Source organism: Phodopus roborovskii, unplaced genomic scaffold, assembly GCF_943737965.1.
Source record: "Phodopus roborovskii unplaced genomic scaffold, PHOROB, whole genome shotgun sequence".
NCBI lineage: Eukaryota > Metazoa > Chordata > Mammalia > Rodentia > Cricetidae > Phodopus > Phodopus roborovskii.
Genome location: NW_026126424.1, coordinates 15089881 through 15234059, shown reverse-complemented (window position 1 = coordinate 15234059; position 144179 = coordinate 15089881). Strand labels below are relative to the sequence as shown.

At 39.7% G+C, this 144179-nt stretch overlaps 3 protein-coding genes across 6 annotated transcripts in view; all 3 read right to left on the bottom strand.

Moving 5' to 3' along the window:
* Mfsd14a (major facilitator superfamily domain containing 14A) overlaps positions 1-10948 on the bottom strand; it is a 30255-nt gene extending 19307 nt beyond the window's left edge. The window contains exon 1 of the mRNA XM_051185613.1: positions 10698-10948. Within this exon, the coding sequence (XP_051041570.1) occupies positions 10698-10781 (84 nt within the window). The 5' untranslated portion in view covers positions 10782-10948. The remainder of the gene's footprint in view (positions 1-10697) is intronic.
* A 4191-nt stretch (positions 10949-15139) lies between these two features.
* On the bottom strand, positions 15140-50676 carry Slc35a3 (solute carrier family 35 member A3). Of its 3 annotated transcripts, XR_007834611.1 has the most exons (9): positions 49999-50244; positions 33203-33407; positions 30232-30386; positions 30025-30147; positions 25298-25469; positions 23933-24051; positions 20853-20986; positions 16917-19294; positions 15140-16886 (listed from the first exon to the last, which is right to left on the bottom strand). XR_007834611.1 is itself a non-coding variant. In XM_051185612.1 (8 exons), exons 2-8 carry the CDS (start codon positions 33387-33389, stop codon positions 19204-19206), a joined length of 981 nt encoding a protein of 326 aa, XP_051041569.1. In that variant the 5' UTR covers positions 33390-33407; positions 50404-50676; the 3' UTR covers positions 15140-19203. The 3 variants fall into 3 exon arrangements, 2 of the variants coding, with proteins under 2 accessions (XP_051041569.1, XP_051041568.1); XM_051185612.1 differs by lacking the exon at positions 49999-50244 and adding an exon at positions 50404-50676 and having other exon boundaries at positions 15140-19294; XM_051185611.1 differs by having other exon boundaries at positions 15140-19294.
* Positions 50677-76608: 25932 nt separating this feature from the next.
* Agl (amylo-alpha-1, 6-glucosidase, 4-alpha-glucanotransferase) lies at positions 76609-130804 on the bottom strand. Of its 2 annotated transcripts, none has more exons than XM_051185609.1 (34): positions 130654-130804; positions 129913-130062; positions 119024-119234; positions 117605-117771; positions 116601-116804; positions 112840-113021; positions 112586-112697; positions 111616-111739; positions 110980-111082; positions 110793-110890; positions 109296-109435; positions 106909-107096; positions 104927-105050; positions 103921-104084; positions 103545-103646; positions 103292-103447; positions 103021-103171; positions 101458-101582; positions 101262-101374; positions 100800-100934; positions 99222-99352; positions 96319-96455; positions 95946-96079; positions 95008-95183; positions 92932-93034; positions 89263-89488; positions 88837-88948; positions 84935-85070; positions 83001-83113; positions 82206-82417; positions 80521-80618; positions 77890-77977; positions 77650-77783; positions 76609-76744 (listed from the first exon to the last, which is right to left on the bottom strand). In XM_051185609.1, exons 2-34 carry the CDS (start codon positions 129992-129994, stop codon positions 76627-76629), a joined length of 4599 nt encoding a protein of 1532 aa, XP_051041566.1. In that variant the 5' UTR covers positions 129995-130062; positions 130654-130804; the 3' UTR covers positions 76609-76626. The 2 variants fall into 2 exon arrangements, with proteins under 2 accessions (XP_051041566.1, XP_051041567.1); XM_051185610.1 differs by lacking the exon at positions 130654-130804 and adding an exon at positions 130150-130255.
* Positions 130805-144179: the final 13375 nt, after the last annotated feature.

The following is a 144179-nucleotide window of genomic DNA, read 5'->3' as shown; positions in this document are numbered from 1 at the left end:
GCTCTGATGTTCTGCTTAATCATGTAGGCCCCAACGCAACAGAACTATTGGCTATGGTCTGAAGCCTTTGAAACTGTGAGAGGAAAAATCATGAAGTTGTTTTTAGGCATTTTGTCACAATAAAGACAAGCTAACATAAGCACAGGTTAAACAAAACTCTAGGGACTGGAGAGATGGCTCAGACGTTAACCAGCACTTGTTATTCTTCCGAGTGACCTGGGTTTCATTCCCAGCACCAACATAGCAGCTTACAACCATTTGTTACTCTGGTTCCAGCAAATCCAATGCCCCTTTCTGGCTCTGCAGGTACCAGGCATACAGGCAATAAAATAAATAAATCTTAAAAAAAAAAAAAAAGTAGTCAGGTAGTGGTGGCTCACACCTTTACTACCAGCACTGAGGAGGCAGAGGCAGGTGGATTTCTGTGAGTTCAAAGCCAGCACAGTCTACAGAGAAGTGCCAATACAGCCTGGGCTACATAGAGAAACCCTGAAACAACTCACTGAATGCCACAGTATATTACTTTCTTAGGTATAGAAATTAAATCCTTTTCTTTTTGTATTCTAAGGTGTGGATAGCAGAGTGGCTAGTATATAATATAAAACACCTATGACTTGATCCCTACTGACAACTGTCATGTGGTTGCTAGGTGACTTAGGGTAGCCTACACACAGTCCTGGATTAACAATAGCTCAACTTACTGTTTAAACTTTTTTTTTTTCCATCTTCTGTGGTTGGAGGACTACTTTCAACTTTACAACAGAACAAAGGCAACACATTCAGAAGAAACCAGACTTCAAATTTGGACTTCTTTCCAGGGTTTGTGAGAAATAGCACGACGCTCTCACGACACTGGGTAGTGTCAGCAGGCCACAGCTTCCCGTCAGCCATGTAAGCGCAGTAAAAGTTCAGTAGTACCCTGGATGACGCTGTCCCCCAGACCTCAACTCAGACTCTCAACTGTGTCATGAACTATAATGTTTTTTGCTCTCCGAGGAAAGTACTGTATTAATTATGGAAAACAAAAACTTCACTAAGTGTTTAATTTGTATATTTCTTTTATATAGTTGTGTATCCAGGGTCACATAAAAATTCCTCAGGAGAAAAGGAGTCTCAAAATGGAAAAGGTTTATTAAGGGGACTAATGTACCCCTTTCTACTCTTAGTGGACAGGGTGTGGCTATTCCATCTAGTTAAGCAACAGTGTTATATTACTGGAATGCCTACAAAGTGAACTCATTAAGAAAGATAAAACTAAAATTTACAAATAGCTAACTAAATCCAAGCTGTCACTAATGTCTAAGATGGAGCCTAACTTCAGGACTTGTCTTAGTATTACAACTTATTCATTATTTTAAAACTAGACTCTAACCAAAAATATTTCACATACTGGAACTCTTAACTGCTTCTACAGCTTGAGAAAAGCATCCCACTATGAAGGATAAGAAACAGCATGTGCTTTCAAAAGACAAAATCAGTTTCAGGGATGTTGATGCACCCTAGCTAACTAAAAGCACCAGCTTTTTCATTTTGGAGCCTTAGCTACTAGACAAGTGCTCTACCACCGAGCTATACTCCCAGCCCTTAAGTCATATTTTTGCTGACACTTCCAACTTGAAACCATGATAATGACAATTTGTGTTTTTAAATAATTGAAAACTTTAAGTCATATATATGTACTTGTCAGACTACTACTTCAGAAAAGCTATTTGTTTTATCCAAACTTCTGGCAGCTACAAAGAAGTTATACAACAATAATCTGCAACTTCTGGCAGATACCATGATTATATTAGTAAGCAGTACTCCTAATGATATTTGTTTGAACAAAATGCATAATCTGAGAAAACTGTTAATCTATCACATACACTCATCTGAAGCTGAAGCATAAGCTCTGGAGTGCCTGCCACACACCTACCAAAGACAGTGCAGCTGGTACTCCATAGCCAGAGATTCTGCATCCAGATCCACCCAACTGCTCATCTAAAATAATGTTCACATTGAACATGTGCAGAAAGACGTTCTGTCATCATTCCCTAATAAATATAGTATGCCAATCATTATACAGACAGCAGTGACACTTCATTAGATAGTACAAGTAATCTAGAGACAAAGTATACAGGAGGCCATATATCTATTTCAAATGGAGGCCCTGGGTTCAATCCTCCAGAATAGAGGTTGAGGAGGGTATCTGGTGCTCTGCTTCAATGAGCACACTTCATTTTGCAAAGGATACAGAAACTACTATTTTGTGCATTTCCAACCAAGCAATTTCCATGAGCTACCACATGAAAGCTAACAATTGTCTCTAACTTCAATTTCAGGAGATCCAACACCCTCCTCTGGCCTCCATGGGCAAGGAACACATGTGGTGCACAGACACATACAAACAAAACATTCATACACATTAATTTTTGTTTTGTTTTGAGACAGGGCTTCTCCCTGGAACAGTCCTGGCTGTCCTGGAACTCACTTTGTAGTCCAGGCTGGCCTCAAACTCACATAGATCCTCTTGCTTCTGCCTCCCGAGTTCTGGGACTAAAAACGTCCACATTAAATTTTAAAAATAAATCTCTAAGGTAGTCTGGCATAGTGGTACACCTCCAGAATCCCAGCATTTGATAGACCAAAAGGACTGGGAGTTCAAGGTCATCCTCACCTACAAAGTGAAGCTCCTGGTCAGTCTGGGCTATGAGAAAAAGTCAATCTCCCTAAGTTACTATATAGAACTATACATTTTTTAAATATACATATACGCATTACAGGCTATATATGCATATGATGGGAAGCGTACATTTCCCCTGAGTTTGGGTTATCTCTCTTAACATGCTTTCTGGATCCTTCTCCTCTCTTGTGAATTTCATAATTCCATTTTTTCTCTACAGTAGAATCCACTTTGTCTATGTAGCCCATTTTCCTTATCCTTTCACCTGCAGCTGGATATCTAGGTTGGTTCCATTTCTTTGCTTCCAGGAATGTGCAAGTTTATAGTGGAAGCAAGTCATTATAGTTTACCACTTAGAAAGGAGAATTAGAGAAAGTAATATCAGGTGATGAGGAAACAATTAAATGCAGGCAATGGGACACAGGCATCACAGAAGAGGATAAAAAGCTATTCTTCTAGTTTCAATTGTCAGATTTATTTTTGTTTGTTTTTCCTTTTTCTGAGGCAATGAAGGGCATTAAAATAGATAGTTCAGCTGGTAAAAAAACAACCACTGCAACAAACCTCGAGACCTGAGTTCAATCCCCAGGACTCATACAAAGCTGGAGGAGAGGGAAAGGTGGAAGAACTGTGTCCCAAGCCTTGTGGCACATGAGCACATGCTCCCGTACACATGCTCACACACCTATAAATAACAGCAACAATGATGTAACAGATAGTCAAAGTACAAAACCTTAACAGACACTAACTGTACAGATGTTCACCAGGAAGTGTAGCGTTACAACTGGGCAAACATTTGAATGGATACCTTAATCTTGCTGAGTAATGACTTCATTTGTGGATTCACTACAATGAAAGTGATTGTATTTAATGCAAAGAACTATCTAGTTTATCAGTGGTGTAATCCCATGCCTGTTTAAAAGAAAAAAAAAAATGAAGATCTTACAAAAACAAGCCAACTTGGGCTGGAGAGATGGTTCAGAGATTAAGAGCACCTGCTTCTCTTCCAGAACCCACACAAGGGCTCACAACCGTCTGTAACTCTATACCTCCAGTTCCCTGGAATCCAGTGCCCTCTCTGGCCTCTGAGGGTGCCAGAGCACATAGCAAACAGACATACATGTAAGCATATAAACATAAACACATAGTAAACATAAATAAGTCTAAATAAATAACAAGTGTTCTTTAAAAATCTAGCCAAAATAAAATTTCAACTCATTTGAATAACTGTGTAGCTCACATCCTTTAACAGGAGGGTTATAGTTAATTTACGTTACAAACGATATTGATTTAACAATAAGAGGATGTACTCTGAAATGTCACAAGTTAATTTTAATCCAACCATCTTTCTTTTCCTGTCTTTTGAAGACAAGGTTCTACATAGCCCAAGCTAACCTGGAATTTGCTGTGCAGCCCAGACCAGCCCTCTCCTTCAGAGTGCTCTGATTTTAGATGAATGCCCCCATTCTCAGCTTTACTTCTTAATCTTAGAAATTTTAACATGGTCAACATGTCTTTATATGCAATAAAACTTAGAGCTAAATTTTTTAGTGCAATATATAGACCCTTCAAAAACAAATTCACCTGTGCCATTATTACTTTCCTTGGTGAAATGGCAGCCAACAGATTATGAAGACATAATTTAACATACAGTAATTACCTCTACAATTACTTATGCTGTTCTTAAGCAGACCTACTCTTAAATTTGAATACTGAACAGGGAAAAAACTTTAAAAAGTGTTTCTACTAAAATCAGAAACAAGAAAAGGGTGTCTACTTCCTTCACTTTTTCAGTATAGTGCTTAAAGTCTTAGCTAATGCAGTAATATAAGCAAAAGGGATACAAATACAAAAGGAAAAAGTCAAAAATTCTTATTTGCAGATTATATAATTCTTTAAATTAGACCCTACAAGAAAAGCTCCTTAGTGTTGATACTTTCATTAACATACAAATTAATAATCTTCCTAATAATAATGTTCTGAAAAAGATAACAAAATAATCCAATTCACTATTGTCTCCAAATAAATAAATAAATAGGGGTCAGAGAGATGAATCAGCAAGTAAGATTACTAGCCCCTTACAGAAGATTCAGATTTAATTTCCAGCACCCACATAATAGCTCACAATCACTTGGAACTCTGATCTCAGGAGATCCAATGCTCTCTTCTGACCTCTGAGGACACCAGGCAGGAATGTGGTACAGACATACATGCAGGTAAAATACCTATACACATAAAAATAAATGCCTTGGAGTAAACATAACTAAAGAAGTAAATGAAATCTATAACAAAAACTTGAAAACACTGAAGTAATCTAAGTGGACACTTAGAAAATAGAATGACATCTCATGTTCTTGGATTAAAAGAACTTATGCCGTGAAAATGACCATCCTATTAAAAAACCATCTATATATTCAATGAAACCCCCATTAAAATTCCAATGTCATTCTTCAAATGAGAAAGACCAATACTAGGGCAAAACAATACCTGATCTCACATTATATGACAGATATATATTTAACAAAAACAGCATGATATTGTCACAAAACAAGCATGGAAATGAAAGAGCCCAGAAACAAACCCACACAGTTACAGCTACTAACTTCTAACATGTATAAAAACCATGTACTGAGAAAGGAGTGCCTCTTCTAACAGATGGTGCTGGATTTCCAAATCTACAAGAATGAAACTAGATCCCTAGATCTTACCTTGCACAAAAATTAATTCAAAATGGATCAGAGACCTAAACCACTGAACCCACTGGGGGAAAGCACGTCAACAGAGGTGAGAATTTTCTTAAAAGGATACCAATAGCACAGGGAAAAAATTGTCAAATGGGATTCCATTAAATCCAGACACTTCTGTATGGCATTGGTGGACACAGCCTAGAAAATGGGAGAAAATTCTTGCTAGCTATACAAATGACAGGTAAGTAACATGTAAAATACACAAATAAAAAACATAAATAGAAAGTCTATTGTATGAAAGTGTATTGCTGTGACTGGTGTAATAAACAGCTGAATGGCCAATAGCTAGGCAGAAAAGAATAGGCAGGATGTCTGGACAGAGAACTCTGGGAAGAAGAAAGGCGGGGAGGCAGTGAGACAGGGAGAGGAAATAGGAAATGGAAGATGGAAGAGAGGTAACACCAAGTGGCAGAACGTAGATTAATATAATAGGCTAATTTAAGTTATAAGAGCTAGTTGAAATAAGCCTAAGCTAAAAGCCAAACTCTCACAATTAATAAGTCTCTGTGTCACTATTTGGGGGCTGGCAAGTCTGACAAGAAAGATTACTACATAAATCGAATAACCCAAGCAATAACTGGGCAAATGAAATAAAGCCAATATCAGAAGATGATGTTCAATAAACACGGGAAAACATGTTAAATCAGCAGAGAAATTAAAATTTAAACTACACTGAAATTCCATCTCAACCCAATCAAACTGACACTCATTGAGGGAACAAACCAAAACAAATGCTAGCTAAGAAGCCACCAAAAGGGAATCCTCATACACTGCTAGTGGGAGGTACTCCAACTACTATGGACATCAGTGTAGAAGCTTCTCAAAACACTAAAAACAGATCAACCACAAGACCAGGCCTACCACTCCTTGTTATTACCCAGAGAAGCCCAAGTCAGCACATCACAGATACTTACGTAAAACACTGTACACATTAGTAAGTTATGGGAACCTAGATAGATAGCCCTTAACAGGAATGGATAGATAAAACACACACAAGGCATGTACACACATAAACTCTTTAATTCTTTTCAGCAACAAAGAACAACTAACATGGTCAGGCAGTGTAGTGTATACCTTTGATCTTAACAATGGGGAGGCAGAGGCAGGAGGATCTCTGAGTTTGAGGCCAGCTTGATTTACAAAGAGAGCTTCAGGACAGCCAGGGGTACACAGAAAAACCTATCTCAAAAAACAAAACAAACAAACAAAAAAACTAAAAGGTTTGCATTAAAAAATAAAAATAAAAGGTACAACTAGAGACATTAAGTGAATTAAAAAGTCTCAGGAACACAAGCCATGTTTTCTCTCACATGTATTTATTCCATGAAAGTAGAATTAAACGGACCAAAGACGACTTGGGAGATAGCAAAAAAGGGAAGGTAGGAGTATGGGAGCAATATGTCAAAGTACGTTACATACTGAATGAAAATGCCACAGTAATGAACAGAGGTAATGGATACAAGGCAATAAACACTTTTAGAAAGGTAAAGTTGTATGTCTAAATAAAAAATAATTTCATAGTCTTAATGCATTCCACATGAACAACAGTGATTTTACTTCTGTTTGCCTGATAATCTTTTGCTTTCTATTCATAGGTTGAAACGTTGTTTATTAATATATATTTCATATATCTTTGGCAATGTTACATTTATGTAAATATATCCTTAATATATATAATATAAATGTCAAATATATCTTCCCTTAGCTTAGTAAACTTAACTTCTTAAAAAAAAAAAAATCAAAGGAGAAGTATGGAAACTAAGGCTCGGCCATAGAGTACTTGCCTAGCATTTGTGAAAACCCAAGTTTATCTGGAGCAACCTCAACAAAACTCATATACACCACAATACAACTTAATGTGGCTTGACCTTTGATCTACACTACTTAAAGGTGCAAACTGAATACAATTTCAAGGGGAAAGAAATTAGTAACACACCATTAGCATGCCACTTAATGGTAGCGCATTTGCCTAGGACATGTGAGGTCATAAGTTCAATACCTAGCACAAGTAAGTTATAACTAACCTAGTTCATTCAGAAGGATTAATTTCTTCAATAGATAACTATAAATCTACTTTAATTTTTGCCTAATCAGTAGCAACTTTTAGTTTCCACAATATTAAAATTGGTTGCATAAACTTAGAACATTAACCCTAAAAAGAAAAAAGAATTAGATCAATCATTGATCACCTATGTCAACTACTGTTCAAAGATTGTCAGACTGACCACATAGTCCCAGGTATCTACCTGCCTCTAAATGAATCCAATGGTAAACGCCTTTAAAGGCTGAGACTGTAATGTCAGTAACAACAGCTCAACAACAATCCACAACAAAACACACAACCTAAAAACCAAAAGCTAATTTTCCCCTTAAAAAAACTAAAGAGGTGGGGTAGAGTGGAGAGGACTAGAAAGATGACCCAGTGGTTAAGATCACCTTCTAGCAGCTCTTTCAGTGGACCCTGGTTTCATTTCTAGCACCCACATGGTGGCTAACTACCACAATAACCCCAGTTCCAAGGGATCTAATGGCCTCTTCTGGTCTCCAAAGTCACTGCACTCATATGATGAGACATACAAGCAGGCAAAACACCCACACATGAAATAAAAATAAATCTTAATGTTCACAACAGTAATCTAACTTACATATGGTGGCAGAAAAGCATTGCCATCTTAAAACTTTCATACGCATGAGAGTACATACATACACCCACCCACCCCACATAGGCCCATGGGATTCAGTGATGAAAGCAAGGCTCTTACTCTGAAGACAATACCACTATTCTTATGAATAACAACTGGAGATGGCTCAACCATTATGAGCACTTGTGCTCTTTGCAGAGGACCCATGTTCGGTTCCCTGCACTCAGATGGCAGTGAAAAACCATCTGTAACTCAAGTTCCAGAGAATACGACCCCCTCTTCTGACCTCTTCAGGCACCAAGCATGCATGTTAAGCACATACATACATTCAGGCAAAAATACCCATACACATAAAAGTTTAATAATTTTTTTTTCTTTCTTCCTGTTTGAGTAGCACTAGCTGTCCCGACACTCAGGGGGGTCCTGAATCACAGAGATTCGCCTGTTTCTGCCTCAGGGGTGCTGGGATGAAAGGTGTGCAAGGCCACCACCAGGCTCATAATCTTTTTGTTTGTTTTTTGAGACAGAGTTTCTTTGTATAACCCTGGCTGTCCTGGAAGTTGCTTTGTAAACCAGGCTGGCCTTGTGAACTCACAGAGATCCACCTGCCTCTGCTTCCCAAGTGATAGTATTAAATGCACGGACCAACACTACCCTGCACATAATCTTAAAAAAAAGAAAGAAAAAGGAGAGGAAAACAAAGTATAGTTGTATAGTTCAAGGTGAAGGATAATGCTCTAAGACCTCAGCCTAAAAGTTGTCATTGATCTATCATTGATCTAGTGTACCATTAAGATATTATGGTACTAGTTACTAGTGAAAAGTAATATATTTTGTACACTAAAGCAAGCTGTAAATTTGCTTATCTTTATAAATACAAAACAAAATACAAGACCTTCTTCTTGCCAGGCCTGGTAGCAGGTACCTATAATGCCATCACTTGCAAGGCAGAAGTGGGAGTTGAAGTCATTCTGAGCTACACAAGATCTCTTCTAAAAAATATCTCACTAAAACAACAAAAACTTTTACAGAGTAAACCAAACAAAAATCCATCAAACAGGCAATGAAACTACAAGTTAAAAGGTGTGTTTCTTGGCCAGGCTGTGGTGGCATACGCAGGTGAATCTCTGTGAGGCCAGCCTGGTCTACAAAGCAAGTTCAAGGGAGGCTCCAAAGCAATACAGGGAAACCCAAAACAAACAAACAAACAAAAAGGTGTGTTTCTTAATCTTTCACTCTTGTCTTCTGCAAATATTGGTCTTAAATATCATCTGGTTTCATAAAATGTGCTTCGTTAAAAATTTTGTCTTTCATCTAGCGGTTGTGGCACATACATTTAATTCCCAGCGCTGAGACAGTCAGATCTCTGAATTCGAGGCCAGCCTGGTCTACAGAGCAAAGTTCCAGGACAACCAAAGTTACACAAAGCAGTCTCAAAAAACAAAATTTGTCTTCTTACAGCTGACAGTAATCTTTTCTCCCAATATAGTTCTTACCAACTTGGTCAAAACAGCTAAGCTGAATTCATCAGATCAAAGTAATATTTTAATCTGGTTTCTTTTGTCAATAAATGTCAAAGCTATGACAACTAATAAATCTGACAGTTAACCAAACACACTCTGAAATCTTTCCATATGTCTCAAGCTTTCTAAATTTTTGGCAGTTGGACTAGGCCATGTTCTCAAATGTCAGAAGAAAAGTTGTCATTTATTTCAAACTGGATTCAGCAAATCCTCAGCGGTGGCCTACTTACATTTTTAGTGCTTTGCTAGCATTGATCGAGGCTCCATTAAATTACAAACAAATGGATGAAAGGAACCATGTCTGCAACTTCACGGGAAAGAGACACATCTTATTTTTCCATTCTGTTTCCGAACGTGATACCAAAGGACTCGGCAAGGATCAGCGTGTGAACAGCAGGGAAACCTCAGCACAACAAAAAGTGTACGCTCGTTTGCCAATTACAAAGCCTATATCCACTTCTGGTAAGCCACTGCACACTGCATAAAGTTTACTGCGAATAACGACTGTCTAAAAGGCACATTTGTATCCCTAGCTCGCCTGCCTTTCAGAGTCTTCTCTGATCCTCACCCCATGACAATTTAAAGACTGTTATTTTGAAGCACAAGGTGACGACTTCTTTAAAGGAGAGTATGTATAGGCCCCAGGTAGTAAGGTCAGGCTTCCGACGCCGGGAGCCCAGGCGAGCCCACCCCGCGACGGGGTCACCGAGCCCGGGGCGGTTCAGAGCCGCCGTTCCGGCTCCCGGCGACCACGACGGGACAACGCACGTACCCTGGCCCAGCGGGCCGCGGCGGCGGCGGCCACCCGCCACAGCATATGGAGCGCAGCGCTGCCCGGCCTCCCCGCGCGCCGCGCTGGGCCTGGCGGAGCTACGGAGGGGCCGACGCCTCCCCCCGCGGCCGGTGCACGTGGGCCGAGGCCGCAGGCTCCCGAGACGCCGCGACCGGCCGCAGGTGCGGGCGGCTTCCGAAGAAGGCAGGCCGCGGAGGCCGCAGGTGGAGACCGCGGCAGCGCCGGCAGTGCGGGCCGGCTGGGTGCTCCCGGCCGGCGAAGGCGGAAGCAGGGGGAAGAGCGAGCTGGGCCCGCGCCGGGGCCGCCCTGCGGCGCGGAACCAAGACTCACCGTGCCTCCGTCCTTAATGATGATCTTCTTGGCCAGCATGATACTGCGGTTCGCGGCCCGTTTCTTTTTCTTCCCCTGGGTCATTTTACCATCCTCGACTCCCGGCGCTGCAGCAGCCACTCAGGGGGCGGGCGGCCCCAGCGGCGAGTGCGGTCCCGCCACTACTGCCGGGCCGAGCCGCTCCGGGCGCACGCCGCCATCTTGAGGGCCCGGCCTGCCTCCGGCGGCGCGTCACATCGTGCGATGGGCTGAGTCGCCCGCCCCGCCCCCATGACGCGGCCACGCCCCCGCAGTGCGGCCACGCCCCTCAAGACTGGCAGAGCGCGCAGGGAGGAGTCCTGGGGTCGGGAGGAGCCAGGTCCCTGACTAGCTAGCTAGATGCTGTTTTCGGAAGATGCTGAGCAGCGGGTATACTGTTTCTCCTTCGCAGATGAAGGAATTCAAGTTTCAAAAAGTTATTGCCTGCTCAAATCTGACAGTTTCTCAGAACCCCTAACCAGACTTACCAGCAACCGCGTCAACTGCTCCCCCACCTAAGAAATGAAGGGAAGTTTTACAGGAATGGTCCCTAGCAGGTAGAGGGGTTTTTGTTTTGTTTTGTTTTTTCAGCTGTTGATCTGATGCTCAGCTAGGTCATGCTTACTTACACAGCCCCCTATTCCCAGGACATTTTATCCTCACTACCACCTCCGCCAATCTAAACAAGATACGTCATGCTTCGAAGGCTTTTGTTTAAAGAAATCAGTTTGACTACAAACTGACTAGACACAAGTAGAATATGAAATATAAAGCATTACCACATGCATTTATTTATTTATTGAGACAGGGCTCATTATATAGACCAGGCTGGCCTCAAACTCAGACATCCTCCTGACTGCTCCTATGCTGTGATCAAAGGCAGGTGCCACAGTGTGCCTGGCAAAATTTTGATTGTAGCAATTTTGAAAACCTTATTCCCAAGTATACCTTCGGTGTTAGGTCATGAAAGAGCACAATGCATGCTATCTACCCTCAAACTGTTCGATAAAGGGAAGCAGGTGACGAAGCAAAATGTGCAAATGGTGAACCTGGATGTGGTGGTTCTAAGATACATTCACAAATACAATATTCCTCCCTGGAAGAAGTGGATTAGGCTCCCTCTCTCCTGGCTTATGACCTGGCTAGTGATGCCCTTCTGTTTTAACAGATCAAGGCAGAAGTGGCAGTGCTGACTTCAGAGGTTAGGTCATAAAAGGCACTGGGTGTTTTTGCTAGGATTTTCATTCACTCCAAGTCAGGAGTGTCACTTGCTAAGGCATGATACTAGAGGAGCTATGGAGGTACAGTTGTTGAGGAGCTGAAATCTCCTGTGAAGTTTTGTGGATCTTGGAAATAGATCCTTTAGTCCTGCTCAAACCTTGAGCTGACTGCAGACAGCCTGACTACAATTTTATGAGGCCTTCAGCTAGGACCACCCAGCTTAGTCAGCAATATAGTTCTTTTGGAGTGCCAGTCCTGCAAGCACAGGGCTTCGAACTTTATCCCCAACAATGAATAAACCCAGCATGGAAGTGCATGTCTGGAACCTGGTACTCAGGAGGCCGAAGCAGAAGAATCAAAATGTCAAGGACAAACCTGAGACCAGCCTGGAATACATGAGACCCTGTCTTAAAAATGGGTGAGAGGGGTAGAAGTTTCAGTCCACCAAACTGGGGCTGTTTATTACATGGCCGTAAGTAACTAATAGAAAGGGTAAAGGAGAAAGTATAGGGTCCATTTGAGTGTTTACATTACTGCAGCTTTTCCATAAAAAGAATAAACTTGATTGGATGTTCTGTTCTTTCTACTTCCCTGCTGACAAAAAAAAAAAAAAAAAAAAAAAAAAAGAAACCAAACTAATCTTCATGGTGGGAGAAGAAAACATCTTGACCAAATGAGTAAGATTTTATCATACTTACTTTCAAAATAAAATTCTTACATAGAAACTTTTTTGAAGTCTAACTTGAAGCTGTTGAGAGTGGGACTAAATTCCAGGAATTTATTTTGGATGGGTACAAAGGGCTGAGATTATTGTTGTAAATTAGGTGTATTGGTGCATACCCCGGGTCCTGGCATTTATGATGCAGAGGCAGACTGATCCTGAGTTCCAGGCTGGCCAATATAGCAAGTTAAGGCTAGCCATGGGCTACATGACAGCTGGTCTACAAAAAATTATTGTATAGTTACTCCAACTTTCACAACCTCCAAAAATCATACTTCAGCTATATCAAAGTTACTGGTCAGTTGTCCAAAGCTATTTGAGGATCAACAATAGTGCTTATCAGCTCTTTTTAGAGTAGGGTTGAAAAGGTGTGTCTATATGATCCCATCACATAAAACTAACACAGCTGGGCGGTGGTGGTAGTACATACCTTTAATCCCACCCAGCACTAGGGAGGCAGAAGCATGCTGATCTCTGTTCAAGGCCAGCCTGGTCTACAGAGCAAGTTCTAGGACAGCTTGGGCTATTACACAGAGAAGCCTTATCTTGGAAAAAAGTAGCACCACAACTAAAAAGAGCTGACAGAATAGAACGGGGTGGGTGGGGAGACTGTTCATTGAATTCAGGCACATAGACAATTCAGTGAGAGTCAATGTGAACAAATAAAGTAGAAGTTTAGACTACTGTAACCAACAAAATAAACTCCAGAAGCAAAGTGACTGGGTGGGTGTCAATTTAATCACTAAAAGAATGGACAACTGTCTTTTTTTTTTTTAAGAAAGCCTTAAAGAACAGAGAACATGTTTGCGTAGGAATAGAACCACAGTAAATATAGTGACACACAAATATTCACCTTTCAGAAAGAAACAACTATAAACTGTGGAAATTATTCACCACAGAAGGTGCTTGGGAATGGAGTTGAACAGACATGATTTTTCACTCATATATTTTTAACCTTGAGTCAGGTAAAATGGTTTACATGTTTAATAATAAAAACTTAAATTTATAAAAATGGACACAAATAAAAACTAATGAGTCATTAACTTTTTTTCTCCATGCATATAAAAAGTAAAATGTAATTTAAAAAATTCTTTTAAATGCTCTGCTAGGTGTGGTGGGGAAAGACCATTGCCCAGGAGGCTATGGCAGCAGCAAACATTTGAAGTAACCCTTAGCTACATAGCTTTAAGATAACTCAGGTTAGACCATGAGACACTGTCTCAAAACCAAAATCAATAACAAAAGGAGTTCTTTAAAAATACTATCTCTGGGGACTGGAGAAATGGCTCAGTGATTAAAAGCATTGGCTGCTGTTCCAGAGGTTCTGAGTTCAATTCCCAGCAACCATCCATAATGAGATCTGGTTCCTCTTCTGGCCTTCAAGCAGAACACTGTATACATAATAAATCTTACAAAAATAAAATAAAAAAATAAAACAAACAAAAAAACCAAAAATATTATCTTTGTGAGTTCACAGATATAGCCTACAAAATTTTCACATCTACTCTGGCATAGTCCCTTGCATCACGATTAAAGCTAATGAAGTGAAAATGTCATATAAAACCAAAATATTTAATACAAAATCAAATTTAACTGATAGGGAAAATGGAAACAAATAACATAGTTAAATGGGAAATGAAACTCTCAAAGACATAATTAAAAAGAAAGTAAAAAGGAAGAAGGGAGGAAAAGAAAAAGAGAAACAAGGAGGGAGATGGATGAGACAGGGGTCTACTTTGAGAGGCAGGATGACCCTCAGACTTGCTGTAGCCCACACAACCTCAGTCTCCAGAATGATTGGATTACAGGGCTGCACTGTATATGCTGTAACTCCCTATATGGACCATCATGGCCTCAACTTTAAGACAACTGCCTGCATCTGCATGCTACCATGCCTGGCAAACTATTTTTATTTATTTATTCCTTTGTTTTTATTTAGTTACTTATTTGATAGGATCTCACTATGTAGGCTACCCTCAAATTCACAGAGATCCACCTGCCTCTGCCTCCAAAGCCCTGAGAACAAAGGCATGTGCCTTCTGCCTGGTTTTATTTTAAATTATGTGTAGGTATGTGTCTGCATGTAGGCATATGCACATGAGTACAAGAGTTAGTGGAGAACAGAGGTCCACAAACCCGTGGAGCTGGAGTTATAGATGGCTGTGAGCCTCCTAATATGGGTGCTGGGAACGAAAATTGGGTCCTCTGGGAGAGCAGCAAGTACTCTTAAGCATTTAGCTATTTCTCCAGTCTTAAAAGAAACACTAACACAAAAAATAACATTGGAGTTTCAGTTAGTGCTTTTTATGAGAACTTAGCAAAAATACCTTTGTAAAATGCTGAGATTTTGTCCCTTCTGGGCTCTTGAAGTATTCCATGTGTGGCTGGCTATATCAGAGTAGAAGTGGGGATAAATGTGGATGCCACAACAGAATCCATCACACAGTGAAGGAAAGGTCCTGAGTAACTACTGAACCTGGCCGGCAGCAAAGAAGTATTTTATTTCAAACAAAATCATTTAGGTTGTGATCATTATAAAGGCAGAAAAATTCTAACCACTTTGGCAAAACAAAGAAAAGAAAGCAGAATTACATTTGATACCAAGTTACCAAGGGATGAAGATGAACAAGTCATTCCTGAAATAGAAAAATAAGAAACTAATCCACAAATTAAATCAGACACAGATAAAAAGGGAAAGCAGAAATATGAGAATACAGTTATTTATGAAAATAATCTATTTCCCTTATCTAATAAATATATGTAATAATGGAAACAAAAAAAAGAAGAAAAGAAAATGACATGAGGAATTTATCACTTAAAAAGCCACTTAATAGAAGACCACATTACACATTCCTTTGAAATACATTTGTAAAAAATTTAAGATACAAATCACATTCCTAAACCCCAAAGAATCACTTTACGTAAATGAAGTACAGACATAGATCAATTTAGGGTCAAAGTCATTTTTAAAATATTGTTTTAAATCACAGCAAATTATGTCTTACAAGAAAAGAACAACAGACAGACATGTATATACAGTTGTTAAAGTATCAAACCTGAATCATGGTGCAGGTGTCACAAGTCACTTAAACAAGTGCTATTCACAGATACTTTGAGAGGATACTTAGTATCAGTTTGCTAGATCATGGATTTAAAGAGCAAAAGTTGAAACAACCAAAAGCTACAATTATAGTTATTCCGTAATTCTTAAAAAAAAAAAAAAAATCCTAATTTCAAGTATGTATCTAAAGTTGTAAATTATGGAAATGATCTCCATAAAAGTCAGGTATTTATTTGGTAATCAAGGCACATAGGACCAGATTGTGGTAAAGGTACATTTTCTTTGGCCCTATAACTTTAAGTATCTTGGAGATTCTTAAGATGACTTTCAATACAACATAAATACTTTTTATAAATTCAATGTAAAGATAGAAGTCAAATATTTTTATAATAAATGTTTAAATAGAATGTGTGATGCCAAAGCCTTTCTTTAAAAACAAAAAAACCAAAATTCAAATGGTAGTAGTGGTAGCACACATCTTAAATCCCAGCACTTGGAAGGCAGAGGCAGGCAGATCTTTGTGATTTGCTGGCCAGCCTGGGCTACATAGCAAGTTCCAGGCCAGCCATGGCTACAAAGTAAGACCCTGCCTCAAACACAAAGGGAAAGGAAACACCTCAGTCAAATGTCATTATACGAAATTTAAAGTCTACTAACATGATTTGTAAAAATAGTAAGCATTCTACTTAAATGTTCAGAGCAGAATGTCAATTAATTTCCTTTAAGAATTTCCTAATAGACTCTAGTTTAAATATCCAACTGTCTCTTCATTATATGAAATTCTGTGTCATTCCATAGAAACTGATGTAAACATTAAGGTATGCATTTTTAAACTACATAATCTATTATAAAAGTGACTCCAGCTTGAAGAGCATTGAGCACAGAGGTACTATGCTGCACTGTTGGGCCTGCTGGTGCATCAAGCTTTTTGCCACTTTAATGCAGGTCTCACTGGTATTCTTCCTCCATGAATTCACACATTCCATACTAGTGAAAATAGCTGAGAAATAACAGGTACACTTTTAAAAGCATCAAATTTAAATAATCCAAGCGTTATAAAAGCATGACAAAATCACACTACTGAACATCATCAAAACACAATGCATATTACATAAAAATTCACACAATCTAGGATACAAGCCCATTTTCCTCCGAAATGTGATTATCTCTTTATAAATTCTTAAATTATACATTCAACCCAATAACATTTTTAACTGACTAGGAAAGAAAAATATAAATGACACCTAATGAAAGATTTTCAGACACCTGAAATGTGTTATTATTTTAACAACCTTAATATCCAAAAACTTATTTGTATATATTTCTGTGGGGTCAAGACAGGAGTAGATAGATCTAAGTAACCATTAACTGTGAATCCACACGGTATTAGCACAGTTGCCCACACAATACTTATGTGAGCCGAACATGAATCTGTATTCATGAATTTTGTACATTTGTAAGATCTAGGTTACACTTAGTTGTAGGTCCTGGACATAGCTTGAATGTTATGGTGGCCTAACACCCACCAAGCTCCAAATGGAGTTATTCAATCACTGAAAACCATAAGCCTGGCATTCAGAAAACCTGGTATCATTCTGCCATCGCTGGTACAATAGCTTTAAACACTCTGTAATTTAAGTACTTTGATAATGAATGGACTTGGTTAATGTGCACTAACAAGATCAAAGAGCCAGTCCAAGTTAGCCAAGGGCACCTACCTTCCACTTCTTAATAGTACTACTTTTGAGTCTAACTCCATTTAACAAAAATCTATTAGAACTACCTAAAAAATAGTCATCTTCTTATAGGTTTGTATCTATTACAACAAACTTTTAAAATATATACAATATAAATGAAAAAATAAAGTAAAATATATCTTATATTCAATAGGTAATTCTGCATATAGTCAATAATTAAATAAATTATATTCCAAATATAGAATGCATTTTGCTTCCCGTTTAATTTTACTATTTCTAATATATTCTCTCTTTTGAATCAACTTATTAAATAACTCATAATTTGTAGCCTCAACACCAGTGTTAAAAGAAACAAAATCTACTATTTTAAAGCAAATGGTTGCTCCTTTCCAGCAGCACTCACAGGGACACAGAAAGGGAATCCAGAATGCTACCACCTCTTCCAGAAACATGATCAGAGTATTGCCAGGGAAATGGGCTTTTAAGACCTAAAATCTTCTAAACAGCCTTTGAGCTTAAAGTATAGTGCTACTAAAAATGTAGTAAGCTGAGCAGGGTGACCCATACCCTTAATCCCAGCACTCAGGAGGCAGAGACTGATAGATCTCTGAGTTTGAGGCCAGCCTGGTCTACATAATGAAACCTTACCTTAAAACAAAAAACAACAACAACAAAAAAGTAATACGATAGTAGGGAATGTCTGTAAGAAAGTCAGCTTGTTCTTGGTCCACTGATATGACTAGTACTATTTTTTTTTTTTTTTTTTGATTGTTGCTTCTGTCAACAGTTGGAGATTGGAGATTTAAAAAAATTCTACTGCAGAACAACAAAATTCTCCATTTCAAAACTATATATAGTATATGCTTCATAGAGAGTTTTCCACATGGAGATTAGACAGTAATCATTATTTTATTTTCAATTATTAAATGAGTACTTAGTCCCTTTAAATTAATTAAAAAGTTTTAATGGAAACACACAAATTCAATTTAAGGTAATAAGAATTTCATATATATATATATGTATAATGTATACATATATATATATGAAATACAACTGGAAAATGATGGGTAAAACTTCATTAGTGTCAAAGTCACTGGCTCCTCTAGTATATGAAGAACCTAACTGCATTCAGCTGTCTCAAAGCAGTAAATGGTCTAAAGCTATACATAAAGAAATAGATTCTCTCTACACTAAATTTAAATATGAATCAAACCCAGACTACTTCATCAAGCTTTATGTAACTAAACAAATAAAATTTAGCAATCCTTTGCTTAGCAATCTTCTGTATGAATATAAAAATCCCAGATACATGAAAATGGTTTTATATTATATTTGTTTGTTCACAGCTTATTATGGCAATTATAATCTTCCAACTTCAAACAGTCCATGTAATTTGATATATCTATACAGAAAGAGTAAGGTTAAGAACATGTGATAAGAATAAGGAGATCTGCCTTGCAAACATTGGCATTTGGGTTTGTGTGCTCTCACAAAGGCTGCACAACCAAAGTTCTGCAGCAACCAAAAGGGTGAAGTTGTTATGATCTCAGACTTCAGACCTCCTACCTGGATCCTCTAACCCTACTCCCTGGACATACTTCCAAGCTTGAGTTACCAGATGCTGTACACGTTTCATCCTGAAGCCTACACATTTTCAAATCATTTGAACAGTATGACCAGATTTAGCATGATGATATCTTCACAGAATCTGCAGAAATCCTTTGTGGAAGATTAATGTTGAGATTCCCAGGGCACCATCGTGAAAAACCAGTTAAAGATAGTACATGACTACGCTTTAATGGGATTTCCTGAAGGTTTGGGATCATAACCGTATAAGAAAGTAGCTGCTATTACAAGGATGGCTCCAAGGAAAAAGACGCTAAATTGGATGAAGAAAAAAGAAAAAAAAAGAAAAAGTCAGATTAAAAGCAAATTAAGTGCTTTCTACATATGTAATACAAAACAAATGCAATTTGGGAAAGAAACATTCCAGTAACAGTAATAAACGTGGAGTACATTCTATGTTCCAGGTGCTTGGCTAAACGCTTTCACCTTTGGGGAAAGGGTTTGGGGACTTTAAAACTAGGAGGTAGGTTCAGTCACTGGCATTGAGCTTCCACTCTCAACTACTGCACTGTTCTCAAGGGTGGTTCTCTCACCTGAAAGTGTGTTCTGTAAGGGATTCATTCAGTAATAAAATCCCTGGAGCTTTAAAAAACGGAAAAGCCTTGGTGGAGCTCGCCTTTAATCCCAGCACTGGGGAGGCAGAGGCAGAGGCAGGTGGATCTCTGTGAGTTCGAGGCCAGCCTGGTCGACAAAGCTAGTTCCAGGACAGGCTCCACAACAATACAGACAAACCCTGTCTCAAAAAAACCAGAAAACAAACCAAAAAAAAAAAGGAGAAGTTCATCCTTCATCCTCTTATGCTAAACTTAGGTGAATCCAGTCCAAACTCCAAGGAAATAATAACCAAAGCTCAGGCCCAATATTTACAAGATGTTTAACAGAAGGGAATCAGATCACATAGTTTCCTCTTGGTTTGATGTATGTAGAGATACAATCTACATAATAGAAACTGGATATAACCCAGACTAGCAATCATAATTTAATACGTATTTTTAAAATGGTACCAGAGGAATGGATTAGTCTTGGCTTTAAAGTTTCTATTAATGATTTGAAGTCATTACCCTCAACCTAAAAAAAGGACAGGAATCACCACCCTTCTTTACCCTTCCTATAAAAACAGAGGTTCGGCTTTGGTGTATTTGTTATGGGGTTCCACTATGTAGGCAAGCTAGTCTCAAAGCTCCTGCTGGAGCTAAAGATGTGGCAGTGTGGTCCATCCAAAATCATCCTCTACACTCTTAACTTGACTCCATGTACTTTTCCATGATGTTATGGTAGACACTAGTCCTCAACCACAATTCCCTTTCTCTCAACAAGAGTTTATTGATAATGATTCAGGTCTACTGTCCAAGACACACTCACTCCCCAAGAGTGAGCTATTTATCACATTGTGATTAATGAGTACATTATTTTCATATTTGTTACTCTGCTCACTTATGTACTCTTCATTGATTATGAACAGAAAATGTATCATACTCTGATTATTTCAATGATTCAAGCCCTCTTTAATTATATATATATATATGTATGTGTGTATGTATGTATGTATACACACACATACACACACTTTCATTGATACTCATGTCATAATTTCTCGTGTCTGGTTTTCTAGTCACTGTGACATTCTTGAACATAACATGTTTCATTTTTGCAGAATTCAAGAGTGACTGCAAGTACACGGTGGCCATTTAATAAATTTTTGGAAATGAATAAGCAGACCTAAATGGAATCATGGTAATACTAACAACAAAATAAGACATAAAGGAAAAAGTAAGAACAAGAAGGAAAAGTAAATAGAAAGGAATATTTACCTGGTTGGCACAAAATCTTGCAACCAAAAATAGGATATAACTGTTGACAATATTATGGATAAGGAGGTGGCAAATCCTTTTAAAATATTGTCTGCATACTTAATGACAGCAGCTATTACAAGTCCTCCAAGCGCCTATAAAAGTTGTAAGAGAGTGTTTTTTAAATGAACATAAGATTGCTTTTCCAAACGATTTTATTTAGCAAATGATTCATATGAACAGAAAACAATACACTTCCAGTTTCGTCTCATAGCCATCAACATGATCATCAAAGCAATCTACAGTTTACTGTGATAGAAATTGATCACGTTGCAAAAAGTGTATTTTCACCAATTCAATAATTAAGCACATGTTTGGACAGCTTAAGGACAAATACATATAAGATTTAAGTTTAAATAAAAAACTTTTTTTTTTTACACTACTTTTCCAACAGTCTTCTCCCTTTGTCTTCTTTAATTTTCTCTTCTCTCCATTCTAATCTACCTCTTCTGGCTGTCAGGGTGCATGGTTTGTGTTTTTTTTTGTTTGTTTGTTTGTTTTTTGGTTTTTTTTTTTTTTTTGCAGCACTATACACTCAACACCAAACCTACTGCACAGTAGATAAGTTCTCTACCACTGAGCTATCTCCACAGCATAGAAAGAACCTCCTACCAAATCATTCTCAAATTCTAGGTAGTGGCTACTTACAAATGGGAGGTGGGGGAAGCTGGACAGACAGCTGAGTTGATGATGGTGCCTGTTGCTCTTGTAGAAGACCTGGGTTTAGTTCCCAGCACCCATGTCAAACAGCTCACAACCATCTGTAACTTCAGTTCCAGGGTTCTGATGCCTCTTCTAACTTCTGCAGGCATTGCATGTACACAGTGCACACATATACACTCAGGCACACACATATACACATAAAATTAAATAAGTAAAAACCCCAAAACAACCAAATGTAATGAGTGATGGGTAGGTAGCTCTGTAGTAAAGTACTTGCCGAGTAGGTGTGAAGACACTAGTTTCAAGCCAAGCAACACACGCACACATTGGGCTTTGCTATACAAAAATCCAAAATCCTGAAAACATCCAAAATGTTCCAAAACCCAGCACTTCTTTGAGCACTGACATGAAGCACACATAGATGAAAAAGTCTACACCTGCCTCATTTGATGAGTCACTCATACAATGCCATGCACTCTAAACTGTATTAATATTACTTCCAGGCTATGTGCAGGTACACACAGAAAGCAAAATTTTGTTTAGACATGAGTCACAATCACAAGATATCTCATTATGTATATACAAAAGCCCCAAATCTCCCACCCTTCATTAAAACCCAAAACATTTTGCAAACAGATAATGGACACTTAATTTGTCTGGCCTGTTTTGTCTTCTACCAGATCCTAAACATCTGCTTCCAAATCAGGGGACCCACTCTAACTGCCTTTCTTTAATGATGGAAGTCTAATTTACAAAAGCCATTAGTTTTACTAGAAATTATGTCTGATTCCATATTTTGGGGAAATACTGTTATTCATCTATTTATCCCTGTTGGATCCTTCATACTGGTTATACCAACTTTTTTTTTTTTTTTTTTTTTTTAATGTTGCCCTTGAATAGGCAGTGGTGGCACACACTCAGGAGGTAGAGGTAGGAAGATCTCTGACTTTGAGGCCAGCTTGGTCTCAGAGTGAGTTCCAGCCACAGCTTTGTAGAGACCTTGTCTCAAAAAACAAAACTAAATATATTTTTTTTAAAGTTAAATATTTTTCAACTCTTTTAGCTCTATCTTAAAGGCAGTTTTCTCGTAACTATATAAAACATAATCACATCAGTTCTCTATGTTACTGTACCTTCACTTTAAATTTTCTCTAAATTTCTCCTCTGTGTCCTTTTCTCCTTTTATAAAAATGGAAGTAGCCTTCCTACATTTTTTAGAGACTGGGTTTCTCTGTGTAGCCCTGGCTATCCTGAAATTCTAGATCAGGCTGGCCTTGAACTCAGAGATCCACCTGCCTGCCTCTGCCTTCCCAAGTACTAGGATTAAAGGTATGTGTCACCCACCTTCCTACTTTTGAAGCACCACTATCCCTTCACACTTTCCTACTTTCCTATGACTTCAAATACCTCTATGAACATAGGCATTAAGAAAAATCACTTCTTCCTTAATTTTTATATTTTCCAGAATGTCAAAATGTGCTTTTGGAGATGAAATTATTCAACTTTTAAATAATTAAAACCATATTCACACTGAAAAAATTTGAAACGTTCTAACATGTAAATATGAAATAAGTTAAAACCTTGCATAATTATCTCTATGGGCTCCTCCCCTCTTTAAAGGGCTGGCCATGGCTTTTCTATGCAATGATAATTTCAACAGAAAAAGTGAAAGTTTACTCTTAGTTTTGACTATTAAGTTTTATTTGCTTGTTTGTTTGTTTGTTTGTTTGTTTTGAGACAGGGTATCTATGTAATCCTGGTGGTCTTGGAGTTTGCTATGTAGACCAGGCTGGCCTTGAACTCACAAAGACCCATTTGCCTCTGCCTCCAGAGTGCTGGGATTAAAGGTGCACGTCACTATGTCATGTAACTATTTAATTCTTAAACTTATATTTTCATGGAGCTTGAAAGATGATTCATTGATTAAGAGCAGTGGCTGCTCTTCCAAAGTATCTCAGTTTGCTTACCAGCACTCACTTTAGTGGCATACAACCATCTGTAACTCCAGTTCCAGGGGATCTGACCCCTCTTCTAACTAATATGGGCACCAAGCATATATTTGGTGAACATATATACATGCAGACAAAACACTAATATACATAAAAGAAAATAAATCTAAAAGTAACAACAACAATAATTAAACACTGGCATTTTCATAAGCATTGAACTGAAATACTATGGAGTTTTGTTCATGACCCCCTTTCAAAGTCAGTTTTCATTGAACATTAAGAAAAGCTATATTCTAACTTCCTGAGTAAAATAGATATGATGAAAATAGGAAGGACCCTACCCCTTAAAAACCAGCACACCACTAGCCACTTTAATTCTCTGTACTGAAGCAATATTCAGAGGCATTAAATAAAAGGCATATGCTTTACCTGTAGAACAACAACTATCCATGTCAGTTGATTATATCCCTGAAAAAATCCATTCTTTGATACCAATTCTCCATCATAAACATATACACCCATTAATCCAAATATACTTCCAAAGAAACCTAAAAGAAAGTAAAACATAGGTTTTAGGACAGTTTTCTGAGAAATTTTTGTTGACAGTCCTGTCTCCCCACCCTGCTCCAATTGGCAGGGTCTTGGTTTGCACTGGAGGCTACCCTGCAACTCAGCATGTAGCATGAGATGGGCTAGAACTCTTGTTCCTCTTGCCTCAGTCTCCCAAGTACTGGGGCTAGGGGCCTGCACAACTTAAGTTATTTCTTTTTAATGAAATTTGAATACTTTAAAAATATTTCACTCAGTCAGGCAGTGGTGGCACACACCTGCAATCCCAGAACTCAGGAAGCAGAGGCAGGCTGAACTCTGTGACTTAGAGGCCAGCCTAGTCTATAGAGCAAGTTCCAGGACAGCCCATGCTACAGGGCGAAACGCTGTCTTGAAAAAAAGAAAAAAGAAAATGGGAAATAGAAGAGACCTCCTGGGTAAACCGGGAGTAAGGTGGGGGGATGGGGGGGGGGCTGTACAGGAACTTGGGGGATCAGGTTGAGACAATGGGGTAGAGTAATTAAAGAGATGTCTTGATTGGGGGTGGCATTTCAGGGTTAGAGAGAAGCCTGGTGCCAAGGAAACTCCCAGGAATCCACAGAGATGACCCCAGCTAAGACTCCTATCAATAATGGAGAGGGTGAATGAACTGGCCTTCTCTTGTAATCAGATTGGTGACTACCCTAACAGTCATCATACAGCCTTCATCCAATAACTAATGGAAGCACATGCAGAGATCCACAGCCAAGCACAGGGCCAAGCTCCAGGAGTCCTGTTGAAGTGAGGGAAGAGGAACTGTATGAGCCAGGGGGATCAAGATCATGACTGAGGAACCCATGAAGACAGCTGACCTGAACTCATGGGAGCTGATGGACTCTGAACCAACAGTTAGGGAGCCTGTATGGGACCAACCTAGGTCCTCTACATGTGTATGACAGTTGTATAGCTTGGTCTGTTTGTCAGGCTCCCAGCAGTGGGATGAGGACCTGTCCCTGGCACTTGAACTAGCTTTTGGAAACTTATTCCCAGTTCTGGGTTGCCTCATCCAGTCTTGATGTGCCTGGGGGGAGGGAGGGAAGATTGGTCCTGCAGCAACTTAATGTGCCATGCTTGGGGGGGGGGGGTAGATGGGAGGCAGGGGAAGGGAACAGGAGAGGAGGAAGAAGAAATTGGGCGGTATGTAAAATAAAAGGGAAAAAATTTAATTAATAAAAAAATACATATTATAAAGCCTTTAAAACTTACCAAGTTGAATGTTTCTTATCCATACTGATTGTTTTGTTTCTTTTAAGATTTTCTCAAAATAAACTCCAGCAAAGCCACTTGAAAAACATGCTGTGAGAACTGCCATGAGGCCTACAAACTGTGAGCCAGTTGAAAGTTCCTTAGCATGCAGCTCTTGAGAATCTGAAGGCCACTGGATAAAAATAAAAACAATACTGAAGAGGGCATTGACATGGCTCAGTGTGTAGGGACACTTGCAGCCAAGACTGACAACCTGAGTCTGATCCTCGGGATACACATGGTGGATGGAGAGAACCAACTCTCACAAGCTGTCCCATGACCTCCACAAGCATAGCATGGTGCTGTTCCAGCAAAAGCACATATATGGAAGAAGGATAAGCTAAATCAAGCATAGTAGAAAGAGGAGCTTGTGGGAAGGGAACCACAAACACTGCAAGGAAAATAGTCCATCAGAAAATGAAAGACTGGAGGCTGGAGAGATAGCTCAAAGGTTAGAGCACTGGCTGCTCTTCCAGAGGTACTGAGTTTAATTTCCAGCAACCACATGGTGGCTCACAACCATCTACAGTGAGATCTGGTTCCCTCTTCTGGCCTGCAGACAGAACACTGTATGCATAATAGATCTAAAAAACAGAAAATGAAAGACTGTAATGTTACTGTACCCATATGATTTGTATATTACTGACCATGGTGTATCAACTGATACCTTCTAACTATTGTTACCCATTGTGGGTGAGTCCCCACTGGTCTCCTTTTTCAAACTAGCCCCTTTCTATTTTCATATCAGTTTTCTGAAATCTAGATTTCTCTCTCTCTCTCTCTCTCTCTCTCTCTCTCTCTCTCTCTCTCTCTCTCTCTCTCTCTCTTTCATGACTGGGTTTCTCTATGTATCCTGAGTGTACTGGAACTCACTCTGTCGACCATGCTGGCCTCAAACTCAGGGATCCACCTGCCACTGCCTCTCTAATACTGGAATTATAGGTGTGCACCACCAAGCACAGCCCTTAATCTAGATTTTTCAAATTCAAAAATATATTATTTGTTTGAGTCTACTCTAATTTGCTTAACACAATGGCCTCTAGTTCCATCTTTATGGATAATTTCCATCTTTATGGATAAATAAAACTTCATTGTGTATATATACCATATTTACATTATCCATTCACACAATGATGAACATCTAGGCTGATTCCATAACTATTGTGAACAACCCTGCAAAACAAATTAGTATCTCAGTAGTGTGTTCAAGCGTCTACTTTGAAATGGTATAGCTAGACCATATGGTAGTATTTTTAGTAATGGAGTAAGACGGTTCGGTAGGGAAAGTGCTCACTGTGCAAGCCTGACAACCAGAGTTCAATCTCTGTACCCTTCATAAAGGTGAAGGAGAGAAGTGACTCCATCAAGCTGTTCTTTAACTTCTACACAGGTAAAATTAGTATCTTCCCATGGAGGAATCTCCATACTATTTTCTAACTGGCTGCTCACAATTATAGCCCAACCAAAGGTGTACCAACATTGATTTCCACACCATTCCCACCAACATTTGCTGTTTGTTTTCCTGATAATAGCCACTCTTACTAGGGTGAAATAGAATCTCAGCATAGTTTTGATTTACATTTCCCTAACAGCTAAAGATGCTGAACATAGCTAAGTGGTAGTGTGCTTTTAATCCCAGCACTCAGGAGGCAAGGCTTTGGATCTCTGTGAGTTCAAGGCCAGCCTGGTCTACAAAGTGATTCCACGATAGCCAAGACTATATAAAGAAACCCTGCCTTAAAACAAAACAAAAAAGATGCTGAACATTTTAGGTCCATTTATTATCTATTTGTATTTCTTCTTTTGAGAACTATCTGCTATGCTCATTTGCCTGATTGGTGATAGGTTTGGGACTTTTGGTTGGTTATTGATTTTTTTTTATATAATTGGACATTAATCCTGTCTTATGAACTAGTAAACACCTGTTCCTCCTCTAAAGGAGTCTCTTCCATCTGTTGTTTTCTTTGTCAAGCAGCTTTTACATTTCATGTAATCACATTTGTCAATTCTTGCTACTGTTTCCTGGTTCATGCCATTAGCTATCTCTTAAGTACTGTCCCTGTTCCCTTTTAGAGTCTCTAAGGGTTCAAGGTTTAGGTTAGGAGCAGAGTTCAGTACTGGGTGAGACAGAGTGGGCTAGTCTTAGTTGTGTACTGTGGATGCATGTACATAGTTTGTGAGCACCATCTGTTGAAGGGGCTCCAATGTATGCTTTATAACCTTTGTTAAAAATCAAGTAGCTATAGCTATAGTTGCATGAGTTTCTTTCTGATACCTCTCTTCTCATCCATTCGCCTACAAGTCTATTTTTGTGCCAGTACCATGCTGTTTTTATTATCACAACTCTAAAGCATAATATGAAATCAGGTACTATGATACCGCCCACATTGCTTTGTGGATGGGGTGAAGGGCAGGTAGAGGCAGGATCTCACACTGTATCCTACATTAGCCTAGAATTCATGAGGTACCCCAAGATGGCCTCAAACTCATGGCAATTCTCCTGTCTCAGAGTACTAAGTGCTAAGATTATAAGCATGACTAGTATTGCTACTTTTACTTAGGGCTGATTTGGCTATACATGGTCTTTTGTGATTCCACATAAACTTTATAAGTTTCTATACAGTAGTAATTGAAATATTTCTCACTCATATTACCCACATATTAATAATTCTCCCCACAGGTGTGTTTTTGATTGGGGGGGGCTGGAAGAGGTTTTATTTAATTTATTCTTTGTCTTTCACATTTGTTTTTGGACCTAAAATATGATCAATTTTAGAGAAGATTCCATATCTAAGAATCTGTATTCCTTACCTTTAGACAGAATATTCTGGATCTCTATCAGACAAGTATGTTTGGTCTATTGTATGGTTTAATTCTCAAGTCTGTTGATTACTTTTGTTAATTATCTACCTATTGATGAGAGGCATTAAAGTCATAAACTTATTACATTTGAATTTCAATCTCTTTATGTCCAGTAGTGTTAAAATAATAATTTTCATAGTTACTGGAAACTTTTCAATATTAATAGGTGTTTGGGAGTGGGGGTGGAGGAGTAGACTAACATAGTCCAGGCTAGCTTTAACTCACAGCAATCCTCCTGCCTCAGCCTCCTAAGTGAAAGGATTGTAGGCATGTGCCACCATACAGGTTTAAACACTGTCTCAAAAATTACTTATTTTCATTTTTATGTGCATTTGCGTTTTTGCCTGTGTGTAAAACTGTGTAAGAGTGGTGGGACCCCTGGAACTACAGTCACAGACATTTGTGAACCACCATGTGACTGCTGGGAACGGAACCCGGGTCCTATGGAAGAACGGTCAGTATTCTTAACTACTGAGCCATCCCTCCAGCCCCCTTAAACATCTTCAACAATGAAAGATTCACTTCCTATTCAGCTTGCCTTTACTGCAACAACATGATAGTGGGGACTAATTCCTTGACTCTTACAACTGTCCCCTTTCTCCTTGGCCCTCTCCTATGTAACTCCCCAGTATGCTTTCTGTGAGGATAGAAATATTCTAGGTCTCTACTATTAGTGTAGCCTCTATCTTATGTGGCTACCAAACACACACACACACACACACACACACACACACACATACACGCCATACGAATAAACATACACAAAATAAAAAAGAATGCAAAAGTTAGGGACAACGACTCCATGAAGAATAAGGATAAGCAATCATTAGAAAGCTCTGAGAGCTAGAAAACACAGTATCAATAAAGATAGTAAGGGATTAGAGGATCACAAATCATCTCAGAGGTTCTACCACATTCTCATAAAATTTTTAGCTTCTTTCTTTTTTATATTGTCTTTTGTTTTGTTTTGGTTTTGAGACAGTTTCATTGTACCATGTCTTAATTTCTTAGATTGTTCCATTAAGAGCATTTGTTGCTCTTGCAAAGGATTTGGGCTTGGTTCTTGGTATCCACATTTTAGCTCACAACTATTTGTAACTCCAGTTCCAGGGGGTCTGACACATTCTGCCTTCCATCTAAAAATGGAGACACATATCTTTAGATCTAGCTCAGCAGTTAAGAGTGTGTGCTGTGCAATAACAAGGACCACAATTTGCGTCTGAAAACCCACATAACAGGCTGTGTAGCCTAAGCATACCTGTAAACAGCCCAGAAGAAGGCAGAAATAGGAAGCTCACTGGGGCTTGCTGGCTTCTCTACATATGAAAAGGTTCAGGAGGAGGCTCTGCCTTAAAAGAACTGGTAGAGAGTGATAAAGGGCACCCAATGCCCTCTCTTCTGGCCTCTACACATATATGCATACACTCATAGACATATACAAATACATTGAAAAAAAAAGTCAGGCCAGGCATGGTGGCACATGCCTATAATCGCAGCACTCAGAAGGCAGTCAGGAGAGTGACCAGAGTTTGAGGACAGACCCAGGCCAGCCAGGGCTACAACACATAACTCTGTGTGTGGTACTGAGGACCAAAGCAAGGCCCCTGCCAGTAAGCTATACCACAACCCAACTCTTCAGTCCTTTACTATGAAAAATTCATTCATATGTTTATATCACACATGCTCAATGCAGTATTTACTTACAGGGAACCATAAAAACTGTCAGTATTTACTTGCTTGAACAAGTAATGGAACCATAGTCTCCATGCAAATCAGGTTTTCAAACTGTGACAGAAATGAAAAACATACTTATCTTGAATAGTTACCTGCACAAAAGCAACTCCTGCCATCAGAATTATTAGGGAGAGCCACTGGTACACACCTAATTTTTTACCAAGCATAGACACAGAAAATAACGCTGTTGTAAGTATTTTCAACTGATATGTAACCTAAAAAAGAAAACAGCAGTATTATTAATGTTTGGATTTTTTGTGTGTTTTGTAAATGGGTGATTAGAAATATATCTTAAGTACCTGATAAGTGGCTGCATCTAGGTTTGACAGTGCCACATAGAGTAAATTATTCTGAAGAGTATATATCCCTGATGGAATAGCAAGCTTAAGTGTTTCCATGGGCTTATTAAGAATTTCATCATGCAGAACTCGATTCAGTGTTCTCACACTACACTCTAGAACAAACAAAATGGGGGAAAATCAGTCAACGGATGACACCTTCTGAATCTGGTCTCTGAGTGCTGGGAACAAGCCAGGGCTGTTTTTTGGTCTTCTTATCTTCTAGTGTACATATTATCTAGTCTCATCCTTGGCTTGAAGTACTTTGCAGGTATCTCCAACTTAACATGAACCCAAAAGAAGTCATTTGACTTATCTCCAAATCCGTCTTCTCTGTATTTTTTACTGTTATACCTACATGCACAGCCGCTTAATCTAAAAACCTACAAATCTTTTTTAAAACTGTATTGCCCTCTCTCCTGACCTTCACAGATATAATCTATTAGACAAGTCAGGTCAAATGTTGACCATTACTAACAATTAGAGATATGCAAATCAAAAGCACAGTGAACACGTCTTCATACCCACTAGAACAGCTGTAAGGAAGGGTGGGCAGAGACTGGAGCACAAGTCAGAGAACAGCCATTTGTCTGCTATGCATGAGGCTGTAGGCTTGAACACACACGATGAGAGAGAAAGAGAGAGGGAGGAGAAACAGCATGACAGGAAAAAAAGAAAAGAAGTGGTGAGAAAATGGAAAGTTCATACATTGCCAGCAAAAACATAAAATGGAAACCAGCAAGATGATCCAGCAGGTAGGTAAAGGTATTTGCTCCCAAGCCTGACAACCTGAGTTCAAGCTGCAGGATCCACACAATAGAAGGAAAGAAGTAACTCCTGTATGTAAGTCCTCTGACTTTCATACTTGCACAGTGGCACACCCATACCCTCGAAATGAATAAAATGTAATGAAAAAGTTAATAAAACAGAATGGTACAGATACTGTGGGGAAAGTTTGGTAATTCCTTAAAAAGTAAACAAAGATTTCTAGTAAGATGACTCAGTGGGTAATGGCACCTGCCACCAAATCTAATGGCCTGCATTCAATTCTTGGGACTCATATGATATTAGAACAAAACAGTTTCTCACAAGTTGTCCTTTGACATATATACACATGTCATGGTACATGCACACCCACCACATACATACGTGCAGTACATTTCTTTAAAAGAACAATCAGATGACAATGACCCAGCAATTCTGCTTTGGAGGAGGGAGGGTAAATACATATGCCTCCAAAATCAAAGCAGAAACTCCAACAGATACTTGCACAGCTATTACAGAATCAACTACTGTTCATTCCAACATGGTTCATGACAGTCAAACATATAACTAACCAGTGTCTCCTGACATATGACTAAGAAACAATTATACAGTGAAATAGTATTAAAAAAAAAACAAAATTCTGAAACATAAGCTTTGAAAATGTTATGCTAGTGAACTAAGACAGACAAACAAGAACTGCATTGTATGACATATGTAAATTCAGAAGCAGAAAAGGTGAGTGGGGAAATTACTCCTTAACGGTCACAGACTTTCTATTCAGTATATTGAGAAAGTTTTAGAAATTGTGACAGATGTACAACATTGTGAATGTAAAAATACACTGTTACAATGGCAAAGCTTTACATACATGTGAACATACACATTTGCACACACGTGCACACACACACACACACATCACAGCTTAAAATTAAAGTCAGGTAACACCCACTTATAAATCTAGCACACAGAAAATTAAGAAGTATGATCAAGAAATTGAAGCCAGCTTGAATGACATAACAAGGCACTGTCTCAAGAAAGAAAAAAATTCACAATTGAATACCCCAAAACCTGTCTGCCAAAGGCTAAATTGAAGCTGGAATGTACCCCAGTGGTAGAGCAAGTGCTGAGCATATGCTTAGGACATGTAAAGCCCAATGCTCAACCTTGACCAGCAAAAAACAATGGTACTGTTCATAAATTATATCCCAATGAAACTCTATTAAATGTACCGAATGAATGACTCACTGCTGCATTTGTCAATGGAACTAGAAAAAAGTCTTTAGTAAAAAATTATTGTGAACTCTCTATAATTTGAACAAAAATTTTGAGAAGTAACTTTTTCTCAAATTAATCAACTTTGAATGCAATTGGATTAATATGCATAGCATTAACTAGGCATGAATCATGTTACACACTGAACAGAATGGCTTTAGTGCCACAAGGTGGTGGTGGCACACACCTTTAATTCCAGCATTCAAGATGCAGATGCAAGCAGATCTGTGAGGATCTATGAGAGATCTAGGCCAGCCTGGTTTACAGAGCAAGTTCCAGAACAGCCAGGGCTACACAGAGAAACTATCTCAAAAACAAACAAATACCAGAATGCCTAGTGTGTGTGTGTGTGTGTGTGTGTGTGTGTGTGTGTGTGAGAGAGAGAGAGAGAGAGAGAGAGAGAGAGAGAGAGAGAGAGAGAGGAGAGAGGAGAGAGAGAGAGAAAATGGCTGTTTTCCTCAGTGGCTCTTTACCTTATTTTAGTCAAGGTCTCTCAATGAACCTCAAACTTGTCAAGTAGGCTCCTCGGTCCTCCTATCTCTGCCTCCCAGTATTAAAATGACAAACTTATACTGCCACACCCAACTGGTTATATGAGTGCTGAAGATCCAAACCTCACACTTGCATGGCAAGCATTTTACCAGCTGAGCTCTCTTCCTGGGCTCTGTCTTAATGTGTTTTTTTTAAATATTGAAATGTTTTAGAGAATTTAAATAATGTGTAGAAAAATTAAATAATGCAAGAAATTAAATCTGCAGTTACAAATATATTTACATATATAGATGTGTGTGTGTGTGTGTGTGTGTGTGTGTGTGTGTATATATATATATATATATGTATATATATATATATATAATTAAATAAAGTAAAAGCAAAATTCTCCCTAGATACTTACTACTGTCTTTGTAGACTAAAAAGATGCAGGCCATTATCTTCAAAAATTCAGCCACAACCACTGCTGTAGAAGATAGGTAACGAGGACCCTCCTCTTTTAAAGTCCTAGAATAACGCATCGTTAGAACCAAACTGGTAGTCTGAAACACCAAAATTCCCAAGGAAAGATACTTTAGGTTGGCAGACATTGTTTTCTCTTCATTTGCCTGAAAAACAAAATAAACAGAGAAAGTTAATCAATATTCTGTATTTAAAAATACAGAAACTACTATCCAACAAGAGATGGTGGTTCAAAGCAAGCTGATACAAGCATCCTCTTTTTTTCTAATTGCAACCAAAAGCTTGGACCAAAGACAAAGGCACTTCCCAGAAAACTCAAGCTGTTTTCTACCAAGTGCTATAGTACCACATAATTCGGAACTGACAACAGTGACTAGAACAGCCAACAGCTGAGGGAAAGACAGCTGTCCTAAAAACTGTTACCATTCCAGCTGAATAAACTGTAGGGGGAAGCCTTGTTAACTCTCAGCACCTGAACCAATGAGACCAGAGGAGTCAACCCCTCCCTCTCCCACTAGAATCTACAGAGACTATTTGAGAGACTAAGCTAGGGGAATCACTTAAGCCTAGGAGTTCAAGGTCAGCCTGGGCAACTTACTGAAGTTCAGTCTCACAAAAAAAGAAAGAAGGAAGGGATTCTTTGAAAGGAAGGAGGAGTAGGAAAGAGATCGCAGAACGGAAAAAAGATACCATGAAAAAACTTTTTTAAATGGACATATTAATACCAGGCAAAAATCTTACATTAAAATTACTTCTAGACTTGAAGGAAATTTCATAGTAATAAAAGAATGAAGCATTTACCTAAATTGTTCTACTATTAATAAAAACTTGGGAGTCAGATATTGGGATACAAACCTGATAGATGAGGAAAGCAACAGAGGAACTAGCTGATCCTCTCTTTCCACCCTTCCAGATTGAAAAGGCTGCAAATCTCTCCAACACCCCCTTCCCCACCTCTTCCTGTGCCTCTCTATCTGGGCCCTCCAAAAGCTCTATGGCTAATTTTGATTAGGGAGTCATGGGCTCTGCCCCTTGATTCAAGGTTTAACTTTATTAACTGCCTTGGAGTGTCACTGCAATCAAATATCACACAACAAAAGGAAGCTAAAGTGATTATAAATGCATATATACCCAATCACAGTAGCCTCAAAACACATAAAACAAAATGAATAGAAACAAAAGAAAAATAGAGAAATCCAGTCATAACTAAAAATATGTAATCTACTTTTCTTAAAAAATGGTAGAATGTGAAAAAATTCAATAAAGACCTAGAAGGTTCCAACAATTCTATCAACCACCATAATCACAGTAAACATGGAGACCATCCACTCAGATCTTCCAAGGAACAGTTTAAGCATAGTTGCCAGTGTTTTCCACCCCAGATCTTAAACCTTTTGCCTCAGAATGATCTAAAGATACAATACAATCTGGAACAAAACCCCTATAGCCTTCTGTGGAGGGCCAAATAAGAACAGCCCCCATAGGGTTATATATTTGAATGCTTAGTCAGTGGGGAGTAGCACTATTTGAGAAGGATTAGGAGGTGTGGTTAGTATTCAGGCATCAGTACTGGCCTGTCCTTGGGGTGCTGACAGAATACACCCTCAGCTGCAGCCACTAAGAGCACCACCTGTGCACATTCACTATGCTCCAGTTCCAGGGAACCTAACACCCTCTTCTGGACCCTGTAAGCACCTGCATTCACACATATACACAAATGTACACATCACAATTAAAATAAGAATTTAAATCTCTTTTAAATCTTTTAAAATATCACCTATGGGACAGAGAGAAGGCTTGGGAATTAAAAGTGCTGTCAGGATAAGACTGATGATCCAAGTTCAATCCTGGGAATCAAGGTATCCATTGATTCACATCTGTAATTCCCATGGCCAGATGGGAAGCAAAGACAAGAGAATCACCCAGATGTTCACTGGCTAGCTAGGCTGGAGTAATCAGGATGGCAGCAGAATAAAGAGATCTTGCCTTGACAAGGAAGGAGAGACTAAATTCCTTATAGTTGGCCTACGATCTTCACATTCATACCATAGATCACGTGTGCCCACAGATACACATATACACATGCATGCACAAATATAATAAATTATATAAATACAATTTTTGAAAACAATATATGCTATGTAACTCCATTTATATAAAATTCGCAAAGAAGCTAAACTAATCAATAGATACAAACTTAAGACTGCCTACAATGAAGAATTAGGATTGAGAGCTGACTCCAAAGACATAATGAAGAGTTAATTCTATTGTGATGAAGATATTCTAGGTAGTAATTATATAATGATATTGATTTACCAGAAATCATTGGACTGCATTAAAGTAGGCACATTTTATTACAAGTAAATTAAACTTCTATTAAACCTAGTTTAAAAAATGAGTGGTCAGGCCACAAATGAATGACTACATTCCTCACCATGGTTTCTTGTTAGCATTAGCTCTGCCTCTGGTACCTCTGGATTAATGCCAGCCATGTTGTGTTACTATGGTTTTCATACAATTGTCTTTCCATGACTCCATCTTCCTCAAATTCTCTAAATCTGTATGAACTTTCTGGAGTATTATTTCTTTTGAACTCTCACAGCCAAGCTATTGAGGTACTAGATAAATGACTACCCTACAACTACTATTAAAATAGTACACAGTCAAGCAGATTCAGCAATCATTACTAGTCTCTACATTAGGCTAAGTACCACACCTATAGAGAAAACTACCCCCTTAAACATGCTGTCATTATTATTTAAGTGTATGGGTATTTACCTGCATATAGGTCTATATACCATGTTTGTCAAGTGCCTGCAGAGTCCAGAAGAAAGCAGTGGATCCTCTGTAACCATGTAAGCTGCTATGTAGGCACTTGGATGAGAACCCAGGTCCTCTTGTGAGTAGTGAGTGCTCCTAACCAATGAACCATCTCTCCGGCTCTGAGAAAACTATTCTTGAAGAAAATTTGGCAATTTCTACCCACTTCTAAAAATATACTCCAAACATGAACAAATGCTACATTATAAGGGTAAATTTTTTAATAATGAAAAACATATGTTCACCACTAAATATATATACATAAATCACTGGAGATATTATCATAAGCATTTTATTTGAATTTCAGAGACAAAAATTAAACAGTATACTTCTTTGCTACATAAATGAATCGTCTCACAGGAACAAGTACAGAGACTTCTTTATTAACCCTCTGCCTCACTTCTAGAAGGCAAAAAAAAAAGTCCTAATGTGAAATTCAAAGACAGCATACTACAGGTGGTTCATACTCAAGAACAACATCTAATTTAACCTCCTCATGGTAAAAGTAAAAAATAAATATGTATATTTATATGTGTACATATATACACATGTGTACATTTAATTATTTATATACTGGATTTATATCGGATCTATATTATGTAATTTATATAGAGAGAATTTTCACAATGTAGAAAGACAAAAATCAATTTAAAAATTGACAAAAGGTATTTAACCAATAATAAAGACAAATGAACCAGTAAAGAAAAGATGTCTGATATTGCAGACATAAAAATTAAAACTGAAATAAGCTATACCCTATTAGAACTGCTAAATTTGGGGGAGTGGGAAATAACATTTAGAAATAGCACTTTAGAAGTAGATCATGCATTAGAAACTATCTAAGGCAACTGACTGTCATTTTAAAAGGGAATAAAATAATGAAGTCTGAAAACTTGGTCACATAATTAGATATTAGAAACATCAACTCACGTACTTAATAGCTTTCTTGACTCATACTACACACTACTGCAAAATGCTAGGGCACTATGGTGCCTTTCTCTCTGCACGGAGAGGAAGTTGCTACCCATCCCAGAAAATATCAAAGGGTGATTTCAAATATGTTCAAGGAAGTCAGTTATGTACTTATTCTATGCTACCAAGATCATTAATACATCAATTTTAATAACTATGCTCCAATTTATTAGCAGTTTCTGGCCAGGCATGGTGGTACATGCATGTAATCCTAACACTTGGGGGTAAGTGGCAAACCACCACAAATTCAAGAACAGCTAGCTGGTTTGTATCGAGTTCCAGCCCACCCAGGGATACATAGTTAGGTTCTGTCTCAATAAATAAAGAAGTTTCTAAACAAGTATGTACTTTCACAATTTTGCTTTTCCATTCCCAAACATCTGTATACACATTCTCAAATATAGGGCTTGGTAGTGTTTCAGTCTCTCACTTTTAACCACAGTGACGTGTTGGCAACCACACAGCTCCTACCTCTCAAATACTTTCTGTCCTCTGGGCAGGAAGTATTTCTAGGTTTGGCTAGGCCTTCTTATAGACCTGCCCTTCCTTTTTGTTTGGATTGATCACACTCAGGCCCAGGTGCAGGTCAGTTCTTTATCACTGAGTTACACTCCCAGCCCTCATCAATAAACCTTGCACTTGCTTACAATTGTCATATTTCATCTGAATTGCTGAGTACATTTAGTATGTATAAAGTTGAGTTTATTACTTTTAAATCTCTTAAGGGAAAATATACAACACTACTTCACTGATCTAAATTCCATTCATTTAGATTCAACAGGTTCAGATGGTGGCTTGATCAGAACTTTCTTTTACATTTGGAACACAAATGTATTGACTTATTTCAAAGTCAAAGAGAGTCTCAGTAATTATTTAGTAGTCTTCAGAAAAAAATGGAAGGCTAGAAACATCAGCTAAGTGATACAGCACTTGCCTAGTATGTTTATATGAGGTCCTGGATTTGATCCAAAGGAGTGCACAAAAAGAAAGGAAGGGAGAAAGGGAGGGAAGGATAGAGGGAAGGAGGAAGGGAGGAAGGGGAAGGGGAAGGGGAAGGAAAGGAAAGGAAAAATGGCTTTTCAAATATACTAGAGACCAGGCATTGTGGTACATGCCTTTAAACCCAGCATTTTGGAGGTAGGCAAACAGATCTGAGTTCAAAGGTAGCCTGATCTCCATAGTTACACAGCCAGCTTCAGGCCAGTCATGGCTAAATAGTGAGACTCTGTTTCAAAAAAAAAAGTACAAAACAACAAAACCACAAATATACTAGAACCTACAATTTAAATATATTTACATGGTAATTATGTCCTTCATTATCATTAAAGTAGTTCCTTTAGAATCATAATGAGATTGATAACTACCTTATATGTTCTCATCTAGTAGCTGATGGAAACAGAAGCAGACACCCACAGCTAAACACTGAGCTAAACTCCTGGAATCCAGCTGCAGAGAGGGAGGAGTCAAAGGGGTCAAGACCAGGCTACAGAAACCCACAGAGACAGTTGACCTGAACAAGGAGGAGCTAATGGGCCCCCAGACTGATAGCTGGGAAGCCAGCATGGGACTGACTCAGACCCCTTGAACATGGGTCTCAGCTAGAAGGCCTGGGCAGTCTCAGGGAACTCTGACAGTGGAACCAGCATGTATCCCTGGTGCACAAAAGGACTTTGGGAGCACATTTGCCATGGAGGGATATTCCCTTAACCTAGAGGCAAGAGGACCTAGTCCCTACTCCAAATGACTTGATAGATTTTGATGATCCTTCCTGGAAGGCATCACCCTACCTGTGGAGTGGGGGTAGGGGTGGGGAATGGGATGGGAGGAGGTGGGAGGCATGTGAGGGAGGGAGGGACAGGGAACTGGAATCGATATGTAAAATAAGAACAAATAATAAATAGAAAAAAAAAAGAATCCAAAGATCCTTGTTTTACAAAGATTTGACAAGCAATTCGAAGTCACCACAAGTGTTAAGACAATAGTTACACATTAGAGGACTGGTTAGTGGTGTACTTCAGCATTACACTCCCTGCCCAGCATGCATGAAGCTGTGGTTTAATTCCCAGCACTGTAAACACACATGCTGCCATAAAGCATGTACATCATTACAATATTACTGTTTACCACCTTCCCCCAAATTAATCAGGATTACTAAGATATTGGCTGTAGATATGATCATAAATTGAATCATAGATTTTTTTAATTTCTGAAATACTCATATACACTGCTAGACATAATGACACATGTTTTGAATCCCAGCTCTTGGGAGGCAGTGGTAGGAGGATCTCTGTGAATTTGAGGCCAGCCTGGTCTACATAGCAAGTCCTAGGACAGTTGGGACTACATAAGAGAGACCCTGTCTCAAGACAAAAACAAAACTATCACATACCAATCATTTCTATTCATCCTTTTAGATAGGCCCTTATAGACAAATCTGAAAATCTGTAGCTGCAGACTGGCTTCCAGTGATTTGCTAATGTATAGTCAGTATAATCTTTAGGTCTCTATATGAAGCCTGTCATGCAGAGACAATAGCTGTTACAGTGACACATGTCACGTTAACAAAATCGATAGATATGTTCACACAACATTCTCAAAATATAATAATGGTACCACACATCCCAACATTCAGGAAGCTGAGTCAGAAAGATCAAGTATAAGACCTGTCTGGGCTACACAGCAAGATGCTATAACAACAACAAAACAAAACAAAAACTCAAAACAAAAAATCCACATGCACATTTTAAAAGACCACGTATTAAAAATATGCTGAAATTTTTTTCATTGTAAAAACAAACTCTTAATTTTAGAGTGAGCTATATTTACATTTTCTAAATACTAATTATGAAATATACACCTTAGTACAATGTAATAATCTATTAAAAAATCAGCAACACAACAGAGTAGGCATGAAGACACAAGCTGGATGAGTGGTACATGCCTGTAATCTCAACACTCAAGAGGCTGAGGCAGGAGAATTGCTGCACACTGTGTTGGAGGCAGTATAGGCTATAAAGTAAAATCATGTACTTAAATGTACTCATAAGTGTTATACAAATGTAAGTTCACACTAGCTACTAGCCCAAAACAGCTACTGATATAAAGGTAGACCTCTTAAGGGTTTTCTAAATAAATGAACAAAAAAAGCAAAGACATTCAAAAATATTGAGCTCAGTTGCTATTATTTTGTTCACCATCTTCCATGCTGCTATAACTTATAAACTTTTACTGTGTTAGTACAGGGAAAAATTCATCACAACCAATTTGGTATATAACACTAGATTTATATCTCTTCTAGCTGATTCAAAAGTATAAATAGGAGTGAGGGTTTGCAGATATAGGGGGTAGGAGTACTTATTGCTCTTGGAGAGGATTTTGGTTCAGTTTCCAACATCCACATGTCAGTTCACAACTCCAGTTTCAGGGGATCTGCTACCCTCTCTGGCACTCTCAGTTACTAAGCATGCACATGGTACACATACATACATGCAGGCAAATACTCATACATATAAGATAAAAATATTTTAAGTATATATGATATGCAAAAAATCCAAATAATATTCTGCTATTGAAATGCATAATAATCTTGTGAGGAAAATACAAAAATATTTTTGGAAGTGAAGGAAATGAAGTAATTCATGATACTGATGTGATCAGTTTTGATTCTATAACTGGAAAGGTATGTTATTATGTGTAGCACTGGCTCAGGCTAGCCTCAAACTCAACCTGTCTCTGCCTCCCAAGTGCTGGGATTTAGGAAGCATATCACCATGCTTTGCTTTAGTTTTAATTATATGGTATGTGTTTGTGAATAGTACAGGCACACAGAAGCCAGAGGTACCAGATCCCCCTGGTGGTTTGTGAACTGCCTAGTGGGTGCTAGGAACTAAACTCTGGTCCCCTGAAAAGACAGTCTATGTTCTTAAAGGCTGAGCCATCTCTCTATTCCCTGTTGTTTAGCCTGTTGTTTTCAGACAGGTCTCATCATAGAGTCTAGGCTGGCCTCTAACTGGCAGCAATCCTCTGCTCCTGTTGGGATTATAGATGTATGTCCTATGCTGAGTGCTGATTTATCCTTTGATACATAAAAAGTCAACAACCCTTAGAAAAAGAAAGGAAAAACCAACTTGAGACCTGTAATCCCAGTACTCAGGGGACAGAGGCAGGTGAATCTATGACAGTTTAAGGTCAGCCTGGTCTACATAGTGAGTTCCCGGACAGCCAGGACTGTTACACAGAGAAACTCTGTCTCCAAAAATCAACCAAACAAACAAAAAACCCAAAATTTGGTTTTGCTATGCTGTATCCAGAACCTAAGGCCTTGCACATGCTGGCCAAGAACTCTTCCACTAAGCACATCCTCAGCCGATGTTTTGGTGCCTACAAATTCCCAGTATATGCTAAATTAAACAGCTTTTCCCTGTTCCTCACTTCCCTTTCTTCCCAAGGTGTTCCATGTCTGTTTAAACAAGACACTATCACTGACGGGAGTTACAGCTCAGTCAATTTTTAACTTGTTCTTTTATAGACTACAGAATTTCCATTATTCCATTCAAATAAAATCGTGTTCAAATATTTCTTCAGCTATACAAATATAAAACCTATTTCATGTCAATTCATAGATATAATCTGTTCAGTATTCAATGATATGGAAAACAGTGATGTGGCCTAATCAGAGAAGCTTTACCCTTCACTGTGTGGTCATGCAGCAGCAAACTCTACATGCCCCCATTTCCTGAGTATTCTGCACTGTCATTTCCCACCACTAAAGGCACCCTCCAAATAACAGAACATAACATAAAAGCCATGTAGTAGCAAGAAATACTAACTACTATGAAAAATTCAAAACCAAAGAGACAACAATTTAAAAATATATCCAGATTGGAATAAGCCATCAGGTAAGTAAATCCCACTTATGGTCAGACACTGTCATTGGCACTGGGTACACAGTGAACAGGACTAATGTGAACTGCTAAGCAAGCGGCCATATGCTCTCCATGAGCTCACAAGTCAAAGACAGGTTTGTCATCCAGTGACCAAAGGCCACATGGTTTTTCTTTCAGTGGCAGGCTACACACAGGAGCTTGTTCTTAGGTGTCTTCTCTGTGGTAATAACATAAAATCTGATTCCCCCTCCCCCTGCATTAAAAAAAAGAAAGTGCAAGTCTTTAATCCCAGCAGAGCCAGGGGGATCTCTGTGAGTTCAAGGCCAGCTCAGACCTAGTTCCGGGACTGCCAGGGCTACACAGAGAGACCCTGTCTCAAAAATAAGCAGCACTCCCCCCTGCCTCCCCCTGCAGCAGCAGCACTCCCCCTGCTTCCCCCTGCAGCAGCAGCACTCCCCCCTGCCTCCCCCTGCAGCAGCAGCACTCCCCCCTGCCTCCCCCTGCAGCAGCAGCAGCACTCCCCCTGCCTCCCCCTGCAGCAGCAGCAGCACTCCCCCTGCCTCCCCCTGCAGCAGCAGCAGCAGCAGCACTCCCCCCTGCAGCAGCAGCACCCCCCCTGCAGCAGCACTCCCCCTGCCTCCCCCTGCAGCAGCAGCAGCACTCCCCCTGCCTCCCCCTGCAGCAGCAGCAGCAGCAGCACTCCCCCTGCCTCCCCCTGCAGCAGCAGCACTCCCCCTGCCTCCCCCTGCAGCAGCAGCAGCAGCACTCCCCCTGCAGCAGCAGCACCCCCCTGCAGCAGCACTCCCCCTGCCTCCCCCTGCAGCAGCAGCACTCCCCCTGCCTCCCCCTGCAGCAGCAGCAGCACTCCCCCTGCCTCCCCCTGCAGCAGCAGCAGCACTCCCCCTGCCTCCCCCTGCAGCAACAGCAGCAGCACTCCCCCTGCCTCCCCCTGCAGCAGCAGCAGCACTCCCCCCTCCCCCCCCAGGAAACCAAACCTGAACTCGGGTTTATCTTTTAGACAGGAATAGGGAATGGTGGGTAAAGGTATGGTTTAGATGGGATATAAGTAGATTAGCCTATTTCCTTGAGAATTTGAGTATGAATGAGATAGTATTTTACAGCTTACATTGTTATGTATTTCTATGTGGTAAGCTATGTAAAATTAAGTTTATATTTTGTTATATTGTGTTAAATGTTTCCACTTATAATATTTTATACACATTATTTTTTACCATATTCTATGTATGTATACTTTTCCTGTATTCAAGACATTTTGTATATTGATACAATTTGGGATATTTATCTTGCTGCCCTTTATAGTTCTACCTCTTGTCTTGACACTTATACTCTACCTCTATTTTAGGGATTTACATGTAGGTATATGTAAATAGTTATATTGTTTAAGTATTTGTTCCTGCTTTACTCAGGAAAGTTTTAATCAGTCTTTTTAGCTAAGTTCCCGAGTATTACAGATTATCTTCACTCACATTTCCTGTACCTATGAGATTAGTCAGATATAGATGCTTAATCTTCAATCACTTCATAGACATGCAGAACATGGCATTTAAATGTTTTAATATTAGTACTCCATTGACATGAGACACTGTTGCTCCTGACAGCACCGTGCACTTTCCCAAAAATATGTTGGACACTGTTGTTGCTCCTGCTGGAGTTCAATCTCGCCTCAGCTAATGGCCTGTTGGGCATAGAATTGCCCCCACCTTGACCACTGATTTGGACATGCAGTCCTATGTGCTTGTAGGAGACAAATATAAAAGACTGCTTGACCTTGCCAAGTCAGGGTAAGACAGCCATTCTATTTCCCTGCTGTTGTTGTGGTCTGTCAAGTTCTCTTGGCCTTAGCCAAATCTGGGTGGTGTACCGTTTTCTGTCACAGTCACTTCTAGTATGTGTTATTTTCCTTCTCAGGTCTTGATGAAGTTAAAGATTAAACTATCACAACTATTATTCTCTCTTCCTAGTTAGATATATTAGGTACTAGACTTACGTTTTCCAGCTTAGGACAACTCTATTGTAAACTCCATTATGCCCTCACCCTAGGACTAAATATGTAGGTCATTTTGTTCTCGATTTTCCTTTTCTTAGAGCACATTTGTTATTCACTGTTTTGTATATAGTTTTGTATTAAGCCTAAATCTTTTCTTTAGACTAAAAGGGGAATTGTAGTGAGGTAGTCCTTCTGTAGCACTGACCACGCCCATTGGGGGTGGAGCGATGGGCGGGGAGGACCTGAGGAAGGAGGTCGGAGGGGGCCAGGAAGGCGCTCTCTTTCTGGCGTGACTCGGACAGGAGAGGATCGGGTTGAATTTCCTGGTGTTCATCTGTCTAGGTTGTAAGTTATTTCTCCCTGAATAAACATCTATTCGGCCTATTTGTTTATCCTGATCCTTATTTACCGCAATACTGAACCCTCTGAAAAAACATCAAGTGCTCCTAACCACTGAGCCCTCTCTGCAGGCAGCTTAATGAGAGTCCCATGACTTAGCTGTACTATCAACAGGATGAGAAGACAGCCATGAACAGGGTTAGGATTAAGGGTGAGACCAGGCCCCTGATTCCTTGCCCACCCGGTATGTGTGCACATATCTGCCACACTATCCACTTAACAAAGTCTCCCCAGACACAGAAGATAGTCTTGGGATCCACAGAAAACACAGTTCTCTACTTATATATTTTCTTTCAAACTTGGTGAAAATAACTCCCAAGGGTAGCCCCCCTCTAAATACACACAAATGACAATGACAACGATGGATATGTTAAGAAAATCATTCCCTGATATATATAAAATCATTATGCTGGACACCTTGCATAGACAATTTCTATTTGTTAATATAACTCAATAAAACAAAAATGCTTTTTAAATGAAGAAAATAGTTGGGACAGTGATACTTGCCTATAATTTCACTTAGGACACTGAGGCAGGAAATTTACAAGGTCAAGGATAGAATACAGTGAGATCTTAGGTGGAGTAGGCAGGGAGGAGCACAGAGATTTGAAGATGCTAGTCTTCAGGCACAGAGTCCTGTAGACACAGGCCAAGGAATGCTGGCAGCCACTAGCAACTGGAAGAGGGAAAGAAGGCACACTTAGCTAGAGCCACTTGAGGTAGCAAAGTCCTGCTAACACTGATTTTGGATCTCTGGCCTCTGGCAAGAGAATGAGCTGTTGTCTTAAGTGACCAAACTGTGTGCTAATTTTTACAGCAACCACAGAAAAACTAATATAGGAATGTAAGCCTGATATTTTTAAAAACAAATTAACTTTTCTCTATGTCAAATTAGGAACAAAGTGCTTAATGTTAGGGAAGGAAGCTGGTAAGAATTAAGCTTGGGAGTATGTGAGTGAGCTAGTGTGTGTGTGTGTGTGTGTGTGTGTGTGTGTAGCATAGTTTAATACTAAAGTGTGTGTTTACCATGCATAAGGGCCTAGGTTTGATCTGTGTCACAAAAATACCTGTATACATGCATACTGAAAACAAGTAAATTTCCATACTTAACAAGAATCAATCAGGCCAGGGTGATGGCATACCCACACCTTTAATTGTGGCACTCAGAAGACAGAGGTAGGCAGATTTCTTTGAGTTCAAGGCCAGCCTAGTCTACATAGTGAGTTCTAGGACAGCCAGGGGTACATACAGAGACCCTATCTCAAAAAGCAAACAAAAAACAAAAATATGTGAAAAAAAAAAAAAAAAAAAACCTTTTTTAAAAAAAGGCAGAGGCAGGACGATCTCTGTGAGTTCGAGGCCAGTCTGGTCTACAGAGTTCCAGAACAGCCAGGGCTATTACACAAAGATACCCTGTCTTGAAAAAAATGAAAGAAAAATAGACTCAGTAATGAAACAAAGATACCATATAAATAAAAATTACTTTAACCTCTCATGAAAAACCCACAAAATTACTCATTTCCATACAATCAGAGAAACTTTACTAAATATTACAAAGTGATTCTTTACTGCTTACTCTAGATATGTTTAGCCATTTTAGTGTTAGGACCCAGAGTCTTACCATGCTCACTCATCAAGCACCCTAAAACTATGCTTACTAATCACCTCTTTTTTTACTGCCACCATCAAAATGTAAGATTGTGGTAGCACCTCCTACCACACAGATACTGTTCCAGTCTCAGAAGTTTAGATACACTATATATAATCTGATGTAAAATACAAATCTCAGTAAAATACAAATTCCATTAATTATGACTATTTAAGTCCCTTACCACACTGCCTGCTGACTGATTTGGACAGGCTCCAATTCTTCCAGCCCTAACTTACCTTCCATTCAGCAGGTGTCTTAAGAAAATATACATTCGGGGCTGGAGAAATGGCTCAGTGGTTAAGAGCATTGGCTGCTTTTCCAGAGGACTGGGATTCAATTCCCAGCACTCACATGCAGCTCACAACAGTCTGTAACTACAGTTCCAGGAGAACTGACCCCTTCTCACAGACATGAATGCAGACAAAAATCAATACACTTTAAAAAAAAGAAAACATGCACTTAATCACATTCCTTCCTTGTTTGTAAAGTTCAACTGACACCTTATCAAATAGAGGCTACATAGTCTCTTATAATCTGGTCCTAGCCTAAATTTCCTGCCATAAACTATTGCCTATCTCAAACCATTCATTCCTTTGTGTAATTTTTTGAACAAATATTTGTCTTTTTAAAAAGCCTTCCTGGAAGACTTAGGAAACTTCACTGAGAGGATAGTATTATGAGCCTTGTAATACATATAGACCCACAAGCAGAGAAGGCATGTTTCTCTCTCCTCCTCCCTTGGTAGTTCTGGGACTTGCTGCTTGCTAGGCACATGCTCAACCACTGAACTCTCCCCCCCCCCAGTCCTCTAGCATACTTAGACCCTTCCCCACACCCTATGCTTGTCTTTATAAGAACACTCATGGATCCTATCAAACACACATTATGCCAGTGACTTCTGAAACTAGACTATTATTCAGCTTCTCTAGTTGTCTGCCTAGAACTGTTTATCAACCACATAGAAGATTAGAAGATACATCCCAGATGAAAACAAAACAAACAAACAAAAAAAAAAAAAGATTAAGGTAAGTGACTATGTATCCTAGGTTAGGCAGCATGATAGAAATTTTCTTTTCAGTGTTGTATTTCCTTTATTGCCTCACCAGCAGTACCTGTCACATTAGGCATTTACTCTCTATGTTGGATTCACAAAAGGTTAGATAAAATACTTAGTATTTAAATACTCCATAAGAAATGGTTTCTTGTGAACTAAGAGTTTAAGGGCTCTGGGGCACTCAGTGTTCAGGATGGTGAACGCCATACACAGGAGACAGACAAAGGTTCTCACTTAATGGTTTCTAATAACTAAACTTCATAAGCTAAGAGCCTTGAGCATCTGTAACATGTCAGATTTCTTGCTAGTCATTACACACAGATTTGTTTATTTAAATACAATTTAATTTGAAAAGAAGGTGTCCTTGCTTTTCCAGATTAAGAAAGTGAGATTCTGGGACTAGAGACGCTTAGTGACTAAGACACTGACTGCTCTTGTCTGGCACCCAAGTTCAATTCCTAGCACCCACATGGCAGCTCACACCTGTCATTGTCAGTAACTCTAATTCCAAGGAATCCAATACCTTCTTTTGGCCTCATTGTATACAAGTGGTACACAGACATAAATGCAGGCATAATGCTCAGATACATGAAATGCTAAAATAATAATTAATGATATTATTAATAACAAAAACTCCAGTTACAGGAGATCTGATGCCCTTTCCTGACCTCTGCATACAAGTGGTACAGACATACATATAGGCAAAACATCCATACGAATAAAATAAAAATACCTGCTGAGCCATTTCACTGGCTCCAGAAAAAAATATCCAGCGTTTAAGGAGTAGATATAAAGTTATATGTGACTCTTTCTTTGTGGAATGAACTTGTTTCTTAGCATTTTATCTGATGTGACCTAAGACTTCAATTTTAGAGTAACTCTAATTAATGTCTACCATGTTGCCTAACCTAGAATAAAGTCACCTATCTTAATTCCTTTTCTTTAGGTTTGGTTTGTTTTCATATGAGACGGTTGATAAACAGTTCTGGGCAGACAACCAGAGAAGCTGATTAACAGTCTAGCTTCAAAAGTCACTGCCATAAACACCAACAAGAAAACACATTTTAAAATGACTAAAAATATGTAACAGGACTGGAGAGATGGCTCAGGATTTAAGAGCATTGGCTACTCCTCCAGAGGACCAGGTGTGGTGTACAACCATCTGTAACTCCAGTTCCAGAGGATCCAAAATCTTCTTCTGGCCTCTGAGGGCACTACATGCACGTGGTACACATACATACATTGAGGCAAATCACATACAGAAAATAAATGTTTTAAAATATTTTTTAAAATAAATAAATTTTAAAGTTTTAGTGTACATATATAAACATACTAGGCACAAGCCTATGGAATTATGGTACACAATTCTACACCTGTCACCTGTCCCCAACAAGTCTCCAAAAAAGAACTAAAGAACACACACAAATCCCATAGTTATACTCTTTCATTAATGGAGTGAATTAAGTTAATACATTTGCTGTTTTAGCACTGAAACCTAATATTAATCAACCAATTCACATTAATCTGAACTTTGTGGGGAGGGGGAACCCACAAAGTTATTTAACATGAAATAGGAACTCACTTTTCAAAAATTTTCAAGAAAAGAAGCTCCTAGTTAGTGAATCATAGCATAATCCTAGTTAGTTTTAGTTACTGAATCATAAATGAGGCTTTTAACTCAGAAGTTATTTCCATTGAGTTTATCACCTATGCCCTTTCATTCAGGATATTAAAAGGTCCATGCTTGAGTACATAGCACATTCATTTCAAACACAATGAAGTAGGACCTACAGCAAATTACTTAGCCTGTGTGATCCTCAATAGTCATCTATAAAATGGAACCAACAGTAATTGCCCTATTTTAGAGATAATTAAGACCCAATGGAAGACTGCCATAAGTTAGAGGCTATCCTAGGTTACTTATTAAGTTCCAGGACAGCCAGGAGGACTATGATGTGAAACCCTAGCTCAAACTAAATAAATAAATAAAACATAAAAATAAAAACCCTACGGTTGTCTAAAAAGAATGAAATGATCACATTAATTTGCATCACAGAAGGGTTTTTAATATCTGCCTAAATTATTTTAAAATCTATTCTGGGTTAGGGGTATTTCTTAGTAGAAAAGTACTTACCTAGCAAGCGGTATGCACTACGGATTTCTGAGATAAGTGCCAAAAAATGGCATTACATTTCAAGCTTTAAAAAGCCATTACAAAGAATTGGAGTTACAGCTCAGTGATATGAGTGCTCACCCAATATTCCCACGAGGTTCACACACCTCCTGTCCATCGAACAACACCACACACAGGAACAGGAGTGGGGGGGGGATGGATAGAGAAGAGAGAGCGCCTGCGCATGCATGTGCCAGCAGTGGACCAGGAGTAGTTGTAAGGCAGACAGGCTAAAAGCAGCAAGTTCCTTTTGGAAGTTATTAAAAAAAAAAAAAAAAAAAGGTATTGTGCATCTGGAAGAGGCCAGAAAATAGAGGCAGACACAGTAGGAAAAAAAAAAATAATAAAGGGAGGGAACTTAGTCAGAAATGTAAACGTGGTATTCATTTGAAAGGAAACAAGTTAGAGCAATAGAATTAAGACCACCACGTGAGAAACAACCAAACATCACCTGTAACTACCAAACCAAGTGCCTACAAAGACAACTCTGGTGCCATGTTCAAATATTACATTTAATAGAATACAAATAAAGGACACGCTCCTCAAAAGAATCAGAATGTAAGTGGCTTGCTACAGAAAGGCCCATTACCACATCTAATACCCCTTAATTCATCTCCACTAGCAGAAACTCTGGCTGGCTTAAATGAAAATGTTGCCTGAACTCCACCACTCTTCAATACTCAGAACCCCACCCAGCACTGTCCGGTCCCGACAGACACTGGGATGGAAACCTAACCCCATCTCAGACACCCATCGCCTTTGGTCTAACCTTACCACGGGCACCCTTTCCATCTCTTGAAGTCCCTGCACCTTCTTGAGCACAGAGTCCTCGCCGGGCAGACCCATCCTTATCCCAGGATCACAGGCTGGGCGGCAGCCCCAGGGAAGGCCACGGAGGAGGACTGGCCGCCAGCCTGGCCCCTAGGCACTTGGCCCGCCAGTCTGGAGCTTGCAGGCACACCGCCTGCCACACCCCTCTCCTCCGGACCTTTTCCTCCTCCACCCAGAACGGTCCGGCACCGAAGGACAAGGGGCCCCTTCATCTGCTGCCTCTGAACGAGAGCGGCAGCTCTCGGCTGCTCTCCGGGTGGCCCGGGGACCTCCTACCTCAGCCGCCTCCCTCCCCGCCAGCATCACGTCCCCCCAGCCCGCCGCTCCCCGCCAGTGCCCTCCGCTCACCCGCCGTGCGGCTCGGCCAGCTGCTCGCACTGGAGCCCCGGGCTCCACGACACCGGGCGCCCCAGACTGCCGAGCCCGCCGGCCCCGCCGCGTTCGCTGCCCCGCAGCACCGCCGGCTCCCGCCGTCTCTGTAGCCCGGACCGCCTCGGTGCGGCCCAGGCGTTTCCGGGTTCCCGCGGTCCCGTCCGCCAAAGGCTCCGGCTTCCGCCTCGGCCCCGGCAAACGCCGTTCCCTGCTCGGCTCCGGCGGCCCCAGCTTCGCGCTTGCCCGACCGCGTTCCCGAGGCGATCACACTCGGGCAGCCCCGTGGCAGTCCCACGGTCGCGGGACGGTGTTAGGAAGGGTGTCTGCCGACAGTCCGGCTACATAAAGTGGCAGGATGACCCGCAACTTAAGAAAGGGCAAAGTCCTTTGGGTCAAAGAACCCTGATGGAGAACCGGGAGGCGGATCTTGGCTCCTGAAAATGACCACCAGTGAGTTGAAAACAAGATTATCCCTGGTGCAGGTTACCATCCTTAGTCTGGGAACCAGCTTGTTTGGTTGGAAATGACCCCTGCCCCCACTCTGACAGTCCGAGAGAGTCTCAGAAATCCAAAATGGGTTTAATGTTATTAAACCTGGGGAGGGGGGTGCAAAAAAGAGAGAAAGACCACCACATAGGAGAGCCATTTACCTCTTCCTGTCTGCAAGGATCTCAAACATACTACTTTTTAAAAAGCCTTCTAATATATTTTGAAAATCTTCCAACCATTGTAGCCTATGCCAGCGGTGACAGGCTGAAATGTAATATTGTGGGTCTGGTTTGTTCATCGGATACAGCAGATTTATCCCTTTCCTGTTAACACAATGCTCCTACAATTAAGCTTATGATTAAAACCATGACTTAGGGAAGCATAGTTAGAAAATAGCAAAGAGAAAAATAAAATTAGATGACTTAGCATAGAATACCTCCCTTTAAATCTTCGTGTAATCTGGTCTTCGGAAAACTGGATGATGGAATGTGAACTAGATCTTGATGTTTACTTAGTCCAAATCTAAAATGGTCCCTAAAGGTTCATCATTTGGTAAAAGCTGGTTGCCAGCTAAAGGGCTTTGCAGTGGGAGAAGGGAGTGATAGTGAAGGCTCTGGCCTAAGCCACTGATGTAGTACATCTTTGATGGTGTAAATTGTGAACAGGCCTATTTGGAATCGGGTCATTGGCTTTTGAGGGTGGATCTTACCCAGGACTCTCCTCAGGGGCTATCATCGCAGCTTTTTGGTATGCTTTTTGGTAAATAATTGCCGCACCACATATACCTCCAACTAGAGACCCAGAAGCAACCGAACCAAGCGACCATGAACCAAAAACTCTGCAATCATGAACTCAGGTAAGTCCTCCTTCCCAAGTTTTGTCGCAGCAGCAAAAATAAAGTAACTAATACAATACTTATCTTCACTTTTTTTTTTTTTTTTTTAAGTCGGGTGGTGGTAGCTCATGCCTATAATCCCAGCACTTGGGAGGCAGAGACAGGCAGATCTCTGTGAATCCCAGGCCAGCCTGGTCTATAGAGCTAGTTCCAGGACAGCCTCCAAGGCCACAGAGAACCCGTCTTCAAAAACCAAAAATAAATAAATAAATGAGTAAATAATACACTTAATATTCCTACAACATGATAATTACACTATTCTGAGGTGTTGGGGGGGGGGAGATACAGGTACCAAGAAAACAGTTGGCATTCCATAATGTTCTATCTTGCTCCTCCCTTCTCTCGTCCCAGATTTCTCCTCCTATTTATTCTCTCTGCCTGCCAGCCTCACCTATCCTTTCTCCTGCTTTGCTTTTGACTGTTCAGCTCTTTATTAGACCATCAGGTGTTTTAGACAGGCAAAGAATCACAGCTTCAGAGTTAAACAAATGCACCATAAACAAACTCAGCACATCTTTACATCATTAAACAAATGTTCCACAGCATAAACAAATGCAACACACCTTAGAACAATATTCCACTGTGGTGATATATGTATGACATATATATGGCAAAATACAAAGCTAGCCACAGCCATAGAGCCAGGTAGTGGTAACCACACTTTTAATCCCAGGACTCAGGAGACAGAGGCAGATGGATCTCTGTTAATTCAAGGCTACATTAAATTGATCCAGTCTAAAAAAAACAGCCCACACAAAGGTGAGCCCATGCCTTTAATCCTGGCACTAGAGAGGTAGATACAGTGGGGACATGGTTGTGGAGAGAGGAATATAAAGTGGGAGGAGACAGAACTGAGAAAATTGCAGTCAGAAGCTTGGTGGAGAGCAATGCAGTTTGGAGATGTAATCAGAGAACAGAAGTAACTTCGGTCTGAGCATTGGCAGAGGTGACAAGTTTCTAGGGCTTGGCTACTTTGCTTCTATGATCTTTCAACTTGAACCCCAATATCTGTCTCTGGGTTTTAATATTTGTGTTACATTCCACAACATCTTTTACTGCTTCTTGTCCATTTAATTGACCTCCTGAGGACAAATGGTCTAGCCTAATCTGTTAGGGATTCCAGAGCTCCGGCTCTGAACTTAACAATGTCACTAATGAGTCCATCATTTCTGGGGCTAAAGCAGGTAAATTCTTGTGCACTGAAGGCCAGCCTGGGCTACATAGTGGGTTGCAAAGGGCAAAAGCTATAAAGTGAAAAAGTGTCTGAAACAACAGCAACAATCAGAACTCAAAATGAATTTCCTGAACTGAGCTGAACTGGTTGATGACAACATGAGAGAGAAAGTCAAAGTTCAAGAGAGCAAGTGCTAGCTCAAACAAGCCAATAATCTGGCCGTAAAGTAGCTTAAGAGTCAAACATCTGACAGAAAGAATTAACAAATCACTCTTGAGTGGTTTGACCACTACCTGCCAGCAGCCTTACAAAGAGAACATCAAGGCTTACATTCCTCAAAAAGTGAAGCCCCATCTTACATACATGAAATAATTTTACTTCCGTACACAGTGAAGGGACAGGCTGGAACTCAAATCCTCATTTGTCTCAAGAAGTCCATTTTTTTTTTTTTTTTTATGCTAGGAATCAAACCCAGGTCTTCTTCATATGTCAAGCAAGCACTCTATCACTGAGTTACACCATAAACTAAAAACAAAACAAACAAACAAAAAAAAACTAAAAAAAGATTACATTAACTATAGGAATTTCAAAATGGGCAAAAGAGAAATGAGCACAGACCAAAAGAGGTGGCAGAAGCAAAAGTAGAGACGTATGAAAAGTATTAGTGAATCTTTCAGAAGGCCATGAATGAAGAAAGAGAAACCACAGTTTGGTATATTGTGCCAGGAGACTGGCTTTGGTTTCTTTATTACCTGATCTTTGTGTGTGTGTGTGTGTGTGTGTGTGTGTTGTCTACATGTATGTCTGTGCACTAAGCACATGATGTGTACAAAACAGGCCCAAAAAGGGTGTCAGATCCTCTAGAAGTTATGAGCTGCCATGAGAGTGCCGGGAAATTAACCTGGGTCCTCTGGAAGAGTAGCCAATGCTCTTAGCCACTGAGCCATCTCTTTAGCGCCCTATCATCTGACCTGAAAAGCAAATCACAAATGATCACAAAAAAATCAGTTTAAGGGTAGCTAGGGTCAAACAAATTATGTATTTCTGGAATATTTGTTTGAAAATGTCAGAAAAAATATAGACCATCTGGTAATACTTGATTATAGTAAACAATAACTGGTTATACAACATTCGGGATATATTTATACTGAAAAATTCATTATCCAAAATTCTAATTTGAGTTGGATGCAAGGCATACACCTGAATATTAGGAACTCAAGATCACCCTTGGCTACATACTGAGTTTGAGGCCAGTCTGAGATACATGAGAACATGTCTCAAAAAAATGTAAAAAATAGGTTGGGCATGATGACATACACCTTTAATCCCAGCACTCACTCAGAAGCAAGAAGCATGTGGATCTCTGGAGTTCCAAACCAGCTTGTTGTACTAGATTTCTAGATCAGATAGGACTAGCCAATGATATAATGCTTCAAAACAAAACCATATGGATGTACATATGCATGCATGTATGTGCTACTTTCTAAACTAGTTTAAAAAATTAATTTTCTAAGTGTCCTATACACCCAAGTATAACTATGGATGCATTATATACCACAGGAACTAAGACCAGATCAAATAGTAATTAGTATAATTGACACTTCAAGCAATATGTATACAAATAATCCAGTATTTTTAGGCAGAACCACTGCTGTTGTATTCTGGATTTCAATGACTTAATGTCAGAAGTTGGAAAACATACTGGGAGAAAAAGAAAAGACAGAACTATGATACTCTCTTAGGGTTTCTGTTGCTGTGAAGAGACACCATGACCATAGCAACTGTTATAAAGGAAAACATTTAATCAAAGTGGTGCCTTACAGGGTCAGAGTTTTAGTCCACTATCATCATGGCAGGGAGCATGGCAGCTGGAAGTGTGGCATAATACAGGCAGACATGGTGCTGGAGAAGGAGATAAGAATTCTATATCTTGACTCACAGGCAACAGGAAGTAGTCTCTTCCAATGGACATGGCTTGAGCATATCAGACCTCAAAGCTGGCTTCCAGGGTGACATATTTCCTCCAACAAGACCACACCTTCTCCAACAAGGCCACACCTCCTAACAGTGCCACTCCCTTTTGGGGCCATTCTTCTTTCAAACCACTACAGATAGCATCTATTTTTTTTAAAGAAATTTTATGCAAAATAAATTGTAGGAAGATGAAAGAGAGAGAAAAGAGAGAGAGAGGGAGACAGAGGGAAAGGGAGATGGGAAGAGCTAGAGGGGAAGAGGGAGAGGGAGGGGGAGAGAGAAAAGAGAGAGGAGAGAGAGAGAGAACACAATTCAGTATTAAGAGAATTAGGCCTCAGATGACCAGGCATAACTTTACCACATATTTTGTTTCTACAGTATTATAGTTCTTAAAGCTATTGAATAGAAATTATGGCTCAAGAGCAAGAAAAACCAGTTTTGTCTTGTTTTTTACTTCAAGGTGCCAAAGTGAGTTGGATCTAACTTGTTCTAGGCAGTTCTTTAAGGGAAACAACAAGTTAATAAATAAAGCTTCAAAGAGCCACTCTATTGTCTACTGGTCCATCAGTTTTCTTTAAAAGAATTTTAATTATATTACCTGCACATCAATGCACAACAGGTAGTCAGGTGAGCCTTCAACTTTTGAGTTGGCTCTGTTAGCATTTTGAAATGAGTTTGCTTTTTATTTCTTCCTTTGCCCAGAAAGGCCATTCCAGCAGCTTCTGCTTGTTTGGTTTCTGTTGGTGTTGAAACTGCTCTTCTTGGTTCTGTGTTATATAATACATTTAATCTAGGTTAGAGTACCAGGGGACCATCTCCTGGAAGGAGGTCATTTCCTGCCCCTTGCATATTCAGAACCTGAGGAAATTTTCCTACATTACTAGTGACCATCTACAGCTACTGTTGACTCTGACCACAATTTCAGTTTCCACATGGTACATACTCTAACGTCCTTTGAGAGTCAAGGAATTGGTTTTTTAATCTCAGAGTCAAAGTTAAATGTGAATCAAAACACTAGGGGAAAAAAAATAAAGCATTTCCTTTTATATGGCAGTTACTTGACAAAGTGACTACCAGCTCCTTTGCAAACATCAAGAGACAGGTGCAATATACTTGTTCTGCTCAAGTAGTGGGGGTGTGATTCTTAAGCCTTCAAATGGGTTGGGAGCTGTGACTCCACCCAGGCTGCTCCTCTATTCAACTAATCCTAAAATATATTTGCAGATGAAGTTCATTTGTGAAGTGGATTATGCTATTCGCCAAATATCCCCACCGTTTCCTTGGCTGTCTTCTGAGTGACCGAGACCATCACTCCTAGACAGAAGCTGTGGAGGTCTCAGATGTGACTGATACCTGGGCTTGGGATTCCCAGGTTCTTGTCACCATCAAGGAGAGACCAGAGATGAGACAGTGGAAGAAATTTATTTCAGAGTAAAAGTGCACAATTACTGGGTGAGTGTAGATTTGCCTAGGATTCCTGGGTAGCATACACAGCCATTCTTGCATATGGGCTGACCTTTACACTGGGCCAAACCCAAAGTTTCCTGAAACATTACTAACCTCTGCTCACCTTCTAAACAATAGATTTCCTCTCCCCATGAATACTCAATGACTACACCCAATTATAAGTAGCCGAATTTCTGCTAGGACCAATTACTGATTAGCAATTACTGATTAACAAGTGGCATAAGGTCAAGCCTCTTTTGGTTTACAAAAAAAAGAAAAAAGACTTCTTTATTCTATGTAAAAGTGTTTTAATCGTGTTTTAGTTAGGGTTTCTATTGCTGTGAAGAGATACCATGACCATGGAAATTATTATAAAGGAAAACATTTAATTGGGGTAGCTCTCTTACAGTTTAGAGGTTTAGTCCATTATCATGGTGGGACATGGCAGTATGCAGAAGACATGGTGCTGGAGACGTAGCTGAGAGTCCTACATCTTGCAGGCAATGGGAAGTAGACTGCATGTCACACTGAGGGAAGCTTGAGAAAAAGAGACATCAAAGCCCACCCCTATAGTGACAAACTTCCTCCAACAAGGCCACACTCACTTCAACAAGGTCACACATCCTAATAGTGTCACTCCCTTTAGGGTCCATTTTCTTTCAAATCACCATAGACAACATGGATGTATGCATACCATAATAGGCCTGGTGCCTGAGGAGATCAGAAAAGAGCATCAGACTCCCCAGAACTGGAGTTATGAATGTTGGGAACCACCATGCTGGTGCTAGGAACCAAACTCAAGTCCTCTGAAAGAGCAACCAATGCTCTTAACTGGAGTCATCGCTCCAGCCTCTTTTTTTTAAAAATACTTTTAAGATTTTTCTTGTGTGTGTGTGTGTATGTGTGTTTATGGGTATGTGCATGCCACATATGTGTAAGTGCCCTTGGAGACCACAGGAGAATGCTGGATCCCTAGTGAGAGATCTCAGGTCACCAGAAGTGTTCCCTCAAAAGGGATTGTGAGGGTTCTCTTGCTATCTCTCTTTGGTATCCCAACCATGAGGTGAATGGTCTTCCCATGAGGAGCAGTCATGACACACTGCCCCAGCATGGGCCCAAATTGACAGGACTTATAACTATGAGCTGAGACCGTGGAAGCTGCAAGCTAAAATAAAATTTTTCTCTTCTTCCTCTTCCTCTTTTCATCTCCTTTTTTTTTCTTCCTTCAAAAAAAATTGTTATTAGAAATAGCTAATATAAATATGATATCAAAAACCAGAGAAAAACATACACTTAATAATATATGAGTTAGGTGTGTGGTGTATACATTTAATTGAGGTGGTGACTTATAGTTTCAAAGGTTTGGTCCCTTATCATCATGGCAGACAGCATGGCAGTGTGCAAGCAGATGTGGTACAAGCTGATAGCTGAGAATCCTACATCTTGCAGGTAACTGGAAGTCACTTGGGACACTGGACAGTACCCTGAGCATGGGAAACTTCAAAGCCTGCCTCTATAGTGACACACTTCCTCCAGCAAGGCTATATCCACTCCACCAAAGCTGTACCTCCTAATAGTGTCACTCCCTATGAGATTATGGGGGCCAATTACATTCAAACTACCACAATATCATTATGTGCTTTTTGGATGGCTACACAAAGGAACAAAATTAACCCTGCTAACAGATGACAAGGATATGAAGCAGATTAAAATACTCTACACTTTTGGTAGGAACACAGTTTCATGTAGCCACCCTGGGAAAACAGGATTCTTCCTCTTTCTCTTCTTCCTCCTCCTCTTCTCCCTCCCACTCCCAATAGGGTTCTCCGTGTAGCTCTAGTTGTCCTGGAACTCACTCTGTAGACCAGGCTGGCCTTGAACTCAGAGATCCCCTGCTTCTGCCTCCTGAGTGCTGGGATTAAAGACATGCTCTGTGGTCCTCACCATCACCACCTGCAATTTTTTGTTTTTGTTTTTGTTTTTTTCTTGTAGAGATAATTACATGCTCAAAAGACCTAGGGTCTGAAGAGTTTGCAGGATTGTTAAAAGATTTAGCACTCTTACAGAGTTTCATTCCCAGCACCTGGGTGGAGCAGTTCCCAACTGCCTGCAGCTTCACTTCTAGGGGCATCCAGCACCTCTGGATGTGAGGGCATCTGTACTCCCAAGCACATCGCTATACAAATACACACGTACACACCTAATTCAAAAAATAATAAAAATAAATCATTCCCTTTATACCTGGCAATCCGACTTCTAGGCATTTACTCAAGAGAACTGAAACCTCATATTTACACAAATCCTGTACTGGAAAATTTATGGCAATGTTACTCACAACAGTCAAGACTTGAAAACAACCTGTGGTGGTTAGAATGAGAATGGCCCACATAGTTTCATATATTTGAATGCGGAGTTGCCAGGGAATGGAACTGTTTGAGAAGGATTAGAAATAGGGTGTGTGGCCTTGTTGGAGGAAATGTGTCACTGGAGATAAGCTTTCAGGTTTCAAAAGCTGATGCCAACCCCTGAAGTGTAAATCTAATAGTAACCTCATTAATAAAAACCAGGAGTCAGAAATCAGGATAACAGCCTGAAAGATCAGAGAAGCAGAGGAGCAGCCACAGTCGCCTCCTACTCTATGGTTCCGCTGATCAAAGGGACGAGACCCTCTCTTCACCCTACTTTATCACTTCCTCCAGGCCTCTACTGTTAACTAGTGGCTATCTCTGCTCTCTGACTCCAAGTAAGCTTTATTTGTCAGAACATAAACAAAATATCACACAAGAAACCCCCATCCCCAAAGTGCCTACAGATTAGGATGTAAAGCTCTCAGCTACTGCTCCATCACCATGCCTGTCTGCTCCCTACCATGATCATGGTTTAACCATGTAAAACTGTAAGAAAGCTCCCAATAAAATGGTTCTTTTAGAAGAGTTGACTTAGTCATGGTGTCTCTTCATAGCTATAGAGCAGTATCTAAGGCACAACCCAAAGGGTATTATTCCCTCTGTAAATACATAAGTAAACTGTGTACAGCTGTGCAGGGGAATACTTGATGATTTTATTTAAATAAACCCCAAAGGGTGAACTTATAAGGCCAAATTGTGGGTGAGTAGTTGTCAAGTGATGTATAGTTTGTTCTGGATCTTGATTATAGTAGTGGCTACATAAGCTGTGCAGACACTGAAACTATTAAAGATGAACATGGGGTAAATTTCAGTGTGTGTGTGTGTGTGTGTGTGTGTGTGTGTGTGTGTTTAATAACATCACTACCAAAAAACTATAAACTCACCTTTGTTATAAAATTTTGTTTTTGTTTTTTGTTTTGTTTTGGCTGTTAATTAAAATAAAACAAGTAAGTAATGCACTTGAGTTGTGGTTGTGTATGTCTGTATGTATGTGCTGTTCATACTATGTGTGATAATGGGGACTGGACCTAGGTTCTAAGACATACTAAGCATATGGTAATCCACTGAACTACATTCAGCCCTATGCTTTCATGTTTTTGCAGCACTGGGTTTGAACCTAAGGCCTCATGGATGCTAGCCATGTTTTCTACCTGTGAGCTATGGCATCAGCCCCTTGCTTTAATTTTTAATAACAGGATTATGAGGCATTTAAGGATTGTGTATAAAAAGGCATTGGTACTTTTTCCTCTTAGGTCCTCCGGTCACTCATTGAATTAGGAGGTGCCCCACACCCAGCAAGCTGTGCTACCAACTGCTGCCACCATCAAGCAAACCATTCTTCCCTGACTAAGCAAATGAACTTTCCTTTTCCCCGGTTACACATTATGCTTCTTTCTGTCCCTGACATCCACTAGCCACATTTCCACATTTCTCAGCATATGATTTAAAAGTCTACATGGTATCTTCCACTCTAGCCATGGCCATGTTCTGGCCATTGTCGTGAATTTGTTCTACCTCTGAAACAGGAAACCCCACAGTGTGACATTTATCCCAAACTTCCTTTCACTTAGCTGTGTCACTTTATTCAGGGTGTCTAGTCACTTTGGTTTTTTGTTTTGTTTTTGTTTGTTTTGTTTTCCTCTATTCCATTTCCTTATTCTTTGTCTGTGCAGCTTCAAACCCCACGGCCTGTGCACATTGTCATTACCGTCTATGACTATGTGGTCTCAGAGCTCTGTTCATCCATCCAGAATTAGTCTAATTTGGATCAAAAACAAATGACTTCCTCCCTCCCTCATTTACTGACTCCCAATTGACTAATTGGCTAAGGACTTTTGGAGAAAACATGTCAACCCTACAATTTAGTCAATTCGAGCCTCTGTGAGTATATAGCCTTTGATGGTAACTATTTATCTCCCCGTCATCTTTAGTATTTTCAGCCACCTCTCTTTATTTCTTACTCCTAACTCTCACAAATGTTCTCTCACCTCCATATTAGATCTCCCTCTCATAGGAACATCAAAGAAAATCAAAGTTGCTAAGGGTCTTTAGGGTTTCTATTGCCGCAACAAAACACCATGACCAAAAAGCAAGTTGGGAAGGAAAATGTTTGTTTGGCTTATACTTCAGCATTGCTGTTCATCACTGAAGGAAGTCAAGATAGGAGCTCACACAGGGCAGGATCCTGGAAGCAGAAGCTGATGCAAGACCATGGAGGGGACTGGCTTACTGGCTTGCTTCCCAAGGCATGTTTAGCCCACCTTCTTATAGAGCAGGCCCAGGATGGCACCACCTACCATGGGCTGGGCTATCCGGCATGGATCACTAAAGAAGAAAATACTGTACAGCTGGATCTCATGGAGGCATTCCTTCAACTGAGGCTCCTTCTTCTGATGACTCTAGCTTGTGTCCAATTGACACACAAAAGCAGCCAGTAGCATTTCAGCCTATTGCACTGCTCCTACCTGTGGTAAGCAGGCAGAATGTGAGGATGGCCTCCTGGCATCCCACTGGGGTATCATGCCAGTGGTAAGGTTATTTTATAGGGACAATGTGTAATTTTATTTGAGTTACACATTCCAGAAAATAGTGATGCTCCAAGGAATGGCATTAACCATCTGTTTTCCCATGTTGGTCAACTTTTGTTTTGTTTTTATTTTTTGAGACAGTGATTCTCTGTGTAGCTCTGGCTGTCCTAGAACTCACTCTGCAGACCACACTAGCCTTGAACTCACAGAGAAACACCTGCCCCTGCCTCCTGAGTACCGAGAATAAAGACATGTGCCACCACCACCAGGCCAAGTGCCGCCTTCTTTTAACTTCATAGCCTACCTTTTGGAGATCTCTGTAGACTACTTAGATGATGCAAAGAGGTCTTGACTGATAGTCAAGAACCACAGTTTGTTATTCTTTTCTGTTTTTGTCTATTTTCTATTTTCAAACTCAGACCAAACTAAAGGTTTATTCTCAGTACTGAAAGAACTGCCCCACTGAGTTTTGTATTTCTACTTGGCTAAAACACAAAATTGATTGCAGATTTAAAGTAGAAGTTACAGTTTCTAGATCTTGATATTCACTTATGTGTCTGTGAGTCTGTGATATTTCCAAAAGATATTATCAAACTGAACTATAGAAGTTGATTATAGGATTTGGAAGAGTTTAAAGTAAGGAAAGGGAAGAGAGAGATGTTGTAATAAAGTCTCAAAAATAAAATTTAAAAAAACTTTAAAGGAAAAGGAAAAAAGTTGGTTACACGGGCTTTATTCAGATTGTTTAGAGATAAATAAGCCCCACTGAAATAATTTCCAAAATTTTACAAATTTAAAAAATGACTCTGCCAATAATTCTAATGTGCTATAAAGTTATTTTATGGGTAAAGATGTAGCTCAGAATTGCAAAATAAAAACAGGGCATGGTGACACACACCTTTAATCCCAGCACTCAGGAGGCAGAGGTAGGTGGATCTCCATCAGTACCAGGCCAGGTTGGTCCACATAGTGAGGTCCTGGATAGCCAGGACTACATAGTGAAACCCTTTCTCAAAAAACAAAACAAAACAAAAACAAACAAACAAACAAACAAAACCAAAAAAACAAAAACATAAAAACCCAAAAAACAAAAAACAAACAAACAAACAAAATAAGGCCAGGCAGTGGTGGCACAAACCTTTAATCCCAGCACTTGAAAGGTCGAGGCAGGCAGATCTTTAACTGTGTGAGTGTGCAGCTTGTATCCCTTCTGTCTCCAACACCCTGCTGGAAATATTTTCTAAGATCCCCCAGTAACTTGAAATTTTGACTTATGCTAAATTGAGTTAGTTAGTTAGTGGGTAGTTATTAGATACCTAGCTGGTTTCTAGCCGAAGGAGAGAGAACCATGAAGTAAAAAGAATAATTTAGAGCTGGGAATGGTGGTGCACACCTTTAATCCCAGTACTCAGGAGGCAGAGGCAGGAGGATCTCTGTGAATTCAGGATCACCCTGGTCAACAAAGCAGGTTCCAGGACAATGAGAGCTGTTACACAGGGAAACCCTGTCTTGGAGGAAAAAAGAATTTAAGTGAGTGTAAACATGTATGTGTGCTGCGGGATATTTGAACACCGTGAAGATGTATTGCTGTGATTGGTGTAATAAAGAGCTGAATGGTCAATTGCTAGGCAGGAGAGATTGGTGGTACTTCAAGGAAGAGAGAGAATGCTGGGAAGAAAAAGGTGGAGTTGTCTGAGGAAACAGGATGGGCAGTAAAGAGAGAGGAGATAACGAGTCATGTGATGGGGCAGACTTATAAAGTTACCCGATGCCTTTTACCTGCTCAAACATAAACAATTAAAAATAAAAATAAAACCCATTTTAACTGACTCGTGCACACTGCACATTCCATAGTTGTGTTAATGCAGATATATATGTCCTCTTTAAAAGTCTGTGTGTTTTCAGAAAAAGGACCAGACACCTATGAAGAAAAGTAGCCCAGATGATCCAGCCTCTTCTGTTACAGTTTCCTCAAAATTCTGCATCCAGAACAACTTCAAAGCTGCTAGCTCAGATGGTGCAAGACTTCAGATAAGGTCTACAATTTCCCATCACACAGAGACTAAACCAAAAATAATACAGCTAGCTCTCCCAGGACTTGTCCATTATCCCAAATTTCTCAGGGTCCCCTAAAGATAGCATCATGCCTAGACAACAGGAAGCAGTCTAGAGAACATGGTTCCTACATTACCAAGCAGTGGGGTGGATAAGTTTTTGTTAATTTGGTAGGTTATGAACGTTTGTAATCTATTGGGGGATTGGCTATAATTTGTTATTGGTTATGGCCAGGAAAAAAAGCTGAACAAAGGAGATTAGATTCATGGCTCTCTTTCTGAAGGGAAAAATGGGGGGTGTAGTATAGAAATGATGGGATAAAAGGGTGGATTGTTGAGTCAACTTTTGAACTAAAAAACAACTATTAGTCTCAAATATTTTACGTTGGTATGGATTTTTCAATATTGATACAAGTTTAAGGTTATTTTTGTTATATTGTGCATATATTTCTACTCTTGTTTAAGGTGTTGTAACTATCACCTCATTTAATAATGTAATATAAATTTCTAGTCCTTGAAAGCTATTTAGGATAATAAAGAGATACAGCTTAGTAGTTAGTCATCTATAATAATTAAACATATAGTCATGTTAGGTATGTTTCCATGGTCAAACAGCTATATTTTAAATACATAGATTATCTTCAAACATTTCAGAGACCTACAGAATATGGCTTTTAAGATGTTTTAATGACACAAGGCTTTTCAAGACAGTGAGAGACATCTGCTCCTGGTAGCACCAGTTTACTTCAAAACAAGGATGATGGGCATCAAAGAGCCCCTATATGGAGCTTTCTTTCTTTGTGGCAAAGTTAACTACTGGAAAAGAAACTGTCCTTGCCTAGACTGCTGATGGTATGTTGTACAAACTGGACAAACAGGACACACCAAAAAAAGATGACTGCAAACTTTTCCAAGATAAGGTAGAACAGTTCTTCAAAATTCCTGCTTCACAGAAAAGTCTGTCAGATATGCTAGGCCTGTAGGTTGAAGATGGATGCCTCAAAATTGCAGAGGAACCTTTGGTGACTGTACAGGCAACCAGATGTCTTTGTCATTTCTACTGATTTGGAAGTTGTTTGCTCTGCACTTGCTGTTTATTCAGGTGATATTATACCATTCTCAGGTCTCTGATAGTGTTAAAGACTAGATAGTTATAGTTAAAGTTTTCTTTGCCACCAAATTCAGAAAAGAAACTCACAGAAGAAGTGTAAAGTATTTAAGACTGAGAGACATAAAGCTTAATTTGTTTATCTAAGAAAATGTTTTGTGCTCTAAAAAGATAGTTTTGGGTTGATAATACAAGTTAGGATAGAAAGTAAACTAGGTACAAAAGTTTTGACTCACCAAGATAGGACAGATAATGGAATATTTTCTCTGAATTTGGCAAGTAAAGATCGGCTGAACATTGTAAACATTATTCTTACCTTATAATTATTCTTTTTTTTTAAAGATTTATTTATTGTGTTTACAATGCTCTGCTTCAACACCAGACCGGATTACAGATGGCTGTGAGCCACCATGTGGTTGCTGGGTATTGAACTCAGGACCTTTGGAAGAGTAACCAGTGCTCTTAACCTCTGAGCCATCTCTCCAGCCCCTAATTATTCTTATTGTATATAGTTTTACTATGTTAGAGTTAAAACCTTCCCTTTTTATTTAGACAAAAGGAGGAAATGTTTTGGAATATTTGTACAATGTGGAGATATATTTCTGTGATTAGTGTAATAAAAATTTGAACAGCTAATAGACAGGCAGGAGAAATAGATGGGATTTCCAGGCAAGGAGAGAATGCTGGTAAGATGAAAGGTGGGGTAGCCAGTCAGACTAGGAGGAAACAGGATGGGCAGTATGGAGATATGAAGTAACTAGCCACTGGACAGAACATAGATGACAAAGTATGGGTTAATTTAAGTTTCAACAACTAGTTAGGAACAAACCTAAGCTAAAGCTGAGCTTTCATAGTTCATAATGTCTCTCTGTCATTATTTGTGAGCTGGCAGCCCTAAGAAAAATACTGCTATATACCTGAGCATGTGGGCTGAATCTGGGGCCCTGTATATGCTAGGCAAGCACTCTAACTGTGGTAAATCTCCAGCACTGAATTTTTAAAAAATTCGGTTCCAGAAAACCTGGGCCCAATTCCCAGCACCCACATGGCCGCTCACACCTGTCTGTCACTCCAGTGCCAGGGCTTCTGACATCCTCACAATACATGCAGGCGAAACACCAGTGTGCATAAAAATAAATTAGATATAAAAGATAAATTTTAATTTTATTATAGAGGTTCATAAGGCCATTTTTATACAAACATATAATGTACTTTGAGCATGTTTCCCCCACACACTCATTAATTCCCTGTAATTTCATTGCTATTTTCATGTGATCTTTATATATAAAATATCTAAAATTTGTTCTTAAAGTTTGAGGTAGAGTATCTCTAAGTTGCCTAAGCTGATCTTGAACTAAGGAAGACCTTGGACCTTGGACCTTTTAATGGGATACAGAGAGGCTGTATACTTGGATCTGCTAATGAATGCGCCCATTTTGTGACTTTGAGAAGATATTACTGTAGAAGTAAGATATATATATATATATATATATATATATATATATATATACTTATAAGCTTCACTAGTTTGCTGAAGACACTTGTGTATTATAATTACAATTATATACTGTCTCATTGTCTCTGGACAAAAGTCACAATATATATGAATAACATCTACAGTATGGAAGAGAGGAACATTTGTAAGCAAGATATGCAAAGTGAATTTGTATTAATAAGAGAGTATGCCTATGCTAAAGTAAAATGTATCTTTGTTTCATAATGGAGAGAAAGATGTAGGAAAAGCCCTGCAGGATTTAGACAGCTGCATAAGATTCATAGAAAAGGAATTTCTTTTTAAAGCTGACTATAGTTTGATGGTTTTATTTATTACGTCAGGAGTTTTAACATCAACTATATACTGATACAAAACTAGAATTGATTTTTCTATTTGTTTGAAGCACAGAACTCTTTTAGGCCAGGTGTGGTGGTGGATACCTTTAATCCTAGCACTTAAGAGACAGAGGAAAATGGATCTCTGAGAGTTTGAGGTCAGCTTGGAGTTCCAGACCAACCAGGGCTATATCGTGAGATGATGTCTGAAAAATATAATAATAAATACATAATTTAAAAATTCCTTTGGAGTCTTTGCCTGCATTGAGAAGAGGTTGCAGGAAATTTTTTTATGGTCTGATAATCTCTCTGCAGGACAAAGTTCCTGTGTATTAGCTTCCTGGACTAATATTGACTTTACCATGCCCTTGATTATTTAAAAAGACAAGGCCTTCCCACTTTGGAAAACAGAGGATTTTACAGTCGTGCTGCCTTGTATGTATACTGCCTACATCTTTTATTGTCATTTGGCTGAATAGGTAACCAAGCATTGTTTCCTAGTAGCCCACTGCTGACTTATTCACGAGTTCTAATTGCCTGATGGTTTTTGATATCAAGCTCTCCTTCCCAACAGCAAATCTTCTCTCGCATGCTTGGCACCTTGAAGTGATTTTTCAGAAGGCACCTGAGAATCCCAAATAAATTGTTCTTTTTTATTAAGAAAAAAAGCAAAAGTTACTAAAATAATTGGGTTTATTCAATATGCTACTATTGGTGGTATGCATGTCAAGTCAGAAAAGGGACTTGATTTAGGTAGGCTATTACAACGCTACTAATATAAAAAGATCAGACACTTTATGCTCTGCAAGTTCTCAGAGGTAGGCTAATATCTTGTCCACTCCTGAAATATTTCTATGTATCTGAGACCCACATTGCTCGATAAGAAAACAAAATGGAGGGAGGGCAGAGAAATGGCTTAGTGGTTAAGATCACTTACTGCTCTTGCAAAGGACCTGGATTTGGCCTTCAGCATCCACACTGAGTGGCTTACAATTATATATAACTAGCTCTAGGGGATTCAACAATCTCTTCTGGCCTCTATGTGATATATATATATATATCACATAAACTCATTTGGGCACACATACATATAAATGAAAAAAATTAAGAAAATAAAATAGTGATGATATGGACCAAAACTTCAGTATTGTTCCCTTAGTTTTGGAACCAATCAATATTTCACATACAAGGTAATCATTCTACCACTTAGATCCATCTGTCTGTCTGTCTGTCTGTCCACCTATCTACCTACCTACTTATCCAATCATTCATTTTAATTTTGGTGCAGGCTACTGGACATAGGGCCTGATTTCATGCTAATTATATGCTCTATTCTGAACTAAACTCCAACCCCAATAATTTTATTAAGTTGGCCTCAACTTTATTTTGGGGGGGTTGTTTTGAATATTTTTATTTTACATTTCAATCCCAGTTTCCTCTCCCTCCTCTCCTGATGCTTCCCCCCAGGCCTCATCTTTCTTTAATTTGAACCTATCAAACTCTTATTCAATAGAGAGTTTATTTCCTTTTTCTTTTATTTTTTTCTCCTCCTCCTCATCCCCAAGCCCACCCCCCCCATAAAACAGCAGCTCTGTGTTCAACTATAGACAAAATAAGCTAACACACAATATCCCCTCCAAGGATCAGCAAGCATCCTAGAAGAGAGGGCAGAAATCATTTAAGAGCTAGAGAAAGGGGTGGAGTGTTACAGCAGGTAGCAGGTTAGCTTTTCTACGTGCCAGACCTCAGCAAAACAAATTTCCTACAGTCACACAGTGTTTACTAAGACCAGAAGAACCCTAATAAGGGCAAGATCAGACAACACAAAAGTGCACTACTTTTATAGAGTCTGGTTTTGTCTGTGCATTTTTATTTACTTGTTTGTTTGTTTTGTTTTTCGAGACAGGGTTTCTCTGTGTAGCTCTCTGGCTATCATGGACCTTCCTCTGAGGCCTCGAACTCAGAGATTGGCCTGCCTCTGCCTCCCAAGCGCTGGGACTAAAGATGTGTGCCACCACTGCCTGGTGTGTCTGTGTTTTATATTAGCTGAGCCTATAGTCATGTTTGTTTTGACACTAGGTGCTACACTGAGCCCAAATTACATTAATTTTGTACTAGATTTAGAATCTAAAATAGGACCCTGGTGAGTGAGATTTAATGAATTCAAGTAAATGTAACCTTCTGAATCATCCATGGCTCGATAAGTATCCCATAGTCAACTAATTTCCTCAGCAATCTGGACCTGTATGAGTCATCCTTGATCTACTGGCCCCACTGCGGATGTGTCTTCCATGCCTTCCTGGCAAAGTTTCCTGTATCTCTCTGGCCAGATGAAAGCAGTCACACTGTTTGGTTTGGCTTCTCCCATTTCCTCATAGTATGTAAAATGATATGATAAACCAGATTGACAGTGAGACTGAATCTAAAGCTGGCCAGCTAGGTTAATTTGTCCTGGGACAATCTGTCATTTGGGCTTCACTATGTTGTCTAGGATGACCACAAATTCTTGGGCTTAAATGATGCCCAAGCTTTAGCCTCTCCATTGCTGGAACTATAGGAGAGTGCCATCAAACCCAGGTGAACGAAGTATTGTGACCTCACACGAACTTCAGGGTTTCCCAAAAGCTCCCCTGTGACATCTCAATGGGGGTTGTTCTGTCTCCTCATTGACACTTTAGGTTCCTCTGATAAAGCTTCACAGGAAAGACTGTCAAGTGAACGATGTTTGTCCTTCCTTAGATATTTCATGGGTGTATAGAAACATTACGAAGAATGTACAAATTTCCCCAAAATCTGACACCTGAATTTAATGTTACCAATCCATTAGGTTTTTAAGCAATATTGTTTTAAGTCTCTGGCACCCTGCACATAGTAAGTTCTTTTTGCTTCCAAAAGGTTCTGCAAGCACCTATAACCAATCCCAAAAGCTTCCTTTTAAGTGATTCCTGGGAAAGTTTCTGACAAGGACAGTCTCCAAGGATTCTAAGGACCAGACCTTTGAGTTACTTAAGAATTTCCAAAACTCCCATGGAGAAAAGGGTCAATCTAGAAAACCATCAAGCCAGGAGCAAACAAAGCAAGTGAAGTCATGAAAAGGGCTGTGATCCCTATGTCTTTTTGTTGGAAGTGTGACTGTCATTTCCAGATGTAACACAATCTTTCCCTCTCTTTTCTTCCCCATCAGTATCTTATTTTCTGCTAGTATGCCAAAACACATGAGGCAGAGCAAATTATTATCATTATTATTATTATTTCGAGACAGTGTTTCTCTGATAAAGCTCTGGCTGTCCTGGAACATGCTCTGTAGATCAAGCTGAACCAGAACCCAGACATCTAATTGCCTTTTTCTGCTTCCTGAGTGCTTAGATTAAAGGCATGCACCACCCTTGAGGCTCAAGGCTCAAGACTCTAGGTTGAGTAAATTATAAACAATAGAAACGTTAGGTAGCTCACTCTTTCAGAGGCTGGCAAGTCCAAATTAGAAGGGCTGCCATTGTGACAGCTTCCTTCAGATCAGGGTTCTTTAAGACAAACAGAAGCAGCTGGGTCTGGTGGCAAATTATTTTAATCCCAGCTCTCAGGAGGCAGAGGCAGCTAGATCTCTGTGAGTCAGAGGTGAGCCTGTTTGCTGAACAAAGCAAGTTCCAGGATAACCAGGGCTGCTGAGAGAGAGGAGGGGGAGGGGAAGACGGAGGGGGAGGGAGGGAGGAGAAAGGGGAGAGAGAGAGAGAGAGAGAGAGAGAGCGCAATAGTCTCAGGGGAGGGGATTTATTGTACGAATTGGCTCACATGATCATGTAGGGTGAAATGTCCCCCAGCAAGTTATTTGAAAATTGGTGAAACAAAGATGTGGCTCACCTGTCCAAGTCACAAATTTTTGAAAAACTCTGTAGCATATGTGCCCTGACTACCTGAGTGATTTCAAGATTGGTCACAAACAAAATGTAAACAATTGCTTTCCTTTTCAACTAGAGGGGGGAGATTAATCTGGATGATCTGTCAAAATGCTTATACATTTTACTGTCCTCAGGACACAGAGTTAGCTGCCCCCTCAGCATCTCCAATGTAAACATTCTGCAAGAAGGAGTTCCTCCCTTCTGTTTACTCACTTTCCTATTCCATAAGGAAACAATTTGACGGCAGTTGGAGTCTTATCTTTGTGACAAAAATTCAGTTCTCAAATACTTTTTAATAGGCATTCTTATACAAAGAGACCTAAATAAGCTTAGAAAAATTCTCTATATATTATTGCTAAATGTAATAATCCACTGGTGAAACAAAAACAAAAAGCCTTATTTCTTTTTCATGAGCCAGAATTTCAGCATTATCTACTGTTGAAATACAGGCTGTTTTATTTTGGTGTTTTGTCATTTGTGTGTGTGCGTGTGTGTGCATATGCATGTGTGCGTGCGTGCGTGCATGTGTGTGTGTGTGTGTGTGTGTGTGTGTGTGTGTGTGTATGTGTGTGTGTTGGGGTTCATGTCAACAAACAGTTCCTGTAGTGAGAGAGGGAAATGGAGAAAGGGGAATCAAGGAAGCAAAGAAGAAATCAGGAGAGAAAAGCACAAACCTCAACAGATACCCATCCTTTCCTCCTTTATCATCACAGGCAGGGCAGAGGAACTGGGGTAACCCTCATCCTGCACGAAGGAGCCAAGATGAATCAGACAGGCTGATATCAACTATGTTCAAATTGTGATAAGACCAATCATTTCTGGAGCATTCCTTTTCACATTATGAATATTAAAACATCTGGGCATAGTGGCTTATGCATACAATCACAGCACTTGGAAGGCTAAGGCAGGAAGACTGCCATGGGTTTGAGGTCAGACTGGGCTACAGAGTGAGTTCCAGGCCATCCTGGGCTACAGAGTTCTGGCTTGTCCCAAAACAACAAAAGGACAGTTCCCTTCTTTTAAAGTATGCTAATTTCCATAAATGGCTTAACCTGAACATTAAGTGCCACATTTGCTGGTGAACTTCCACAGACATAATTTGCTTTTTTAATTGAAGCACACTGAGCATGAGATCTAACTCCTGGCTAAAAGTCTGTAGTGCCAACTCTGAGCTCTATACTACCTCTTAGTTATTATGTTTCTTGTTGGCTCTGACTTTTCTTTCATCTTTGATACAATACTTTTATTTGCAAAGTTATTCCAGTAGTATTACTTCAGACTCATCAGAACAGGACCTAGTGCTTCCTGCAATTAGGGGCAGCTGATAACTTCCACAGCTGGACTCAAGCACACGGTAAGAGGAAGGACTGAGGGCATGCATACCATACTGCAATCTTAAGAATCTATGAAAGAATATTTCTGGTTTGAAGATCAGGGACTGGATTTTGTCCCAGTAATTCATTAGTTGTGAGATTCAGGGTAGTATTCCCATTTAGAAAGAATGTTTAATACCTATGATACAAATGACCAGTCACATAGTAGGAACACACACACACACACACACACACACACACGTATGTATATGTTTATTGAATCTTAATTTCTTCTCTCTCTTCCTCTTTCTCTCTCTCTCTCCTTCCTCTCTCTCTTTTGATACAGGGTGTAAGGAGTAAGGTTTTTCCTTACTGCCAGGTCTTGTCCCGCCTCCGCGCCAGCCCCAAATAACACACAGAGACTCTGTATTTGATATAATTCTGTTGGCCCGTTACTAGTTTCTTATGGGCTAGCTCTGTCTTAAGTATTAACCCATTTCTGCTGATCTATGTATTTCTCTTACTGGGGAGCCGGCCGGCATACTGCTTTCTCCTGACTCTCCATCTTCGCTTTCCTTCTTACTACTTCCTCTTTCCTCCTTGTCTCCTAGTCCCGCCTATCTTGCTTTCCTATTGGCCAACAGTGCTTTATTCATTAAACCAGTATGAGAAACATATTTACAGAATTGCATCTCCCATCAACAGGGTTTCTTTGTAGCTTTGGAGGCTCTCCTGGAACTTGCTCTATTGAACAAGCTAACATCGAATTCACAGAGATGTGCCTGCCTCTGCCTCCTGAGAGCTGGGATTAAAGGCATGCACCACTACTGCCTAGAAAAACTTAATTTATTTTTCTGATCAGCTGGCTTAACATTAAGATGAACCAAAACAGATCACAGAAATCTTTAGCATAAACACTAGGAAGAACCAGGAAGTTAAGGAGAAAAAGAGTATAGATGATCTAGTCTTTAGGTTACAAAATTAATGTCAATGTTAGTGTTTACCAAATTTATTTACAGTGTGCATACATTTTTATTAAAAAATGTTAATAACCTTGGGACCTTGAAAAACACTTAAGAAAACCATAGCTACAAGTATGGAATAAGGTTTTGAAAACAAAGAGTAGAGGATTGGTGAGAGAAGATGGTGGGAAAAGGTTTTAGCAAATATTAAAACGAAGAAATAAAAGCCGAGGGGTTGAGGATTTAGCTCAGTGGTAGAGCACTTTTCTAGCAAGCACAAGGTCTGGGTTCGGGCACTACAGTGGGGTGGGAGTACGGCAGAGGTTGGGAGTGAATGGACAAGAACAGTTAAACAGATGTAGGGAGGCAACTCCAACAAGCATGATCTGGAAGTAGAAACTACAATTGAAGACAAATTGAAGGTCTGTGGAGGAGGTCACTGCAAATCACATTCAACTCATGATTTTGGGAAATGGGGGAGGAGGGACCGAGCACCGCACCTGATGCAGCTGTACCAGATGCAGCTTTGGGACACACACAGGCCCAAGAGGAAACAGAAGTGAACTCACTGACTACTGAGATGCTAAACTTGCAAAAGGTAGATGGGATCACATGAGACCTGATTAAAGAAAATGTACAAGCTACAGCCATTTTGGAGATCAGTATGACGGTTCCTCGGGAAAATGGGAATCAGTCTACCACAAGACCCGGCAATCCCACTCTTAGGTATATACCCAAATGATCCACATCCATGCAACAAAGACATTTGTTCAACTATGTTCTTAGCAGCATTATTTGTCATAGCAAGAACCTGGAAGCAACCTAGATGCCCCTCAATTGAAGAATGGATAAAAAAGATGTGGCACATTTACACAATGGAATACTACTATGCAGAAAAAAAAATGGACTCTTGAAATTCATGGGCAAATGGATGGAACTTGAAGAAACCATCCTGAATGAGGTAACCCAGTCACAAAAAGAGGAACATGGTATGTACTTGCTCATATATGGATTTTAGACATAGAGCAAAGATCACCAGCCTATAATTCACACCACCAGAGAAACTAGGATACAAGGAGGATTCTAAGAAATTCATATAAAGTCCCTCACAGAAGGGGGAAGGGACAAGATCTTCAGAGCATAGTGGGAGGGGGTGCAGTGAGTGGAGAGGGAACTAGGATAGATGAGAGGAGAGAGAGACCATAAAAGAGGGAGCCATTATTGGTTTGAAGAGAAAACTGACTCTAGAGAAATGTCTAGAGACCTACAAGACTGACCCCAACTAACAATCTCTAACAATCTGAGCAACAGTGGAAAGGCTACCATAAATGTCCTTCCCTGAAAACGAGATCAATGACTAACTTATCCACCATCATGGAGCCCTTATCTAGTAGCTGATGGAAACAGAAGCAGACACCCACAGCTAAACACTGAGCCGAACTGGAATCCAGATGCAGAGAGGGAGGACAAGACCAGGCTACAGAAACATATAGAGACAGTTGACCTGAACAAGGAGGAGCTAATGGGCCCCCAGACTAATAGCTGAGAAACCAGCATTGGACTGACTTAGACCCCCTGAACATGGGTCTCAGTTAGAAGGCCTGGACAGTCTAAGGGATCTCTGACAGTGGAACCAGGATGTATCCCTGGTGCACAAAAGGACTTTGGGAGCACATTCCCCATGGAGGGATACTCCTTTAACCTAGAGGCAGGAGAGAGGGCCTAGTTCCTACTCCAAATGACTTGACAGATTTTGATGATCCCTCCTGGAAGGCATCACCCTACCTGTGGAGTGGGGGTAGGGAATGCGATGGGAGGGTGGGAGAGAGGGAAGGATGGAGGGAGAAGGAACTGGGATCGATATGTAAAATAAGAAAAATAAAAAAATTAAAAAAAGAAATGTACAAGCTTTGTAAGTTAAGACATTCATCCCAACTAAATTAATAAATCCAAATATATTAGAAAAAAGCATTGGCTCTAAGGGCAACGTATCAGTATTCCCTTATCATTTGGGATTGACAGAAATAGAAACTAATGGCACATACCAACTAAGCTGATTCTCTGAAGTCACTATGCTGCTGCATGGAGGGTTTCAGCAAGTTTGAATGACCCATTTAGGACCATTTGGGGTTATCATCTTTAATCTAAAAATAAAATATACAATCTATAGTTTAGGAAAATGAAGCAACACTAAATAAAGCAAAACCAGGACAGATCAGCTTTGGTTATTAGATACTATTCTATGTGTTTACATGGCTCACTAATATAACTGAAAGTATAAAATGTCTTTGGATTTTTCAGAAGTTAAATGCCACTCTATTCAAGATCTATCAAAGGAATACAGCTGCTACCAGACTTAGGGATGCATCCAAAGCTTATTTCACTCCTAATCTTGACATGGTTACTTTAAATAATCTCCAAATGCTCCAAATCTTCCTCTTCTCTGCTGGAGGTGCATCCACATCTCACCGATGACAGGGAAAAAGAATTGGTAAATGATGAGGAAAGCAAAGCAAGTCCTTTAGAAAAAAATTTTATTTTGACACACGCACATATAAACATTTGCTCACTGGACAGAGCAGTTTAAGACACAGTAGTAATGATTACCACAGATGACGACACCCATCAAAACAACAGGCTTCATGTCTCCTCAGTCATCTCTGAAAATTCACTAAGATATCACAGCACACTGGTTAGACTGGTAGTTTACTTTTCATTTAGTAGAGTAAGATTGATTTGGATAAGTGGAAAACCAAGGCACAGAGCATTTGTGAAATGTAAATGAAGATAACCCTTCATGTAACATCCCACAGGAATGAAGTGTTCTACCTAAGTGCTCTCTAGTCAAACGGCAATGACCCTTTTACAGTCTAAAAGCATCACTTTGATTCCTGTGGCTGGGATAATGTAGAAGACACCTTCTGAAACTTTCAAATAGACCATGAAAAACACAGTACGGTTCTTTCATTAATAACCCTCAATAGGAGCAGCATACCCTAAACATTTTCTGAGGTGGGTTGTGAGCGTATTGTAGATAACCTGGCTATAATTTATATTCTTTCATTCTTTTCCCTCTATACTTCCCTCCTTTCTTTCTTGGTGTTTTTTTGGATGGAACTAGGCAAGCAGTCTGTCACCAAGCTTCATCTCTAGTCTTTCTTTCCCCTGTAAAATTCTCATAAATAGGCCCAGTAATTTCCATTTTGGAAACATAAACTATCTCATGAAGGGGAATTGGAATTAGTCATGACTAATTTTACAGAATTGTTTTATGGCATAATGCTCTGTTTCATATATCCAATTAATTATTAATACACATATTTAAATATAGTTGGCATTTATTGTATTAAAAACATAACATCAATGAAAACTAAAGCATATTTTGAAGCTCTTGTTCCATTTATGAGCATATGCTGTAGGTGAGTACGTCTTTTATTCTACATTCATACGGCATTTAGTAATGTGCATTACGAGTGCTGTAACGAATGGTAGGACATCAGTGACACACAGTCCATAGGGTGCGCTGACACACAGCGGATTTTAGGGCCCCTCCATTTGTCCACTCCACACTTGTATGAACTGAAGAGGGAGCACATCTTCTTCACTCCACTTTGAAGAATTCTTTCTGAACACAACAGCAGTTACCTTCTATGGGAAATTATCATTTTTCTTAGATTCAAATCAAAAGAATGTAAAAAACCAAAAATAGGCAGGGGATGTAGCTCGGCTGGTAAAGTGCTTGTCTAACATAGCACAAGGCCCTGGGTGTTGTCCCTAGTACTGCATACACTAGATGTGGTGGCACACATAATACTCTTTAAGGGAAAAAAATTAAAAATAAGAAAAATACTAAACTTTTTTTTTTTTTTTTTTAAAGACAGTGCTTCTCTGTGTAACAGCCCTGGATCCTGGATGTCCTGGAACTCACTCTATAGACCAGGCTGGCCTCAAACTCACAGAGATCCGCCTGCCTCTGCCTCCCAAGAGCTGGGATTAAAGGAGTATGCCACCACTGCCTGGCTATGGATGAGATTTTTAAAATGAGTTAAGCTTATATTTCATTATGACCTTGCATTCAATGATACCAAGTGTTCACACACTTACTAAATATCTATGAGCTATTTATAAATCATAGATAGTTTCAAGAACAGCAGCCATTGACCATGCTTGTGTCTCACAGCTGAAAGGGCAATACTGGCCATTCTCATTGGTGAGTTCTGGAAGTCCTTTCCATGGGGATCTGGGAAAAAATGAAAGCATTTTATAAGATTATTTAATACATATGAGCAAAGTGGGCAAATCCTATAATTTTGGCCTTTTACTATAGAAGCAATCATTCAGTCATTTGTTATAAAATAAAATAGTATTCTAAAGATATATGTACAGAGAATTTAGATATAAATTATCCTTTGATATATTCTATTTTGTGATTTAATTCTAGCAAATACAAATGAATCTTTTATCGTTATTATTTATGTTGCTTTTGTTTTTTGTTTCCTGTGTAGCCCTAGTTGGCTTGGAACTTCATGTAAAGAGAGAAGAAGGCTGTACATAAGTTACATAACTAGTGGCGGATCTCAGCATCACTACACAGACTGCTGGTGCACCTCATGATGCTCAGGTAAGGAGGCAGAGGCAGTGCAGGCCAATTACACATTTAGTCTAAGCAATCAGGAGACACACTTAGGCATGGCCTAGACATAGAGAAAAGAAGGCAGACTTTGGCTGGGTTTGTACCATCTTACAGAAATATATAGCACTGACAGCTTCACTTACTAATCATTAGAGTATAAGAAATACCACTTGAAATAGCAGTCAAGAGACCAAATGACATTTAAGGAAATGAAAACAATGACTTGATAAGTAAATCACCTCAAAAGGCCCAATCTGAATATTTCAATTATTTTTATGTATCCTAATCAAATCCAATTTATCAGTTATCTTGAAAATTAAAGACTATTCTACAAATACAGATCATAAACTCTAAGATCCTCAAATTAAAGCCAAAGTACTTAAGGAAGGTAAAGATCACACAGTGGAATTAGGGTACAGATGCACTCAGCGTGTAGAAACAGGTTCTGAGGAGGAACCCTTGTTTACATGATCTTAACACACTGACTGGCCATTTGTCATGCAGTAACTCACCTCTCGAGATGAACATAATGTCTGGAAAGGACATTCTTAACCAAAAATACAGTCTTTGCAGCAGTCTCTGGGCCCATCAATTTGGAAAAATACAACTTTGCACGAAGAAAATACCCAATAGGCCATAGCCACTCCTAAAATATGATTTCAAAATAAAGGGGAAAAAGAACTATGAATATCTAAATGTATTTCAAAAACAACTTAAATTGAAAATTCTGAAAAGAGAAATGAAATTCTTACAGGTCCTTGGTGGTAATTGAAACCTCTAGCAAGATTGTAGTTGTCATTGTCTAAGGCATTATCATAAACTCCACAGTAAACCATATCACTGCAAAATGATTGGAGTTTGAGGTCAGTAAAAGGTCAGCACCATAGAGGAGGCATCAAAATTTCAACAGTAAAGGCAAGAAAAATACTCATTTTCTCTCCCAATCTATAAAGCCTGCTTGCTCAGCATTAGAGCATTACACACACAAAATTAGTTACACTGGGTGCAGAGGACTGTATAATGTGTTCAGGAAAGATTAACAAAAGAGGCAAGTATACTTATGTTTCCTTTCAGACATTAATTTATATATAGTTGTAGGTCTAGAGATCCTAGAGGAGGGAGTATGAAAGGGAAAGAAAAATGAAGGTAACAGCGCACGTGTGACATGACAGCAGAGTGAGGGCTGTGGGGTGGGAGTGAGACTAACAGGTGGTCAGGGAAATGGGAGGGGAAGCCTCACAGACATCTGCATGGAAAATGCCATAATGACACCTATTACTTTGTATGCTGAGTTTTAAAAAAATATTAGAAATATTGAGGCATCTTGTCTTCTGGGAGCTAGTGTATAGTTTAATCATTACACTGGGCAGTATAATGCTGGGCAGTGGGGTACACACCTTTAATCCCAGCATTTGGGAGGCAGAGGCAGGTGCGTCTCTGAGTTTGAGACCAGCCTGGTTTATAGAGCATGTTTCCAAGACAGTCAGGGCTACATAAAGAAACCCTGTCTCAAAAATCTAAAAAAATTATTTAACAATTAAAATGCCCATACTATTATTTGAATCAGTAAATATTAAGGACAGGTTTTACTGACTATAGAGCAGAAAACTATTTATTTATTTATGTAAATTATTTATTTTGTGGTCCCTATCGATCAAGCCTAGGCCCTTATCTGTGTTAGGCAGACCGTTCATGATTAACTACATCCTTAGTCCATATAAGGCTATTCTAAACTTTTCCATAAAGCTATTTTAAAACTAAAATTAGCATACTGTCAGATCATAATAACAAATACACATACTGCTATAATATATATAATTTATAACATAGTTATACACTGAACACCGTTATAAACATTGCCAATAGATGAATTATGCATACTGAGATTTAATTAAATTACAACTTATAAAATCCTGTTTAGTTGTACACGTGCTACATGTGATTTTACCAAATTTTTAGCTCTTATTAGCAGGTTTTCTGTTTGGGTTGTGGAAACAAGAGTTTGAAACAGAGTCTTACTGTGTAGCCCTGGTAACCTGGAACTTTCTGAATAGACCAGGCTTTGAACTCCTATGTGTGTACACCCAACCAGTGTTTAATCTGCTCTGAATATGTAAGCATAAAGAAAATGACAAGTATTTGCATATACAATTTTGCATATAAAAATAAAATCAATCCAAGCATGATAGTGTGTGTCTAATTCTGGAAGATAGGAGGTTGAGACAGGAGGATCAGTAGTTCAAGGTCAGCTTCAGTGGTGTGAGATTCTGTCTCAAAAAACAAAACAGAGCTGGGTGTGGTGGCACAAGCATTTAATTCCAGTACTTGGAGACAGAACTCTGTGAATTTGAGACCAGCTTGATCTGCAAAGTGAGTTCTAGAACAGCCAGGGTTGTTACACAGAGAAACCCTATAGCAAAAAAACTGAAAAAACAAACAAACAAACAAACAAACAAAAAACAAAAAAACAAAACAAAACAAAAAACCCAAAAAACAAAACCAAAACAAAAGACACTGAAACAAAAATCAACAACAAAAAATGAAATCAGCATATTGAAAGGCAGGCATAGTGATGCATGACTTAAATCCAGCACTCAGGATGCAAAGCCAGGCAGATTTCTGAGTTCCAGGCCAGCCTGGACTCCATAGTAGAAATCAGTATATAGTAAAGTAGAACCCCTTGGATCAGTTAAGCTCTCTGCCTGCTATTCCAGAGGATAGTTCCCAGCATCCATGTCTCACAACCATCTGTAACTTCAGTTTCAAGGTATCTAATGCCCTCTTCTGGCCTCTGTAGGGACTGCGTGCGTGCGTGCGTGCGTGCGTGCGTGCGTGCGTGTGTGTGTGTGTGTGTGTGTGTGTGTGTGTGTGTGTAAAACACAAAACACCATATACACAAAAAAAGAACAAACCCCCAAAACCCATAAAGGCCATTAGAAATCTAATTTCTAAAAGTAAAGACATTTGCATATTGTAAAATGAAAACAAAGTTATTTATAGTTAAGTATAGGGTGGTGTAGTTATACAGAAAGATTGCTAGTAAAGAACACACTTAGGCATTCTTCTACCATCAATATAAGTGACTAGATAATGCCCAGTATTTAAAACAGCTCAGGCAGTTGTACATTATTCAGAGGGATGGAAGGAACTATCAGCAAAACAAAACACAAGACTGTCCTTGAGGGACTGGAGACATTGCTCAGCAATTAAGAGAAACCAGAGGTATGTTTAACACTCACACACAATAAAGTGGCAGATGTTTTCAAAAGTTTGAATGTGGTTTTTGAGAAGTTATTTGTAAACAAGTACAGAATGGCTAATACTAATCTGTGAGGATTAAATGCATTATCAACAACCTTCTTAATACTCATATTCCAACTCACTCTGGATCTAATGTCTTCATACCAAGGGGACCAAGCAATTTTTCTTCTGCAATTTCCAAAGCTTTCCAGGCCTTTTCAGTGGTAAAGAGTTCAGGGGCCTAAAAAAAAGGTGAACCAAGCAAAGAAAAACAAACAAGCGTTTAATATCACCGAGAACTCAGTTCTTACCCATTTAACTACAAACTTTGAGAAGGAAGAAAAGAATTTATGAATATGGTATGGGTCAGAATTTGAGAATGGATAACCAGACAAATCTAATCCTACAAGGCTGGATCCAAATCGCCTTTCTCAGCCTGAGAAGCTGAGAAAGCTCACAGCCTTTCTCAGCCTGAGAAGCTGAGAAAGCTCACAGAGTAACCATTCCCCAGGACAAGGCAAGAAGGAGTACTAAAGCCAAAAAGGTAACCATAGCGACCATAAAGGCAGGGCCTACTTCAACCCATCACTTTGTCTCTCGACTTGAGGGAACACCCTTTAAGAGTACTTGAGCTGTTGGGCAGTGGTGGCATGCACCTTTAATTTTGAGTTTGAGAGTGAATTCCAGGACAGCCAGGGCTACACAGAGAAATCCTGTCTTGAAAAACCAAAAAAACCAAAAGACCAAAAGGAAAAAAAAAAGTACTTGAACCTTTCTTTCCCTCTCCTCTTGGCCATAATGAATTTAGAACTTGTACTCCAACAGCGTAAGCACTTTCTTGTGGTATGTGGAAGGGGAGAAACCTGTACCCACTCTTACAGGGAAATTAAGTGAAAAATGAACCACACCAAAGCTATTTCTTTCAACACTTGCACTTTCATACCATCAAATTGATAATATTCTGCTTAGAAATCTTTTTGACAAAGTCAAATACCTAGGGAATAATGAATGAACAGTTTTCCTAGTCCACTGCCCTTAAGGGTTTATTTTTAGACCGAGATTTATCAACAAAAGTGAGTCAAAAATTCTTAGCTAGGTGGCTGGAGAAATGGTTCACTGGTTAAGAGCACTCTCTGCCCTTCCAGAGGACACAGGTTCGATTCCCAGCACCTGCATGGTATCTCCCAACAGTGTGTAACACCAGGCTCAGGGGATCTTGTGCCCTCTTCTGGCCTCTGGGGATACTGCATATACATGGTGTACAGATACACATGCAGGCAAAACAGCCCCCACCAACAAAATAATAAAATTTTAAAAATTATTATAATAATTTATAATAAGTGATAATATGTAATACCAAATAAATAAGCAATTTAAAACATTCTTAGACAAATACAGCTAATTACAGAAAAATACAAAGAAGATAGAATGTGAATATTAGCTGCCTGTGCAGAACTTTCTGATTGGTGTGCTGGGGAGTTGTTTGTGGCACCAGCCCTCAGGAGGAAAGGGTGTGGGCTGAGGCTAACTGCAGCTGCTGGTCTGGCCTATGTAGTCTAAGCACAGGGACCAAGTACTGTGGTATGCACAAACACCAGCTAACACTTTTTCTCATCATCCATTGCTTTCTATTTTTGACACTAACTGTTACAGATTAGAGGTGATATGCATACTTAACTGCTGAAACTATGTAAAATTATCCAGAAAGCAATAACTTTTTCATGGTTAAGTAGAACTTAAAACCAAACAGGAAAAAAGAAAAAAAATAAAAATCCCTTAGTAAAGGAATCATGACATTTTTGAAATTTGAAAGCAATATATCCCTTACCACGACCATTGCTATGGCAAAATTAGGCCTGAGCTGATAGTCACACCAAGGACTAGACGCTCCATAGCTATCCTTGTAGATGCCACGCTTGTGAACCAGATTTGGATGCTTCTCGTTAGGGTCTGAAGGGTCTTCGGAAACATGGAACAGCTTTTCAAAGTTGTTCTGTATTTTCCTGTCCCACTCATCATATGAGACTGTCACATCCTTTCCTGAAAAGCAGTAAGACATGGCTGTTGTAGACATTCACAACATCCCAAATATCTGCTATCTCCAAAATTCGCATTTAGCTTACTTACAAAATAAATTATCTATGCTTTGGGAAATGTGGCTACTCTGGATGGAAATATGCTATCCAAAGACCAATACCTCTCCTAAAAAGAATGTAAAATGGCTCAGGAATAACTTCATATTCATTACACAATGAACAACATTTCACATACACTGAGTTAAAAATACAATGGACTTTACCTACTTCTTTTAACTTTTTAGAGAGTTTAAAATTGTATGGGTAGCTCCAACATTATGGAGAGATGTACAGGTCTTCAGACCACTCGTGGAATGTAACGTGCTTGTGACGTGAGGGAGTAGGAAGGTGCAATGGAACGAGCGTCACAATGCTGCCTTCTCTCAGTTCAGTGGTGCGAGAATGGCTTTTAGTTACCAGCTTTGCTATTGTTCCAATTTTGGCAAATTCATGACTTTTTTTCTTCTTGAAACTTTGAGTCTTCTATCCAATGATGGAAACAAAGGTTAACAACTTGTGTGGGTTCCTTGTAAAACAGACCAGCTTACCATGCCTTTTCACCCTGACTTCGCGATAAGGGAAAATATTTTTCTTGGATAATTCCAGCAACCAACGGACAGCAGATTTACACATGCCCACAATTTCCACAGCAGACCCGTCTCTAAAATTAAAAAGATTTATTCTCTATGTTGAACTTATTTAATCATTACTTAAAAGAGCATTCAATAAGTAATTTTGTGTTGGGGATGTAGCTCAGTGGTAGAATGTTTGTTGAGCATTAAGGAAGTCTCTAGGGTAACACAGGACCACACCAAACCAAACCAAACCACCACCATCACCAATAAATATTGATGAATATTATAACCAGTGCATCATACAAGCAATTATCTGTCCTCACATCTTCACTTTATAAGTAATATATCATATAAGAAATCTCTTCCCTTACTATTTTGGCATTGCTTATGTTCCTAACATTATAAAAAAGACATTTATACTTTTATTTTGTGTGTATATGTGTATCTGTCTCTATGGGTATGCGCCACATTTGTGGGTGCCCACAGAATCCAAAAGAGTATTGGATCTCCTGGCACTGGTGTTGTATTTGTTTGTAAGCCTCCTACCCTGAGTGCTAGGAAATGAACTTGCAGAACAGCAGCGACCTCTCTTTACATTGTAGCCATCTCTCCAGCTCCTCCTAACATATTTATTCGTTATTTTTGAGACAAGGTCTTTCTATTTAGTTTAGCTGATCTGTTTGAAGATACAAATCTTTAATATGACAATAGCTTCTGGGATAGAGAGATGTCTCATTGATTAAGAGCAAATATTGCTCTTTTGGGCAATGCACAGCGGGCAGCTGACAAGTGCCTGTAACTCCAATGCCCTTTTCTTGCTTCTAAAGGCACCTGCACACACGTGTACTTCCCCACACAGGCACATTAGTTTTTTTTTATTTTAAAAAAGTAGAAAATAGTTTCTGAGCTTCACTCATAATCAAGACTCTCTGAAACCATAAAATGAAAATCCTTTAAATAACAAAGTTAGAGATAAAAGTTTCACAAAATAAAACTTTTCTTTTTTTCTGAGACAGGATTTCTCTTTGTAACCTTTCTGGCTGTTCTGGAACTTGCTCTGTAGACCAGGCTGGCCTCAAATTCACAGAGATCTGACTTCCTCTACCTCCTGAGTGCTAGGACTAAAGGTATGTGCCACCAACGCCTGACAAGAAAAAAACATCTTTTTTGTCTTTTGAGACACGGTTTCTCTATTTAGCCTTGGCTGTCCTGGAAATCACTCCATAGACCAGGCTGGCCTCAAACTCAGAGATACGCCTGCCTCTACCCCCTGAATGCTGGGATTAAAGGCATGAACCACCACCAACCAGATAAGAAACATTTTTAAAAGATCAATTTCCAGTAGTTGTTTTCCATACCTGTAAGTATGGGCGTAATAAAATCTTTACATTGTACAAAGTTCAGATTAAGAAATGTCTTAATATCAACTGGGATGGTGAGATGGCTCAGCAAGTGAAGGCCCTTGCTTTTCTGATGACCTGAGAACCTCAAGGTGGAAGGACAGAACTGATTCCCACAAGTTGTCCTCTGACCTTTACACATGTGCTGTGGCATGTACACAACCCTCTCCCCCACACACTCCAAGACAATTGTAAATTTTTTTTTTTTTTTTTTTTTTTTTTTTTTTTTTGGTTTTAAAGAAAATGTCTTAGCCATTGGGATGAGTTATAAAATGTTCGAGACTCGTGGAGAGGTACAAAAACCCTAAGATCTCCTAGATGAGAGCAGATCACTGTATAATGGGGGAGGGAAGGGATGAGTGGAGGAGGAAAGGGAAGAGAAGGAAGAGGGATGACAGAGCTGGAATGATTCAACATGAAACTCATGGGGAGGAGTAAGTATGTTTGAGAAAGGAGCTGGTGAGCAACAAGAGCATCATCGCAGATGCAGAGTGACATTAACTCTACCTTGGGGTGGCTGGGATTCCCCTGTTTCTAGCTCGGTCACTTTCTCCCATTTTATCCATCCATGTGCCACAGTTGAATCGATTTCCTCCATAGACAAATCCCGTTTCTTCATCAACCCCTGCAGTTATACTGAAACCTAAGAAAGCAAAATAAAACACTTACAGAGCAGTCATGGTGGCATAGGTTTGTAATCTGAGTACTCAGGAGGCAGAGGCAGGTGTGTCGGAATGCGGTCATGAACAGTGCCTTGGGGAACCGTGAGAGGCTCCAGGAAAAAAGACACAGGGCCTTCATCTCAGGTGATTTTGTTCTCTGGATTACTCTGGGATGTGATTTCTTGCCTCCTGTGAGAAACATTTACATCAATTTATAAGACATGCTTATTCCTGTTGGATGTCAGATCATAGCTATAGAACCCAATCTGGTCAGTGTACTCTGAGTCTGGATATGGCCTTTGCCTTGCTTTTGTGCTTTCCCAGATACAATCTATAGTATGTGCCAGGCAATTGTGTTTAAATTGGGGTGTCCTGAGAAGGTTCTGGATATTTAGTACATGCTTACTGATGTTTATTTACATGTTTTTCTGAACTCAAACAACCTTCCTTGGATCACTGCTCTTTGTTACATTTGTGTGTAAAAGTCCATTAAAAGTGACTTAAGGTTGTTTACAGTGTTAGACTGCAGTCTACCCCATTCTTCCAGGCTCTCTGATCCCAGGTCCAGCAGACAAGACCTGAACAGGTCAACAGAAGTAGACACAGGAAGATCACACATGAATTTAAAGCTGTCTTATACAGTGGGTGCGAGGCTAGGTAAGCCTACATAGAGAGACAGTGTTTAAACAAAACAAAGTCATGAAGTTTTATAATACTAAATACACATAAATTTCATTTCTCTTTCATAAAAATGTGTGTAAGTGGTGCTTACATTAGCAAATCACAGGTCACCGCTTAGAGGAATGGTTTAACGTGTATTAGGAGATGCTCTGTCCTTTAAATGAACAGACTGGATGTATATGGGACAGATGAGTTCCTAAGATAAATGGCTTATTAAGGAGTTACAAAAGGCTACATATTAAAAGAAAAAAAAAAAAAAACTGTTAAAAGCTGGGTGTCCTAACACACACCTTTAATCTCAGCACTCTGGAGGCAGAGGCATACGGATCACTGTGAATCTGAGGCCAACCTGGTCTACATAATGAGTGCCAGGACAGCCAGGGCTATACAGACAACCCGGTCTCAAAAAAAAAAAAAAAAAAATCAATCAAAATCTAAAACAAGTCAAACAAATGAAAAAAACGAAACAAAAAAGGAAAATATAGTAAAGTATTACTATATCTCATTTCAATGCCAGATTCAAAGGAAAAAATTATTTTGTTTACTTAAAGGTGAAATATTTCACAAAAGAACAATAAAAACCCTAAAATGTCTCAGAGATACCATAAAAATGTTCTTTGGATACTAAAGCTATTTTCATCGACTTCTTTTAGTGAAGGATAAAAATGTATCAGTGATTCTTACTAATTAACTTAGGTAAGTATTTGTGTACTACTACTATATATAATAAATCATCATGAGTTTGAGGCTAGCCTGGTCTACATAGCAAGTTCTAGGCCAGCTATGGCTTCATAGCAAGATCCTGATCTTGATAAGTGATCAAGAGATCAGTCAAAAAAAAGTTACATACTGAATATTTAATTTATGTAGTATTTTCAAAGTCAGGTGTATGGCCTAGACTTTTAATCCCAACACTGAGGAGGTTGAGGCAGACGATCACTGTGAGTTTGAGGCTAGTCTGTTTTACCTGTGACTCCCAGGACACCCAGAGCTACACAGAGACCAGTCTCAAAACAAACAAACTAACTTACTAACAATGAATTCATAAATATGTTCAAAATAATGACAGTGTAGGGAGGCAAAGATTAGCAGTGAGACCCGGACAGAGCTGGAGTAGGTATATGGGATACCAAAAAGTGTTTGTGGTGATGGGCTAGATCTACATCTTTACAAGGCAGTGGTTTCGTGAACCTGCACCTCCCACCCAAAACACATACCATGAGTTAATGTGAGACTGGTGGAAAATGGAGGAGGACTAGCTAGCAGCATCAATCTACATTTCTTGGTTCCTACATTTTATTTCAGTTAATTAAGAAATCCTAACTGGGGGAAGGGTTTGTTTTACCCTATATCTATCACTTTTACAACTTTTTATGAATCTGCAATTCTTTTTAAATTACAATGAAAAACTCACATAAATCATATTTATAAGACTAAAGTAAATATACACCAAAGTCATCAAAACCATTCCCAAAGTGATTAGGAATGAGGGAAAATGAGACAATCAGCCTTGTATTGGCTGGCCTTAGGATGAGGACTATGGTAAACAAAGAATGAGTTAATCGTTATACAAAATAAAGTACTGTAGAAGTGTTAGGACCAGCCTGGTCTACACAGAACAAACATGGCTGACATCCTTTCTTTGCCTCCAAGCAGCTCTGGGAAGCCAACTTTCCAGTTCTCTCATTTTGTAAAAATGAGAGTAACATAACATATTCTTTTACTTAAAAAAAAAAACAAAAAAAAAAAACCTTTCAGGTGTTTATATATGTAGAGTGCATGCATGTGTATGTGTGGTGTTCCCATGTGTGTGCTAGTGCACACACATGTGCAAGTTGATGCCAAATCTTCCTTGCTCCTTTTTCTACTTTGTTTTTTGTTTTTTTTTTTTTAATATTTATTTATTTGTTTTCAGCTATACCAGAAAAGGGCACCAGATCTCATTGTGAGCCACCATGTGGTTGCTGGGAATTGAACTCAGGTCCTCTGGAAGAGCAGCCAATTATCTTAACTGCGGAGTAATTTCTCCAGCCACCACTTCTTACCTTTGTATAGTCAGGGTCTTTCAATTAGACCGGAGCTCCCTAGTAGGATATACTGATCTCAGGAGCTGCCTTACTTGTTCAGAGATGCCATGCCACTGCCTTTGGAGGCTGAAATTACCATCAAGCTCACCAGGCATTTACACAGGTTCTGGAGTGAGCTCCAATTGTCTCACTAATTCACTATGCACTTTAAATGCTGAGCCATCTCTCAAGCCCACTGTAATTCATTCTTGGGAGTTAAGTAGGAGTGACATAAAAGACATTATCACAGAGCCTGGCACATAATACTTAATTCATAGAATTATAATTTGTATCTTCTTATGTTTATGTATTTACTTTGTTTTGTTATAGGGCTTCTTTGTATATCCCTGGCTGACCTGGAATTCACTCTGCAGCTCTGCCTTCTGAGTGCTGGGATTACAGGCTTGCATCACCATGCTGGGCTTTCTGTTTATGTTTTTGAGATACTATATAGCCTAGGCTAGCCTTGAACTTATGCAGTCCTGCTTCCACTCCCCAAGTGCTGGATCACAGGCATGCAGTACCATAACTGGCAGAAAAAGTAATACTGTGATTATAAATTGTAATATTAGGGACTAGAGAGATGGCTCAGCAGTTAAGATTACTTGTTGCTCTTGTGGAGGACCTAGATTCTATTCCCAGTGGTTCTCAACCATTCCTGTCTCCAGTTCCATGGACTCTGGTGCTCTCTTCTGACCTCTGCAAGCACCAGGCACGTACATGACCTACACATATGCATATATACTTGCAGGTAAAAAAATTCTCTCTCTGTATCATACACACACACACACACACAATTATAAAGCCAATATTATCTTGAAATTTGGCTGACAAAAGATACAAACTTTCATCTTTTCTTTAGCAACACAAGCTTGGAGAGATGAGGAGGGTGTTTTCCTTTCTCAGGCCAAGCTTCCAGTTTTGCACTAAAGTTTTGATTTGCACTGCAAGGTTTGATTCGATAGCACCCGTAAGTCTTAACCACTGGTTGATTACATACCCTCATCCTTCATGTTCCGATCTATCTGTGGACCAGCATTCCTCTCTCGGAACTGAATGCCCTGCATGTGCCTTTGCATAGCTTCCTGTATTACTTCAAATAACGGCTGATCCTGTTGGAGACAGCAAGGATGTGTCCTCTGTTAGGAATGAATTACACTTATTTTCCCCTAAACCCCTCAACTGTAGTAACACATATATTACTAGACACACACTTTCCCCTGAGGAGGAAGTAAGGACTGGAGAGGGCTATAACCAAGGAGCGAGTCTTATTTATCCCTGTGACTTCTCACAGCGTCAACACTAAATAAAGACTGATAATGAATTTTTCTTGATATTTAAATTCCTACAATCTGGATTCTTAATATTTTACATTAAAAATAAAGTTAACATCTCATTAAAAATTATTTTAAGAAATGATCTTTACCAGTGTCCCAGCAGGCAAAGGAGCAGAATCGTCTGTTGGATACATTCTGGAAACTGGGCATTTGAGGATGTCTAGACCATTAGGAACCATCTTACAATAGTCCTGAATACACTGCAGCCACCACCACACGGCATCCCGACAGTTGTACCTGGCGTAAGTTCCTTCACCCAGGAGGTTAGGAATGAGACCATGCCTCAGGGTACCAGCAAATGCTAAAATAATATTCCTAAACAACAGAAATAAGTGGATCATTTGAGATGAAAACATAAAATTGAAGGGAAAAAAGGTCACTTTTTCAGGGGTCTGGGAGATGCCCCAGCTCCCAGCCTTGATGTGTAAGTTTCTCTTATTGAGTGATGAATAAAACACAGTGTGGCTAGTGGCCAGGAAGGAATTATAGGCAGGGCTATCAGAATTCTGGCAAGTGTATAGGCAGAGAACAGACACTATGTGAGACCGGCGAGGTAGGACATGCCGGACCCTTCTCCTGTAAGATAAGGCCATGTGGAAATAGTTAGATTAATAGAAATGGGTTAATAATTAAGACAGAGCTAGCCAATAAGCAAGCCACCAGTCAACAGTTTTATAACTAATATTGCGTCCATGTGTTTATTTGGGGCTCAAGAGCTGCTGGACAAATAATCTCCTGTAGCACTGTCTAGCTTTTCTCTCTGGTATCTAGAGAACTTTCTCTTTCTTTAACAAGTTTTTCATCTTTGGAGTCAGGTTTCCAGTTGGGAATTTATAAGGACTGCCATAGCTTTAACTTTTATTTTTTAAAAAGATGTATTTGTTTTTGTTATCTGTGAATGGGTGTTTGCCTGTGCGTTGGACATGTGCATAGAGCCCACAGTGTGATAGATTCCCTGGAATTGGAGTTACAGATAGTTGTGAGCTGCCATTTGGGTGCTGGGAATTGAATCCTTCAAGATCAGTGAGTGCCAGTAGACACTGAGCCATCTCCTCAGCTCCTAACTTCTGTTTTTGAAACCTGTTATTTTCATATAGAAGTAATCATCTAACATGTAGTTTATTATTTTAAATAGTAGATATCATGAACAAAGTAAATATGTAAGAAAACAAATGGACAGAAAGAAACTGGCCTTAAAAACTGTAATTTGCTGGGTGTTGGTGGCGCACACCTTTAATCCCAACACTCGGGAGGCAGAAACAGGTGGATCTCTGTGAGCTCAAGGCCAACCTGGTCTACAGAACTAGTTCCAGAACAGTCTCCAAAGCTACACAGAGAAACCCTGTCTTGGAAAACAAAAAACAAACAAACAAACAAAAAAAAACTATATAATTCATCCCAGTACATGGTGGCACAAGTAGGAAGACCTCTGGCTTATATACTGAGTTATAGGCTATTTACAACTACATGGTAAGAGCCCACTTTAAAACAAAGAAACAAAACAAAACCCCCAAACAACAACAGCAAAAGCCAACTTACATGAATAACTAATAGATGGCAATTTATCTTCTATAATATTATTCAAGTACAAATGAGAACTTGGCTTGTTAAGTTGGAGTTGCACTCTAGGAAAAGCTTGTATCTAGCACGTGAGGTCTAACTAGCAAAGGCCACTGAAGAAGGCTAGGCCTTATTATGTCTTAACTTAATACTCCCCCCCCCCCCCCGTTTTTGAGAGACAGGGTTTCTTTGTGTAGCCCTGGATGTCCTTGAACTTGCTCTGTAGACCAGGATGGCTTCAAACTTAAGAGATCCGCCTTCTTCTGCCTCCCCAGTGCTGGGATTAAAGGTGTGGGCCACCACTGCGCAGCTAATACTTAAATAGTGCCATAGGAATTTTTTATTCTAGTTTTGCTTCTAGGCCACACAAAAGTGATGGAGCACAGTACAACAATGTATGATCTAGATGGCTGAGTGTAAAATGAAGAGACAGAAATCTTTAACAGCACACAGAAGTGATAACTGAGGATGGTGACTATTACAAGAATGATTACAAAGCCACAAACATTTATGGAGCATTTGCCATGTGCCAAAGAGCTGTTTGGGTACTTTAACTGCATCAGTCATCTAATGCAGTATGGTGAGTATGCTGGCCACCCCACAGGAAGCATGATGGGAGGATGCCATTTGTCAGCTGGTGATGAGACCCAACATCAGAAGCTCTCCACACCACAGGCAAAGGTCTTTGTCACAGTACTTGGCCAAATCCTGATTCTTTGTAACTCATCCCTAAGTCACTTACTTGGGGATCAAACAGGTAAGCAAACAGCCCTCTAAATTAAATTTGTAAAAAATTTTATTATTTTATGTGTGTGTGCTATTTGCCTGTATATATGTCAGTTTTCCTTGTGCAGTGCTATCTGAGGCCAAATGGTGTCAGATCCCCTGGAAAATGGAGTTACAGATGGTTGTAAGCTGCCATGTGTTTGCTAAGAATCAAAACCCTGTCTTGAAAAACAAAACAAAACAACAACAACAACATAAAAAGGCACTATTTTAGAACTTTTTATTTTTTTGTCTTTTTGAGACAGAGTTTATGAGAAAACATCACTTTCAGCCTGGAAAGAATCAAACTGGGGGTTATAAACTTGACAAGAAATGGAAGAAAACTTGACATATTTCTTTTTTTTCAAAACTCAGTTAACAATACTCTTTTGTTGTTGTTATACATTTTCAAGACCAGGTTTCTCATTGTAATAGCACTGGCTGTCCTGGAACTCACTTTGTAGACCAGGCTAGCCTCTAAGTCACAGAAGTCTACCTGCTGGGATTACAGGTGTGAGCCACCACCCAGATAACAACACTCTTTATGAAGGCAGAAAATTGTTCTAATTTTTTTTTTTTTTTTTTTTTTAGATAAACTGACAAATAGTGAAGATGATCTTACCTATCATGGAACCTAGTAACCTCAAAGTGGTTTGTTTGTTTGTTTTGGTTTTGGTTTTTTCCCCTTTGAAACTCTCTAAACCTATTAAATAAGCATATGCAGTAAGACTTTAAAATCTGGAGTCTGTGAGATAGCTCAGTGGATAAAGGTGCTTGTTGCCAAGCCTGGAGCTGAATTGGGTTTCTGGAACCCACGTGGTAGAAGGCAAGAAAACTCCAGCAAGCTGACCTCCACACATGCACATGACACGCCTGTGCTTGCACACACACAAAATAAAAGAACTCCTAATGAAAACATGTTGGGGACCACCACCATCCTCACAACCTTAGGTCTCTGAGATAGAAAATTACTGCCTCTTAAAGAGATAAACAGGATGTTCAGCAGAACATTCCAAGGTACAGGCTTGCAGTTTCACAGCCAGCTAAAGAATAGCTCAGGGCTATCTCTCCTACCACAATTTACAGCCAATTACAGGTTAGGGAAACAACTTAGGGCATTTCTTCTACTGGCCTTCTCACTCTGCCTACGTGCCATTGCCCATGCTCTGGTTACGTGCAAACCCTGCTCACATCCTGCCCATGGTCCTATATGAGCCTCCCCTGAGAAAATAAAATTTGTCAGCTTGATCAGAATACTGTCTTGCTGTCCATTCTTTGTATCCCTTGCTCCCCCATTCTTTTCTAGGTGTTCCCCGGTTCATCATTTACTGCCCTGCGGGTAGGGGCAAAAACATACTTTCAAATGTTGACAACAGATGGGTAAGAGGGAACATAGAGCTGTAAATCTGTGTGGCAGTTTGAGAGGCTCTTACCGGGCTTCTAAGTAGCGTCCAGTGACCAGCAGCATCCCTCGGAAGGAAATGAAAGTATCCCTCCCCCAGCAGCGGAAAAGACCAGAAGAGAAGTGAGGCAAGCCTGGCAAAAGACAACAGAAATGATGTGTCAATCAGAACATTATGTTCAATCCTGTGAACTCCATCACCACATACTTTACAGTACATCACTATATATAGTTATATAAGAAATAATTTTAAGCCGTATGCTTTTATATAAACAATTACTGAAGATAGAATTAAGGACCTCACATATTACTAGCTTGAACACTGCAAGTAAGAGAAAAATAGAATTAAAGGAACCATTAGACATATTTTTTACATTGTTTCCAAAACGATGTACAAAATGCCCTCAAACACACTAAGAGTTACTTAATGGTCAGAGAACTTCAGTTCTGCCACCAATTACAACATCATAAGCTAAGATGTTAGCACAACAGACTTCCTGTGTTGCAACCAAACATCTTATGAACAACATGTGCAGACTCAAGAGTGAGTCTGAATTAGCATGCCTTAAAATACCAGCAGTCTACTGATGTTCAAAGTTAAAAGTGAGCGGAGCATCATAGTGCAAACCGCTGGACCACAATCTCAGGAGGGGCAGGCATGTACTCCAGTTTGAGGACAGTCTGGGCTACACAGTATGACCCTGTCTCAACAACAACTACCAAAAGTGAATGCTGGAAAACCTTTTGCGCTTATACGTAGAAATGCTTGTTAATATTTTGTCCTCTACGAGTATACAACTTATTGATTAAGTATTTGAGGGATAATTTCTATGTTGTCAATTGTCATAAATGTTAATTACATTTTTTTCTGCAATACAATTACAAAAGGAGGCGTTCCCATTTTACAATGAATTCCACCAAAACCTACTGGCAAATCTGCATATCATTTTAATCTTTTCTAGTATAAATTAGGCAAAATACTCCCTTAAGATATTAGGATACTAGAACCTTTATTTATATTTGCATGTTACATAGACTACATGTAAGTGTCATAAATGTTATCACTATATGACTTATAAGTATATATTCTGGGGATATTTAATAGTAGCAGTATACAATCAAAAAGGTTGAGGTTATTATATGTAATAGGCTTTAAAAACTAGATTTTAAATCCCCAGTTTTCCCCATCAGTGTGTTCCCCCACACTGTTCCAGTTCAATCTATTGAGCACCTACTCAGACTTGAGGAATGATGGCTACCAGAACCATCAATTAAATGAAAATCTGAAACACAATTAGAGAATTAAAATAGACTCTTCATTTTATTCCTCTTGTTAATCAAAAAACATATTTTGTGTGATGCCAAGGAACTCAACTTACTAGGGCCTGGCACTTACTGGGTACTACTCTACCCCTTAGGCCTAAAATAGAGTTTTGTGATTTTTATGATCACTGTAAAGGAGAAGGTAACATTGTTGGATGCCAACATGTCTTTCATCTGCCCTTAGCCAATGAAAATGAATGCTTAAACTTAGCAGAAGGACTACATAGATAATATTATTTTCTATATTTCAGTTTATCAAAACCCCAAGAACAATGGGAAATTCTAAATTTTAGTGGCTTCATTTACCTGTTACTTTCTAAAAACACACTGGAAGTTTTTCAGGAAAAGCCTTTCTTTGGGCATATCTTTCTTACTTGGATGTTTTAAACCTATTTTCAGGAGATGGTGCCAGTAGATAAAGCTAAAAGTAATTGACCACAATAAAGACATGTGATTAAAAAATCATGTTTTATGTTTTGTAACTGCAATGTTGGTTTACTTTAAAAATTAGGGAAGAAACACGGGGGGGGGGGATGTATTAAGCTAAATTTAATTAAAGATATTTAAAATGCCAAGAACTGGAATCGAACAGATACCTGGATCAGTCAGCCACAATAAGAACACACATAAGTGTTTAGTCTATAGTTAGAACTAAATAGTGAGAATCATATCATGAATGAGCAGCTATCAAATGAGCAGTTTACTAAGTAGTGACATAAACACCATCATTTTCCATGTTGAACAGTACTGGCATTTACCATTCAACTGTTTCCAAAGTCCTTACCGGCAGCCAAGGAGACACAGCACTGTTCCTTCTCCTTAGTGATCTCATTTAGCCTGAAGGGCACATCCCGGAGCGAGGGGGAAAGAAGAGGCAGACAAGGGCACTTTCCCACTCCACACATCTGGATGGAACCCAGTGAAAGGTGTTTCACGAATGTTGAACCATTCTGAACAAAGCTGCAACCAAGTGGCAAGTTGAAAGGTCATCTGCAGAAACACTATCTTTTTAGCAATCTTATTATACAATTCTTTGTCAAGTGATTTTCCTATATTAATGTGTAAAATGCTAAGATACTTTTATGTATGTCACTTAACAAGTTAATGACTAAATAAACAATGTAAAATACTTTTGTTTTTTTCCATATTATATTTTATATGCTTTGTAAACCAGATTTAAACCCCACCCCTAACTTTCCACCCCCAGTTGGGGACTGGACCCCAATGCCTTATGTTTCCTAGGCAAATGATGCTCTACTGAGCTAGACACCCAAACATACCCACCAATTTTATAACTGTATTACTGTGTATGTGCACATGGTGTGTGTGTTTGAGTGTAGGGTGCTTATCTTGTGTGCATGAAGTCCTGAGTCTATTCCTCATGCCTTATAAACTGGATGCATACCCTTAATCTCAGCACCTGGGAATGGAGGCTGGAGAATCAGAAGCATAAGATCATCCTTGACTACACAGTCTGTTCGAAGTCTTCAATATCTAAGATGCTGTCTCAAAACAAAACAAACCCCACCCAAACTCTACATTTGGTTTTGCATGTTCTAGACTAAAGGATTCTAATATATTTACTGTCCACCTAAAAAGTTTCTCAGCTCAGAGTCTGTGATATGATAGGTCCATAGCTTTTGGTCTTTTTAAATCATCTCTCTCGCTCTAGTTTCCACACAACTATGCCCAAGTAAATACTCAATTATGTTGGGTGTATACCTTGACATCTGCTTCCATGCTACATCCAGCAGAGTGGTGTATGCACCAATTAATATAGCATCAAAGTAACAGGGGATAAGGTATCGTGGGATCTGCTTCAGGTAGAAGAACATTGCTTGTAACCATTTACCAACCTGTCATAGAAATAATTTTAAAAGTTAATTTGCTGTATACAGGTTAGGTATATTTTAAGAGTTGAAACTACACATGCAACTTTGCTAGCAAGTAACCCATTGACCAGATGACCACTAAACTGGAAAGATGAGTAAGAAAGGAAAACAGTTCAAGGAAACTTAAATATTATCTATAACTGAGTAATATATAATTCTTAGTGGTTCCTCTATTGTTCACACTAGAATACTATTCTACTTACTTCAGCAATATTTCCTGATCGTGAAATAAGTCGGCCACTGACATAGTCAATCATCCAATCTCCAGATCTCAAATTTTCACAGAATGGATGCCCCAAATCATTCTTGGGCCTTATTTCTGCCAACACGGACATTAATCCTGAAAATTCACACATTATTATGCTGTTTGGCAAGTCAAAATGTTCTCATTGCTTAGCTTGTTGGCTAGTCTCTGATGATTTGGTGTGAACATATATACAGGCAGACATAAAGGTTTCTCAGTCTCTAATGGCATGTGGCACAGCTGGAGATAAGTATCAAGTAACTACTTTCACCAGGACACAAAGGCCACTGAAAGAGTCTACTGTTGCAAGAACAAAATAAGAGTTTCCTGAGAGTGAGAACTTCCAGGACCATGCTTACTTATTTATATTTAGTATTATAATGTTCAAAAGCAACTGGTATGGTTTCTTTACCCTAAAGCATCAAACGGATAAATTTGGGTATTTCTGTGTTAGCAAGTGGTACATTAGCATTTAGGCAAGAGTTAAGGAAATCACAAAGCTGCTTTAAAAGGAAGCAAGACCACCAATGGAGGACGATAATGAAGCAGCTTCAGTAGCAGCCTCTGAAATCTAACAGGAAATACTTACAACTAAAGAAAACCACCAAATGAGCCATTGGGCATCCAATGACTATCATGCAGACATAGAATCATTAGCATTCCTATGCATGCTCACAGCAGACTCTGTAACTTTGTTACAGAACGATTACACTTCCATCACCAAGTAAAATAATCATTTTACCTTAAAACAATATTTGGCTTCACTAGCTTCATCTGAACTAATTCATTTGGTTAGAATTTACTGAATTTTATAACATGCGGCATTCGTTGAAAAATTAAAAACAATGGATTTCAGATGTAGGATTTTTTTTATTTTTAACTCAAGGAGTTTGTAATTCTCTTAGGAAATATAACTTCCGAAACAAGATGGACAACAAGGCAGCATAGATATTGTTACAGATGTCCTACCTATGACCCAGTACGTTCAGGGAAAGGAATTGTTGCTAAGCATTTGCTGCTGCTGTTAAAGTATGGAATGACAACTGTTTCAGAAAACAGAGCAGCAGCAACAGCAACCAGTGGGACGCAGGCTTGTGCAGGAGGTTACAAGAGAGTAGAAAACTGGCTAGCTGGTTTATAGAAAGCACTTTGTCTTGGAATAGGTGGTAAGTATGGATATTAAAAGGACATGGTATGTCAAAGTGAACACAAGAATCCACAACTAACTAACTGGCCCTTGAGAATGGAGCAGAACCCCAAAAAAGATTGCTAGACTCCAAAATAACACAACACAGAGTACTGTAAGAATTGGAGAATGGAATCTTGTTCAAGGCAGAAAAAGATGACTGCAATGGCTGAATCTGATTTAATTATGGCTGTTATTAACAGTCTGGTAGGAAACTGCTCTGGGCTACCCAAGCTGTTAACTTATGAGAAGAAAAAGATGACTGATACAAAGTAAAAACAAATCCAGTAAGGGCAATTTTATTTTAAAACAATGAGCTGAGTCACTTCATGAAACAGAAGAGAATTAGCAAAGAACCATAAAAAAAGACAGGAAAGACTTCTGGGCTTAAAACTGTGTAACATACTTTTTTTTAAAAATTTAATTTATTATTTTACATGTCGATCCCTCCCTCCCTCCCTTTTACCCTCTCTGCCCTCTCACATGCACTCTAACCACCCTCCCCTCCCATCCCCCCACCCCAATTCTATATGTAGGGGAATACCATCCACTTGGGGTCATATAGATCTGATAGGTCATTTGAAGTAGGGACTAGGGCTTCTCTCCTGTCTCTAGGTTAAGGCAGTTATCCCTCCATGGGGGATGTGTTCGCAAGGTTCTTTTGTGCACCAGGGATACATCCTGGCTCCACTGTCTGAGGTCCCTTAGACTGCTCAGTCCTTCTGGCTGAGACCCATATTCAGGGGGGCCTGAGTCAGTCCCATGCTGGCTTCCCAGCTATCAGTCTGGGGACCCATTAGCTCCTCCTTGTTCAGGTCAGCTGTCTCTATGTGTTTCTGCAGCCTGGTCTTGTCCTCTGCATCTGGGTTCTAGTTTGACTCAGTGTTTATGTATGGGTGTTTGCTTCTGTTTACAACAGGTACTAGATGAGGGCTCCATGGATAAGTTAGTTGTTGATCTCACTCTCCGGGAAGGGCATTTATGGTAGCCTTTCCACAGATGCTCAAATTGTTAGTTGGCAGAAGTTTTGTAGGTCTCTAGACCTTTCTTTGGGTTCAATTTTCTCTTCAAACCAATATTGGCTCCCTCTTTTATGTTCTCTGTCTCTCTCTCTCTCCTGTCTTCTATTCCTACCTGGACTCAATCTTCCTAGTTGCATGTGTTTTCCTCTCCTCCCTCTCTTTCTCCTACTTCTCTCTCCATTCACTGCCCTCCCCCCCACTTCCCCTGAGCTCTGGGGGACTTGTCTCTTCCCGCTTCTGTGAGGGACTTTATATGAATCTCTTAGAATATACCTTATATCCTAGTTCCTCTGGTGGTGTGAATTATAGGCTGGTGATCCTTTGCTCTAGATCTAAAATCCATATATGAGTGAGTACATACTGTGTTCCTCTTTTTGTGACTGGGTTACCTCATTCAGGATGGTTTCTTCAAGTGCCATCCACTTGGATGGGAGGTAACATACTTTTTAAATCTACTTTTATTTATGTGTCTGTGTGTATTACATGGTATATGAATGCAGTGCCCATAGAAGCTATGCTACTCTCTAATGGTCAATCAACAAGGAGCTATAGGTTATAATTTGAACTCAGGTGTGCACATACTAGGCTTATACTCTTATTATATCTATAAAGACCACTAAAGAAAAAAATATGAAGCTTTATCCTTATACCTACCTTGGAGACCTGCATACTTAAGGGATGACCAGTTTGGTATTTCATAACAACCTCCACCATCTTCTTGTTCTTCTGATTCACATCGGTAAAGTACCTGGTTGAGCTCAGCCAAAGTCAATTTAGAGGCAATGCTAAGAATTAGAAAGTAAAGGTGATAAATACACTGACATTTTATTTACTGTAAAATAAATGCAAAAGAAAGTCTGTACTATACATATTAAATGTCTTAAAAATCCATCATTCTAGCTAGTTTTCTGTTCATTCTAACCAAAACCAGCTAGGGGTGGTGTGGTGGTTTGGGCTCCCATAGGAGCATATATTTGAATACTTGGTCCCTGTTTTTGGGAATTCCTCAACTGTGGTTCCATCTTTGCAAGCTGTATCAAGTTAACAATAAAAACTAGTAAGCATGTATATATTCTAGGAACTCAGAATTGAAGTAAACAAATACTATCATAATATATCACAAGTAATAATTACAGGGCAAAATGTAGTAGAAATTAAGTAGGAGCTAATGCCACTCCTAAGCTAAGTTAATAAACACAGAGGCAGCCAAAACTAAAGAATTTCATCCATGTGTCTGTGTGTGTGTATGCACACATGCATTTGGGCCTATGGAGGCACAAAGTGGGCATTGGATTCCCTGCCTCTGCTACTGAGGACTACATATTTCATGCTCTTCAATGACAGTACTATAACACATATCCATTACTGGCAAAGATGAAACTCTTATATAAAGCTGAACATTCTCATTAATATGGTATTTTCAGAGGTTACTTTGCAGAATGGATTAAAAATTTCAAATATGTGATACATTCTAACCCCAATTTGTATTTCTGGAAATTTAACTTAGTGCCAGTGACAGCAAACATGCTAAGAAGCTATCAGGTGACAGACATGGTATCACATGTTTTGCATGTTGTATTGTGTTTAATCTTTACAAAACATATGAGGTAAATGCTACTGTCAGCATCATTGTCCAGATGAGAAGCCTAGATGAAGAACATTCTAAATAACTTGGCCAGGATCATGCTGTGTTGAAGCTTCAGCTAACTTAGGTTTAAAATGGATAGTCTTAGTACTATGTGGCACCACATAGCAAAGGAATATTTAAAAACTTGGCAAAAATCAGGGTAACCAAGATATATATAATAGGGAATAATTAGAAGCACTCTAGATATCTCAAAGTAGATAATTACTACATTTATTATGACATAGCTACATACAGCACACTAATGTGTTGACATTAAAATGACATGTTAAGCACTATAATGTATGCAACTAAATCTTATAGATTATAAAGATTAGAAAAATCACGCATGTACATGTGAATGAGTGTATATATCTAGACTCTATAGAGAAAGAATATGTTAGCATGAAAAGGCGCACATGTGAGCAAGCAACACATGATAAAGTGATAGACTAATGTGTCAACAGCGGCTAATGCTGACACCAATGGCCTGTGGACCACACTTTGAGTAGCAAGGACAGAAAGCACACTTAAAACTGCCCAGATCAGGCCACGGGTAGCTCATCATTTTGTTAAAGTGGTAAATCTATAAAATAAGGAATACTTACGAAGCGAAGGGGATTTTTAATATAGGATTTGAGTTGTCAACAGAAAGGCTTCCAGATTTAAAGTGAGAGCTGAACTGGGTCAGGTGACTTCGAAGAATTCCAACAGCGACTTGAGCATGTGGATCAAGACTAACCCTGAATAATGTTGATTAAAAAAAAAAAAAAGGCAATGTTTTCAGTATATCCAAACTTAACAAGATAAACTATTTTCTCTATATTGTTTTAAAAACTGTGCATGTGCCTTTGTATACAAACTGTATGTGTGTATGTAGGTGCCCTGTGAAAGCAGAACATATCTGATCCTCTGGAACTGGGGTTATAGGTGGTTGTGAGCCACCTGACCTGGGTGCTGGGAACTGAACCTGGGTCCTCTACAAGATCAGCAAGCACTCTTAACCACTGAGCTATCTCTTATATTTTCAATATAAGTAGAATCAATAGTTTGAACTATAATTAACATACCTGAATATAATAACACTTCCTGGAGATAGGTTTTCAAATTCTATTTCCTGAATATATTCATTGGGACCCTTTGTGGCTACTCCAGCTTGTTTAACAATTTTACTTTCATGAAGCTTGAAAAAAATACAGAAAATCATTAACTAATTTAAATTTTCTTAAAACATTAAACACAGTGAAAAACTAGAACCCCAAATACCTGGATATGCTCTTTAAGCTCCACTGTCATATTTGGCATTCCATTGATTGAATTCTCATCTTTTTTATAAGGTTTTGTATTCCTCTCAACAGTTCTAGCTTCAAGAACTACTTCTTCAATTTTGCCTAGAGAAATATAAACAGTGCAACAAAAACTATTCTGATGTACATTCAAAATTTAATGAAATTTAAAGATGAAATTACAATTTAGTCAACTGGAAAATGCTAATGTTTTGAGAATGATCAGGATCAACACAAAACCTGAGATAGTACTGTAGAGTAACTATGGACCTGGGAGTGTAGGTCAGTGGTACAATGTACACTTGGCATGTGTGGTTTAACACCCATATCAAGAAATGCTAAATAAATAAAACAAAAACTAAGTAAGAACATTAGCAAAGACCTGACCAGATCACTAAATATAAACTTAGGAAGTTAAGGCAGGTAATGAATACTTAACCCTACAATTATTTAGGTTGACAATTTGTTTGTTTTTTGAGACAGAGTTTCACTGTGTAGCTCTGGATGTCCTGGAACTCACTCTGTAGATCAGGCTGGCCTCTAACTCACAGAGATCAGTCTGCCTCTGCCACCCAAGTGCTGGAATTAAAGGCATGGGTTGACAATTTTTAAAAGTTGAAGCAATGGATACTTATCAACTAGCAAGAAATATAGAATATGGGCTGGGCATAGATGTGTGTATCTATAATCCTAGCAACTTGGGAGGCTGAGACAAAACAGCAACTGTAAATGCCTGGTAGGTTTTAGGCTAGTCTATGTGACTATGGTCCTTTCACCTTAAAAAAATACACACACACACACACACACACAGAGAGAGAGAGAGAGAGACAAACACAGAGAGAGACAGAGACACAGACACACACACGCACACAAAGAGTGGGGTTTATTTTTGAGACTCTTCATTCAATTAATAAGTAATTGCTATGTATGTAGGAGTATGCTGGGTTACACTATACTATATAGTGTAACGTAAGGGATAAAATATAGACATCTAGCAAAAAAAAAAAAAAAAAAGCAACCATAAGAGAAGATCTCAGGGATATAACTGTAAAGAGACAGAGACTATATTCTTAGAGGTAGAACTTCAGTCCTTGAAGACAATAAATAATCATTTATAGGTGGGTAAGAAAACTACATGAAGAATAGTGAAAATATCTGCTTGGCTGAATGCCAGATTGACAGAAGGCTAGAATGGCAGATGAGAAGGGGTTATGAGCAGTCACTATTTGCCTTTTAAACACACACACATGTGTATATATGCATATATATAGTATATGTGTATATGTTATACATATGTAAAAATGGAAACACAGACACATACAGTATAAGAAACATGTTTATATATATTAGGAAAAAAGGAATATGTTAAAATGGAAACAAAAGTATTTCACACTTTTCAGGAATGCTTTTGTCTAGATTTTGTTCCATGTAGTAAAAAAATGTCCCCATCTAAGTTCTTTTCTCAACCAAGTTTTTATATCAGTGTGTTACATATGACATGTAAAGACATGATATAATTATATAAATGCTTGTGTTATATTACCAGGAATGCACATCTGAGGCACTTCTTTGCTATAAAATGAAGTCTTGGGATTCCTAAAAGCAGTCCTAGACACAGCCACAACCGACTGATGGGTGCTGGGTGAATGCCTTGTGACTGCCACTATGTCTTCATCCACTTGATCCACATACACCTAAGAATTGGAAAGAAACTGCCTTAGACCCCCGTCTGAGAACAAGTGCTCACTCAGCTCAAAAGGTCTCCCTTTGAAATGGAAAGTCCAGAGAGAAATTTTAAAAAGCCCATTTCTTACTTGAATAAAACCCTTGGCTCCCAACTCTTGATGGAGTCTATTGATGGCACATCTGGCTGCAATAATCCCACTCTGGACATTAACATCTCCTGTAATTGATGGCGACGCCCCGGGATTCCACTTAGTGTAAAATCGTTCTTCAGCAACCACTGAAATCTGTAGAGAGGCCACGGTTGGTCACATGTACATGCTGTTTACAATGAAAATGTGGATAAAAATGACCAGCGCTACTGGTCATGTGGATTAAACGCACCTGATGGGGCACCAGCTCATCATAGCCTCTGGTACTTCCACTAGCACAACATGCCATGGAAACAATCGTGGTACTTGGAAGAGCATCGTAGGCTGACCTGTGCTAGAAAAGAAAGAAGCACAAGTTCATGTTCTTTTCAACAAAGTGCAAAGTGACACTTCATGCTCCATTAGCATAACAAAACAAAAGGACACGTTTAGATACATTCTGTAAGGCACATCTTTTTTTGTTTCAAAACAACAAAACACTTTAAATCAAGGTATTTCAATCATTTAAAAATGATTGAATGTGGATAATATTGCCACCAAGCAATAGACAGCTAAATAATGAAACATTTCGCAAAATAAGTCAGCACAAGAAACAGGTTGATGCTTACCACAATTGGACACTCATTATCGTGGGTAATATCCATAAACAGGGCATGCGCAATAGCAGGCATCAAAGGCCTCAAACAGGGCTGAACGAAGGATCCGACAGGTTCCCCTCCGTACCGGTAAACTAATCTGCCCTCTTCATGACTGTTATACGCACTCATTGCCTCTGCAGAGCAGCACACAGCAGTTTAACAATCCCCGTTACTTACAAATGTCCAAGAGAAGGTTAGGTTTCTGATCATGACTGACTTACATGGCATGTCAACATTAAAAGTGAGAGTTAAGTAATTAAGAAAATGTCACCAGTCCAAGTGACCAACAATCAACTACAATTTAACTGGAGACACAACTTGAGTTGAAAAAAAGGATTAGTAGCTGTCCATTGGGATGCTGATTATATTAAATCTATTGAAAAATATCTAAAATTTGCATCACATTGTAGGTTAAAACAGATTTGTGTATTTTCAAAATATACAAATACGGTTCTGGTTTTGAGTCAGTAATTTGCCACACCAACCTCTCTCTCTCTCTCTTTCTGACTCACCCTTTCAAGTCAATAGATTCTGTGGACATGTTGTGTGTGTTCAGGTACCACCACAGGTATACAAGTCAGACGACAACTTTCAGGAGTCTGTTCTCTCTCCCACCATGTGGGTTCTAGGGGACTCAGATCACCTGGTTTGGGGGCAAGTACTTTATTCTTGGAGTCATCTCACTGGCTTTCTTTCCCTTCAAAAAATGTACCCCAGGCTAGCCTGGAACTTATGAAGCTCAGGCTAGCCTTAAACATGTGATGCTTTTGCCTCAGTCTCCTAAGTGTGAGATCGCAGCTGTAGGCCATCACACCTGACCTCACTGGGCTTTCTATATGAAATGAAGTATCTTACTACAAACTAGGAAACTCAGTTATATTAGGTATTGCATATAAAGCTATTACATGCCTCCTGATTTACTTAAACGAAGGCAAAGCATCTCAGATAGGAAACGGACTTCAGCGAGCCTACCTACCTCTTATTAAGGAACTGATGCCCAGTCTAGTAACAAAGATATTGTCCAGCTCTTCACTTCCTGTGAACAGTTCAGCCACTACATAAAGATTGGGCTGTAATTTTCTAGCAGCATCCAGCATGTACTGCAAAAAGCACAGTCACAAATGTAAAAGAAAGAAGAGAGCAAGACGGAGAGGGAAGGAGGGGACAAGACTAAGTGTGGATGTGACATAAGATAGGTAAAACAACAAGAGAAATGCAAAAGGGAGTGCCAAATAAAGTTTAATGTGCACATGTAAGACGACATGAACACACATGGGGCCGGAGGGTTTGCAGAGAACAACAGTGGAAAGGAAGATTAGGTTTTGCAGACATAGGGACACAGGGGAAAGAAAAAGAAAAAAGGAAAATGTTAGTGTCATTAAAAATTCAGCCTGTAACACTGCGATTCTGCCAATCTTCCCTGTTTTTTTGGTTTTTGTTTCTTTCTGTTTTTAATACCTCTTATAAGACCATTAATCTCTTGGTGACTAATTAAGTCAGAACTGATAATTATATAATTATAGTTATATAATTAGTAAAGGTCAGGTTAAACTCATCATGTAGATGACAACAAACGCCAGCATCTCACCATTTCTGCGTGTGCGAAGCATATGTAGCATTGGTTCTAATGATTTACCAGAGAAACAGATAATGGTGGCTAAAAATCAGATTGTTACCAGTTTTTTTTTCTTCAAGGAATTCTTATGTAAAGGCAAGTAAGATACCTGAAATTTTATCAGTTAAGAAGCAGAACCCTGGAGGACTTAGCCATTTAAAGTTAAATTTCCTATAACATTACAGAAATGTTACAAATATGACTGTTGCTAAAAGCACAGCTGAAAAAGGCTCTCTGCTTAATTTTTGGAGGTAAATAATGTTTTACCAGCCTGGCTAATGTTTCCTATCAAACCCTTCTGAATTAAAATCATATGGAATCTCTCTCTCTCTCTCTGTCTCTCACACACACATACACACAGACACACACACACATGGAGCATATGTACTATATAAGTTAATGTTTTATATAAGCTTTTTTTTTTTTCATTTTTTGACACAGGGTTTTGAACTCATTCTGTAGACCAGTCTGATCTTAAACTCACAGAGATCACTTGCCTCTGCCTCCACGTGCTGGGATTAACACACGAGTCATTAAACTGACTTATAAGTATATATTTTCATGAACTGTCACTTAAAAACCTACCAAAGAAAAAGTTGTATGAGGTAAAGCAAATACTGACACTGCTCAAAAGCCCAAAGAACAGGTGATAGCCTACATTCATGTTTCTGAAGGTGACTCATTAAAATTCGATCAATGAGGCTCAAACTAGCTATGATATGCCAAAGTGTCAGTGTTTAAATGCCTATTATACGGGCTAGGGGTATAGCTCAGTGTAGAACATAACATACTCCTATAATGTGCAATACCCAAAGTACCCCTAAAATGAAAATAAAAGCTAAAGTTGAATAATCACTATAATTGGCACCTAATATATACTGGAAACAACCTAAAAGACACCTTAACATTTTGCATATTGCCAATAAATAGTTATTATGCATATTACTACATAAAATTATGATTCTTCTTTCTAAATTTAAAAACTATTAAACATTTTATAGCCTAGTATTCTATTACAGTTATATGAAAACATTATTAGAGGCTGGCCATAATGGTGCATGTCTTTAATCTCAGCACTAGGAAGAGGCAGGTGGATCTCTTAAATTTGAGACGAGCCTGATGATAGAACAAGTTCCAGACAGCTAAGGCTACACAGTGAAATCCTGTCTCAAAAATCAAAACAGACAACTGTCTGTTAGAATTAAACAATCTGTCATATGTGTGAAATAGTAATTCTAAATCAACAGCAGTGTACAACCAGCAGACTAGACCTGCGTGGCCGGCACTTCAGGAAGCTACCAGACATTGCTGCGTTTTTGTCAAGGAAAAGGAGTCGTTGATACCTCAGCCACGTGAAGAGGTGTGGAGTGGCAGTTGTCAAGACGCACTCCCTGGAAATAAGCGGCAGTGATCTCAGTGTATTTTTTCATGTGTGCCCACAGATAAGGACAGTCCTCCGGTTTATTCCCATAGCGCAGTTTAACACTGTCACCCCAGCAAATCAGTTCTCTCCTTAAATAGACATCTGAACCTGTTAAAGAACAACAATTGCCTTCAGTAGTGCATGAAACTGATGACAACAATTACCACAAGGAAGTAATGCTGTTTTCAAACTGTTACTTCTTCCATCAGTGATGTTCTGTCTAAATTTTAAAAAATTATGATTTGATGTTACGTGTATGGGTGTTTTGCCTGCATGTTTGTCTGTATACCATGCATGTCTGTATACCATGTATGTGCTTGGTAATCTCAGAGGCCAGAGGAGGGTGGTTGATCCCCTAGAACTCGAGTTACAGATTGATGGGGGATGCCCTTCTGAATGCTATGAATACATGTTTCTCTTATTGGTTGATGAATAAAGCACTGATTGGCCAGTAGTCAGGTAGGAAGTGTAGGTGGAACGACCAGATGAGGAGAATTCTGGGAACAGGACTGAGAGAGTGGGCAGCCAGGAAGATGCCATGTAGCCACTGAAGGAGTAGCATGCCAGAGCATTACAGGTAAGCCACAGCCTTGTGGCAATACATCGTTTAATAGAAATGGGTTAATAATTAAGCGAGAGCTAGGTAATAAGAAGCTTGAGTCATTGGCCAAACAGTTTACAATTAATATTAGTGTCAGTGTTTTTATTTGGTACTGCACTGCTGTGGGACCAGATGGGACAGAACTTCTGTCTACAACAGATAGTATGAGCCTCCATGTAGATGCTGGGAACTGAACCCAGGTCCTCTGGAAAAGCATCCTGTGCTCTAAACAGCTAAGCCATTTCTCCAGCCTCCTGGGTAAAATTACATCTAAAGTGAGGATGAAGGATAGAGCACTTAAGTGTGTAAAAGGTGCTGGGTTGAACTTCCAACACTTGGGAGTTAAAAGTAAAATGGCCTAGGATAAAGTTTTAAAACATCAATTTTAGCTTATAACTATTTTGTAAAAAGTTCCAGTCTCAGCTGGGCGGTGGTAGCAAATGCCTTTAATCCCAGCACTTGTGAGGCAGAAGCAGGCAGATCTCTGTGAGTTTGAGGTCAGCCTGGTCTACAAAGCTACATAGAGAAACCCTGTCTCAAACAAAACAAAACAAAACAAAACAAATAAACCAGAATTCCAGTCTCACAGTCTCCTCTTAAAATGCAAGCTCAGTATAAAAAGTTCAAGTTCTTAAGGAAAAAACAGTAACAGTAATATCATCCTGATTTTAAAACTTCAGTTCTTGTTTTGAGAGAGGACTTTGAGAAAGTTCCTGGAACTCATTCTGTAGACCAAGGCTGGCCTCGAGCTCACAGAGATCTATCTGCCTGCCTCTTTCTCCCCAGAGCTGGGATTAAAGATGTGCACCACCACACTCTGAAGTTTTACACAAAATTTTAAAGTTCCAACTCTACCCTTAAATTCTCCTCCCCACCCCTTTTTAGCAACAGGTACATTAAAACCATGACATGGAAAATGTTGTTTGTTTGTCTATTTGTTTCATTTAGAATTACCAGAAAAGGGAGGACAGAAAAATCTTTACCCAAAATATATTCTATAAAAGTAAATACAATTTTTTAATTAACTGTAATGTTACTGAAATAAATTCTTAGCCCTGAAATTCTGGAGTCTCCTGACAGTAAAGAAGCTGAAGAAAATACTCTAATAGTGAGGAGGACTTTGAGAATAATTGGTCTCTTGCTTGCCTTTCCAGTTAACTTAAAACTTCCCTGGCCAATAAGTGAAAACATCCTATAACAATGTAACATAACAAAGGTGGTTTCTAACTTATTTCTTTAAAATGCAGTGAAGGGGCTGGAGAGATGACTCTGTGGTTAAGAGTCCCTGTCCAATATTCCAGAGTACCCAAGTTCACTCCCAGCACCCACATGGTAGCTCACAACCATCTATAAATTCATTCGCAGAGTATGTGATGGCCTCTGTGGGCACTGTATGCATGCGGTATAATATATACAAGCAGGCAAAACATCCATACACATTAAAAAAAAAAAAAAACAATGTTCTATTCAAACTGAAGCCTATGTAGACTGACTCTAAATGAAATCAACATACAATAGCTATTTAGTTTGAGAAAATGAGGGGGGGTAAAAGTTCTCTCTCAAAGTTATGCATTTTTGATATCTCTAGCCTAACAATTTTAAAACCATGAACCTGCTGTAAAGAGCAAAATAATAAAACAGATCCCAGTTTGAGTCTTCCACAAGCTCTCATTTCTCTATCTACTGAGAAGTGAAAAGTCAGGGACCTGGTTCAGCAAAGTTTCGAAGGGGATCATCGCCCATCACCCATCCATTGTGCGCCATCAGGAAGCAAGCTTTATCTGGAAGGTGGATCATGGATTCTTCTGTGGAAAAGGCCATTTCTTCAAAAGGGAAAGTAAAATACCTAGGAAGACAGAATTAAAAAAAGGTCCACACAAAAAAACTCCTTGAAGAGAATGAGAAGTAGCAACATTAAAAACTTGAAAATTAAAATTAAAAATGTGAAGGATAGCCAACACGAAACAACCTTCACAACTTTACAGGATTAAAGGGAAACCACTGAGGCTTTCCTACCCTCTAGCTGCCCAACATATATGCTGTGTGCTCTGTAAAAGAGTTATTAATTTTATTTTGCATATGAGTGTTTTGCCTGAATGTACTAAGTGCACTTTGTCTATATTTGGTGACCATGGAGGCCAGAAGAGGACAATGCATCCCTTGGTACCAGAGATAGGGAACTAGAGTTACGGATGTTTCTGCCACGTAAAAGCTGGGAACTGAATCCAGGTCCTCTGCAACAGCAGTAAGTGCTCTTAGCTGTGAGCCATGTCTCTAGCCTTGATGCTGCATGTTTTTATGTAAGGAGCTACATGATTGCTCTCTCTGGCTATCATTGAATTTACTATTGCCAAGTGCTATTCTTGGAGTACATCTCCAAAAGTTCATGCATTGGAACCTTAATTCCTTCGCATGATTCACCCTCCACCCCTTTAGACATAGAATCACTTTGCAGCATAGGCTGACCCTGAACTTGGACATCTCCTATCTCTGCTTCCTTCCATACTGCTGGGATAACAGACATGCGCCACCATGCCAGGTGTGGAGGCTTAATTCCTTAAAGTCGTGGTGTTGAGAGATGTAGCCCAATGGCAGGTGTCCTGCTTATGGGCAGGATACCGTCATAACTGGATTAGCATCTTTCTCTTCTGGGTGAGTTCTTGCTCCCAGGGAAATTGCATAGTTATCATGGTAGTGGATTTTCACAAACCACCTTATGTTTGTGTCTTCCATTTGTACTCACTTTCTAGTAATCTTCCTGCCACAACCTGAGATAGCCTAAAGCGCTGGCCAGAAGATGAGCAGATACCAGTGCCTTGTTCTTAGACTACCTGGCCTGTGGACCCTTAACCAAATTAAACTCTTTCTTTACAGATAACCCAATCTTAGCAACAGAAAATAGACTGACATTAAATATGCAGTCCTCCAGAAATATCAGGCTGGCCTCGAACTCCCAGAGATCCACCTGCTTCTGCCTCCCGAGTGCTGGGATCAAAGGTGTGCAACACCAACACCTGGCTTAGTTTTTCTAATTAAAGATTTGTCTAACAAAATTAATCAGTACTAAGCCTATTTCTGAATCAAAACTTCCATTCCAATATAATGTAATGAAGAAAAAGAAACATTTAGATCAAGCTGAAAAACTAAATATTCTCAGCTTTTAATTATTATCAAGAAAACATTTCTGAAAATAGAATAAATACCTGGTAACTAAAGGATGTTTTCTAGTGACAGGTCCTAGTTTAGGGCCATGACCAGCCAGTCGTTCATACAACACGTTTCCCAAAAGACAATTGACTGCCTGGAAGACATTGAATTGTGTTACACTCCCATTGAAAACAGCAGGAACCCAGACTCAAAGGAAAGCAGCAACTCAAAAGCAAGGTGAACCTGCTCCTGATGACAGTGGGTAAGGTGCTGCTTCTCTGAGTTCAACTCCTCAAGTCTCTTTCGGAACCAATTACAGCATTCTTCAATTGCAGCTGGCCCGTGGCTAGCAGAGAGAGAGTAAAACAAACTTTAGTGCTTTCATAAAACCCACACATAAACATTTTCTGACAAGTGTCACAGAAATCTTAAATACCATCGTCAGGATTTGAGCTACGGGTGAGGAGCTTTTACAATTGTAAAAACTTTTACTGACATGTTTAACAGAAGCTCTGACACAGAATGTAGGAAAAGGTCAGGTACTGAAATTGTAAGAACATAGCAGACTACCTCATTTTATTTTAAAAAAACATTTTCACATTTATTTATTTATTTATTTATTTATTTATTTATTTATTTATTAAGTATGTAGGGGTTATGTATGTGTGTGGAGGTCAAAGGACAATTTTCGAGAGTGGGTTTTCTCCTTCTACTTAGATATATGGGTTCTGAGGATCAATTTCAAGCTGTCACCAAGTCCTTTTACCTACTGAATCGTCTCATTAATCCCTTACTTTATTTCATTTTCTATGAAGGTTTTAATAAATACTATCGGCATTTATGAGTAACATTACAGGGCTAATACATAACATAACATACTCATGTGGTATAAAAGTCTCTAGTGCGATGTTCATATCCACAGCACAGCCGAGACGTCTGTATTCAGGGTCCTGAATAATTTTAAGATATTCCTTTGGATCAGACTTAGCTACTCTCCTGTTTTCTGAAAGAAAGAAATAATGGTATTTTAAATGCAAACACTGACAAAAGATTATAACTGTCACTTTTTCAATTTGTCAGTATATAACTATTTCATAGAAAGTAAAACAAAAAGTTAACAAGCATCTTTCCTGCCTGCCCTCCCTTCCTACCTACATAGTCCTCCCATACAGTGAGGGGGCTATAAAAAGAGAGACAAACTTTTCTAAGAGGAAAACACACAACTTCTTCAATTCAGCGTCACCGTTCACCACCAAATCCCCATGCCCTTAAAGTCTCTAAGCACACACCCGCTGGTTCAATAAATGTTCTAATGAATGAATGACGGAAACACTGCAAGGAATCCATCAAAAGCACTAGTAACACAAAATACTTTAAAAACCACACACTGCCTCATGGGGGTCAAGAGAAGAAGTTAAACAAAATAATAAATCCATATTGTCGATGGAAAGAAAAAACATAGTTTAGTTTCTGCTCTTATTTGTATGTATTAAATAGATATTAACATGAGACATGTATACACATTATAAAGAAAATTATATAAAACTACAGATAAATTCTGACTTTCCTTGAAAAATAATTTGCAAAGAAACTACTAATTAGTAACTTTAAGATTTGAGAAAGAGGAAATTGCTATATGTACATATAAATGTGCTTGTCCTTCCCTAGTACTGAGATGAAAGGCATGCATCACTATGCCAAGAAAAATGGGAGTTCTGTAGTGTAAAATATACCACCAATATTATACAGAAGGATTTAATAATGATGCTAACTAGAGAGAGTCATCCCTTTAAGAGTAACCATAAGCTTCTTAAATAGTAATAGGGACAATCTAGTTTAAAGCCTTTACCTTGAGTGAGAAGTCTCCTAAATTGTTCAACTGCTTTGTGAACGTCTACTTGGAAAAACTCCCAGAGCTGAATTCTTGGGAAAATGTCCTCCCACATTATTTTCCGAATGCACTGAAAAATTTCAAAACAACACCAAATGTATTTGACTACATTCCTTTCTCCATATTAAACCATTAAACCATATTCTACACATTTTCACACACATTCACTCTTAACTTGCTCTTTGGGACTTGGTTGGGTGGTACACACTTACATTCATGTGCTGATCATTTTCAATCAAAGCAGGGACTCCCTTTTCTCTGTACTTCCCGTCTGCCACATCACAGGAGAAATGCCAAAGTGCTCTGTCCAGGACCCAGGCGGGTTTCAGGTGCGGAGAATTCACAAGATTATATGCAGATTCCGGATGCTCTTGGATCCACTTACTATTGGTAGCTTAAGAAAAAGGAAAGAACACATCTCAGAATCAGACTGGACTATACAATCACTATTATCTCTAGTTTATCATTTATTTAGTAAGTAACTTACTTACTCAGTATTTATTTATACCTACAAGAAAGTTGGGGGGCTGGAGAGATGGCACAGTGGTTAAGAGCACTGACTGCTCTTCCAGAGGTTCAATTCCCAGCACCCATATGGCAGCTCACAACTGTCCCTAACTCCTGTTCCAGGGGATCCAATACCCTAATAAAGACATTCATGCAGGCAAAACACCAATGTACATAAAATAAATAATAAATAAATAAATAGTTGGATGAAGATAGGATACATTAGAAACACAGATCTGATAATAAAAGTTAAGGCATGATGGTTTGTATTTATTTATTTAGTGATTATTTTCTGTGTCACACTGCCTGGAACTCACAGATCTACCTGCCTCTGCCTCCTGAGCTGGAATTAAAAGTGTGTGCCATCACTGCATAGCTTGGTGGCTTATATTTATAACACCAGCTTTTGGGAGGCAGAAGAAGGATTACCACAAGTTGATGCTTAGTTGGTCTACACAGTGAATTCCAGTCCAGCCTGGGCTACAAAGTGAGATCCTGCCTCAAAACCAAACCAAAACCCAAATGCTATATGCAAGTCTCCCATGTAGCTAGGTGTGACCAGACACAAAAGCCTATCTGATACAATGTGGGTAGCCATATTTGATTAAACATTGGAAGTAAAGTGTTGGAGAGGACAGAGCAACCCAGGAGGACTTGGCTCCATCAAAGCCAAGCTAACACTAATGCCTGTCTTCTGAAAGGGATAAATACAATTTCTTATTAAGTTTCTTAATGAGCCACTGCCCAAGCTGTACTCTAACTCTTGCCATTTGTATCTACATGTCTGCATGTGGTTTGCTAATTTCACGTGAATGGTATAGGTGTCTAAGTCTAATATTATCAGGAACTACCTACGTTTCAAGTGTTGAATATGGAGTTACCGAAACACAAAATTCTCACTGTAGACTTTGAAGCCTGAAGTACATGTGGAAACATCACATTTTGGAATGTATCTTTTTTGTTTGTGTTATTTTTGACACAGTGTTTCCCTGTGTAGCCTTGGCTATACTGGAACTCTGTAGATCAGACTGGCCTCAAACTTAAAGATTGGTCTGCCTCTGCCTTCCAACTGGTATTAAAGGCATGTACCACCATTGGCCAGCCTGAATGTATCTTTTTTAAAATCCAACTTGGTTTGCCATTATTACTAGAGATTATTACCCATAGTGATGAATATATATATATGTATATATATATACATATATATATATATATGCTTTTAAGTATCTTCATGATTTCTATGGTTACTTAGGAAAGACTTTATGAAGCAGCTACGCCTTAAAACTACACTATTCAGAATTTCCATTGTTAATATATGTAAAGCAGTGGTTTCCAGACTTTCCACACTGTGGTATACAGTGGATCCTTGTAAGGCACAAGGGGTTAAGGTTGAAGGCCATGGCCATGGGCTCCATGAGGGCAGGCAAGCTGCTCTGCCAGGTGAGAGGAACAAATACCCCTTAGAGGATCATTGTCAGGAAAACCACACATCATTTTGGGAACCCAAACAGTCTAACTTCACTCTTTTTAGTACTTTAGATGTTGAAGTACACTCTTTTTTTTTTTTTTTTTTTTTTTTCTTCCCAGAGAGTGAGATCAACAACTAACTTATCCATGGAGCCCTCAACTAATTGTTGGAAACAGGAGCAAACACCCATACATAAACACTGAGTCAAACTAGAACCCAGATGCAGATGGAGAGGACAAGACCAGGCTGCAGAAACACATAGAAACAGCTTACCTGAACAAGGAGGAGCTAACGGGCCCCCAGACTGATAGCTGGGAAGCCAGCATGGGACTGACTCAGGACCCCTGAATATGGGTCTCAGCCAGAAGGACTGAGCAGTCTAAGGGACCTCAGACAGTGGAGCCAGGATGTATCCCTGGTGCACAAAAGAACCTTGCGAACACATCCTCCATGGAGGGATAACTGCCTTAACCTAGAGACAGGAGAGAAGCCCTAGTCCCTACTTCAAATGACCTATCAGATCTACATGACCCCAAGTGGATGGTATTGCCCTACATATGGAATTAGGGTGGGGGGATGGGAGGGGAGGGTGGTTAGAGTGCATGTGAGAGGGCAGAGAGGGTAAAAGGGAGGGAGGGATCGACATGTAAAATAATAAATTAAATTAAAAAAAATGCTTTGACTCCAAAATTTAAGTTCAAGGACAAGTTACTGGGGAAAAGGATTTCTATTTTTGTTTCCACAGAAAATGAAAAGATGTGGATTCCTTCCAGACTAATGTGGTTTGATCAAGCCAGACCGCCTGAAACAGAGTACCAGGTGATCCTACATTCAAAACAGCTGGACAAAGCAGCCTTACAGACTACAGCCAGGATTTCTGCATCTTCTTTGAATCCCCTTGATAGCACCCCTTACCAGCAGGAAGTAGTTTGGAAAGAACGACGCCCAAATTCCAAAATATTGTCTATAAATGTTTGTTTTCATTTAAAAAGACTTGGTTATATAAAATAAATAAATAAAAAAAGTAGAATGTCTGGGATGTTTGGACCTTTTATACACTCCTCATGTATTTTTCTACTTAATTAAACACGGTTTTAAAATTTAAAAAAAAATGAAGTACACTCTTTTATCATGTAAAAGATTTAACTTTGAGGATTTATCAATATTTTTCTCTTCAGTGATGAAGAGTGCTGTTGTTATACTGGGGTAGAGTCATAATTCAGCCCCTTTGGTCTGCAACTCATTTGCAACACAAGCTTGTTTTGAACTCACAGTCACCACCACCTCTGCCTCCCAAGTGCTGGGATTACTGGCATACCTACCATGCTCAGTAATATATTTTTAAATGTGTGGTATAGAACAAGGGTTCCCGCTGTTCAGAATCCCGTTAGTCTGCAAAGTATGTACTGTATTCAGGTGGAAACGGCTTCTGTCCCTCTCATGCCAATTCTCCTACTTTTATAAGCATCACATGCAAAATACTTCCATTGACTATATGCTCAACTAACGCTACTTTCTTTGAAAGTGAAAAGGTACTATTCTATAATCTGGTTTTTAAAATTGAAGAATTGAAGTTTTTTTTTGATTGCTCTGTTTTTGTTTTGTTTTTATTTTTTTTTTTTTTTTTCCGAGACAGAGTTTTTCTGTATTACTTTGGAGCCTGTCCTGGAACTAGCTCTGTAGAGCAGGCTGGTCTCAAACTCACAGAGATCTGCCTGCCTCTGCCTCCCAAGTGCTAGGATCAAAGGCATGCGCCACTAATGCTCAGCTAATTGAAGCCTCTTAACTGTCTTTTTTATCTTTAGAATGAATATTATATATAAGGGCTGGAGACATGCCTAAGTGGCATACAGCTTGCTTTTTTAATGAGGTCCAGTGTTCAATTCCTCACACTGAAAAATAATACTCCTAACAATAATAATGTAAAATGAAATTAAAATATTAATAAATAAGATAATAAGAATTTAATATCCATGCTGAAATCACTGAAGCCCATACCTGTATGATTGTAGACAACATCTGTAATACAAAGCATATTCCACTCCTCTTTCAGTTTCTCTACCAGCTGCCCAACGTCATTCCAGGAATATCTTTTATTAGGTCTTGAAAAGTCAGGATTTAACTCTAACTGATCAGCAAGGGAGTAGCATGACCTAGACAGTCCAAGAGTCTGCAGTGGGGTGAAGTGAATCATGTTGTAACCTACAAATAAGAGAACACAGACCACTACATGAAAAGGCAAACAGATCAACCTGGGGCTAAGCAAGGAATAAACATGAGCTGTCTTTGCTACTTATCAACTGTAAGACAAACAAATCAGTAGGAAAGGAAATAATCCTAGCTGTAACACAAAAGACTGTCAGCAAATCTACGTATAATGCTTCCAGGCTATCACTGTCCTCATCTACAAGAGGTGAGTAATGACATCTATTTGGTGACCATCACCACAGTGCTTAGCTATTATCAGGTTCAATTGTAACTGCATATACAGAACATCCTACACAAGCATAATACTTTAAACGTTCTGTGGGACTTGCATCCATCAGAGTTATGTCATTGAAACTTTACTGCCTTCTTTATAGTATATTTAGCTTGAAACTAGGATGCTGATGTTAGTCTTACTTTACTTAGGAGGAAAATATAGCCTAGTTTCATTTTATTCTTGGCTTGTCCAGCAGCATATGCTTTTTATATGAAAATGGATAGTCAATATTGGCTAATTAAAATTATAGATAATACATTCCCTTCACATCTTAATAGCTTTATTACTAGCTTTCATGTGCCTCATAAAATCTTATGATAATCACTTTACTTCATAACCAAATGCCTCCTTTTGTTAACTTGACCCACATAACGTGATATCTGGAAGAAGCTGTGCATTTTATTTTTTTCACTATATTGGGAAATAAGATTAAAAGGAGGAGTGTCTTTGAGACCTGTATCCTAACTGTTTAGTTTTCAAAAGAAGAAATGAAAAAAAAAAACAGCAAACTGAACATTACCTGATTCCTTTGCAACCCTTAGACGGCTCTCCCACTCATCAAAGGGTCCTAAACACTTTGCTAAAAACGTCTGGAGAGTAACACAGTCCAATGGTAACACGTGGTTATCAGCTCCAACACGTAAAATAGGATCCACCACTATGTAACCTCCTCCACTTTTCTCATTTCTAAGGGAAAATAAACCAAACATTTTTAATTAGTTAGAGGGAAAGTCATTAATTCAGTTTGATTCTATCTGGAAAGTTGATTGCCCATTTAAACCCCTCCCTCCCTTTCATCCAGGGTCTCAGGTAGCCCAGGCTGCCTCAAACTTACTATGTAGCTGAGGAAGACCCTGAACTCCGGATCTGTCTCTATATACACAGTGATGGGATTACAGGCCTGTGCCACCACACATAGCTAAAATATGTTTATTTGTAAATTGTATGTATGTATGTATGTATGTATGTATGTATGTATGTAATTTCCAGGGGCTGGAGAGACGGCTCAGTGAGTGATTATGAGCACTGACTGCTCTTCCAGAGAACCTGGGTTCAATTCCCAGCCCCCACATGGCAGCTCACAGCTGTCTGCTATTCCGGCTCTGGTGTGCCCTACACCCTCACACGGACATGCATGTAAGCAAAACACCAATGCACATAAAATAAGCATAAATATTTATCATTTAAAAAACTAACAAGGGTACAATAAAACATATATAGGTATTTTCTTTTTTATAATATGCCTGTCTCTATCTGCATGTAGGTGTGTGCACTTGAGTGAAGATGCCTATGGAAGCCAGCAGAAGGTGATGGATCTCCTGGAGCTGGAGTTACAGGAGGTAACTCTGATGTGGAGGTTGGAAACAAAACTTGGATTCTCAATGAGAGCAGTTCAAGTTCTTAACCACTAAGCCATCTCTGCAGTCCCAGAACAGGTATTTCTCTCCTTTCTCAACAACTATCCATTTCCACAGAATAAAATATGACGTCAGTAATGCTGATTTATGAGAAAATAAATATGCTAATGTCTATCAATAACATATCATTCAAATAAATAGTACCCTCCAAGCTAATGGCAGGAAAATCTTGGAGTTTAACTACATATAACTTGAATCTGCAATGGGCCACACAGTAACCTCCTCAAAACTGAATAATCACAGCCTAATCGTATCTCAAGAAAGCACTGTAGTTAGGCAGGTAGTACTCGCTTTTAATCCCAGCACTTGGGAGGCAGAGGCAGGCAGATCTCTGAATCAGAGACCAGCCTGGCCTACAGAGCAAGTAGGACAGCCTGGACAACACAGAAAAACCATGTCTCAAAAAAATAAAAAAGCAAAACAAACAAACAAACAAAACCCCTGTAAAACCTGCACCACCGTGGTTCTCACTGTAACAGTCACATAACTTAAGTAATAGAATACATTAACTCCTGGCTTACCCTTGGAGGAAGTAGTACTGGAAAGATCCAGACTGCTGTAGATAAAGTTTACAGTATTTATCAGAATCATCTTCTCTTTCTGTTGGGTTTTCCCAAGCCAAGGAACGGAATTTTTCTCTATTAAATGCTTCTCCAGGATATGGGTAATTTGTATACAGGGTAACAGATTTCCCTTGTAATGTCGGGCCTAATCGGAACTGTAGTTCAAACCCTAAACAAAAGCATTTGAATAAAACACTTTAATAAACTCACAGATGGACTTAGCATTCAAGCAGGTGTTTTACTTAAAACATTATAAAAACATGAGTTTTCAAATATCTTAAAATAATCTGCCATACCTAATGTTACTTTTGGAACTACCTGGCATTTTGATTTAGCTGAACTTTATATTTTAGCATATATAATAAGCCCTCTATAATGGTCTTCTCCGCAGAATCCCCCTTTCCTTTCCTTAGAATCTGATTTTCTATTCACACACTGTGCCCCTAATCCCTCCACCACTCCACTCTGCCCCTTCCTGTCGCCCCTCAACCACCACCTGTAGGTGGGTATCAAGCGGAGATCTCTGCTATTTCACAGACCACAATGGAGACAGTGAGTCTCTATGTCCAGAGAATGGGACTGTATGCAGAATTGGGAAATGTCAAAGGACAGCTGTCCTGCTGTACAGAGAAGCTGAGCAGACTGTAGTCTCAAGTATTATCCTGGAAGCTTTGCAGTGAATCTCTTACACCTGCTCAAACACAATATCGCGCCAGCGAAGGTCCAACAGCAGCCCCCAGGGATAGGAAGTATTAGCGTTTATTTTAGTATTTGGTGACTTCCTTACAGAGCTACCGCATGATGGATGAGCTAAAGCTACTGAACACATCGCTGAACTGGGAAAGGGTGTATGCAGCTGGTTCTTATGAGCCAGTATATATGTCAGCAATGCACTGATGCCTATACCTATACATCGAATGATCCTTAAAGCTTTGTGAATCCTGAGTCCAAGATGTGCCCACCAAAGTTAGGCTGTTTCTATGAAAGTGTCTCTAAGGCTTCTATTTTGTGTCACAAATACTTTGTTATAAGAGGGGGAATCACACACGCTATAGTTAAAATTACAGTTAGCTCACGAAAAAGTTTAGGTTGGTTTATAGAAGACTTTAAAACTTTTTTCTTTTCTTTTCTTTTTTTGAGATTATAGGTTCATAATTTAACCCTTCCTTTTCCTCCCTCCAATATATGCCTCCTTACTCTCTTTCAAATAAATAGCCTTTTTTCAATGTTGTTATACACATATACATACATACATATATATATACATATTCTTAAAAACATAAATGCAACCTATTCAGTGTTGGGAGAATAGCATGAAGGTCCTTGAGCTCAAAGATCTCCAGAGAAACCATTAATGTTAAGCATACTGCCTTCCCAATGGGAAAGCTGAAAAACCTGTTCTTCTGCCAGGAAGTTGGAAGTGATTGACAGCCTGGTGGTCATTGTTATCTGTAGGGCCAGGCCACATCAAGCTCCTAAAACCAGGATCAGAGGTGGCTAATAGCCCAAATGACATCTACACTCTTTATATGACTGAGACTAGGCCAGACTCTTAGACCTTAAGCTGGCACAGGTATTCTCTGGAACCCACCTTCTTGAAGAAAATGACCTGTACCCTGCCTGAGTTGAGTTTCAATATAATTATGCTTCTTTGTGCACTGATCACACTAGGAAACTTTTCTTCTTTCAAATTGTACTGGGCTTAAATATATTGGGAATAGACTCCTGTTACTAGACTCCCCAAAAGACATACAGGTTGATGAGGTCAGTCTGCATGGGGTTTTCATTCTCTCTCTTCATGTGCTTTGCTTCCCTATCTGATACCTACAGGGACCCCCCTTCACTGTCTACTCAGATCTGCAGAATATGGCATTTAAAATGTTTACACTTCCCCATAACTGAAAGAACTACCCCCTGCTAGTGGATTCCCATAAGGAAGCCAAAGAAGATAGATGGTGTGTGATAACTCCTGGACTGTGGTAATGCTAACCACTGGGAAAAACTGCCCCAGGCCTAGCTTGCTGCCAGGGCTCTGCTCAGACTGTGGACATATTTGGGTTGAGTGTCCTACTTTGCCTCATCAAAGTAAGGTCAGGCCCCAAGTTTTTCCTCTACAGAAAATCTGAGACCTGGGTCTGGCAGACAAAGGCCTATGCTGCTCTGTATGTATGACAGCCTACAACTACTGCCTCCACAGAAACTATGGAGATCGTTGGAGCCTAAGATGACTCATTTAGGCAATGGATCTCTGTCATTTTAATTGATACACAGACCATTTAGATTATATTTCCAGTAATAATCTATGCTTCTCAGATCTCTGAGGATACTGACTGACTAGCTTTAACTGCAACAAGAACGCAGCTCCCTTCCCAAGGCTTCAGCTGCCTTCTCAGTTCTCTTCATATGTAAAACTTAGTGACTACCAGGTCTTGACATAGTTTACCTTGTTACCAGATCCAAAGAAGAGATAAACTCACAAAACAGATTTCAATGTAATTTGTTTCACAATGACTGCCCTCAGTAATCAACCAATTGTATCTCCTGGTGAATGATTAGACAGAAGAATAAATAAATAAATAAATAAGGTATTTTAAGGTGTGAGGATATGAAAGCTTAAGTTGTGAGGGTCTGAGAAAATAATTGAGGTTCTAAGGTGTTTTAAGGTGTGTAGATGAAAGTTATAAAGGTCTGAGGATGTGAAAACTTAAATTGTGATAAGCAAGTGACTTAAAGTGTGCAAATGCAAGCTATTAAGGTATATAAATGTAGGTTGTAAAGGTCTGGGATGTGAAAGCTTAGTGGAGATTTAAAAAAAGTGATTTAAAGTATATAAAACATGAAAAACGCTTCAGATTTCTTTCACTACGATACCTCATTTCCTAGTTGCCTATAGTTCCTTGTGTAGGCTGAGGCCTCCAGAGCCTCCCCCCCTCCACGTTAGCATGCCTACTGGTGTCATCCTTGCTCAGCTCAGACTTCTTTACATTTATAAGAATATGACATTTTTTACTATACCAAGTTGATTAGCTACACAGGACATATAAGTTTTAAATATAGCTGGTTGTGGTGGCACATGCTTGTATTCCCAGCACTTGGGTGGTAAAGGCAAGGAAGATCAGGCATTCAAGGTTATTTTTGGCTATATAGCAATATCAAGGCCATCCTGAGCTATGTGGAACCCTGTTTCAAAAAACAAAATAAAATTTTAAATATGGGTGTATGTCAATTAATGATGAACAAGAGCCACAGAAGAAAGTTCTAATGAGTAAACTCTTTTGTTTGTTTGTTTTTTATTTTTTATTTATTTATTTTTTTGACACAGGATTTCTCTGTGTAGCACTGGCCATCCCAGAACTAGCTCTGTAGCCTGGGCTGGCCTCAATCTCAGAAATCCACCTGCCTCTGTCTCCCGAGTGCTGGGATTAAAGGTGTGTGCCACCACTGCCTGGCATGGGAGTGGAGGACAGAAGACTAACTGCAAGAGTTAGTTTTCTCCCACTACCATGTGGCTCTCAGGGACTGAATTCAGTTGTTAGGCTTCACAGTAGGTGCATTTACCCTGGGCCATCTCAGCCACCTTTTAAAGAGAGTGATGGTCACCATAAGCAATGAACAGATCAAGTAAGCTGGGGGAAAAAGAGTATATGGAAACAGGAGAACCCCTATGGCTAACTGTCCAGCTAGTCGAGCCAAATGGTGAGCTTCAGGCTCAGTAAGAGACCTTTTCTCAAAAGTTAGAGGCCACCTCCACATTCACACATATGCATTTACACCCAAGCATCTGTGAAAACATGCACACATAAACACACACACACACACACACACACACACACACACACAAACACACACCATTCTGGTATGAGGGATAATATAACTCAGTCTGTAAAGTGCTTGCGATCAAGCATAAGGACCTCAGTTTGATTCCCAGAATCCAGAGACTCAGCTAAACATTAGGCGAGGAGCTTGGGGAATCTGCTGAAGAGTGGGAGAAAGGATTGTAGGAGCCAGAGGGGTCAAGGACATCACAAGAAAACCCACAGAGACAACTAACCTGCGCTCACAGGAGCTCAGAGAGTCTGAACCAACAACCAAGGAGCCTGCATGGGATTGACCTAAGCCAGTTACTTAGTGGCTAAGACTATTGCTCTGACTGCTCCCACAGCTAATCCCCATCCTTCAACATTTCCCCAGGCCACCTTATTTACTGAGACATAACAGTATTGATATTAGGGTGATCAATAACCTCACTGACCAAGAGAAAGGCAAAATTGCTTGACACTTTGAATAAAGCTAAAAATGATCAATGTTAGAAAAGAAGGCGTGTTCAAAGTAGAGACACAGTGAAGGTCAGCACATGGCTAGTCAGCTATAGGCACAAAGACGTTCTTGAAGGAAATGAGAAGTGTTTTCCCTATGTAAACACGCTGCAGCATGCTTTAGTGGTCTGCATGAACAGCCAACGAAGCTCCTTTAGAGCAAGGCCCTAGCTAGCTCCAATTCTGATGGCCAAGGGGAACGAGGAAGCTGCAGAGGGTAGGGGAGACTGCTCATAGGCTTAAAAAAAAGGAGTCACCTCTCTGATATAAATCACCTCTCTGATACAAATGCCAACAGAAGCTGCAGCTGTGCTTCAGGTAACTTCTAAAAGTGATCAGCAGACAAGAGGCTTTCAGTTTAGCTGAGCTAGTGTCACATTGGAGCACAATGGCAGCCAGGTCTTCCGCAGCTTCAGATACCCAATGCCTAGCTCCAAAGCATCAGAGACAGGCTGAGTCCTCAACAGAGGACTCAGCTGGTGGCTCTTGGGCTCCACACGACTGTACTAAGTCTACTTTGCCTGTGCTCTATAACTAGGACAAGCCCTGGATGACAACAGTTTATAATAAGGATTTTCAGTATATTTTATGACTGTTTTTGATATCTAAGCCCAAAAAAATAAGCCCTTCTTAAACTATTATTGCCTATTGACAATGAGCTAGGCCAGTCCTCCAAAAGCCCTGGAGGAAACACAAAATGAGATTAATGTCATGCTTGCTAATATAACATGCTATAACATCTATAGCCTGGAGATGAAGGGGTAAAATTGACTTTACATATTTCTTATTTAAGGAATCAGTTTGTAAGCCTATAGCGTCATCAGTAGTGACTTATCTGCTGGATTCTAGATGCCATTAACAATATTTGTGACTCATGGGTGACACCAATGAGAAGTTGAGTTTATCGTCACAGGCAGCTGTGAGGGGTAGAGACTTTGGTAGGAAAGTTGGATACAGAATTGGAAGTAGTGTCTGAAAATATAACTGAATTGTTGCAACTTTAGGATAAAAGTTTAGTGAACAATTCTTATTGGTTTGGTTTGGTTTTTTGAGCCAAGGTCTTACTCTGCATTCCTGGCTGTACAAGAACTACCTATACAGATCAGACTGGTCTCGAGTGGGCAGGATCCTTTTGTTTCTTCTGTTCTAATGCTCCCATCACAGGTTTTGCTATGAAAACGAAGGATTTCTGATATTCTGTAAATCAGTTGATAATGGCACAGGGTTTGAGAAGACTGATAACCCACTTGGAAAGAAATTCTACTATGAATTAAAATGCTATCAAACAGCATCTTTCTGGAAAAAAAAGAATATGGCTGACATATAGAATGGGTAGACAACTATAAAATATACACCATAATACTAGCACAAGTGGGGTGAACAAACAGGTTACAGAATTATCAGATAGTTTTTTATATATTCCTGATTGGGAAAATAACTGTAAAATTAAAGTTGTATTAGTAATGAGATAGGTTTAAAGATAACTGCATGAAGGATTAAAACATAGCTAGTGTGTAGTGGTACTGTAATCCTAGAACTCAGGAGGCTAAGGCAAGTAGATCATAATTTCAAGACCAACCTGGGTTCATATGGAATTCAAAGCTAGCCTGGGCCTCAGTGAGATCCTGTCTCAAAGCTGTGTGTATGTATATGTGTGTGTGTGAGTGCATGCACTCAGTAGGCAAAGGCAGAATGACACCAGAAAGGCAAGGCTAGCCTAGTCAATGTAGCAAGTTCCAGGCCGGCCAGGGATAGAAAATCTCATCACAAAAACAAAACAGAACAAAACAAAAACCCCATCTCACAGCAAGACTCATCTCAATCAATAAATGAAGTACTACATTGTGATGTTCAGAATTATAAATATCTACATCTTCCTAAGAATAATTAAATTTACCATCAGGAAACGTAGTAACATCTGAACATTCACAAATGTCAGTGGTATTGTTGATATTTAAACAACTTGACTTTTAAGTTTATACAAATATTGCTTTAGTAATTACACAATGATTCAGAGAAACTGTAGTACAAAGGTTAAAACTCACCTAAACTTTCTCAAACAGTATTTGGAGCAACAGATTATCTCTCTCAAGCAAACTTGAGAGAGAAAAGAAACATTCTTCAAATGTTTATTTATATGTTGCAGACATGTACAATGTTCTTACAGACTATGTAAATTATGCCATACCAAAGTAAACATAAAGGGGCTGGAGACCCATTTTCAGTTCCCAACTCCAACATGTCGGCTATAGCCACCCTTTACTGCAGTTCTAGGGGGTCCAGTACCTATTCTGGTCTCTGTGGGGACCAGCATGTACAAAGTACACACACACATGCAGACAAAGCACTCAAGTATGACTGAATAATCACTACTTTTCAAAAGTTCACTATATTTTATATTTTTGGTTGTGAGCCTAGCCCTGAAGGGAAATTGACTGTGAGCCTCTATTACCTTTTCCAAGGATGTCTTTTTTGTTTTCAATTCATCTGACAAATTTAGAGCATCAGTGCCAATTCATATGTTACCAAATTAAATTACTCTTCAAAGAAAGGCATCATATTTTCTTTCTGTAGAGCATCAGTAAATGTCCCCAAAGCACAAAGCCACTCTAAACTGCTAAGCCAAATCACTGAAACTGAACAGGTTCCCAACAGTACACGAAATACCTCTGCTAAAATTAGCTTAGGTCACAACAGTACATGGTGTGGCTATCTTGTTAATGCTAACACTAAGAACACTTTGCTTGGATCAGCAGTAACCTTCCTGTAAGCAGCTAGCTAGGAAGACAAGTGATCACATTACTACTGTAAAGAAAAATTCCCCATTAGGGTCAGAGTAGATGGTTTCAAACAAGAAACCTTTGGGGACTGGAGAGGTGACTCAGCGGGTAAAAGTATTTGTTGCTCTTGCAGAGGGTCTGGATCCGGTTTCCAGCACCTGTATCAGGCAGCTCGACACTGCCTCTAATGCCAGTTCTGGGGGATCCAATATCCTCAGGCCTTCAGGGCCCCTGAATGCATATGCTGCAGACAAGCTCATGCTGCCAAGCAAACATACATATAAAATAAGCATTAAGTAAATTTTTAAAGGAAACACTTGTAAATGAACATTTAATTAATTAATTTGTTGTTGGTTTTTTTTTTTTTTTTTTTTTTTTTTTTTTGAGACATAGTTTCTCTGTGTAGCCCTGGCTGCCCTGGAACTTAACTCTATAGATCTTGAACTCAGAGATCCACCAGGCTCTGCCTCCCAAGTGCTGGGATTAAAGGTACATGCCACCATGCCTAGCTAAACATTTTATTAAAAAAAGAAAAGTAACAATTGGGCTCGAAGGTTGGCTCAGTGTGAAGGTTGGTTCAGTAAGAGTGCTTGATACCCAGGCTTGACAAACCTGAGTTCCCTCATGGAATATCACTGTGGAAGATGAGAACCAATTCCCAAAACTGCCTTCTGACCTCCACATGTTTTCATGTGGCCTGGGTGTGCCTACAGTCACAAATCTCTCTCTCTCTCTCTCTCTCTCTCTCACACACACACACACACACACACACACACACACACGAGCACACAGAGTAATAATGGTTAAATAAATAAACATCAAAATTCTGATTAACTTATATCAAAGATGGAAGAATTAATTTCAGGTTTGAGGAATACACAATGAGACCAAGAAAATAGGAAAAACTATAATTTGATTAGAACAGATAATTACTTGTACTTTTACTTGAATTTGAAGAATCTATAGAGATGAAAGTGTTGAAAGGGTTTGGGGACCAGTCAAGTATAAAAAAACAAGTATCACCAGTTTTTTTTTTTTTTTTTTTCCGTTACATTTGCTACCAACTTCTTTGATATCCCTGATATCATTAAGCTCTCATCTTTAATCTGGTATGTCTGTTCATTTGTTTTCTTTTTCATGTGTAATATATGTATAGGCATATGCTTCTTTCTGTGAGGGTGCACGTGGAAGCCATAGATTGATGTTGGGTGTCTTCAATTATTCTTCTTTGCCTTTTTTAAGATTAAAAAATTAAAGATTATTTTTATTTTATGTACATAGGTAAGAGTACCCACATGTATGAACATGCACCATGTGTGTGTCTGGTGCCCACAGAAGCTAGAAGAGGGTGTCAGATACCCTGAGACTAGAGTTACAGGAGGTTGTGAGCCTCTCTCTCTCTCTCTCTCTCTCTCTCTCTTTCTCTGTGTGTGTGTGTGTGTAAGAGCAGAAAGTGCTCTCAGCTGCTGAGGTATCTGTCCAGTCATAGCCACCATAGACTTTGAGAAGGGTCTTTCTCTGACATGGAGCTCACTGATGGGTCAGAGTGGCTAGCCAGCAAGCCCCCAGTTACAGGTACAAACCAATAAAGCCAGCTTATGTCAGGGCTGGGGATCTTCCTTGTGCTTGCCCAGAAAGAACTTTACCCATTGAGCCATCTCTACAGCCCAGTTACAACTCTTTAAGGAGGAGAAGGAACAGGGCTTCACTGTATAACTCTGGTTGGCCTGGAACTCTTATCTAGACAATGCGGACCTAGAACCCACAGAGGTCCACTCACCTCTGTTTCTGCATGCAGATAGGATAGATAGGGTTTTACTTTAAAGGCTCTTTGCTTTTATTTCTTGTCCCAATTTTCCCTCTATTCAATACTTCTTTCATATTGTAAATTGTCTCCTAAAATAATATTATAACATCATTATCACACACACACAAAAGATGGATTTACTGGCTTTATCTAGTGTTACAGAGTGAAACACATTAGTCTTAGGGAACCCTTCAGTTTGTCTCTTCAAGCAGCTTAGCTGAATTTCCAGCTTGGGCTAGTTTTCACTGGGTTTAAGAATTAGTTGGCTGGGAGGGGAGGGTGGTGGTGGGGGGCATGGGAGGATGGGAGAGAGGGAAAGAGGGAGGGAGGGAGAGAGAGAGAGAAGGAGGGAGAGGGAACTGGGATCGATAGGTAAAATAAAAATAAAAAAAAGAATTAGTTAGCAAGCATTTATTAAGTTTTGCACATGGCACTCAGTCTTTAAGAAAGCCCTGGCCTCACAAACCTCAGTTTCCAGGTGGGTACTCTACCACCACCAAGCTTCAGACATGACTTCACTGATGAGCACATAGCTGTTCAGTGATCAAACACAGAACAGAGAGAGCAAAAAATTAAAGGAAGCCTTTGCTAAGGTGGCAGCATTTTAAATGAAAATTGAGCACACAGAATGGCAGCAAAAGAGACAACATATACAGAGGGATCTGACAGGAGTGGAGATTTAAGCACAGGCATGAGAAAGGTCACCAGAGATGGAATGAACAGGACAGACTGGAAAGCTATAAAGATTCAGACACTGAGGACAGTGAACAGCAAGATTCAGTCTTGGCAAGAAAAAGTGCAGTGCCATTCAGAATGGAATGCCAGGCAGAAGCTTTAGAATCAGATACCCATAAATCAAAAGGGAAGGACTGAAGAAGATGACTTGGGCTCTCTCTCCTCTCTCCCTCTCCCTCTCCCTCTCCCTCTCTCTCTCTCTCTCTCTCTCTCTCTCTCTCTCTCTCTCTCTCTGTGTGTGTGTGTGTGTGTGTGTGTCTTTCTGTCTCTCTCTGTCTTTCCCTCATTTGGTTAGATGGATGAAACAAACAGGGAGACATACTAGAAAGGAATTACACACTTCAAAGAGAGTAACACTTAAAGAGGAGACATCACTAAGAATGCTTAAGAGTCTAGACTGGGAAAACTGAAGAGAGAGACATCACTGAGGTTTGAGAAAGGGGGGTGATTTAGAACACATAAGAGGAAAGTATAAACTAACAGAACTACCCCATGACTAGTCTACAGAATAGTGTCAGAACAAAGTTAAACTCCAGTGAGTGAACTATAAGCAGAAAGACCAATGCCTTGCTGCTACTTAGGGCTCAGTTACTACAAATTACTAATTTGCAGTCTTCAAACTGAATGCCACAGAAAAGTAACACAACTTTACAAGGATATTAATGCTGGATAATAATATAGTTTGTCCAACATTGGTTTACTAGCAGTCAACCAAAGGCAAGTTTGCCCCTCAACCCTCGTCATTATATCTGATTCAAAAGCTTCCAAGGAGAAAGTGACTCTTGAGGTCTTTGTTTCAAAGAGTCCTCAGTAGAGAGGCAAGAGATGAGGCCATGGGAAGGCATAACTATCTGATGGAAGATCTAGTTCTTTCAGGCTAGGCAAAGGTTCTATCCATGAGTGATGTCCCATGCCCTGTGGTTTCTGCATTAGGGGGTGGTTTGCAACAAAGTAAACTGAGCTACCATTGCTCTAACATACCATACATATTCTTAAACAACAAAACCTTCATTAGTCACCACTAATGTGGAACATAATATCTTGGCACAAGTCAAGTTAAATCTAGGAAATTTCATCTAACTTTAAGATGTGTGTGTGTGAGCCTCATTTATGATCAACACACATTCTACCACTGAGCTACCCACCACCCCCTGTCCCTGACCTTAATTAAAAGATATAAAAGAGCTAATCCAACTACTTGTGACTGACCTTGTTCAAGTCTGAAGAGGGTCTTCTCTAGCTTTTCCATTTCGTTTAGTAGTAAAATTCGAATCTGTTTACTGTGTTCCATTTTGACTGCCGGGGTATTTTAACTCTTTCCGTAGAATTAAAAGGACTCCAAAGTGGAATAAGTTACCCCTGTAAATCAAAAGGTAATTAGGAAAAAAAAAAAAATACCGGTTAAAGCTCTCTAGAGTTTTAATGCTAGTTGACAGCAGCACTTACATGTCCCAGACAGATTTAAAGCCTAGAAGAGCAATGAGAAAGAATGAAATCTTGTTGGTAAAAATCCAACAAGGGAGAAGAGTTTCTTTTCTCTTGGAGCAGAATAATAAAGCCTGAAGCAAAACCCAAAACAAAACAAAACAAAACAAAAAAAACCCGTAGATTCTTACAGTCAAAACAGAACAAACCAAAAAGCTTAACGCATTCTCAGAGAACAGCAACGCGTCTGGGAAAGCCTGGAGTTGAGGGGCAAAAATTCGTCCCGAGCCAGAAGGCCCTGAAAGCTCCAAAAGGCAATGCAGCCACCAGAGAGATCAGGCTGCTCAGGGAACAGGTGGAAGAGCACCCCGTTCCCAAATTCGGGTCTGAAGTCACCAATGGGGAGGTGATCAGGGAAGGACGCAGCTGCTGCCCCGGGAATAGCTGCGGGCGGCATTCGATGTACAGAGCGGCTATAGATAGAAAGAATGCGCGTCCACAGCCGGACGCATTCCAGGCACTTACTGCTCGCAGGACAGACGTGCGGCGTGGGGAGCGGGAGCCGGGCACAGCGGGAACGCCGGGCCGAGCGGCAGCCCGGGGAGGGCAGGGCGCCGTGAAGGGCACGGGGAGGGACACCCGGGCCGGGGCCAGGTGACAGTGACTCCGCCCCGGGCGTCCGGAGGACGCCCTGACTCCTCTCTGCGGGGTGCTGGCCCAGGGGGCGTGGCCCAGTCTCCCCGCCCACTTCCGGGAGTCTTCAGGCCCGCTAGCGCAGACCGCTGGTCTCGCGAGAGGTGGGCGCGGCGAGGTTAGAGGGGACTGGGTCTTAGGTGGAGCCTTGTACGGTGATCAAAGCCCCTGGTGCGTCTTCCTTGTTCCTGTCCAGGAAAAGTGAATTAAAGAGCGGAGATAAGCGGGGACAGTGTTAAGGGAAGTTCTCTCTGTAGAGAAGATGCAAGTTAGGAGAAAGCAATTTCTTAACACATTGTGCAGGTCATCTAACTACGCTGCAGCCTAATTCCTAAAATGTCATTGACCCCCGCCCCCCCCACACTCACGCACGCACATCCCATAACAATAAAACAAGAGAAATATTTCGGAAAATAATGTATGTCCTGTAACTTAGTCAATGACAGCTAAAATACTGTAAGAGGTAGCAGGTACTCTTCTAAGTCCATCAAATGAGTGAAATTGCCTGTGATGGTTGGCTTAAACGTTAACTTGCCACAGACCAGTCACTGGGGAGAACCCCAGCTAAGGAACTCCCTCCATCCGATTGTCCTGTGGACATGATTGCTGCAGGAGATAAATGGCCAGTGCTACCCCTGGGCAGATGGTCCTGAGTTCTATAACAAAGCAGGCTGAGCAAACACCAGGAGCAAGCCAGTAAGGCCCACTTCTCCACACTCGCTGGCTGATTAAGGTCCTGCCTCTAGTTTTGCTTTGAGTTTCCCCAATAACGGACTGTAAGCCAGATAAAAGCTTTCTTCCCCCAACTTGCTTTTGGTCTGGGTTTTATCAAACAAACATGCATGTTTGTTACCACTGATTCAAAGGTAAGGAAACCAAGTCCCCAAAAGGTTAAGTAACTTGTTAAAGGTCACTTAATGAACAATGGAGTGAATGTGATTTCAAGTGCATTCTTGGTGATTTCTTTCCAGTAAACCGTTTATGTGAGGACACTGACATTATTTCTGGTAAGTTGGAAGATCGAGTTTGCTCTCTAGCTTGTAAGGACACCGAGGCAGTCATCTCAGGATTTTTCCTGCAGCACGTCTACCTGCCCCGTTCCTCTTCTGCGTGCAGGTTTGATGCATTTAGATCTCTCCTCTCCTGGGCTCTTAGGAAGTGTGAGGGCCAGAGTGTGTCCTCTGTGAACAGCCTACAAACCTCTTGCTTGACCGTAAAATGCCGTAATTTAAGTCTGCTGGCTAGGCTGAGCAACAACAAAGCAGGTCATCTTATGTTGAAGGCTGAAGTGGGAGCACGTGACCCAGCTGTGATACTCCAGTGCTGTGTGTTGGGTTTCTGGGATTTTTTTTTTTTTAAACTTAGAGCAACCTCAGTTTTCTGATCCCCGACTTTCCCATCTGAAATAAGGAACATATCCACATTCTCTGACTTTTCATCTGCTATGAATTCATCAGACTGCCCTATGGCCCTCACATTATGCTGCCCCAAGTTGGCTAGTGTTCTCCAGGCCTCCAAAACTAGCATTTTCCCATTGTCCTGCCTCCAACAAAACTCTCTTGGGAGTGCCCAAATCTCAAATAAATAAAGAAAGTAAAGTAGACTGAGGACATAAATTTTTTAGAAGTGAGTTAGTGTGATGAAAATGCTAGATTTTTTTTTCAAGATTTGTGAACTCAACTTTGGAGGTTTCATATTGTGAAATAAAGGGAATGGTAAATGACCGACAGCTGACTTGTTAGGTTATGCATCAAAGGGTAATTTTATAAGTCACATAATATGTTTTTTAAGGACAGACATCACAGGAATGTGCTATCTGTGAAGTTCTTGAAATGCCAATAATTGTAGTCCATAGAGCCGTGTACATGCCAGTGACCATTAGTCACATTTGTGGAGTCCTTTGCATGCAGGATCTGTAGATGGACAGCAGTAGCATGCTGTAGTTGTCAGGAGGAAGTCCTGGAGGACCTTCTAGTGGATAATCGCAGCTACTTTGTAAGGATACTGGTACTTCCTCAATGTTAACGGAGGGAGAAAGTCAGAGGTCAGAAAAGGCTCTGGCCAGGTTTGTGCATGTGTGTCTATGTTTCCTAAGAGGAAGTAGATTTAAGGGAGTGTGGTGGCTAATTTATGTCAACCTGACACAAGTTCTAAAGTCACCTGAGAGGAGGGAGCTTCAGTTGACAAAATGCTTCAATAATATCAGGCTACTGTAGGGCAATTTTGTGATTAGTGATTGATGTGAGAGGCCCAGTTCATTGCTGGTCATGCTATCCCTGGACAGTTGGTCCTGGGTCCTATAAGAAAGTAAGCTAGGCAAGTCATGGGAAGCAAGCCAGCAAGCACCCTCCATGGCCTCTGCATCGGCTCCTGTCTCCAGGTTCCTGTCCTGTTTGAGCCTGTCCTGACTCCTTTCAGTGATGAACAGAATGTCACCCAAATAAACCCTTTCCCCGCTAAGTTGCTTTGGTCATGTTGTTTTATCACAGAAATAGTAACCCTAAGTATGACCAGGCATTAGGTATGATTAAGTCCTATGATTGTCTATATTTGAAAATGTATGGTCTGCCTTATTTGTTTTGTATAATCTTTGTTGTTTTTTCTCTTAGTATACAATGCCATCTTTTTTAAAAATAAAAAATTAATTTGTTGCTCATTTTTTTTTCTAAAATGGGATGATTTATTATGATTTTTTTTTTTTGCAAGCTAAAACCAATAAAGAGAAAAGAGGAATATAGGAAAAGGAAGTAGGATTGCTGTCTGAGAAGCAGGAGGACCTGATATTATGCTAAGAGGTGAAGAAAATCACAGAGACGACTTTCAAAATGAAGACTACACAATTTAAGGATAATGGACTTTGAAGACAAACAAACCTTAGATTGGTTTTTAATGCCTTTGAATTAGTGATTACCCTACAAAATTGAGAGAACATTTCATTTTAAGGATCAGATGAAATTCAGAATGCAAATGAAGTCAAGCTTGATGACGCCTGAGGTTTGAGGATTATCGAGTCATGAGTTCCAGGCCAGCCTGGGCTACATAGTAAATTCAAGGCTGCAGAGTGATTCTCTGTCTTAAGGAAACAAAAACGAAAATAAAAAAGTGAAGTTGGTGTCTATGTGTCATTTAACTGTATGGTGTAGCTTTGAGGTGGTAAGTAGTGTTTAGCTGGCCCTTTAGGGCCGGTGACGATGTCAGAATGGATGGAAATGCTCTAAGGCATGTCATATGCAAAGGGGCCCAAAAAGAGTCTTACCCTGAGAAGAGGGGTAAATTTAGTCTCAGTGTTTGATCCTAAAATGTTGAAATCAGGAAGGACAGAACCTAAGATTAGTCAACAATAATTATGTTTGTAAAAACCATATAGGTGGGCCAGGGAATGACAAAGTGGTTAAGAGCACTGGCTGTTCTTCCAGAGGATTTGGGGTCCATTTCCAGCAGTGGCAGGGAGGCTGACAACTGTCCGTAACTCCAGCTCCAAGGGATCTCAACCCTCTTCCGGTCTCAGTGGGTACCAGGCATGCCATACATATACATGGAGGTAAACACACATTAAAAAAAAAAAGTCTAAAAAAAGAGAAAAATCACTTAATAATTCCCAAGCACTGATGCAACAAATTAGCTAAAGGGTCTATTGGATACATGCAAACATTAAGATTTAGTGGTGTACTTTTCTTTTTTACCCCCTATGAAAGATCTTTTAAGTGTTCCTCAATTTAAAACCAAACAATTTTACCCCCTCTGTAATTTCCTTAATGCAGGACTTACAGTTGGCATTTTCATTGAGAAGAAATGATCGGAAAGGAGATGATATTGAAGCTGATTATCTATATTTGTAATGATTACTTCAGATATAACATTTCAGATGAAAAATAGAAGTAGCTTAAATAAGAGGTCAGTTTGCTCCTGTCTTATATAACAGTAGAGAGGTCAGTGCTGGTGAAGCCCCTCTGTGATACCCAGAACTCAGACTCCTGTCTCAGTCCTCCTTTTTACTGGGTCACTCTCATCTTAATTGTGCATAAGTCTCCCGGGGCTATGGCTTTCATAGCCAAGTTCATGCAGTGGAGTGAAGAGAGGTAAAAGAACAAAGTTCTTTCTAAGGAGACTTCATTAAAAAACTATGACAACTTTAATCCCAGCATTCGGGAGGCATAGACAGTAGGATCTCAGTGAGTTCAAGGTCAACATGGTCTACAAATTGAGTTCCAGGACAGCCAAGGCTGTTGCACAGAGAAGTTCTGTCTTGAAAAACCAAAAAACTAAAGCCAAAACAAAATCAATGACATTTCTATTTGTAGCTCATCAGAGTTTCTAAGATAGATGTACATGATCTTTAGGCAGCCAGAAGACTAGCCAAAGCCTGGGGAAAGAGAGAATGGACTTCCTCACACAACTAATTGTTCCAGCTTGCACTGCGTTTTAAATTTTGTTACCAATAATAGAATGAAAGACCACTAGGGAATGTCTTTTTAAAAGGAAAAGTAAAAGGAATAAATATTAGTCTTGGATCAGTGTTTAATACTGAAACTAAACAGGCATGAATTCACCCACGTCCTTTTGGAGGAAGCAGCTTCAGATATATTAGTCAAAAGATCTTGCTGAAACTAACCCCAAACTGGGCCAACTTACTGCCCAGACACAGCCCAGCTGGTGGAGTCATGCTTGGTGCATGTTCATTTTCAGAGGGCTGGACAGAGGTGATCAGGCTCATCATTATCCTTGAAAAAAGCACCAACCAGAGGAGCCACTCTGCCTTCCAGGAAGAGTGGATTAAAGAGCAAAGAGGAGCTGTTTAGGGAAGTTCCCTCTGCAAAGCAAAGTCAGGAAAAGCAGCTTCCTCAAACACTGTGCAAGTCACATCACCTCTTTGAGCTCCAATTCCTAAACTATTAGTGACCTCCCAAGGTCTGCAAAAACAAAATACATGAAACATTTTGAAAAAAAAAAAAATATGTTCTGTAACTAGTATTGACAGTTACTATTTAGTAAGTAAGAAGGGGGTACCAGGTATTCTACTAAGTTCATTATGTGAATGAACTAAATCCCTCAAACACAGTATTGTCACCCTATGAATGAACTAAAATCCCCCAAAACACAGTGTTGTTACCCTTGATCAAAAAAGAAAGATGAGGAAATGAAGCCCCCAAGGTTAAGTAATTGTTTAAGGCCACCTAGTGAAGGAGGGGACAAGTGTGACTTCAACGGCATTCCTGGAGATTCTAGTTCAGTAAACCTTTTATTTGAGGGTGCTGACATGATCCTTATGACCTGCTATCAATAAAGATTTCATAAGTTGAGACATGATGCTTTGACTTTATATATAGCTGTGTCAAGAGTGAGTTTGCATTCTCGCTTCTAAAGGCATTCTAGTTTTTCTGTGATGGACATCTCACAATGTCCCCTTCAGTAAGTCCATCTGCCTTGTCCTCCTTCTCACATGGGTAGGTTTTGTGTTCTAGCTTTGTTCTGTGTTCTATGTTCTGTGCAGACTATTTAACTGTATCCATTTTTGCAAGAGGCTTTGACACAGGTATTATCTGGATGGCAAAATTATACAACTATTTACACTTGCTTAGGTATAAGTGAATATTCAATTCTTTAAGCCCCCCCCCCCGTGTGTGTGTGTGTGTGTGTGTGTGTGTGTGTGTGTGTGTGTGTGTGGTTGTCATGGTCATTGTTCTATCTGTGAAGAGACACCATGATCATGGCCACTCTTATAAAGGAAAACACTTATTTGGGGCTGGCTTGCGGTTTCAGAGGTTTAGTTCATTGTCATCATGGTGGGGAGCATGGCAGCAGGTAGGCGGCCATGGTACTGGAAAGATCGCAGAGTTCTACATCTGGATCCACAGGCTTCAGGGAGAGCTGCTGAACATGACTTGGCTTTCTGAACCAATCAAATCCCTCCTCCCCCCAGTGACACAGTTCTTCCAATAAAGCAACACCACTCCAACAGGACCACACAATCTTTCTCAGGTAGTGCCACTCTCTGATGACCAACCATTCAAATATATGAGCCCATGAAGGCCATTCTTATTCAACCTACCACAATAGTATATTGTTGTAATGTATATGTTTGGATGTGTGTGCACAAGGTGTTTTATTCTATCATTATCTAACTTATTCCCCTGAGACAGGATCTCTCACTAAAACTGAAGCTGGGCTGACTGCCAGCAAACCCAGAAATCCTCTCTCTACCACCCACAGCACTGGGATTACAAGTATATAACTGACTTTCTCTAACTTCTAATGAGGGGATTTTAACTCAGTTCTTTATGTTTATGCAGTAAGCACTGGCATTACTGGCTATCTCTGCAGCCCTGGTGTATGTATGTATGTATTTTTTTTTCTTAAAAATATCTCTTAAGGTTTTGAAGATAGCTTAGTTGGTAAAAATGCTTGCTACATATACATGAAGACCATAATGGTGCATGCTTGCAATTCCAGTGCTAAGGAGGCAGAAATAAGAAGATTCCCTTGGATTTGCTGACCAGCAAGCCAAGCTTAATCACTGAGCCCCAAGTCCCATTGAAAGTCCCTGTCTTAAAACCCAAGACAGAAACTCCTAGACTGGGCATGGTGGCAGGCAGATCTCTGTGAACTCAAGGCCAGTGAATTCCAGGCCAGCCAGGCTCCATAGTGAGACCCTTTCTCAAAACCAACCAACCAACCAATCAATCAACCAACCAATCAACCAACCAATCAATCAATCCAGGAAGGTCCCAAAGAATGACACCTGAGGAGACTGCTGGTGTCCATACACTTGTATGTGCACCCACACAAACACACACAAGAATTTCTGATTACCTTTATTTTCCCCAACTACAGATCAGAAAACCAAAGCCATTTGAACTTTATCTGCTTTGAAGCTAATTCTCACCATGCCTGAATGATCTTTTTATCTCTGCCTCTTTGAAATAATTGCTCTTCCATTTCTATGCCCTCCCCCTCTGTAGAAAGGTGTCTGGCACACAGAGAAGAATCTCATAGGAACATGAGTGTGTTGGGCTTTGTGAAGAGTTTGCATCATAGGAAGATGCCTGCCTGTCTAGCCCTGCTTCTGGTTGTGCAGTTGGCACAAGCTACTGATGTCTGCAGTTGATAACTTCCTTATTATTCCTTCTTGGCTTTAGCAGAGTATAAAGTTGACCACCCAGCAAGGGCCCTAGCCTTTTCCCATACCCTGGTTTCACTGTAGAATCCTCTGTGCATCTAGGTTTTCTCTGTTTCATAAGCCTGTGCTAGAATCAGCTCACTGGTGCTATGGTAGATTGAGATGATTAAACTGTCAACTTGACAAAATCTATAGTCACCTGGGCGAGAGGTCTCAGTGAGGAATTGTCTGAAGTAGGTTGGCCTGTGGCATGTCTGATGGGGTATGTGCTGTGTTGTGATTATGCTAGTTGGTGTACCAAGGGCCAGCCTAAAAGTGGGAGATACCCTTCCCTGGGTTTGGGCTGAACTGTATAAAAAAAGGAGAAAGTGAGCTGAGCCCACACATGCATTCATTCATTCATTCATTCTCTGTCTGCTCCTGACTGTGGGTGTGACCAGCTGATTCCAGTTCCCAGCTTCGATTTCCCAGTTGTGATGGACTGTAATTGTGACCTAGAACAAACTCTTTCCTCCTCCAAGGTGCTTTTGTTAGGGTATATTAGTCACAGCATCAGAAAAGCACTAAGACATAGCTTCCTAAATTGTGTGTGGGAGATGAAAAACTGGTCCTCCCTGTGAGTGATCTCTGTGATTTATCTTCTTAACCATTTGGGGACTCCTTTTTTTGGATGCAACACCTCCATTGTTTTGCTAAATATTGTACTCTACCTAAGTGCATAGAACCAGACCTGAGACTCTACTCAATTAACAATAACTTCTAGTTTCCTTCTGTTGAACACCTGGTAATGTTATGGCTAGCATGATGCCATAAGTGTTCCAAAGAACCTTTCTTAATTATTTTGGTTAGTTTTAAATTCATTTTCTCAACTATGACTTGGAGATGAATTAATAACTAATTTTGCGGACTCTTTGCTAAGGTCAGAAGGATGAAAAATGTGTCACCAAACAAAGCTACGGCAGTGGCAGAATTTGTGCATCAAGTTTCCTGACATAAACATTTGTTTCTTACTCAGGGTGAGTTTGAAAGGAGAAAGTCCCTTTTCTCATGACAGGCTACTGTGTAGCAAGCACTTAACCTCTTGGGAGTGAATCAAAGAGCAGCAGTGCACTCTGTGACCCTCCCCTCGACCCCCTCCAACCCCTCCCCACTCCCTTCACCTCCCCCCTCCACCTTCATCCCAGGAGAGTGCATGCAGCATGCCTCAAACTCTGTAAGTTTCATACTTAACTTACTGGGAAATATAAATATGAAATTGAGCCCTATGAATAATGCAAAAGTAAGCAGCTACATCATTTAGCTTCAGAAAGCTGAAAGATTTAAAATTGGTTATAAAAGAGGACTGTACTTTTTCTTTTCACCAAGTCATTATTGATTGCTTACTCCTTTCAAAGCAATATAGACTCCTGAATTATTCAAATCTTAATAGCCAAGTTGATAAACTGCGAGTAGATGGGAAATAGAATAGAAAGCCAGAGCTAGCACTAAGGGTATTTTTGATTATCTTCTCAAAGTAGGTGATTGTTTTATAAAGATCACCATACACTATAGTATACAAAAATAAATTTAGATGAAGTACAGTCTATTAGTGATACACCTGCTGTGTGATTTGATGGCCAGAATCCACTAACTCACTTGTCAGGGTTTTCACTGCCTGTCAAGTAAGCTCAGTAAACTCAGGAAAGGTCAGTGGTGTGACCACAAAGGCCAATCTATTTTAACTGCTGGAGGTTTAAAAAAAACCCTCTTCTCAATTTACTATGACTATGAGAGTCATTTTCCTGCTTACACAGTAGCAAAGGGGTGGTAGATGTTAAATGCAACAACCTAGAAAATCAGCAAAACACAAAATTAGGTTAATCAGTGTTGGGATTGTTTATTTCATGAGCCTAGGTTACATGTCCTATCCAGGCATATTACTGCTCATTGATTACATGGGAAAAAATACTAGTAAGGTTTTGTTTTCTTTTTTAAGTATTTTAGTGGAAAGATTGTAGAGTACCAAACATAATGAAGTTACGTTTGTTAAAAATATATACATGGAGAGGGAGGGAGGGAGGAAGGAAGGGAGGGAGAGGGAACTGGGATCAAAATGTAAGGTAAAAATAAAATAATATATAAAAAAGAACAAAGCTCATACACACACACACACACACACACACACACACACACCCCAAGTCAAATAGGTGTACAATTCTAGCATGAAGAGGAAAGGGACCCCCCCAAAGCCCCACCGCAGCTGAGGAGATATTGGCAGCTGATAGCTTCTAAAGAAGAGAAAATAACTTCTCCTTAGGAGTGTGGCCACAGGTGGGCTCCTAATTCCCAGTGGATGGCCCCATACACATGCACAAAGGGCAGTACATATGGGTTAAAAATTAACAAATATGGTGTTGGTGATATTGCTCAGTGGTTCAAAGCATTTGATGTTCTTGCAGAGTGTTGTTCTTTTGCTGCAGCTAATGCCTAAGAAACACAAACACGAGACTCAGCGCCCACGTGGAGTTTATTGAGAGAGGTGAGAGAAAGAGGGGGTAGCTGGTGGCCAACCGAAAGCAGGAGAGAGAGAGAGAACAGAGAGAGAGCAAAGAGAGAGCAAAGAAGCAGAGAGAGACATAGAGAGGCAGAGAGAGGGGGGGGAGGGGTGGGGTGGGGTGGGGTGGGGCACTTGTTTTAAAGGGGACTTGCGCATGCGTAACTGAGTCCTCTGGCCAACAGGTAAAGCCAGGTAAAGCTGACAGGGATGACGTGGCCATTGGGGCGGGGGTCAGCTGGCTGCTAGTTCCTAACATTCCCACCTCTTATTGTTATTAAAAAGGTGGGGGTTGGGCATGGCAGGTTAGGGAATAAGGACGAAGTTGAGTTCTGGAGACTGCTTCCTGCTGAATTGGGGGCGTAGAGTCTTTGGGAAATCCGAGAAAGCTGGAGTGCTGCCACGTCCTGGTAGCTGGTTGTTTCATCACAGTTCTGATAGTATGGGGCTCTGGCGTCTCTTTGAGACCTGGCAAGATGTTAGCAGAACAGAGGACAAGGTTAGTTTTTTTTTCTTAGGTCTTGGTACTTAATGGGAGAAGTGTGAGGTGGGGGAGGGGCTCCCAAGGGGGTCCTGGGACAAAGGAAGGAAGTCCCCAGGCCAGGAAAAAGGTGATTTATTTGGAGTGAATCTGACCTTGTAAATGGATCCAATTCAGCTCCCTGGAACTTAAAAGAATCCTTTGAGTTTGTGAAAACATAAATATTAAGACACATTAACAGCATACCCATGTTAGAAATGATTTGGCTGAAAGAATTAACACATGCAGCTGGCAGATTTTTAGCACAATGAAAAGCACCTTAATTGTAAGGTCATAGTTACAGTTATGATCATATAGTGGCATAGTATGGTGTTTAATACTGTTAAAACTTTATTGATTAATGTTAAGACTATAAACAGTAGCAACATTAAAATACCCATTTTTGAAATCTGTTTTGTAACAATTGGAGCCTTGGCTGCTACTTTAAGCTGACAAAGCTACCAGTCGTCAAAAGCATCAGAGTTCTTGAGAAGGATAAAATTTTACCTGAAGGATTAGAGAGTAACAGAGACTTACTAGCTGGCAGCATGGACAGCCACCCCAGGTCCTCCACAGTTGTTGAAGTCAGAGGCTTTAAAAATGTTTGCCTTCTGCTGATGGCACAAGACCTGTGGATTACGAGCTTTTGGAAGACTTACCTACCGTTGGCCCAAGCAACGTGGAGAAAGTCGATCCCACTGCCCTCTTGTCCACGGTCCTTAGAGCCCTTTGCAGCAGTTGAGATGAAAGGCAGGGTTGCTCAGTGGCTAGCGTTGCCACTTTTGTGGGTGGAGCTTCTTTCAGTGTCCATCAGTCTTCTTGGAGGAAATGGGTGGTGCCAGCAGCTGGCCTGTCTCTCTGTTATAAAAGCTTTTTAATGAAACATTTTAAATGCCATATTCTCTAGATCTCTGAGCATTTGAGGGCTGTCTGACTGTCTAACATACCTTAGTATACAAAAATATGTCTTTAGTTACTTGCCTTAAGCACACAGGTGGCTAGGTAAGGCTTTATCAAGTTATCAGTTCTTTGTTACTCAAAGTGCCAGCCCAGGCCCAGCACTCTGGCACCATTTGAACACTTGCTAAAAGTACAGAATCCCAGGACTGGAGAGATGGCTCAGTGATTAAGAGCACTGACTGCTCTTCCCGAGGACCTGGGTTCAATTCCCAGCACGTACATAGTAGCTCATAACTGTCTGTAACCCAAGTTCTAGTGGACCCAACACTCTCACACACACATACATACAGGCAAAACACCAATGTACACTTTTTAAAAAATGCAGAATTCCAGGCCTGTTGCTACACTTGCTGAGTCAAAATCCATTTTAACAACATCTTCAGATGATTTATAGCATGCTCACGTGTGACACTAGGCATGCCTTTATGCCTTCAACCTACGTCCCTTTACACCTTCATTTTTAAAAATTGCATTCATCTATTTACTTAGTTGTGTGTATGTGTGGGTGTTCATGTGCCACAGCATGTGTGTGGAGGTCAGAGGGCAATTTGTACAGTTCTTTTCTTCCGTGTGTAACCCAGGTACCAAATTTCGGTTGCCAGGCCCTGCTGAGTCACCTTGCTGACCCCATCACCCCCCCCCCCAATTTTCATATTTAGGGAACTCAACTTTCTACTTTTCTGACATTGCTGACCATCTTACAGGTTGAATGCTTTTTAAAGATTCTAAAACGTGTCATTTTGTGTACCTTAAGCTGTCCCTCTCTTGTTTTGCCAGAGTAATATGCCTCTTTCTTGTAAATCCCTCCTATTTCCCACATTTCCCTTCAATAATGCTTGTTTTATTTTGCTTTTGGAGACGGTCTCACTCTGTATCCCAGGTTGGCCTGGGAATCACTATGTAGGCTACATTACTAAACATGCAGCCATCCTCCTGCAGCAGCCTTCCAGCTGCTGGGATTACAACTATGAGTTGACACACCAGGTACTAAAGTACAGCCCAGGCTGGCCTTGAAATTCTCCTCCCTCATCCTCTTCAACAATTCGCCCTCTGGCTAACTCACACCACTGTGAGTTTGTGGGAGACACTTTCAGGGGAGACACTTGCTTTCTGACAATCCTGAAGGCTCCCCCACACTCCCAGGTTCCTCCCTCAATAGCATTTGTATGTCAGACTTCAGTCTACTGCTGAATTCCACCAGAAAAAGTGTGTTGTTGCTCCTAATTTCAATGTTGTGGTTTTTGGTAGGTTCATAGTAGGTTTTACATGAAGAAAACAGCTGGTTTGTGGCTGTCACTGTTAAGCTTAGTTTTTGTTGTTCAATATTTCACTACATAGAAATTCTGAACCTTAGAAATGTTCTCCCAGAAGTGGCTTTGTTTTTGTGTTTCAGCCCTAGGCTTTCTCATTTATTTTATAAATGCAAACCACTTAAGGAAAAACTCTTCTTCCACTCCTTCCTGTTTTGTGTTATCTATTTCTAGAGTCAAGGTCTTACCACAGGGGCCAGGCTGGTCTGAAAATCTCCACGTAGTTCAGACTGGTCTTGAACTCACAATCTTTTGTCTCAGTCTTCAAAATGTTGGGATTATAGACTGCACTTGGCAAGGAAGAGAAAATCTTTTTAAAAACATTTGTAACTTTGCTTTAGTATTTTAATTTTATTTTTTTTCATTTGTTTATTTTTTTTTTTTAATGTGTCAGGGTACATGTCTCTGCACCTTTAGAGGGCAGAGGGTGGCACTAGAGGATTGGTTCTGTTTTTACACTTTAACTTTCTCCTCTACTTTTATCATCTGGGTTATGATGAGTTTAAAAAAGAAACCCAGTTAATGTCCCAGGGAAAGGAGTCCCACCAGTGTCTCAGAAACCCACCACAGTTAATGTTCCAGGTACAGGAGTTCCACTCAAACCTCAAAAACCTACCACAGTTAATGTTCTAGGCACCAGAGTCCCACCAATGTTTCAGAAATCTACCACAGTTAATGTTCTATGCACAGGAGACACACCAACACCTCAAAAACCTACCAAAGCAAATAATATGCCATCTACAGTAGCTCCACCAATGTCTCCGAAACCCAACACAGCAAACGTTCTAGTCACAGAAGACCCACCAACACCTCAGAAACTTAACACAGCAAATATTATAGCTACAGAAATCATTTCAATATCACAAAACCCCAATACAGTAAATATCCTAGTTGCAGAAGACCCACTGACACCTCAGA

Bases quoted from the DNA above. Each gene is read 5' to 3' on its own strand.
- Slc35a3 (XM_051185611.1), bottom strand. From the start codon at position 50,070: ATGGGTCTGCCCGGCGAGGACTCTGTGCTCAAGAAGGTGCAGGGACTT. The intron at 30,387-33,202 runs GTAAGTATCTAG...TGTTTGTTCTAG, and splicing joins TTTAGTCTACAAAGACAGTA to AGTGTAGTGTGAGAACACTG. The intron at 19,295-20,852 runs GTAAATATTCCT...CATCCAATTTAG, and splicing joins CAAGATTTTGTGCCAACCAG to CGTCTTTTTCCTTGGAGCCA.
- Agl (XM_051185609.1), bottom strand. From the start codon at position 129,994: ATGGAACACAGTAAACAGATTCGAATTTTACTACTAAACGAAATGGAA. The intron at 117,772-119,023 runs GTAAGCCAGGAG...ATTTTCCCTTAG, and splicing joins CAGTACTACTTCCTCCAAGG to AAATGAGAAAAGTGGAGGAG. The intron at 88,949-89,262 runs GTAAAGATCATT...TGTCTCCAACAG, and splicing joins CTTTGCCTGCTGGGACACTG to GATCAGCCGTTATTTGAAGT.